This window comes from Mastigoproctus giganteus, chromosome 11 (assembly GCF_048544385.1).
Source record: "Mastigoproctus giganteus isolate SK-2022 chromosome 11, ASM4854438v1, whole genome shotgun sequence".
Classification (NCBI taxonomy): domain Eukaryota; kingdom Metazoa; phylum Arthropoda; class Arachnida; order Uropygi; family Thelyphonidae; genus Mastigoproctus; species Mastigoproctus giganteus.
This window is the reverse complement of record NC_143585.1, coordinates 86,465,677-86,609,855: the sequence shown is the minus strand read 5'-3', so window position 1 is coordinate 86,609,855 and position 144,179 is coordinate 86,465,677. Positions and strand designations below refer to the sequence as shown.

Below are 144,179 nucleotides of genomic sequence, written 5' to 3'. Positions count from 1 at the left end.
GAGACCACTGCAGTCACCTTTATGAAAGCAAAAACCCTTCCCTTTACCCTTGATGGTAGCTACATCTTTAAGTAAATCCCAAATCAATACACTGCGATCACTGCCACCTAGTGGTTCTTTTATCTGTGTCTCTGGTCTGCTATTCATTGTTCGGTGACCTGAGCAATTTGAATGATTCCCGACCACTTAGTGTGTAGTTTCGTCCTGTACAATGTCATGTCTGTCTCTAGCTTCGTTACTTCATAGTATGCTCACATGATGAACGTATTCATATCGAAGCTCCACTTCATTCGTTGGCTTCTTCTTCTTCTTCCCTCCTGGGGTCACTAACATAGCTAATGCAGAAAACACTTCCAGTTGGTTGCACTGGATGGTTTTGCCCTTCAGTTGTGGTGGCCATATGGAAAACAGTGCCACTTGTGCCACTGTTGTCCTTGAGAGACTGTCTCCAACTTTTCCAACCAACCCCTCTGCCTAAGGCCTGAACACAAGTGACTTTATCCTGTGTCACACTCGATGCAGTATGTTCAATATTTCTACAGCTCATCTTCTTGGCGCCTCCATAGCCAGGTGGGAAGGAGCAGCAGCACACGCTTCTTGATTAGACCGGGGTTCGAGCCCATCACCACCAAATACGGAGGATGCGGAAAGGTCAGGGAATGACCACTGCATATTCACGGAGCAATATGGCCTTAGTTGCTAATGCCCCTAAAAAAAAAACCAAACTCATCTTCATCCAGCTATGGAGGTGGACCTGTTTAGCTATGACAACTACCCCCCCAGTAGTGGTGGGGGGGGGTAGTTATAGGGTGACAACAAATGGTGCAACTCTCTGCCTCAGCCATCACTTCAACCTTGGGGAAAATAGGTCCAATGAAGCAACCTTTGCAATTTTGCATGGTGGGATTCAAACCTGGGTCCAGCATTGTAATCACTGGGCTAATTCCACCCATGAATATTCACTGCTGATAATCAAATCAAGAGTATTACCATCTCTTGTTGCCTCTCTAATATATTGCTGTAGAAAACAGTCATCCTGTAAATCCACAAGTTTTGCTAGTGTGAAGGGGTTGACCAACCCACTAGCTCCAGTCAATATATGGAAAGTTAAAATCACCATTATAAGACATTTTGAATTTAGTGGCCCACTCTAATTCTTTGTATAGTTGTTTGTTATACTCATCAGTTGTTAGGCCTATAGCACAATCCTACTCTCATTTTTTGCTTATGTCACACCAAACTGAACATTGCACTGGCTACGCAAGTCAACTGGATGCACTGCCTTAGATTTTATGCTTCTTAACTAATTGCATAACCTCTCTTTCCTCCCCCCCCACCTTCTATCATCTCTGTACACGTTGTACTCCCCATATTCAAATTCTGCATCCCTTATATCTGAGTGACACCATGTCTCTGATATCCACAATGTCTGCATTTGATGACTTGACCAGCACTTCAAAGTCACAAATTTATTTAGTATGCTCCTAAGCATTGGTGTACGTGCACTTGTTCTTACTCTTAGTTACTCTAACACAGCTCATGTATTTACTTCTCCATTATGACTCACAGCAGGCCTTGAAATCCAACACCTTGCTTTCCAGGCTACTGTTCCAATAGAAGCAGTGCAAGAATCACTTTTGCCTCTGCCTGCAGCTACTGTTCCAATAGAAGCAGTGCAAGAATCACTTTTGCCTCTGCCTGCAGCTACTGTTAATCTATTAGTCTGCGTATGTATCCCCCCCCCAAGCTAGCAGCAGTTTTCCAAGCCATCTAACACTGCCTTGATAGCATCAGCAAATATTCTTGCACCCTTTCTATTTAAGAAAGCTTCTATTGAAATGAGCAGAAGTCTGAAAAACAAGATGCAGGATATTTCAGAGACTGCTGGTAGTCATTGCGTTACAAGTAAACACATGGGTTGTGTTAGGGTAGCTAAGAATAGAAACAGGTGCATGTATACCTGCGTGTACACCAATGCTAGGAGTTTGGTAAATAAATTTGATGAATTTGAGGTATTGCTCAAAACATCAAAGGCAGATATTGTTGGGATATCAGAGACGTGGTGTCACACAGATATAAGTAATGCGGAACTGGAATTTGGGGAATACAATGTGTATAGAAAGGATAGACAGGACAGGAGGGGAGGAGGGGTTATGCTATTAATTAAGAAACACATAAAGTCCAAGGAAGTGAAGCCAGTCGACATCGATGGACAGGGCAGTGCCGAATCAGTTTGGTGTGACATAAGCATAGGGAAATCAAAATTGAGAGTAGGAGTGTGCTATAGGCCTAATGACTCTGATGAGTATAATAAGATATTGTACAGGGAAATAGAGTGGGCCAGTAAATCAGAGAGTCTTATAATGGGGGATTTTAATTTCCCAGATATTGACTGGAATTTGTGGGTTGGTCACTCGCACACTAGCAAGGCTTTTGTGGATTTATTGGATGATTGTTTTCTACACCAGCATGTTCGTGAGGCAACAAGAGGGAGCAATACTCTTGATCTGATTATCAGTAGTGACTCTTCATGCATTAAGAACCTGCAGATAAATGAACCACTAGGTGGCAGTGATCACAGTGTGTTGAAGTGGGATTTACTCAAGGAGGTAACTACCATCAGAGGTAAAGGGAAGGATTTTTGTTTTCGTAAAGGCGACTATGATGGTCTGAGACAGTATTTAAATTCTATACAGTGGGACCAACTGATGATGTTACCAACAGCAAACTCAAAATGGGAAGCATTCAAGGAACTAATCTTGGAGGCTACCAGGCTTTACATACCAACTAAGAAATATTGTTCAAGGTTTAGGCCTAAATGGTTGTCAGATGAACTAATGAGACATGTGGCAGAGAAGAAAAATGCATGGGATACATATAAATTAATGGGTGACATGGAAGCCTATGATAGATATAAGTTGGTCTGTAACCAAGTCACAAAGGAGATTAGGCAGGCAAAGGCAGACTACGAAAAATCCTTGGCAAAGGATGCAAAGAAAAACAGAAAAGAGTTCTTTACATACTTGAACTCGAGAAGGAAAGGGATGAATCAGATTGGTCCACTGGATATTGATGGTTCAACAGTTGAGGATCCTGCTCAGGTGGCTAACAATCTAAACGAGTATTTTGCATCTACATTCACGCATGAGGAGTTATTCAGGAAGGAGAATGATGTAGGTAAAGTAAACATTGGCAGTGAGCTGGATGATTTTGTAATAACTGAGAGGAAAGTGGAGGAGAGATTGTTGAGGATAAACATAAAAAAGGCACCTGGGGTGGATGGGATCTATCCAGTTATATTAAAGGAGGCAGCAAAGGAAGTATGCAAACCCCTAGCCATAATTATGAGAGCTTCTTTGGACTCAGGGGAGGTACCCATAGACTGGAGATGTGCAAATGTAACCCCAATTCACAAAGGAGGATCAAAGGCTGACACAAGTAATTATAGACCTGTTAGTTTAACTTCTGTTCCAGGTAAATTAATGGAGGCACTGGTTAAAGAAGCACTGCAGGATCATCTAGACAAGAATTCAGTTATAGCTCAGACGCAGCATGGTTTTGTTAAGGGCAGGTCTTGCCTGACCAATTTGATTGGATACTATGATGTAGTCACAAAAGAACTGGATGCAGGGAATAACTTTGATATTATATATTTGGATCTTAGAAAGGCTTTTGATACTGTTGCACATGGAAGACTGCTGCACAAATTGGAGCAGTGTGGCATTGGAGGCAAATTGCTGCTATGGATAAGGGGATGGTTGAGTGGCAGAAGACAGAGAGTGGTAATCAATGGACACTGCTCAACGTGGACTAATGTTATTAGTGGAGTTCCTCAAGGTTCAGTGTTGGGTCCGTTGTTGTTTTTGGTGTTTATGAATGATATTGATGATGGGATATCAAGTTTAATGTCCAAGTTTGCAGATGATACAAAGGTTGACAGGGTCGTCAAGGACACTACTGACGCTATGCTGCTGCAACAGGATCTGGAAAGGTTGAACAGATGGGCTGAGAGGTGGCAAATGAAGTTTAACATTGACAAATGTAAAGTACTGCATATGGGAAACAGTAACCCCAGAGCAACGTATCAACTCTGCGGTACCACACTGACAGTGGTGGAGAATGAAAAGGACCTGGGGGTAATTGTGCAGGGAGATATGAAGTTCTCTGAGCAGTGCAGACGAGCTGCAAGAGTAGCTCATGGTGTCTTGTCAATGATATACAGGAATTTTTCTAGCAGGGATAAGGAGGTGATTATTCCCTTGTATAAGGCAATGGTTAGGCCACATCTTGAGTACTGTATACAGGTCTGGAGGCCTCATTTCAAGAAGGATGTAGAGCTGCTGGAACGGGTACAGAGAAGGGCAACAAGATTAGTAAATGGAACAAAGGGTTGCTCTTACGAAGAAAGGCTTAAGTTTTGCAAATTACAGAGTCTGGAGACTAGGCACCGGCGAGGTGATCTGATAGAGGTGTATAAGGCCTTGAATGGTTTGAGCATGCTCAATGCCAATGGGATTCTTCATCTTTCTCAGAATAATCACCTCAGAGGGCATAAATTCAAATTGAGGAAGGACGGATGTCGGATAAATGTGCGGAAATTTGCCTTTGGCCAGCGGGTGGTTGGTTGGTGGAACCGACTTCCATCACTTGTTGTTGAAGTTGATAGCCTAAACAAATTTAAAGCTCAACTGGACAGGTATTTTGAACGAACGGAGGGGTGAAATGGGAGAGGGTTTTTTTTTTTTTTTTTTTTTTTTGGGCTGATGCTGAATAAGCTTGCTTTCTTGCATCGTATGCCTCTACTAATGCTAATGCGTATGTATCCCCCCCCCCAAGCTAGCAGCAGTTTTCCAAGCCATCTAACACTGCCTTGATAGCATCAGCAAATATTCTTGCACCCTTTCTATTTAAGTGTATTCCATCCCTGTAGAAGCAGTCTCTCCTGTTAACAACACAGACCATGCTCAGAAAAATTCTACCCCATAAGCCTTGCACAATCTCTCTTGGGCAGAATTCCAGACATTTTGAATCCTAACTGGTGGCTTTTTCTCAACATTGTCCTATACTTAAGTAAATCCACAGGTCACCATGATGTCATTAGTGCCGACATGTACCACAATATCAACTTTTGTGCCCTGTTTGAAATTTATGAATGGTGCTTTAGTCAATAATATAAATATGCCTTATGGGAGCATTCACTTTGAGAAAATAATAATCATTTTTAAAAGATGTAGTTTTTTTTTTTTTATTTTATTTGTAAAAGAAATAAAAAATGTTCAAGTCAAAGAAACATACAAAAAGCAAAGCAGACATGGGACTATAATGAAAGAGATCTCATTCTTTGATTTCAAGCTTTTCACTCTAGAAGCATTTCCCTTGATTGACAAGTGTCAGAATTAGTAAGTGAATACAACCTAGTGCATTCTGAACCCACAGATTTTTTTTTACTGAACTAAAGTTGAACATTAAAAAGAAAAATTTATATATTAATACATGAAAAGTAATAAAAAGGTATTATCTACTGTACCATATTTTAGAATGTGTGTGATATTTCTTTTAACGTGCTTTTAAAATTGTACTCTCAAAAGAGAAATATTTTTACTCTTTTAGTAGCTCTAGTCATTTTATTTATTTATTTTATGATATTTAAGTAAAATAAAGCAGAAATGACCATTTCTCTATACAGTATTAGAAAAGTATAAAAATTTATTTGAACAAATAATAATTCTTCTGAAATAATTTCTGGCAATTTCAGTATGATTCGTACACCCCCAAAAGTTCATTGGACATAAATTCCTGTTGAAGGATTTTATGTAATTCCAATCTTTCTTTAAATTTATTCAAACTACACACTTCCAGAACACTCGGGGTAGTTTATTCCACCTAGTCTTTTGGAATACTAAGGTTGAATTTTTGTGTTAATACACAAAAAAATAAAACTTGATCATTAAATAAAAAATTAGGCAAATTCCACACAACTATTCTGCATCCATCCTTTTTAATTTAAATTTGTTTCCTTGTGTGAGTCACCTTAAAAAGAATAATGATGCCATCAGTATTTAATTGATTCAATCCTTTTAAAGCCTTAAACATTCCAGTTAAGTTGCAACACAGATGCCTAATTTCTAGATGCTGCAATTTACAGAACCTGTTTTTCTTAATAGAAATAATCTTTTGCACCCCTCCATCTAATCTTGTTAAATAAATAATCCATTTATTTACTCCACTCTGTATCCTTACCAACAGACCAATGTTTCCAAACCTGTATGCAGGATTCAACACATGGCTGTTCATTTATATTACAGGAAAATCACTCTTTGTCTGTTGGCAAAATTTCTATATATCATGACAGATATGCTTGAGCTAAGTCTGCACCACTGAGAATACCTACATATCTGAATGTTCAGTTATCTCTAGGTCTCTTTCATTATCAACTACCTTCAATTTGGTTATACCACTGGGTAACTAAATGATATTCTGATTATATCCCAGACCATTTCATACCCAAATGGTATTCTGGGATTATTGCTACCATGCATCTATCAGTGTTAAGCCTCAATTTCCATTTTTCAGACTATCTAATTTATTTAATTAGATGAGATGAATTTATCTAGATTGTGAAGATTTAAATAAAACTATGAAGATGGAGTCAAAATTATTAACCAACCTGCTTACATTTTGTATCATTAACATTAATAAATATTAAACACAGTAAGGGACCCCCACTTTCCCTGAGCTCTTTGGTACCCAGCTCATAACATTAGTTCATAATTTACAGTGGCCATTAACCACTTTCTGTCTACTAATACTCAACAATTCCGTTGTCCATAGCAGTAGCTTGTGGAACACTATCAAAAACTTTACTAATTCTAAGGATGATGTCAAAATTAATCTGCACTCAGTGTGATTATGTAACTAATCAGCTTGGTCAGGCATGATCTCCCTTTAACAAATCCCTGCTGTGGTTGCCTTATAGTGCCATTCCTGTTGAGGTTACTTTTCATTACTTCTTTAAATATTGGCTCCATTATTTTCCCTGGTGCAGAAGTCAAACTTATAAGTCTGTAATTAGCCATTTCACTCTTGTGCATAGAAAATACATTCCAGTCTGTGGGGTCTTCCCCTGAATCCAAAGATGCTCTTATTATTGTAATTAAAGGTTTGATTACCTCATTTGCTGCTGCTCTTTTAATATAACTGGATAGTTCCATCAGCTCCAGATATCTTGTTTACTTTTAGCTAGATCAGGTTCTCTTCTAACTTCCTTTCAGTTATAAAATCATTTAATTCACAAATCAGTATTAGATAGATTTCTGGTATATACTAAATTCTTCGTGTATGAATGTAGAGGCAAAATATTTGATCAGTTTGTAGTAACCGTACAGGATCATTAATAGTAATGCCATTCATAGCAAGCAGATCAATGTGCTTAATCCTTTTTTTTTTTTTTTTTCTAGTATTAACATAAGCAATGAACTCTTAGCCAAAGACTTATCATCTGACTTATTACAGGCTTCTCTGACATTTATAATCAAACAATAAAAAAGTCACACACAGAATCTCAAGCTGCAGGACTGTAAGGGGAGAAGGGGTTCAAAAACGATTTGTATTCACTCAGAAGTAGTTGTGATAGAAAGATGATTTTTTGTTTCATACCTTAATCTCTACAGCAACTATACAAATTTTGGTTTCAGTATCTGACAGTTCATTTTTTTTTCTTTGCAACACTGAATGAAGTGAAGTGTCACAATGGATAAAATGTGGAATACAGATAGTGATTCTGTTCCTTTTTCTGCAAGAGGAAAACATCCAAAATAATCCACGAAGAAATGGTCACTGTTTGTGGAGCAGATTGCTGAGGTTACAGTGTTGATGCACATTGGTATAAACTGTTCAAATGTGGAAGAACCTCAGTGTATGATGAAGAAATCCCAGGACACCCAGCAACTGCTGTAACAGAAGAGAGTGTTTTGCAAAAATTGGGGCATTAATTGTGGAAGATTGCCATATTAGTGTCAAAAAACTAGCTGCAGAGCTCCAAATTAGTGCAGGATCTGTGGAAAACATCCATCAACAGTTGCATATGAGTAAAGTGTCTGCTAGATGGGGTCCCAGACTTCTGATCCTTTTCCAGAAGAAAGAAAGAGCACAATGTGCACATGAAATGTTGTTGATGTGCCAGAAAAAGCAAGAGGAATTTTTCGCCGCTGGTCACCAAGAATGAAACTTGGATCCATCACTCTGATCTCGAAAATAAATAAATGTCAAAACAATGGAAACATGCAGAATCACCCCCCCCCCCAAAAAAAAGGCAAAGGTGAAACCAAGTGCTGCAAGGTGATGCTGTCTAAAAGGGCTGTATGTGCTGCTATGAAGAAAAAGAGGGGAGAGCTGTAGAAAGGTCTGTGCCTTTCCACAATAATGTCCATATGAGGAATGCACTGAGGTGTGTCCCCATGAATGTGGGTTTGAAATATTGCCACATCCTTCTGTTTCCCTGACCTTGAACCCTCCGATTTCTTCCTCTTTCCTGCCCTAAAGTCATTTCTTTGTGGAAAACACTTTTCTGCTGATGATGAGGTGATTTCTGCTGCCAAGTCATGGTTTGAAGGGGAGTCAGAGGACTTCTACAAAACTGGCCTGCATAAGTATGTTGAGAAGTGGCAAAAATGTGCCATTTTGTCTGGTTACTTAAGTTGAAAAAGTGTAGTACATGGTGTTTGTTCCAACCTTCTATCACAGTAGTTATTGTTTTCTAACGTTCTATAATTACAGTAATTATTGCAGTCTCTGAAATACAAGACATAACAAAGGTTTTTGAGTCTGGCTAATTATACATATCCTTTATTTATTAGCTACTTGTGTATGCTGAATTAAAAAATTGTCTCTTCACTACATACAGATTTTTCACAAAGATTCATACCTTTATATATATATATATATATATATATATATATATATTTTTTTTTTTTTTTATAAAAAAAATTCAAAACTGATATTGTAATTTTTTATTATTATAAAGTTGGTGATTGCTGGTTACTGATTTTTCCAATATGACTGCAAACAGAGAACCTTCCAGAAAGTGTTCAGAAATGTGCAGTGCAGGATGGCATTACTATTTAAGCAGCCAGGAGACTGCTGGCAAGAATCATTCTGTTTTTTAGCTTAAAATAACTAAATGCACAAGGCATAATACATTAAGAGTTTAATATATATATAATATCGGTGTGTAGATACACCATAGAAAACTCTTAAAAAAAACTACAAAGTAGTTGTTGTTGTAGGCATCATTTGCTCTTTCTCATATTGTGCTCTGCCTTCACGATGAGTTGCCATGATATTGCACCACCTCGAATAAGTAACGCTTCACTAATAGAGAAGACTATTGTTACTTATTCTCAGTGAGTACCGATATTATATAGATATTAAACTCTTAATGTATTATGCCTTGTGCATTTAGTTATTTTAAATATTGTCATATACACCTTTTGGCATCTCTCATATTGTGTGATTATCTTCACAACTGGGTCGTCATGTCTGCAATACCAGGGTACCTGCCCACCCACTGATGATAGGCCAATAGCCTTGAAACGTGTCTGGGGAGCCTGGTGTTCACGGAGTTTCCGAGAATGGGTAACAACAGTCTTCTCTACTGGGGAAGCGTTACCTATTCGAGGAGTTTGAGTTTTTGAGTGGTGTGAGTTGAAGGAGTTAGTCCCTTTCATTCTTCTACATGTTTCTTTTTCCTATTCCACTCCTACTATTACTTTCCCTCTACCTTTTTTGCTTTCTAAGTCTAATAGGGACAAGTGGATAGTAGAGCTATTATCCCACACATATACAAATAGCCTTGAAACATGTCTGGGTGGTGGTACTCACTGAGAATAAGTAACAATAGTCTTCTCTATTAGTGAAGCGTTACTTATTCGAGGTAGTGCAATATCATGGCAACTCGTCGTGAAGGCAGAGCACAATATGAGAAAGAGCAAATGATGCCTACAACAACTACTTTGTAGTTTTTTTAAGAGTTGTCTATGGTGTATCTACACACCAATATTATATAGTTTTTTAGTTTGTATGGAATAATTCAAATTAAGGGCATGTTTATTTTATGCACTGCAATGGATAAACATTATGGCATTTGTTGTTATAAGGCATATTTCAAGATAAAACTTGATGATCAAAATAAACCATGGATTGCATACAAACAAGCCATCTTTTCCATTAGGCCTAGTACCTATGAAAAAAACAGGGATTCAAATAGAATTCAATGATTTTATTCCAACAATTTTTAAACACAGATTTTTAAGATAAATTCTTTCTTTGGCATTTTTCTGTTAGCAGTATCATTATCAACATCAAAGTTTGTATTGTGAGTTAGTGCATTAGTAAGTATTGTGGAAATAACTTTAAAACCATATTTTTAGAAACGCTTTTAATTTCTTTAAAAAAAAAAAAGATTTAACAAAAGAGCATTTTAATACATTTGATATAACGTAATGAGTTCTCAGAACTAAGGGTACCTAGGGGTCAGTGAACACCAAAAGACAGTGCTGCATATAAAGTGTGCCACATTTGCATTGAACAGTTCAGGAAATGAAGTAAAAAAAAGTCTACCTTTTGCTATTCTCATGGTCAGGCATGAAACAAGAAGATTGCTATTTATGCTTATCTAAAGTGGAAGGCCAAAAACACTGAAAATAAAATAGACATTTCATATCTGAATCTACCATAAGACCCATCTGCATTGATCTCATTTACCTTTATCACCAGAAATTATTAATAGAATTTAATCATCTGATTCTAAGGCTTGTTCTTCACCAGCTAAAAAAAAAAAAAAATGAATAATATATTAATAATAAAATAATTAAATAAAATAAATAATAAAAGCAAAGGAAATAGACAAACTATACATTTCCCTTTTATGATCTGGTAACTATTCCACCTGACCTTTGAATTTCCTCAAACTATCAGCCTGAACCACCCATGTAGGTGGTTCAGGCTGATAGGTAACTTATTCCAGTAATTTATAACTCACTGGCTAATATAAAACTTCCTGCAATCCAGTCTAAACATCTCCCTCCATAACTTGAATTTATGGCCCCTAGTTCTAGAATCATTTATAACCATGAAAATTTCATCCTCGTTCATTTTACTTTTAAAATGAATGAGGATGAAATTCTCGGAGCTTTAAACACCTCAATAAAGTCTCCTCTAAGGTGCCTAGTTTCTAAGCTCTGCAACCCACGTCTTTGAAATCTTTATTCACATGGAACGCCCTTTTGCCAATCTCACCAGGCAAGTTACCTGTCTTTTGACCCTTTGAAGAAGCCCAATGCCTTTTTTTTTTTTTTTTTTTTTTTTTTAAATGTGGTCTCCATACTTGAACACAGTATTCCAAGTGTGGTCTAACAATAGCCTTATATAATGGGATTATGACATCCTTATCTCTATTGGCAAAGGTTCGATAAATCATCAATAGGACACCGTGGCCCTTCCTTGCAACCTGTCTACAATGCTTGGAGAACTTCATGTCTAACCGGATCATAACTCCCAAGTCCACTGCTGACTTTAGTTCAACTCCACTAAGTGGAGTTGAACTATTTTAGGGTTACTGTTCCCCGGGTGTAAGACCTTGCACTTTGCTGGATTAAAGCATAGCTGCCACTTTTCTGACCATCCCTGAAGTCTATCTAGGTCACCCTGAAGAAGCTCTGCTTGGGGGTGATCATTAACTACTCTACCAATCTTTACATCATCTGTAAATTTAGAAATTATGCCCTTTATCCATTCATCGATTGTCATTTAAGAAAATCAAAAACAACAGTGGTCCCAATACTGATCCGTGGGGAACCCCACTTCTTACATTAACCTTATCAGAAGAATAGCCATTTATTACAACCCTCTGCCTCCTGCTCTGAAGCCATCCAGCTATCCATCTAAGGATTTTCCTTGCGATTCCAACTTGTTTCAGCTTAACCCTAAAAGTAACCGCTCGTGAGTCAAATGCTTTGCTGAAATTTAAATAATGTCGAAATTATTCCCTATATCCAGCTCATGTGCGACCCTGTCAAAATAGCTAACCAGATTAGTTAAACATGATTTTCCCTTTACAAAACCATGCTGATTATCCTTCAGAATTCCATTTCTATCTAAATGATCCTGAATTTCTAAGCGAGAGGAGACTGTCATATTTCCTTCATAACTAGACTAAATTGCATTTTCTTTCACTTGTAATGCAGCAACCCATGAATAAATGTAACGCACCCTTAGGAAACATGCTTTTGTTTCAATTGTCCCTTTCATTTGCTTAACAGAGATGCACGAAAACCTCAGACTTCTTAATGAAGTTAAATACAAGGCACACATAAGTAGCTTTATGTGGAGACTTGAAGATTCTGTAAGTTCTTGGGTCAGTAATCAGTTTACAATGAAATTCTGTTTTACATGTCACTGGGAAAACAAAGCATGAGGTCAGAAAAGAAGCAGTGTCCATGCAGAAACAGCTTTGTACCAGATTCAGAAAGTACTGAAGTCTGGTGAACCTAATGAAAGTCCTATTACCTCTACTTCATATAAAATTAGGGTTACTGTGAGACTATTTGTAAAGGCTTTAAAGAAGACAGTAATTGCTTTAAATATCTTTGCAATCAATTTAAGTTTCTCTGATATAACTTGGGAAGAAAGAAGTTTTGATGGGCTACAGATAAGAAAGTTAACTTCAGACAATAAATTTACAAGAACAATGACCACAGTTTGAAAATAAGCAGTGATTGACTTAAAAATTTTGGCTCAACCAGTGGCGGCTCGTGACTAATGTATGAGGGTGCTGCTTCTTAAAGTTACATTAAATTGCCTCAGTTATAAGACATAGATGGTAATAATAATAAGCAAGTTAAAAATACTACAAAACATTAACTGGACACTTGCCATTAACAGACTTAGGTAATTTTATTTAATAATAAAATCCATTATTCGGGTTTTATTTGTTGAAAACAGATTAACTTTTGCATTCAAGTTTGGTGTACTGTTCAAATCAGCACTGCTCGCTCTGCAGTTCCTTTGACTCATTTTATCACCTCTAAAATTGTGTATTGGAAAGCTGCCAACTAAGCACTCAGCCACTCTAAAATTGTGTATTGACAACCTGCCAACCAAGCATTGACTCAGCCACTGGGACCTAAATGTGGAACTGCATAGTGCACAGTTCCACCAATCACGGTTAAACTTCAAAGTCGTAAACGATCTTGTGTTTTTATTTGTTTATTATTGGAAATAAAGGATGAGTATGCTATATGCAGGACCTGTTAATAAAAATATTCATTGCATTGCATTGTTCTTCACAAAATTTCATATAACTCCGTTGACTGTATATTTAGATTTAAAAGGCTGGGGGTTCTGCAGTGCCTACCAACAAGCCACCCCTGCTCACAACCTTTCAGAAAACAAGAAAAATGTCATTGGTGTGTTTTACTCAACTATCCTCAATAAATTCTAAAAAAAAAAAATTTGGATATAAGGGTGAGTTTTAAGATTAATTTTTTTCAATCCCTAGACCTTTTGATCTTTTTTTCCAAAATAATAATTGCCCCCACTCCCAAATCTGGAACCAGATTTGGGAGTGGGGGGGGGGGGGCAATTCCCCTTCCTCCACATTTTTTTTTTTTTTTTTTTTTTTAGATGAAAGATCCACCAACATAAAAAAAAAAAATAGATGGAATGTAAACAATCTCCCATGTTGACAGAGCTAAGGCTACCACCTCCCAATCTTTAACACTGGTGGGGCTGATATTCAGATCTTATTTGTTCAAGCATGTTGAATTTTAGCAGTCAGGTGTCTGCTCATTTAACAGTATTCTGTTGCAGGTTCTGTAACATGTTCATATCAACATTACTCACTACAGCACAAAGATAGGATGTTTCATGCTGTAGTGTATACAGATACATGGGGATTTCAAGATTCTGGGGTTCCTTCTGAATTTGCAAAATGTTTTTACAGAGTTTGCTTGTTTTCTCTACTCCTGGGATTGTAGAGCAGTAGATCAGCACTAAAGAAGAGAATGGTTTGCCAGAATTAAGTTGTGACCTGGTGCACACACACAATGTATTAAAAAATCTGTTGGTTTCAAGAAACAGTCAAATTATTATGACCAGTTTGACTCAAACAATCTCCTAAATTGTCTGTTGCAAAAGTGAAAGGTGGCATATTTATCAGTCCACAAGTTAAGCAGATATTGGCTTCACAACAACTGGAAGAAGACAAAATGACCAATGCTGAAAAAAAATGCCTGTCATTTCACCTTACAGGAAATGGCTTTCTTGATAACATTAGGAGTGAAAATTACATAATGTTGACTGAAAATTACAGAAAAATGAAATGCAGATTGTCAGTCAAGCTTGTACTCTCACTTCTACAAACCAGCTAAGAGTACAAACTTGTGCTCTCACCTGGATTTTTCCATACCAAATCTGGCCAATATTAATAAAGAGAATGGGAAGAGATTGTGGGATGATATACATTGTTTACAAATTATTTTTGATAAATCCAAGAAGGATTTTACTTTTTAGTCTGTTTTTTTAATTTGTTTTTTATGATTAAAGAGGCCTGTGCACTCTGGATTCATTATTAATATCGAATTACTGTGGCACAGAGCGAAACGGAGACAGAACAAGTTATAAGTTTAATAAAGGAAATACATACATACATTAGATTAGATACGTACAAAAGCTTTCGGCTGTTTTGTCAACCTTCCTCAGTTAAACTGACAGTTAAGAATGGAACATGGAGTGTACTGCCAATCATGTACGTGAAGTGCGTGATTAATTGTTGGATGTTGAAGCCTGTGGCTGTGATGCATGTGTACGTTGCCAGCGTTTGTCACTAGTCAGAATTGTTTCGATGATAGGATGAACCCGACATCCACTGCTCCTGTTGACCGAGGTATTGGAGCATGTGATGTTCAACGACTCTAACCAGGCGCGTTGTCGATAGTGGCTGGACCTATCCACAATCACAACATCGCAGTGTGGGTCATTGTTATGGTGGGTTGCTCAAACATGTTCAGCAATAGCTGAATGCTCCACATCCACTAAGCGGACTGCTCTTTCGTGTTCGGAAAGGCGTTTTTCGAGCCATTTCCCCGATGTAGCAGCTAGTGCAGTCACGGAAAGAAATGTGGTAGACCAAAGGAGACCAATCCGCTTTGTAGTAAGGTGGGGACCGGTGTTTTCACTTTAGAGATGAGGAATCGTAACTTTCTGCCTGGGAGTTGTACGCATTTTATCCCATGTGATTTTAAGACCCTAGAAACCTGTTGTGATAGGTTTGGGTAGTATGGGATAAAGGCGCTCACAGTTGAGTCATTACCTTGGATGTTTCTTTTGGTCGCTACATGGCCATGTGTCTGTAGGTCACACCTGTCAAGAGTATTGATGGGATAGCCACACCTCGTAAGATCCGCCTTGACTTGAGCAATTTCTGTGTGCCTTTCATCTACAGAACTAGAGTGGGTCCAGGCATGAGTTAGCAAGGTTCATGCAGTGGCAAGAAGATGGCTACATGCATGTGCTGACCGGAAGTTGGTAAATTGGCCAGCACACATTGGTTTATGATAAACAGTTGTCTTCAAGCACATGATCTCGCGTCGGACAAGGGTGTCTAAGTATGGTATGGTGTTGTCTGATTCTACAGAACTAGAGTGGGTCCAGGCATGAGTTAGCAAGGTTCATGCAGTGGCAAGAAGATGGCTACATGCATGTGCTGACCGGAAGTTGGTAAATTGGCCAGCACACATTGGTTTATGATAAACAGTTGTCTTCAAGCACATGATCTCGCGTCGGACAAGGGTGTCTAAGTATGGTATGGTGTTGTCTGATTCTAGCTCGATGGTGAATTTTATGAAAGGCAACAGAGAATTGAAGTGGTCTAAGATTCGGTCACCTGCATTTCTGGGGATAACCACGAACACATCATCCACGTAGCGACACCAAAAGATAATGGGATCCGGTACATTTGTAAATGCACGACCCTCTAATTCCTCCATTGCAATGTTTGCCGGCAAACATTGCAATGTTTGCCGGGACTGAACTAACCATGGAACCCATGGCTGTGCCATGTACCTTGTTTTTTACTTGAGTAAAAATTAATATCTTGTTTTGTAAAGAATTTAATAAATCTAATAAGTATTATTGTAAATAAGTAGCAAATTAAAATAAGTAGCAATACTAATTTTATATATTACTAATATATAAAATTAGTATTGCTACTACAATATATATATATTTTTTTTTTTTTTTTTTTAAGTCTGGGATCAGGGCTTGTACAAACTTTTGTAGATACCTTTGTACTGGATATGTTACAGTAAAAATCTGAAATCTGTTACTACCAGTTCTTACTAGTAAAACAAGAAGCTCCTGATGCATTTTACAAAACTAGCTTTTTACTAGTAAGAACTAGAAACGACTGTGCCTATTGGTAAAACCCAAATCCAAAATGTAACTCCTAGTATTTACTGACATTTTTAGTAAAAACTAGTTCCTTTAAAATGTAACAGCGGGGAAGGTTAAACTTTGGAACAGGACTCTTTCCCATGGATATTTGCAACAGCAGTGATGACCAGTTCTAGCTCCACCCACTATTTTGCACTGATTGGCTGCTAATCAACACGATTTTGTGTTAGACAATGCCATTCTGCAAGCAAGTAGAGCTGGCAAGAATTTAATAGACTCTCATGTTCAGTAAAAAGAAATTGGTTAGGTTAGTTTACATCACCAAATTCGGGATGGATTCTAGCGAAAAGTAGTCTGTAATGTTTAGTATGCACCATTTTTTGCTTGAATCCGTCCCGAATTTGGTGGCTTAAACTGGCCTGACCTTTTTTTTCACTAGTGAAAATGAAAGTCTGTTAAGAAAACTTACTAAAAAAATTTTTTTTTATTTGTGAATGAAATCAAATCCTCCTGTCCACCTTATACCACCAATATTCTCTAAATGATTATACAATATTTTATATTCATTTTAATATACAATGTAACCATTTTAATATACAATCTAACCACGTTAGAGCAAAACCGTTTTATATAAGTATGGTGTTGTGCGAGGATTGCCACACTTTATCAATCGTGTTAGAGTGAAACCATGATATAGAAGTACCGTATTATATGGGGATTGCCTGTATTATTATTGGAAAAAATAAAATAAAGTAAGTAAATAAAGAAATACAGTACAAACTCTCAAATCCATGAAATTTGGCACTATACCATTGTCAGATTTCAGGAAGAAATCTTACTGATGCTTAAACCCTCCACCATTAATGTAGCCTCTGACAGATACCCTGTTTTAAATTTTCTTTTTTATTTGTAAATGAAATCAAATCCTGTCCACCTTATACCACCAATATTCTCTAAATAATTATACAGTATTTTATTTTCATTTTAATATACAATGAATTACAAGAAATCAATTTTTTGTTTACTATTTACCAGATAACAGGCAAGTAAAAGAGCATCTGTCTTTTTCATACTCAATGCTTTCCCATTCTTACATGGCATCTATGAGACGCCAGCAAGAGCTGTCTAATCTTGCCATGGTTTGGTTTCACTGGCTAAATGCAAACAGCTGATAAAAACATCATGTGGCAACTGCCAGATGAGCATCTGTGTTTCAATTTGCAGATTGACTGACCTTGAAAATTCTAAGAAATATGATAAAAAAAAAAAAACTATTATTATTATTTGTTTCTCTCATTTACTCTTGTCTGATATTCTGTAATAGTTTGGCAAATCATAATTAATGGAACACCATTTTCAATTATGCAAAAAACCTAAAAATAAATTTTTTATGATTAAAACAAAAAAGGTATCTTGCAGACACCACACAAGCATATTTGTTTCGTTTAGGGTGCGAGTGACTGAGAGATAACAGCCTCGCCTGTCACAGCACAACATAATATCAGTATATATATATTTCTTTTTCTTTTTTTTTTCCTATGATATAACACTATTATATATAGAAAATAGTCTGCATCCATAGGTGGCTTTCTTGCATTATTTGGTCATTGTAATATTAACCATACTGTAACAAAGATTTGAAAAAGAAATTTTTTTTTTTACACACATCTCATTAAATTATTATATCCATAAGAAAATCACTGTTTATTTATGAACTATTCAGTAATGTATGGTTTTCAAAAATTGAAAGGTTGCTGGTTTTTTATTTTATTTTATTCTTGTTCATTTTATTGCAAAAAAAGTTTGCAAACCATTTGGATAAATTAAAACAAAATTTAGAAAACTTAATTTAATATCAGTATATATATATATATATATATATTTCTTTTTCTTTTTTTTTTCCTATGATATAACACTATTATATATAGAAAATAGTCTGCATCCATAGGTGGCTTTCTTGCATTATTTGGTCATTGTAATATTAACCATACTGTAACAAAGATTTGAAAAAGAAATTTTTTTTTTTTACACACATCTCATTAAATTATTATATCCATAAGAAAATCACTGTTTATTTATGAACTATTCAGTAATGTATGGTTTTCAAAAATTGAAAGGTTGCTGGTTTTTTATTTTATTTTATTTTATTCTTGTTCATTTTATTGCAAAAAAAGTTTGCAAACCATTTGGATAAATTAAAACAAAATTTAGAAAACTTAATTTTAGAAAATAAAAAAAAACTTTTTTTTAACAGAAACTTGTTCCCAATTGTGGAAAATTCTTACATGAAACAAAACAAAAAAAAATGTCAATTTTGAAATCAGCACAGCAAATTTAGGGAAGGTAAAATTTTGAATATAATTTTGAAACTTGAATAAACTCCATTATTCAAGTTTCAGTTTTGGAGCCTGTGTATTCATCATTAGTGTGTTAGTGTAAATTCAGCATTTTATCCACAGATATGAGCAAGTACTCTTAAGTTTCACTATAATCCCATAATTTTATACCTTTAGTACTACTTTTGACAAGGAAACTTGTTTTGTAACATAAGTAAATGTGTGCAACAACTCGGATAAACTTGAAGTAAATAATACAGAACTACTCTGAAACTTTTATATACATAAACTTTGGCACAATGCAATCAGAAGTTTATCCTGATTTAATATGCTCTGCTGGAATTTATTTTCTGGGCTAAAGTTTTAGTGCCTTGAAATTAGAGGAATGTCTACAAACATGGAATACTGTCATTTCTCAGCAGTTAGGTGACACTGCCTGTCAGTAGACACTTGAAGTTCTTATTGAACTTGTTCTTTTTTCCCCTATGTGAATGTCTGTCACTTTTGTCATGCATTTCTTGATATTATTCAGAATCCAATAATGTTTCATAAATTAGTGTTTGTGAATAACATACATATTATATAGAGGAAATACAGGTAACCCTCGTATAATTAGGGTTCTATAAAATGTCGTGTTGTGCGAAACCGTGTTATACGGGACTAAGAAAAAGTACAAAAGTGGGGTTACGTTCCAAAAGTTAACAAAAATACACTATTTCATTAAATGTTAACAAAAATACATCATTCTAGATTTCGTGTATCTTTTGCTCTCTAAAAAATCAGTAATCTGGTTTTGTTTGCTTTTGCTTGATAACTCTGTGAACTTCATCATATGGAACTAAACATTTCTGAAGCAGCCTTTGGAACTTTGGGCTCCTTTCATTCAAGAATCTGCGTTCAAAAAATGAGATTCTAATTGCTCGGTTAACATTATGACTTCCAGTATGCTTTTTAGTGTAAAATTTGGAAGTTTAGAATTTTTATCTGTGCTGTCATCCTCTGAATTGATTTGGTTTATCTACAATGCCATTTCCACCAAATCTGCTTTGCCAGCCTCTTTTTCTATCAGTAAATTTTGAACATCTTCTTTAGGAGCATCAGTGACTAAGGCCATGTTGCTCTGTGTATATTGTCTGTAAATTGTGTGTGTCCTGAGGTCAATTTTCTGTTTTGCTGGATGAAAAACCCAAGTTTCCAGGAGAAAAAAAACCATGCTTTTCTCGCATGAGCCCAACAAACTCAGCCATGTTGTGAAAAAGACCCATAAAAATTCCTTCCATCATCGACAAGATTCAAACTCGGGTCTTTTCCACTCATCGTGGGAGGAGGGAGATTCTATCAACTGTGCTACCCATGAGGGCTTCAGCAGTCATGTCATCAAAACCTTCCCCTCTTACCAACATAGCAACCTCTACTATCGCACCGATTCCGTTTCCTGCTGGTTCAACCATATTTCCTGAATGAACTGACTCTGGCCATACATTTTTCCACACACAAACACATTTAACATTGGCAGTTTACTTCTTTTAGCGATAAAGCTATGATTTTGATACAGTCTATAATTGAGATGTTTCCATGTCTACTTCAATAAATTCAGAATCAAATTTTTTCCAAAATCCATTGTAACGATTTTTTCTGATGCAATGAGTTTTAAAGGTGGATATAATCTTGATCTAATGGCTGAATGAAACAAGTTGTATTAACCTAGTACAACTGTGGTGGTAGAAACAACTTCAATGTTTGGATGACAAATTTTTCAATTGCCTGGTGTACTATCCAATAGTAATAAAACTTTGAAATCTAAAATATTTCCATAAGTTCAATGACACAGAACATATTAACACTGGGATTTCCCAACAAAACAAATACAGGGATTTCTCAATAATTTTTTTTGACTAGTGAGTCAACAGCAGGGATTCAAAAAGAGTGAAAATGTTGAAAAATTACATCCAACATAATAGCAGGGTTTACCCTGCACAAAAGCTCAAAAATACCGTTATGTGAGGTTTGCCGAAATTCTCTAATCGTCTTAGAGTGAAACCGTGTTATATAAGTACCATGTTGTGCGAGGATTGCCGCAATTTATTAATCGTGTTAAAGCAAAACCGTGTTATACGGGGGTTGCCTGTACCTGCATTACAGATCATAGAAAGAGAGGAATGGCTTTCTTTGTTTCTAGATGGCAAAGTCACTAAGGCATATATGCCTATTTATAACAATAATGAAGACGCAGAAGATAAAGTAATTATTAATATGGAAGGAACAGAGAGGTAGAAATTATAGGAAGAAAAAACACTGAACTACATTTGTAACAAAGGTAATTTAATGTGAGATAATTGCTCCAAAGAGCTTATGGTGATAAATAGAAGATAGATAATTTTAAGTTTAGATGAGATGGAAGTAGTAGTCCTTAAAAATTTAGAACATAAACATAATGAAAAGGCCGTATGTTCCCAATTTTGTTAAACTCTTTCTTGGTGGTCTGAAACTACTTGAACTAAAAGTCCTAAACCGTTAGGATGTCTGCCATCTTACTAGAAGTTAATAAATTTGTCTACTATGTACATATCCTCATCTATATTCAGAATTATCCATCTACTGTGTATCGTTATAAGTTCTCTGTAGCAGCATAAATATGAACAATTACAGCTTCTTTATTACAAACACAGTGTATCATTTTCTCTCCTATTACTTCATCCTGTCTGTATATGATGCCACTGGATACCTACACTATGTAACAAAAAGTGTTCAGACACCCCTCCAAGAGTACTGTGCCAGAAATCCAACCGACATGCATGTCAGCTCAGACATACCAGTATAAATCAAATGGATCTGCCTGTGCAACAGTACAGTTGAAGCCAGTATAGGTCATACATTGGAACATAGATCTTCAACATGGGATGATGGATGCACTTGCAGCTCATCTGAACTTCCAAAATCTGCTACGGTAAATGTTATTCAAAGATGGAAAACTGTTGGCGATTCAAAAACTCTAGCCAACCTCACAAACTCAGTGAATATGTTTGATGAACCATAAAAAGGATGTTTGCACCTCACACATCTGCAGAAAACATCATGCACTAGAGGTCCAAATGACCACAGGAACATTTGTCATTACATCAGCCATCCATAAGGAGCTGCTTAGTTTGGTGCTCAGTGGTACTCTAACTGTGCATAAAACAATATCGTAATCATCAATGTAAAATGGTATTTGGAGTGGTGGTAGTGTTCTGACATTATGGATGAATTCTAGAACACTGGTAGAAGGTGCTACAGAGTGACTGATCTTGCTACACAATGTTTTGTTCTGATGGATGGCTTTTAAGTGTAGAGTAGCCAGAAAGCACTTCCTCTCAGATTGAATCAAAGTTTGGTGGAGGAAGTGTGATAGTATTTGTATTTCACACATTATGTTCTATAGACTGGTTCAAATTTGGTCCATTTCTGGTAGTGCCTGAGACAATGAAGTACCTGGATATTCTGGAAAATTAACTGAAAAACAAAAAAAAATCATAAAATTAACTTTTTTTTTCTTGAAGATTTTGACTGCTTTCAACTATTCTGTTGTGAAACAGATTATGCTACCTCAACTGTGCATTTCATTTCATTACCAAAAATATCTTATCTACACCACAATAGCACTACAGAAATGGGCCCAGTGCTCCACATCTATTTATGTATCATTCGATTCAGTTTCATTAACTTTACAATATAAATTCCAGAGAATTTAAATTTTTGTAAGCCAAATTCGGGTAACAATGGCTGAACAGGTGCTATCTCCTCCTCCTCCTCTAATTTTAAAAGCTATTTTCATGCCAGCATCTATTGGAACTGTGTCTACTGTTAGTTGAAAGTACAAATAAGGAATGGCAGCATGCATCAGATGATTTCAAAAATAATGGACGCATTATTTGAATCATATATGAAAAGACTTTGGAAAAAGTATATATACATACTAACGCCTCAGGAACTACGCATGAAAAACGTATATATCTTCAAGCTGAGTGCATAGGGCCATGGTGCCTGGCACAATTTGAGCAATGTCATACTTTTTACCCACATAACTGAAACTCCCTATAATTGTCAAAAAGTTTTCTTTGATTTGCCCATTGAAAATTCCTGAAAGCTTTAAATTTTTGTGCAAACAGGAAAAAAATGCATGATCAAGTTAAGCCTTGTTATATACTTGTTGAGTGGTATTCCTCACATCCAATTATTGAAGTGCTCCGGCTTTAACTCACTCTAGCTTGCACTCACTGCTTCATAATAGTGATGCTTCTGGCTGGTATCCAGTGATTGAAATGGGGTGTAATAGCTTCAACTGTTACACTCTTTAGATCTATGTTATTGACTGGCTAGTGTCCAATTGTTGAAATGTGCAAGTTTTTTTTGTTTTTTTTTTTAATTTCATTTCACTCACCAACAGGTCTAAAACGTAGCAGAGAGTGTTTTATATACAAAAAATAATTAGTATACATTTTTTAATAATATAAAAATGGATTTTGCATAGTGAATAATAAGTTGAAAACAAAGATGGCATCAAAAAGTGAACCTTTTTGAATTATTTCTTGCTAATTTTTAAAATTGCACATGCAAGGGATCACTTAGATTCCTGTGCCTAGAGGAGTAACAATTCTTTATGACAGTATCAATAGCTTTTCTGAAATCCAATATACAATGTCAAAATAATTTTGCGAGTTGAGATACATTTACACATCTCCAATCCTCAGAGACCCCCCCCCTCCCCCAACAAATTCAAGAATGCTCTCATAATTATGGCTAAAGTTTGTTTACCTCCTTCCCTGCTTCCCTCAATATAACTGGATAGATCCCATCCACCCTAATGCCTTTTTTTACATTTAGCTTCAACAATTTCTCTTCCACTTTCCTCGGTTATCACTATATCATTTAGTTCCCTGTTAGAATTTGATAAATTTGGAACATCTCATCCTTGAAAATGCCTCCTGTGTGAATGCAGATGCAAATACCTATTCAGTTTATCAGCAGCCTAAGCAGGATAATGAAGCTAAACCATTTATCTAGTGGACCAATGTGATTTGCTTTCTTCTAATATATACATAAAGCAAAGAAGTCATTTTTCTCATAATCTGCCTTAGCTTGCCTATCTCCTTTGTAACTTGATTGCAGTTTAGTTTATATCTATTGTAGGCATTTCTATCACTTGATAATTTATATGTATCTCATGCATTTTTCTTCTCTGCCATGAGTCTCATTTTCTTCTCTGTTATGATGAGATGTTTCCATCTCATCCTTGAAAATGCCTCCTGTGTGAATGCAGATGCAAAATACCTATTCAGTTTGTCAGCAGCCTAAGCAGGATAATGAAGCTAAACCATTCATATCTAGTGGACCAATGTGATTTATTTCCTTTCTTCTAATATGTACCTAAAACAAAGAAGTCTTTGACATTTTTCTTTGCCAGAGACTTCTCATAATCTGCCTTAGCTTGCCTATCTCCTTTGTAACGTGATGGCAGTTTAGTTTATATCTATTGTAGGCATTTCTATCACTTGATAATTTATATGTATCTCATGCATTTTTCTTCTCTGTCATGAGTCTCATCAGTACATCTGACATCTCCATTTAGGTCTAAGCCTTGAACAGTATCTCTTATCTGATATAAAAACTTCAGCAGCTTCTTCTGCGACTGCATCCCTGAATACTTCCCTTTTTAGAATTTGCAGTAACATCAAAACAGTGGTTTTTGAATTCTATGCAGTGGAACTGCATAGAATTCAAAAACTTTCAGGGACTACTATAGTCACCCTGTTATAAATAATTCGCTGTTTTAAAGAATTCCAGAATTTTAGCCATAAATTCAAATTACAGAGGAAGAGGTTTAGACTAAACTGCAGGAAGTTTTCTTTTAGCAAGTGAGTTGTTGATTACTGGAACAAGTTGCCTCTGCAGGTAGCTGAGGTTGACAGTTTGAAGAAATTCAAAGGTCAACTGGATAGTTACCTGTGCGAAAGGAAAATTGCTTAATTTGTATTTCCTTATCTGCTCCTCTTTTTTTATTTGCTGGTGTAGCAAAAGCTTACAGCTTCCTTGCACTTATATGGTCAATACTAATATCGTTATGAAAGCAAAAGCTCTTCCCTTTGCCCTTGACAGTAGTTACATCTTTAAGTAAATCCCACATCAAGACACTATGATCACTACCTTTAGTGAGTCTTTTGTCTGCAGATTCTTAATGCATGAACAAAAGGCTCAGTCACTGCTAATAAGCAGATCAAGAGTATTGCTTTCTCTTGTTACCTTTGTAATATGCTGGTGTAATAAACAGTCATCCAGTAAATTCACAAACTTCTTGCTATTGTGTAAGTGATCATCCCACAAGTTCCAATCAATATCTGGAAAGTTAATATCCCCCATTAAAAGTCATTCTGATTTATTTGCCTACCCTATGTCTTTACACATGCTCTTCATACTCATCATTTGCTCATCACATATGAGATTTAAAAAATATATGGTCAAGCATTTATTTACAGAGGAATAATTTTTTATATTTACCATGTGTAGGAAATGAAACATCTCTTTCCAAATCAGTGTTTGTTTTGGAACAAAGAATCCTGGGTGTGCACAGTATTAAATTCTGCACCACTTTGTTTTCATTTGTGGACATCTGTTGTTGACCAGGATGCTTAATAATTGAATTCAAACCTCTGTATATCTGCAAAACTGATAATCATGATGGTTTCAGAGCATGTGCATTACACATCCAGTTTATAATTTATATGGTAACAACAACTACCCACTATTCTATGCAGGTAAACAAGAGCCCTGAAAGATGATAAAAAAGTTTTTTTTTTTTTTTTAGGATGCTCCAGAAATGACACACAATCCTCTTTGAGGGTTGAACTTGGCCCATAGGTTGAATACCACAAATATGTCTTACCAGTGAAAGGGGGAAAAAAATTTGGTAAGCCAATATATGCTGGCTGTTCATTGTCTGATTCAACCATCAATGGGACCTAACAATTGTAATGTGGGATTTTTATCCATCAAATTTCTGGATATAATGGAACTAACAGGAATAATAAATTAGAGATCCAAAAAAGTGGTTCAGACAAGAAAAGGCAAGCTGGGTCAACAGCATATAGATCCACTGAAACAGAATTATGATTTTGTGTGCTTAAAAGCAACAAAGATGCTTTGTTAATGTCAACCATCCATTTGAAAAGTTTGCATTACAAACTACTGGTAGGTTATCAAGTGCAGTGAATGACACCAACTTTACAGTGAAATTAAAATTCAAGTTTAATGGCAGCAGTATTCCACTGTAGAGAACCAGGTACCAGATATACATATATGATATTTGAGAAAGAACATATTTTATCAAGCCAGTTAACAGAGCTTTATATAGAGAAACCCAATACTGGATAACCTAGAGTTTCAGTTTTAAAAAGTCACTTACTCCAAATATTGATGAAATTAAGCAATTCCAAACATTTTAGAGGAACTCTTTCTCTTTCACCAGGGAGTGAAAAAACAAACATAAAAGGGGGAAACACAACTAAGACTGTGTGTGTGTGTGTGTGTGTGTGTGTGTGTGTGTGTGTGTGTGTGTGTGTGTGTGTGTGTGTGTGTGTTCTGAAAAATGGGAAAACAATATCAATTTGTCAAATTAATTTATTAATGTTGATAAGTAATGCCTCTTCATTCTATGTTCTGGAATGGAAGGCAAACAATTTTAATTTCAATAACAGTCTCTATAGTAGCTTTTTATGAGCACAAAATAAACTCTGCATATCCAGCAGACTAAATCCTAGCCAAGATCCCAAGACTAGATTGTAGCTCTTCATAAAACAGTAAGTATTTCATTTACAGTGTGAAACAGTCAGCAAATTCTCCTGGCTTCTCTTAATAGTCACATTGAGATTATTAACGTGATTGGAGGATCATGTGATGAGTTGCTGCTTGCTTGACCATTCCATGTTTAAGCTTCTCCTCTACAAGACTTCCATGGAACTCAGAGCTTTCTACAATGAAGCAATATGTCACTTTGGGCTAAGAAGGACATCCAATCAGTATTGATTGGAAACTGTTAAAATTCAGCCCCTAAATCTAAGAGCTCCACAGCTGTGTAAGTTTATGAACTACTACAATTTAAAAAGGATTAGGCAGTCAAAATGAGTGTAAAAGTCTCTGAATTTTTTCATCTTATAAACAATCTGAACTGAGAATGTGAGAAGATACATAAGATTATATAACTATTTAAATAAACGCCATATGTGCTACAGTACAAACAAATCACTTTATTATATATGTTGCACTTCACTGATATTACCAGTCGGCATCATCAGAGGTACCAAAGAATTGAGGTCCTGTGGCGGCATAGTGGTTTCCCCATATCACGTGGGATGCTATACTAATACATTTCACTGGTAGGTTATGCATCAACAATGGCACAGATAGAAAAAAATATCAAGTGCTCACTGAAATCTGGGCCAGTATATGTACCCTCACAGCATACAAGCTTGGTAAAGACAGCTAAGAAAACAGGCATACCATACAGTGCCTTTGAGTTAATCCATGGAGGTTTAACAGAACAGTTATGACGAAATTTTAATAAGGACACAAGTGGAGAGGCATTCAAATTCAATGACACTGCAATTGCCTGGACTGAAAATGGGCAACCAAACAATTTTTATTTCAAAACCTCATACAAACAAAATTATTACAACAAAGAAATATCAGAAAGGAAACAAAGACAAGAAAATCTTTGGACCACTTTGGAAATTAGAGCAAATCGAAAAAATGCTTATACGGCTTCAATCCCAATTGCAAAATGCAAGTATCATGACCTCATAAGTTTGCTGCCAACTAATCATATTCCCAAATGCAATGCTGGTTTTTATAACTCCCTTAAATTTTTAAAAAGACTGATTTTTGTGTAGTACATTATCAACAACCTACATTTTGTAATTATCAAATTCTGTTGTTTAAATAAAGCATTATGTTCATTTCTTTACACTTTTATTTGAATTAAACCAACTGGAAGAAAAATACTGTGTCCTTTTTTCAAACAAACTAATTGTAATAAACCAAAATTATCATCTAGAAAAACTGACACAAGTCAAAAGGAGTATATAATTTTATTTAAATGCAAGGAGCTTCTTGGAGGCAGAATGAAATATATTTTTAGTGATGGTTCTTAAGATAATTAAGATGCTGGTTTGCCCAATTTTGAAGCAGGCACTTGTCCCATTCAAACATAAAATAATCTGACAATTTTTGATGTTACCAAACATGACATTTTTTGAGTTGTGCCAGTATTGCAGCCCATGTATGTTACCTGTTTGGAGAAGTATTGGCTTGAATTTGGAGGAATCCTTAAGGGCCTCTTCAATCAGGACTGCAGTTAGCCAATCTCAGGCAGAGGAAATAGTTTCCTGTCATTTATTCTGGGTTTTTTCTACCTGCATAGCATGCAGATTAGCCAAAGAACACATGCTTGTACAAATATAATACACTGTGACAATACAGCCAAAGTTGCTGAAGTGCCACAAAACTAACAGCTGAAGAATTGGGTCAGAAAAAAAGTTCTATATCAACTGGAGAAATAATATATCACCAGTGACCCAAGAACCATAAGTGACAGAAATGGTGAAAATGAAATATTGCCTATAGCTGAGCCTAAGTGAATGCAGACTGAACTAATAATACTAATGTTGGAAGGGGGGGGTCTAAAAGGCAAACTAACTTTAAAACATATACAATGATTCTTAATCCAAACTAACTAGATCTTTCAAATCCACCCAGCTTTTATGAATCTGATATCATCACTGCTGCAGATGTGGCAAGATCATATCACGACCGTAGAACAAAACCTCTGACAGCCAAGGAATATCTCTCTCTCTCTCTCGGACACAGCAACCTCTTTTATAGCAAATCCTATCTGAGCTGGTACAACCAACTGAAAATCTTAAAAAAAATAAAGTAAAAAGAAATACAAGTAAAAATAAAATGAAACGGTAGTGTGCCAAATTTTACACCAAAATAAAAAAAATCTCCAGACTAATAATACGGTACTTGATGATCCCTCGAATGACAAATTTCTTCAAAGCTGTGATGAAAATATGGTTACTTTCACAGCAGAAAAATTCAAGGACAAATGTTGTAAATACTGTAGGTTTGTAATGTGATTACAAGCAGTCATGCCAAATAGGGCACCATGTATAAACTACAGTATATAATTCATAACTGGGTTGTCACTATTGCAACAACATGGTACCTGCCCACCCACTGATGAGAGCCAATAAGCTTCGAAGCAGTGCTGTCTGGGTGGTATCTGCCGAGATATGGTGAGTATAGGCTTGGCAAACCCAGGCGCCTGAGCTGGATATCATCATTCTTCTCTTTTGGTGATTCCTCTCTCTCTCTCTCTCTCTCAGGGTAATTCTGGAATTTTTTTTTCCAACTGGTGCAGCATAAGCCTCAGGCTTCCTTGCACCACATGGCTAATAATAATAATAAAACATTGGTCTTCTCCATAGGTGAAGCATTACTTATTCGAAGTAGTGCAATACCATGGTAACTCGTGAAGGTATTCACAATATGAGATATAATTAAAATGATGCATTAAAACTACCTTGGTAGTAAAAATTATGTGTATGCAGTACCCATGCATAAGTAAATTCCTTCATACAGTATATAATTTTTCGCAAATAATTATATTCAGATATTTGGTATTCTATTTTTATAACCCTTTTAGTTTAATTTTTTTTATATTTGATTATTATTAATTTTATGTTTCATTTTTTTTAGATTATGGCTTCTTTCAACAAATTAATTGATTAAGTTTCAAGGTTTTTTTTTTTTTCACTTTTTTAAGTCATAATACAGCTGAATAAATATACATATTTGTAGACATTCCTCAGCCTTTCTAAATCATCATATATACATGGCTGTTACAGTTCAATATATATTTCTTTGGTAAAGATCTGAGGAACCTGCAAAGCAATTTGTAAAGGGAGATATGCAAAGCAGCAATACAAAGTCATTATCCTTGTCTTATTTGAATGTAAAACAGTCATTATCACAGGAATAATTATAGAAATATTAAAAATCATTTGCAAGTTACATTATATGAGGAAATTTGCTTAGTCTCTATTATTACAGTTTGTGCATTTCTTGTTTCCACTTCAAACTGGCAGCTAATAATTTTCTGTCCATGTTTGTAGCCAATAAAAGTTAAAAGATTTAATTGTGACAAATACACCTTGTCACATTACTGCTCTTAGTGACATGCTAAAATTTGATGGATTGATCTCAATGGGCAGCTGTTGTTAAGCTGATCAGTTGTTTGCCGAGGTGTTGGAACTAAGATGATAAACCACCATTTTGTGACCGGTACATTAACCAGTGATCTAAGTGGGAATTTAATCATCGCTAACTGTAAAATAGCATGCATTTTCCTGATCAACTAATAATACTACCCAATGTCACTCCATTTTACTAAAATATTAATGACATTCATCACGTAGTAACAGCATGATTTCCGGATGTTACCTTAAAATTTCTGAGTAAACAGTGACTTCCAGAAAATTAATGGGCTGCATTAATTTTCAATTTAACAATGTGACTCATCCTCCCTCTCTTCTCTCCCTCCAAGTTCAAGGGTCAGGTTCTGAACCTCTGCTTCTAATGCTCTGTTACGACGATACATTTGAACATAGTTAAGTTGTAACTGCTTCTGGTACCTAATCACTTTTTCCTTTTCTTCTACCCACTGCATTCGTTCCTCTTCTATTGTGTCACGAATGAGTGACAACTCTCTTTCAGTTCTACTGAGTTCTGATCGCAGTCGTTCTACCTCTTTCAACTGTTCCACTATGTTTGTATCATTTTCATCTCTTGGCTCATCACACATCCAGTTATGTACATTAAGTAATATGTGCCGCCGATTCTCACCTATGTCATAATCGTTCCTACTCGACAAACTTTCTCTTAATATGTCCTGGTGGTCATCTAAACGACAATCCTTAAACTGTGTTCTAAGAATGGTAAGATCACCATTTCGTCCACAGGCATCTTTCAGTTGAGACTTGAGCAGGGTTACTTCACTTGTTTTCTGGCAGAGAATCCACTCAGATTCCTTCAGTTGATTTCTCAGAATGCTTAGCTCTTGGCGAAATTTCTCTGTTTGCTCTTCTGCTACAATCTTCTGCCTCTTGGACTCTTCTAACTTTTTCTTTTCCTGCTGCATCTGAAAGGGAAGATTTGATTAGAAGGGAGGATATGATTAGTTGAGGTACAGATATAAATAATAAAATTAAAGGTCATAATTCATTTAAACTGAGGAAATTTTTTAGGATATAATCCTACAAATATGCAGGTGGATTATTAAGAGAAAGATCTCAATAACCACTTCTATTGGGGAACCTTTGTGCTATTCAAAATATCTTTCATATTTGAATGTTATCTAGTTGGTTTATCCATTTACAGGATGAAAAACCTGAAATTCCTGGGGGGGTCCCCCTCTGACAAACACTGAATAATGGCAAAACAGTCTACAAATCTATGAATGGATAGAAAGGAACCCCAACAATCTGGATGGCTATATTTGGGAGTGTTTCTGAGAATCCCCTTCCTCAAAAGAGACCTCTGACCAAACCAACTAAATCAGTTCTTAAGGAATTTTTCTATTATCGTTTAAAGGAACAGAACACATGCAGAATGTTTGAGAGGCAACCAGAGGGAGTAATACTCTTGATATGATTATCACCAGTGATTATTCATGCATTAAGTAAGAATCTGCAGATAAAGGAACCACAAGGTGGCAGTGATCACAGTGTACTGACGTAGGATTTATTTAAAGTCTAACATCAGGGGTAAAGGAAAGGGTTTTTGCTTTCGTAAAGGTGACTACAGTGGTTGCAGAGATTTTTTAAATACTGTACAGTGGGATCAACTGATGATGCTACCAACAGCAAATTCTACATGGGAATCATTCAAGGAATTAATCTTGGAAGCTACTAGGCTTTTCATACTAACTAAGAAATATTGTTCAAGATTTGGCCTAAATGGATGTCAGATGACCTAGTGGCAGAGAAGAAAAAATGCATGGAATGTATATAAATTATCAGGAGAGACAGGTGCCTATGATAGATAAGATAGTCTATAATCAAGTCACAAAGGACATTAGGAAAGCAAAGGGCAGATTACGAGAAATCTTTGGCAAATGATGCAAAGACTTTTTTACTTATGTAAACTTTAGAAGGAAGGAGATCGGTTCACTTGATATCGATGGTTTGATTGTTGATGATTCTACTCAGGTAGCTGACAAACAATGAGTATTTTGCATCTACATTCACACATGAGGAATTCTGTAGGGAAGTGGAGGCCAGAAGCTTATGAAACTCTAACAGAAAGTTAAATGATTTTGTAATAACTGAGAGCAAAGTGGAGGGGAAATTGTTGAAATTAAACATAAGAAAGGCATCTGGGGTGGATGGGATCTATCCCGTTATATTAAATGAAGTAAGCAGTCCCTTAGCCATGATTGTGATGGCATTCTTGAATCAGAGAGGTCCCCACAGACTGGAGATGTGCAAATGTATCCCCAATTCACAAAGGGGAATCGAAAGGTGACATGAGTAATTACAGACCTGTTAGTTTAACTTCTGTTCCGGGGAAAATAATGGAGTCACTGGTTAAAGAAATACTGCAGGATCATCTAGACAAGACTGCAGTTATAGTTCAGACACATCATGGGTTTATTAACAGGAAGCCTTGTCTGGCCAATTTAGTTGGATATTATGATGTGGTCACAAAGGAACTGGATGCAAAAAATAATTTTGATATCATATACTTGGATTTTTGGAAAGCGTTTGATACTGTTGTACATGAAAGAGTACTGTACAAGTTGGAGCAGTGTGGCATTAAGGGCAAGATTCTGCTATAGATAAAGGGATAGTAGAGTGGGAAAAGATAGATAATGGTAATCAATGGACACTGCTTTTCATGGACCAATGTTATTAGTGGAGTCCCCCAGGGTTCGGTGTTGGGCCCATTGTTGTTTTCTGTATTTATCAATGATAATGATGAAGGTATATCAGGCTAAATGTCCAAGTTTGCTGATGATACAAAGGTTGGTAGGGTTGTTAATGGTAGTAAGGATGATATGCTACTGGAACAGGATCTGGAAAAGTTGAACAGACGTCCAAGAGGTGGCAAATGAAGTTTAACATTGACAAATGCAAAGTGCTGCATATGGATAGCAATCACCCCAGAGTAGTACAGTAAACCCCCGCTATTCGCGGGGGTTACGTTCCTGAGAAATGCCGCGAATACCGAAAACGCGAATACTGAGTTATGGCTCCCATAGTACGAAATATATAAGAAAAACTAGTCTAAAATTTTGTCTATGTATGTATTATATGTACCTTCATAATATGACTATGTACATAGACAATACATAGTGAAATGCAAGCATATGGCATCGAAATGAAAATAAGAAACAATTTAATATTAAATGTAATATTTATTAGAAATTTCAAACAAATTTTTCAAACTAGCGCCTTTGCTAGCTAAAAAATTTATCTAGCCAGTGCTATCGACAGTTTCGCTAAAGTGTTGATAAAGGAGTTTTGCCTTTTCACGAATGATGAGGGAACTTAACGGAATTTTATTTTGAGTTCGGTCTTCTATCCACAAATTTTAAGCCTTTTCCATTTTTTCTAATTTAACATCACGAGTTACAGAGCAAATTTTTGAAGCAATTAGCGAGTTTTCATGGACACTACGGCGGATTTTTTCTTCCGATTTTTTGATTGATCGTACCATTGACTCATTGATTTTATAATGTTTTGCCACTGAGGAGACACTTTCACCATTAGAAATTTTATCTAATAACTCAATTTTATTCGCTAATGTCATCACCTTCTTTGATATTTTCACATTTCTCTTGTTATTCGTAGCCATATTTTTGTAGGGGTTAGAAAGAACTTGTCTACAATAAAGTCACTTTCTTCCGTTAACACACTCGAAAAAGTCTGTTTTACACTGCAAAACGGTAGATTTATCATTTTTGTAAGCTTGTTTGTTTGTTTGTTTGTTATTTGGTTTTTAAGAGCATTAGCAACTAAGGCCATATTGCTCCGGGGATATGCGGTGGTCATTCCCTGACCTTTCCGCATCCTCCGTATTTGGTGGTCACGGGCTCGAACCCGGGTCTAATCAAGAAGCATGTGCTATGCACTGCTGCTCCTGCCCACCTGGCTACGGAGGCGCCATTTTTGTAAGTATATCAATTTATAAATTTATTCAATTTATAAGCATATAAATTAAAAGCAAACGATGAAACCTTCCATGACAAGCGCATAACACATACTGAACAAGGATTAGCGAGAAACATCCACGCTAGCAATTTTGTCACCCCTCTCCCCCCAGCCACCCACCCATTGAGCGCTGTTTTGACCGGGAAAGATAATTTAGCCACGCCCATGTTTTTTTATGGTGGAAAATATTCACGGCGCTTTAAAATTCACATTTTTTTAGGTTTCATTTTATATTAAACCGGCGATCGCGAATACAGATACCGCGAATAGCGGGGGTTTACTGTAGTAGTGGCATGTGATGCAAGAAAGCAAGTGTATGAGCTTATGCAGCATCAGCCAAAAAAAAAAAAAAATTACCAAACAAATCCTTCTAAATGTTTGTCCAGTTCCTCCTTAAATTTATTTAACCTATCAACTTCCACAACGACAGATGGAAGTTTATTCCAGCAGTTAACCACCCGCTGGCTAAAGGCAAATTTCTGCACATATATTCTACATCTGTCTTTTCTTAATTTGAATTTGTGCCCCCTTAGATTCGTAATCTGAACAAGTGGAAGAATCCCATCAGAATTCAGCGTGCTCAATCCATTCAAGGCCTTATACCCCTCAATCAGATCACCAGGAAGGTGCCCAGTCTCCAGCCACTGCAATTTGCAGAACTTAAGCCTCTCTTGGTAAGAGGATCCCTTCATTCCCCTCACCAATCTTGTTGCCCTTCTCTGTACGCTCAAGCAAATCTACATCCTTCCTAAAATGAGGCCTTCAGACCTGTACGCAGTACTCAAGGCATGGCCTGACCATTGCCTTATACAGAGGGACAATCACCTCCTTTTCCCTGCTAGCAAAATTCCTATATATCATTGACAAAACCCCATGACCTACCCTGGCAGCCTGTCTACATTGCTCAGAAAACTTCATATCTGACTGCACAATTACTCCCAAGTCTTTTTCATTTTCTACCACCGTAAGTGTAGTACCACACAGTTGGTACGTTTCTCTGGGGTTACTTCTACTCATATGCAGTACTTTGCATTTGTCAAGGTTAAACTTCAGTTGACAATTCTTAGCCCATCTGCCCAAATTATCTAGACCTGTTGTAGTAGCACACTGCCATTACTGTCATTAACAACCCTGCCAACCTTTGTATCATCTGCAAACTTCGACACTAAGCCTCATATACCTTCATCAATATCATTGATAAATATACAAAACAACAGAGGACCCAACACCGAACCATGTGGGACTCTACTAATAACATTAGTCCACGAAGAGCAGCACCCATTAATTACCACCCTCTGTCTTCTCCCACTGAACCATCCTTTTATCCATTGAGCAACTTACCCTTAATATCAGTCTGCTCCAATTTGTACAATAGTCTTTCATGCACAACAGTGTCAAAAGCTTTCTCTTTATGAGTAACATACCAACTGTGCGGTACTACACTCAGGGTAGTAGAGAATGAAAAAGACCTGGGGTAATTGTGCAGTCAGATATGAAGTTTTCTGAGCAGTGCAAGCAGGCTGCAAAAGTAACTCACAGGGTCTTGTCAATGATATATAGGAATTTTACTATTTACAGTACAAAAGCTACTTTGCTAAAATCCAGACAAATAATAAAATTATTTACTTCATTTGATATCCCTACTGATTGTAAGAATAACAAAGATATGGTGCCACTCAGATACAAAGGATATGGAATTTTAATACAGTGAGTACAATGTGTACAGAAATGACAGCACATGAATGGGGGAAGGGTTGCCTCTTGGGATAAGGAGGTGATTATCCCCCTGCATAAGGCAGTGGTCAGGCCACACCTTGAGTACTGCATACAGGTCTGGAAGCCTCATTTTTTGAAAGATGTAGAGCTGTTGGAACAAGTACAGAGAAGTCAAAGAGATTAGTGAGTGGAACAAATGGTTGCTGTTACCAAGAAAGGCTTAAATTTTGCAAATTGCAGTGTTATGTAGACTAGGCAGCTGTGAGGTGATCTGATTGAGGTGTTGTTTTAAGGCCTTGAATGGTTTGAGCAAGCTCAATGCTGATGGGATTCTTCCTCTTGCCCAGATTAATCACCTGAGGGGACAAATTCAAATTGAGGAAAGACAGTTGTAGAATAGATGTGCAGAAATTTGCCTTTAGCCAGCGGGTGGTTGATTGCTGGAACAAACTTCCATCTGTCATGGAAGTTGACAACATAAATAAATTCAAGGCTGAACTAGACAAACTTTTGGAGTGAATGGACGGATGAAACGGGAAGGTTTTCTTTTCTTTTTTTCTTTTTTTTTTTTTGCCCGATGCTATATAAGCTTGCTTTCTTGCATCATATAACTACTAATGCTAATACGCCATTTCAATGTGCTCCACATCTGCACTACTTTGGGTCTGATTGCGTAAAAGCAATGTTAAACATTTTTGACTAGTTAACATGACAATCTTATTTTGTAAATGTTAATGAACAGTTGTTATACAAGAAGTATACAGAATTTTTTGAAAATACCATGTACACTTTTTTCTAAAAACTTTATATTAAAACCCTCATGCACACATAAGTCCTCATATATTTGGAGTTGTACTTTTTCTCAACTGATATTGAGAAATTCTGTCAGCACAACAATAGACTTGGCAACACATTTTCATACATCAGTCCTAATGTAGTTGTAAATAGCATGAGGCTCTTCCCACATTCCCACCACTAGTCTGTGCTGAGCACTCACTAGTAATGTGATTAGAGCACATGATGCATTTTTCATGACCAGTAGGATATCATGAGTTCTAACTTTTTAGAATTTTTGAATAGTACGGTTGCAACAATACAAGTATTTGTCATGTGACTTCGACAAAAAAAATTTGTCGACAGTTTCTTTTTTTGTCTCACATTTTCATTACATTCCATTGTAAGATTCCCCCAACAGCTGTGTATGTCATTTCAACTACAAGATCGGTTACCTCAGTCGACGCTGTTTTCCAGAGACATTTAGATACGTTGCAATTGCAAGTATACATCTCTTACTTTAGTTATTCATAAATCCATTGTATCTTGTCCTCCAGCTGAAATTGTGTAAATTTGTGCGTGATCAATAAAATATTTACAGTACAAAAGCTACTTTGCTAAAATCCAGACAAACAATAAAATTATTTACTTCATTTGATATCCCTACTGATTGTAAGAATAACAAAGATATGGTGCCACTCAGATACAAAGGATATGGAATTTTAATACAGTGAGTACAATGTGTACAGAAATGACAGCACATGAATGGGGGAAGGGTTGCCTCTTGGTTAAGAAGTACATAGAATCTAAGGCAGAACACCTAGTTGATGTGAATAGCCAGTGCAGTATTGAGTCAGTTTGGTGTGACGTAAGCACTGGGAAAACGAAAATGAGAGTTGAAGTGTGTTATAGGCCAAATGACTGTGTTGAGAGTAACAGACAAATAGAATGGGCCTGTAAATAAGACTGTTTTATAATGAAGATTTTAATGGGTCACTAACACAGTAGCAATATTTTCTAGATTAATTGGATAACTGTTTTCTACACTAGCATGTTAAGCAACAAAAGAAAAAACTCTTGATTGATTATCAGTGGTGACTCTTCATACATTAGGTCTCTCCAGAAAAGGAACCATTAGGTGGAAGCTATCATGGTGTTATTACTTAAATATATAACTACCACTGAAGGTAAAAGGGAGAATTTTGCTTTCATAAAGATGACTACAGTGGTCTCAAACAGTTTTTAAATTCTATTCAGTGGGACCAACTGAGATTACTTGCTGCAAATTCTAAAATGGGAAGTAACTGTAAAAGCTACTAGGCTTTTTATACCATTAAGAGATACTGTTGTAGGCTTCGACCTAAATAGTTTGTTGTCTGTTTGGCACAAAGGCAACAAGGCCATAATGCGCCGAACTGTGGTAAAGTTAAACACATAGTTTTATCAATGTGAATTGTAGTTGAAGTTTAGACTGCAATGTAGAGTTGCATCGTTTTGAGGAAAGCAAAAATTTTGATCATGTGTGGCATATCTGCTAGGAGGTGAGCACAACTGACAGAGGTGTTCATCATGGAAATGAGGCAAAAATAGTTTTTTCTGTCACTATTGTATATGGGAAATTAGTGAGTACATTAATTTACTAGGTGGCAGATGACACTCATCAACCAATGCAATACCACTACTTTGCTTATTGGAAGCTTGAAGTGGTGGAACCCATGTTTAGTCTCCAGAGCTAAGTTCCAGTCAACCCTTCCCCATCTCTTCCTTCATGCAGTAGGACTGATGACTTTTGAGGTTATGATGAACATCATAGCAAGATCAAATCTTCCTTACATTTCTAAAGCGGTGTTTTAGAAATGTAAAAACAGTACAGCTCTAAAACTGTGTTTGCAGCCGGCCGCTAGTTAGTACACTGGACCGAACCTATTGGTAACTCTTTAGGAGGCTCCCGGATCAGCTAGTGTATAATCTTGCTACTTCTACTCTGCCAGATAGTGACTGGAGGGAATCCGAGTAGTGTGTATGTGGGGGGGGGCATTGTCGAGGCCACGTTATGTTAAGGAGCTGGGTATATTCTTACCATGTTTACAGCATATCCAAAAATTTCATTACTTCATACAGCATGTTCCCCCCACTTTTTCTTACAGGTGCCTCCGTAGCCAGGTGGGAAAGAGCAGCAGTGCCTAGCACACGCTTCTTGATTAGACCGGGGGTTCGAGCCCATCACCACCAAATATGGAGGATATGAAAAGGTCAGGGAATGACCACCGCATATCCCAGAACAATATGGCCTTAAGTGCTAATGCTCCTAAAAACCAAATAACAAACAATAACTTTTTCTTACTATTGAATACACCACGAATTGTCCAACTCAGAGTAAGCTTATCTGCGAAAAGATCTAAACCTCCCAAATTTCACAAATATTTCATTTCACAAATATACGTGGTCTCAATTCTAATCTCAACCATGTCCATTTCCACTTGAAGTCTGCCAAACCCCATGTACTTTTTCTGACAGAATCTCAGTTAACGTTGATTCAACTACTGCTCATGTCAGTTGCCAAAATTATTCCCTGTACAATTCCTTTCGCCTCAAAGGTAGCACTTGTGCATATGTTCTTTCCGATATTCCTTGTCAGAGACTTGGTAATTTGGAATCTCCTCTTTTCAATCTTCTCTGGCTTAAAATCTCTCTACCTCATTGTGTCAAATTCATTTGTTGTCTCCACCATTCTCCCAAATCCACTAATCACTTGGTGCTCTTTGACTTCCTTTCTTTGCAACTTGACTTTCTCCAGTCCAACTTTCCTAACAGTGAAATAATTTTCCTTGGCGATTTTAATGTTCACAACTCCAGCTGGCTTCCATTTTCTAGTCACACCAACCCAGCTAGTCAAGATGCTGAGGCTTTTACAATTACTAATGACCTTGCACAGATTGTTCATTTACCTACAAGACTACCGGACAATCCTAACCGTACAACCAACACGCTTGACCTTTTTCTTACAAACAACCCTTCTAAGTAAACGGTCGAAGTGAGTGGTCCTTTAGGCACCTCAGATCACAAATTGGTGATTGTCTCTTCTCCGATGGAGCCTTTATCTCATGGCTTTTTCCAACCTTGTATTGTTTTGCATTACAAGAATGCAAAATGGGATGACCTGCGAGATTTCTTTTCCTTGGTCGGATTACTATTTCAAAACTTCTGATGTCAAAGTTTTCTCAGATCGTGTCCGCGAAATTATTCTTGTAGGAATGGAATCCTTTATTCCACACTCCACTTTAAAATCTCATCCTTTATCTAAACCTTGGTTTTCCAATAAATGTGCTAAGGCTGTTCAAGAGAAGAACGTTGCATATCGTAATTGGCTTGATTCCAATTCTTCAGTTTCATTTTCTGCCTATGCCAAAGCTCGCAACAATTGTAAAGCAGTTATTAACCAGTCCAAACTAGATTTTGAACAGGCTAAGAGTAGAAAACTTGCTTCTTGCCCCAATGGTAGCCAAGCATTCTTGTCTCTTGCCAGAGCTATTTGGCCACAACTTTTGCCTATCTCTGCTCCCACCTCTGTCAAAACTAGATGGTTGTGTTGTCACTTCAGTCAAGCATAAAGCTGACTCTTCTTGATTGTCTCTTCTCCGATGGAGCCTTTATCTCATGGCTTTTTCCAACCTTGTATTGTTTTGCATTACAAGAATGCAAAATGGGATGACCTGCGAGATTTCTTTTCCTTGGTCGGATTACTATTTCAAAACTTCTGATGTCAAAGTTTTCTCAGATCGTGTCCGCGAAATTATTCTTGTAGGAATGGAATCCTTTATTCCACACTCCACTTTAAAATCTCATCCTTTATCTAAACCTTGGTTTTCCAATAAATGTGCTAAGGCTGTTCAAGAGAAGAACGTTGCATATCGTAATTGGCTTGATTCCAATTCTTCAGTTTCATTTTCTGCCTATGCCAAAGCTCGCAACAATTGTAAAGCAGTTATTAACCAGTCCAAACTAGATTTTGAACAGGCTAAGAGTAGAAAACTTGCTTCTTGCCCCAATGGTAGCCAAGCATTCTTGTCTCTTGCCAGAGCTATTTGGCCACAACTTTTGCCTATCTCTGCTCCCACCTCTGTCAAAACTAGATGGTTGTGTTGTCACTTCAGTCAAGCATAAAGCTGACCTGCTAGCATCCATTTTTCTTCCAACTCATGTATTAATGATCTTGGTAAAACACCTCCTACTATTCCGTACACGCTCCATTCAATGCCTCCTGTGGTCTTCCGTCAAAAGGATTTTGACGAATCTTGATGCTAAGAAAGCTCCAGGTCCTGATTTCTATCATGAGTTCTAACTTCTGAACTTGCCTGACCAATCAAATTGGTCAGGCAAGACTTTCCCTTAACAAAACCATGCTGTGTCTGAGCTATAACTGAAGTCTTGTCTAGATGATCCTGCAATGCTTCTTTAACCAGTGCCTCCATTAATTTTCCTGGAACAGAAGTTAAACTCACAGGTCTATAATTATAATTACTTGTGTCGGCCTTTGTCCTCCTTTGTGAATTGAGGTCTCATTTGCACATCTCCATTGTATGGGTACCTCCCCTGAGTCCAAAGAAGCTCTCATAATTATCGCTAAGGTTTTGCTTACTTCCTTTGCTGCCTCCTTATATAGAACCTGATAGAGCTTTTTTATTTTTATCCACAACAATTTCTCCTCCACTTTCCTCTCAGTTATTACAAAATCATCTAGCTCAATGCCGGAGTTTACTTCATCTCTGGCATTCCCCTTCCTGAATAACTCCTCATGTGTGAATGTAGATGAAAAATATTCATTTAGTTTGTTAGCCACTTGAGCAGGATCCTCAACTGTTGAACCATCAATATGCAGTGGACTAATCTTATTCATCCCTTTCCTTCTAGAGTTTACATAGGTAAAGAACTCTTTTCTGTTTTTCTTTTCATCTTTTGCCAATGATTTCTCATAATGTGCCTTTTCCTGCCTAATCTCCTTTGTGACTTGGTTACAGACCAGCTTATATCTATCACAGGCTTCCATATCACCCATTAATTTATATGTATCCCATGCATTTTTCTTCTCTACCATATGTCTCATTAGTTCATCTGACATCCATTTAGGCCTAAACCTTGAAAAATATTTCTTAGTTGATATGTAAAGCCTAGTAGCTTCCAAGATAAGTTCTTTGAATACTTCCTATTTTGAATTTGCTGTTGGTAACATCATCAGTTGGTCCCACTGTACAGAATTTAAATACTGTCTCAGACCATCGTAGTCACCTTTACAAAATCAAAAACTCTTCCCTTTACCCCCGATGGTAGTTACCTCTTTGAGGAAATCACACTTCAGCACACTGTGATCACTGCCACCTAGTGGTTCCTTTATCTGCAGATTCTTAATGCATGAAGAATCACTACTGATAATCAGATCAAGAGTATTACTCTCTCTAGTTGCCTCCCGAACATGCTGATATAAAAAACAATCATCCAATAAATCCACAAAAGCCTTGCTAGTGTGTGAGTGACCAACCCACAAATTCCAGTCAATATCTGGGAAATTAAAATCCCCCATTATAAGTCTCTGATTTACTGGCCCACTTTATTTCCCTGTACAGTTCCTTATTATACTCATCAGAGTTATTAGGCCTATACCACAGTCCTACTCTCAATTTTGCTCTTCCAATGCTTATGTCACACCAAACTGACTTGACACTGCACTGTCCAGCGATGTCCACTGGCTTCACTTCCTTGGATTTTATGTATTTCTTAACTAATAACATAACCCCTCCTCCCTTCCTATCCAGTCTATCCTTTCTGTAGACGTTGTACTCCCCAAATTCCAGTTCTGCATTCCTTATATCTGTGTGACACCATGTCTCTGATATCCCAACAATATCTGCCTTTGATGTTCTGAGCAATACCTCAAATTCATAAAATTTATTTATCAAACTCCAGCATTGGTGTACATGCAAGTATACATGCACCTGTTCCTATTCTTAGCTGCCCTAACACAAACCATGTGTTTACTTGTACCGCAATGACTCCCAGCAGTCTCTGAAATACCCTGCATCTTGTTTTCCAGGCTGCTGCTCATCCCAATAGAAGCAGTACAAGAATCACTTTCACCTCTGCCGGTGGCTACTGTTAATCTATTAGTCCTTGTATCCCCCCCAAGCTAGCAGTTTTCCGACCCACCTAACACTGCCTTGATAGCATCAGCAAATATTCTTGCACCCTTTCTATTTAAGTGTATCCCATCCCTGTAGAAGCAGTCTCTCCTGTTAACAAATACAGACCAGGATGAAAAAAATTCTACCCCTTGAGCCTTGCACAATCTTTCCAGGGCCAAATTGATTGACAAGACTCTCGTCATATACTCCCTCCTATTGTGTCTGGACAGAATTGCAGACACTTTCAAATTCAACCATAATTCATGGCTTTTTTTCAACAGTGACCTGTACTTGTTAAGTAATTCTGCTGGTCTCCTACTCTTAATATCATTAGTGCCAACTTGTACAACTACGTCACCCTTTGTGCCCTTAAAAGATGATATCTGCTCTACAAAGTCATCAACCTTTGCCCTGGTCCTGTTCCACCTACCTTTTTACATAGCATGTTCCCCGTTTCCCTGACAATAGAGTCACCAGCAGTTGCCACTGTGTTGCGTGATGTTCAAGTTCAAGCTCTGGCATTGTGGGAAGCTGAGAGCTTGATGGGCCCCTCAATTTAAATTCTTTGAGGTCCTTCAAGCTCTCATATAAGCCCATAACAATGCCGAGTTGGTGCCTAATTTCGTCGCACTTCTTACATCATGCACACACAAAGACATTCCCCTTGGCAATATCATGTCCCGTTCCTAATTGTCCACAAACATCAAACAAGCAGTGCATTTCAATAGACTGTGATTCAGAGGACAACCATCCCCCTCAGTTCTCCCCTGAGCCACAGCACTTCCAGTAGTTTGAGCCTTTTGCTTTGCTGCTCTGGTCTGAGTCATGATTTCTATTCAAGTTTAATAAAATTCCAATACAAAATATAACCCTAAACCTATATCCCAATGCAGTTATAACACCATATATATGAATTTCGTATCGAATATTATCTCCGAGTTACGTTATATGACTTTCTTATCTCCTGTCAACTTATATATATTAATTTATGATATTACGTTTGTAATAACTAGGTCACTATATTTATTTAGTTAAAAAATTTGACAATGAAATTTAATAAGATTAATAAATTTTACTGATTAATTGATACTACTATACTCGCTATCTAGTTTTCCATTAAACCTTACGCTAGCACACGTATTGTATAACAATGGCGACAAGTTACGAATGTTACAAGTTAATCTATGGACACGAAGTATTATTTACTTTCCAAATCATTCTATCTAAATTCAAAAGAAACCACCACACATGTTGGTTTATGGCTTATGTGGTTAACAAACCACATATGCCATAGGGTTTCTTGCACATGGTGCAAGGAAGCCTGTGGCCTATGCTGCACCAGCCAAAAAATAATAATAATAATAATAATAAAATAAAATAACAAAAAATAAATTAAATAAGAAGATAATAAAAAGAAAATTTTTAAAAAAATAATAATTAATAAGAGAAAAGGAAATAGTAATTATCCAGCTGACTTTTGTATTTCCTCAAACTGTTAGCCTCTACCACCCATGTAGGTAACTTATTCCAGTAATTTATAACTCACTGGCTAAAATAAAACTTCCTGCAATGCAATCTAAACATCTCTCCCTGTGACTTGAAATTATAGCCCCTTGTTCTAAAGCCATTTATAACCGTGAAAATTTCATACTCATTCATTTTGCTAAGGTGCCTAGTTTTTCAAGCTCTGCAACCCACATATTCAAAGTCTTTCCTGATATGGACACCCTTTTGCTGATCTCACCAAGAGAGTTACCCATCTTTGGACCTTTTCAACAAGCACAATGTCTTTCTTTAGGTGCGGTATCTGTACTTGAACACAGTATTCCAAGTGTGGTCTAACAATAGCCTTACATAATGGGATTATGACATCCTTATCTCTACTAGCAATTGTTCGATAAATCATCGATAGGACACCATGGGCCTTCCTTGCAACCAGTCTACAATGCTTGGAGAACTTCATGTTTGACCGTATCGTAACACCAAAGTCCCTTTCCTTCACTACTGGCTTTAGTTCAACTCCGCCAAGTGTATAAGTTATTTTGGGGTTACTGTTCCCCAGGTGCAATACCCTACACTTTGCTGAATTAAAGCATAGCTGCCATTTTTCTGACCATCCGTGAAGTCTATCTAGGTCACTCTGAAGAAGCTCTGCTTGGCAGTGATCATTAACTACTCTACCAATATTTACATCATCTGCAAATTTAGACATCACGCCCGCCCTGTATCCTTTCATCGATGTTATTTATAAAAATCAAAAACAACAGTAGTCCTAATACTGATCCATGGGGAAGCCCACTTCTTACATTAACCTTATCAGAAGAATAGCCATTTATTACAACCCTCTGCCTCCTGCCTGAAGCCATCCAGCTATCCATCTAAGGATTTTCCCTGTGATTCCAACCTGTTTCAGCTTATAAAGTAACTGCTCGTGAGGGACTGAGTCAAATGCTTTGCTGAAATTCAAATAAACAATGTCGAAATTATTCCCTATATCCAGCTCATGTGCGACCCTGTCAAAATAGCTAACCAGATTAGTTAAACATGATTTTCCCTTTACAAAACCATGCTGAGTATCCCTCAGAATCCCATTTCTATCTAAATGATCCTGGATTCCATCCTTGATCATTGTCTCCATGATTTTCCCTACTACTGAATTTAGACTAACCGGCCGGTAATTTCCCACTTCACTCTTAGAACTGCCCTTATATACTGGAGACATATTGGCAAGTTTCCAATTCAACGGTATCACTCTGAATTTAATGATGCTCTTATAATTAGCCTCAATGGTTCAATGCACACACCTGCCACCTCCCTTAAGATTATAGGTTATATGCCATCAAGCCCAGGAGCCTTACAGCCTGTAGGCTCAAAAATTTTTTCATCAAATAAACATGAAATTTCAACATCATTAATTACATTTTTTCAACTTCACTCCCATAATTTCTCATTGACAAAGGGTTTTTCTTCTGTAAATATCGATGCAAAATAACTGTTGAGTTCATCTGCAACTTCAGCTGGGGTATCTAATACTATACCACGTCCATTACATAAGGGTCTGATCCAGTTTCTCCTTTTCTTCTTTGCATTTATTTATGTATGTGAAGAATTCTTTATCCTCCTCTTTGCCAGCGATTTCTCATAATCTGCCTTTGGTACCCTAACCATTTCTGTGGCACTATTACAGATCAATTTGTAGCCGTTATAGGCTTCAGTACTTTTTATTGCTCTGTAACTTTTCCATGCCATCTTTTTCTGCTCAAGTAATCTGGCAGCTTCATTATTCATCCAACTTGGAATTCTCCTCGTGGAGTATTTTTTTTAATGGTACATAAGCATTCAATGTTTTAAAGGTATACCATAATTCAATTGTATTTGCTGTGAGATATCTACCCAGTTAATAGAGGCCATGTAGCACCTCAATCCGTCGTAATTTCCTGAAATTATAACCCATTCCTTTGCCTTTAACTATTGATACCTCTCTCTCTTCATCGTTCACCGTAGAACTTCATGATCATTTCCTGATATTGGTTCCTGTACTGTCAGCCCTATTATCATCTGGTTCGTGGATGATGGTGAGGTCTGGAGTATTCTTTTCCCTGACATGTTGACACAAATAAAAATCATCTAGTTGATTTAAATATTTTGCCCCTCATATAGAGTTTGTTTTCTTCCCATTTACTCCAATCATTTAGAGGCAAATTAAAATTGCCCATAATAAGACATTCACACTTACTTGCCCATTCCATTTGCATGTAGAGGCTCTCATTATAATCTTTACAATCACCTGGCCTGTAGATTACTCCCACTCTCATTATACCTTTGCTTCCAACTATCTCACACCATACAGATTCTATACTAGCATGCGAAACGTCTAAATCCGAGAAAGCTTTCATCGCGCTCATGCTGCTTTTGATAAGAAGCATGACCCCACCACCCCTTCTATCTTGCCTATCCTTCCTAAATACATTATAAGTACCGCACTGGCGGCGTCTCCGTAGCCAGGTGGGAAGGAGCAGCAGTGCGTAGCATACGCTTCTTGATTTAGACCGGGGTTCGAGCCCGTCACCACCAAATACGGAGGATGCGGAAAGGTCAGGGAATGACCACCGCATATCCCCAGAGCAATATGGCCTTAGTTGCTAATGCTCCTAAAAACCAAATAACATAACAAATAACGTACCGCACTGAAACTCATCATCCCCTATCTCCAGTTGGCACCACGTTTCAGTAAGCCCTATTATGTCAGGGTTACTTGTCCTAACCAGCAGTTCAAATTCCCTCATTTTATTGACACTTGTGACATTACTATATTACAAAAAATATTTCCAATTTCCCCGACAATGGCATCTCTTAATAAAACTAAGTCCTTTTGAACCAGAGTAGTTTGCACTTGGTTATTCTGTTCTGGGGCCTGAATCAGGAGTGCATCACTTGGTAGGTTGTAAGAGTCTTGAGTCCCTGACGAGCTTCCAGTTACATTATTCTACAGGGCAAGCACCCATTTTTTCAGTGACTCAAATTGTTTTAGCAGTGCACGAAATTTTAACTTAAGATCAGTGCACCCCTTACAATGGTGACAAAGAAAAGAATCTCCAAGTGAGCTACTAGGTTGACCTTGTAATACATGCCACAGGTTCTGCAAAGGATAAAATCATGACTCACCCGGAAATCGCCATCTGCTATTTCTGTATGAGTCATGGTACGCTCTGATGAAAGGTGGATCTTGTAATAACCATTATAAAATTTACTAATTATTAATAAAAGAAACTTTCAAAAAATTATATTTATAATATTAAAAAAATCAAACTATTACAGAAAAAAAAATTATCGAAATAAACTTTATAATATACTAAATGACATTTGAAATCCTGCTCTACTTCACTAATCCTGCTCTAATCCCCTCTTATCTATACTTCTTTGCTGTCACTATGAAGAACTCCAATAGGCACGTCTGCTTTCCACAAATGCCAACAGTAGAAGTTGTACCACTAATTCTTCTAAGTCAACATAGCTTATATTTTGTTTAGGGGATAAGTAAAATGTATAATGAGATTAGAGTTAAATTAAAGTTAATATTGAATTGTGTTGCAACTGCCTCAAGGTTTGTTTTTAGTGGGATTGTTTCTAGGGTATCTGAGAGTTGATTATCAAGGGGTCACATCAATTCATTATAAAACAGTTCAGTGCACAACAGTGGTGTATGCAACAATTCGGTGCATGACAGCTCAGTGTATGAGATAATTGGTGGCTACGACAATTTAGTGAATTCTCTGGGAGAAATCAATGTATGGCAAAGCAAAACAGAAAATGTAAACTTTTAACATGCCGTGCTATAAATGATGAATTTAATGGTCACAGTGCCATTCTTGATATTTTATATTTTTGATGGCGTATACTATCTCCGCCTTCGTTTTTTAATGCAAATTCTACCTTTATTTTATGAAATTCTATTAAAAAAGCACCACAGACAGGTTAAGGATTGGAATACAAGAGAACCTTGTTTGCACTTTACTTTCATTTCTGTATGTTGCAGTTTTTAGGAAATACACACGGGGGAGGAGGGGATTGTTCCTGATGTCGGTGGATAATGCACATCTTTTGAAGTTCAGTTTACAACCTGCACTATAGCTTTAACTGAAAGAAGTTAGCAGTAAGCTAGTTTTGTTGTTGTTGTTTGTTATTTGGTTTTTAGGAGCATTAGAAACTAGGGCCATATTGCTCGAGGGATATGTGGTGGTCATTCCCTGACCTTACTGCATCCTCCATATTTAGTGGTGATGGGCTCGAACCCCAGTCTACTCAAGAAGCATGTGTTATGCACTGCTGCTCCTGCCCACCTGGCTACAGAGGCACCAGTAAGCTAGTGCCATGGATGGGTCAAAGGTAGGCAAGGTTAAAGGAGATTGTGTAGATGAGTGTAAATGAGTTTCTTCTGACTTCGCAACCCTCAACCATTCCATGTTATTAAAACAGTGTATGGCTTTAATAACTTTCACAATGATAATCTTCATTTTCGTTCCTTTTACCTTGTTTCTGCACCCATAATTTTCTTGTAGCTTCCCAATCCTCAACCAATTCATATCCTGGAAAAGCACAGGATTCAACCGAGTAGATATGTTAGAAAAATAATAAATAATCATCTGGATTAAAAGTGTGTTACAATATAGATAGAGTGATATCAAAAATAGGCACATACTCACTTTCCAACCTGCTTATGAGAAGGATCAGTGTGAATCCTTTTATACAGTAGACTTTCAGAATAATGCCACCTTTGGGGATTCAAGGTGCCATTATATTGATTTTTCCGTTATCTAGAAAGTTTTATTTTTAATATATTTAATGCAGGAATAATGAGACTAAATAAGAAACAGAGAGATTAAGAATGCAATTTTATTAACTGCACATAAAAAACATAAACATGTTGATGATCAAATGTTATATTCTGCCATTAATACACTCCTCTTATGCCCTGTTTTATTTTCTTTATTATTTCAAGTTTAGTCTGTTCGGGTTTAGTAGCACAGTAGTATCATCACCGTCCTCCCCACACCAGGTGGAAAAGGCCTGGGTTCAAATCCTGTCAATGACACAAGAACTTTTATGGACTTTTTTCACTCTGTGGCTGAGTTAGTCAGCCTCAGGCATAGATAGCAAGGTTGTTTCCCAAGAAACAGTGTTTTTCATCCAGCAAAACAGGCAAATCAACCAGAGAACACATGCAATTTAAAGACACACTACACATGGGTATATGAATTAACTTTCCGGGTGACCCTAATGTAATATTATTATTATCTATATGGTGCAAGGAAGCCTGAAGCTTTTGCTGCACCAGCCAAAAAAAAAAAATTCCTGAGTTACCCAGAGAGAGAGAGAGAGAGAGAGAGAGAGAGAGAGAGAGAGAGAGAGAGAGAGAGAGTCAGAAGTAGAAGGGAATCACCAAGAAAGAAGAATGATGATATCCAGCTCAGGACCCTGGGTGTGCCAAGCCCATACTCACCAGATGTGAGCCCCTGGAGTTAAAGTTTGGATAATATCAAGTTGTCACACAAGCTTTAATGTTGCTCTTCTTTTCTTCTCTGTATGAGGTTTTTTTAACTTTAGGAGCAGTAGTATGGGTTTTTAATTTAAAATAAATGTAAAACAGCAGTATAATCCATGATATCAGTACAAAATTCACTTTCAAAATGGCAAATGTAAACAAATACAGTAATCACATTTGCCGTTTTCTTTTTTTCGGCACTGCAAGACACACATACAGTGCTGTATATAAACATCTAACCTCAATGCACCATTAGCTCAAATGTTCCGTTATTTGGGGTGCCATTATTTTGACAGTCTACTGTACAAAATAAATGGATAAAAATATCACACACCAAACTGTCATGAACTGAATTGTCACATACACCAAACTGTCATGAACTGAATTGCCGCATATACCAAACTGTCACATACAGCAATCTGTCGTGTGATGAATTGACGTGGACCCGATTATCAACACTACCCCTCCATGTGTTAGATTGTTCTGATTGTGTTCAACACGATCTTGCCACTGTATTATGTAGAGAGGTCCTTGTAAACAGAAGATGTGCGAATGTATCCCCAATTCGTAAAGGGGGGGGGGATCAAAAGGCAATGTGAGTAATTACAGACCTGTTAGCTTAGTGTCTGTTCCAGGGAAAATAATGAATCAATAAAGTAATGCAGAACCATCTGGACAGGCATGCAATTATACTGCAATCACAGCATGAATTTCTTAAGGGGCAGTCTTGTTTAACCAATCTGATAGGTTACTATGATGCAGTGACCAAAAAACTGGATGCAAAAAAAAATTATTTTGACATCATATACTTGGATTTCAGGAAGGCTTTTGATACCGTTGCACATAAAAAACCGCTGTACAAACTGGAGCAATGTGACATTAAGGGGAAGTTACTCCTATGGATAAAGGGATGGTTAAATGGAGACGACAGAGTAGCTATCAGTGGGCCCAATGTTGTTTTCAATATTTATCAATAATACTGATGAAGGTATATCAGGTTTAATATTTTCAAATAATATAAAGGTTCCTGAGGCTTTTGCTGGTGCAGCATAAGCCTCAGGCTTTCTTGTACCATATAGCTAATAATAATAATAAAATAATAATTTATATCACTCAAATTTATCCATCTCTTCATCAGTGAATCTGGTCATCTTGGTGTGAACTATCTTCTAAATCCATGCAGTCTGTTTGGATTGCATCAGGAGTAGTATATACTATAGTATTCTGCCATGAAACAGCATCTAGTTGTAGAGTAATCGGCATATTTACAGGTTTACTTTGTTTGTTTATCATTTTGTTTATTGATACAGTGGCTAATGCTGACCTTGCCCACTCAGATAGCACCTCACATGGTGTTGTGGTTACCTCCATTTGGGTGGCAATTGATATCGAGCATAAGTTGGCTTATTAATATTTGTGGCTGGTACAGATTTTTTAGCCTCTTGGTAGGTTACATTGTGTTCAGTTTTGTATTACTGTATCTTTTTTTCACATTTCCAAAGGGAAACACTCCTTGGAATATGACAGATGTGCTTCTTTGCAGTTAGGACAATTGGATGTTGTATCTGTGCAATCAGTATCAGCAAGCACAATGGATCCACATGTATCACAGGCAGCTGCTCCACTGCAGACTCTGTGAGTGCTTAAACTTCTGGCACTTATAGCAGTGTAGGGGGTTTAGAATGTAGGCTTTAACACAGCAGTTAAGGTAACCTGCTTTGATCATTGTTGGTGGTCTGGGATTATCAAAAGTAAGGATTATGTTCCAAATTGGAACTAGTATACCATTCTTCTTCTTTGTCATAATTCAAATAAACAAGGAAGATGGTTCCTCGATACACAGAAAAGTTGGTTCTGTGAGTTTGAAGTTGGACAGTAAATGAATGTTGGCTGATGGCGGCATGTGTTCAGACTGTTTTGAAAGAGAGAGAGAGAGAATTATAGAAGCCAGTTCAGAAGAACACTGCTCATGGAACTTTCTGTAGAAAAGGCATGCAACAGAAACAGTACTTCTATGAGACAGCAAGTGGAGAAACTGTTAGAGAGGACTCATTAATTAACCTAACTGCCCTCTTCTGAATGGAATCTAGAATCCTGAGAGGGGTTTTGGGGGCACCACCCCAGATGTGGGAACAATATTCCATGGTAGAGCGGATTTGCAATTTATACAGAGTGAACAGCTGTTTGGAAGAAAAGTAATGCCAAGAGGGAAAGGGAAAACCAAGTTTTTTAGATGCAGAGGAAGCAATATTTGTAATGTGCTTGTGCCAAGAGAGGTTAGAAGTCAGGGTAATCCCCAAAAGAGATATATCATTTTGCCTAGAAATCGGAGTATCACCAAAGATAAGCATGGGAGAAGAAGAATCCTTTTTGAGAGATATAAGACAAGACTGAGTTTTAGAAGGATTGAAATCAACTAAGTTGTCTTTGCTCCCCTGAATAATTACCTGCAGATCGGCATTTAAGGAATTGATAGTGGATATTCGAGAAGTTGAAGCTCATTGAGCAGGGTGAGGTTTCTCAAACTGGAAAATGGAATGCAATGTGCTATCATCAGCTAAACTGTGGATAGGATTTCTCGTCAATGGAAGAAGGTCATTAATATACAAGAGGAAAAGAATGGAGGAAAGAACTGAAACTTGGAGGATATCAGCATTAGTGAAGAAATTAGAAGACAAAGAGCCATCTACCATCATCCTCAGTAAGAAGTCGAGAGAAAACTGGATAACCAAATGCAAAAAAACAGTTGGCAAACCATAAGATGGAAGCTTGTTTAGAAGACCTTTATGCCAAACATGATCGAAAGCCTTTGAGATGTCAAGAGCAACTGCTTGTGTTTCACCGAACTTTTCCATTTAATTTGTCTATAGATGGGTAACGTAAGACAAAATATCACCAGTGGATCAACGCTGATGGAATCCATGCTGGCAATCGCTGATCAGATGGAAGGTTTCTAGATAGTTTAAGAGCTGATGGTTAATTGATTTCTCCATTATTTTAAAAAGAGTAGAAGTAATTGCAATATGACAATAATTGTATGGTTGGGATTTGTCACCCTTTTTAGGAACTGGCTGGATATAAGCAAATTTCCAAGCAGAAGGAACAACACTTTGAAATAAGAAAGTGAAAAAAAGGTGGCAAAGAACAGGAATAAGTTCAGGAGTGCAGGTTTTTAGAACAAGTGGAGAAACATCATCAGGACCTGGAGCTTTCTTAGCATCGAGATTAGTGCAAATCTTTCTGACATCCTTTTGAACGGAAGATCATTAATACATGAATTGGAAGTAAAATGGGATGCTAGCAGGTCAGCTTTATCCTTAACTGAAGTGACAATAGAACCATCTGGTTTTGACAGAGATGGAAGCAGAGATGGGCAAAAGTTGCAGCCAATAGCTTTGGCAAGAGACCAGAATGCTCGGCTACCATTAGGGCAAGAAGCAAGTTTTCTACTCTTAGCCTGTTCAAAATCTAGTTTGGACTGATTAATAACTGCTTTACAATTGTTGAGAGCTCTGGTGTAGGCAGAAAATGAAACTAAAGAATTGGAAACAAGCCAATTAAGATATGCAACATTCTTCTCTTGAACAGCTTGTTTGTTTGTTATTTGGTTTTTAGGAGCATTAGCAACTAAGGCCATATTGCTCCGGGGATATGCGGTGATCATTCCCTGACTTTTCCGCATCCTCCGTATTTGGTGGTCACGGGCTCGGACCCCGGTCTAATCAAGAAGTGTGTGCTACGTGCTACTGCTCATCTGGCTACGGAGGTGCCACTTGAACAGCCTTAGCACATTTATTGGAATACCAAGGTTTAGATAAAGGACTAGATTTTAAGGCGGAATAAAGGAAAGGATTCCATTCCTACAAGAATAATTTCACTGACACGATCTGAGCAAACGTTGACAGAAGTTTTGAAACAGTAATCCGATCAACAAAAAGAAATCTCACAGGTCATCCCATTTTGCATTCTTGTAATACCAAACAACATGAGGTTGGGAATAGCCACGAGATAAAGGCTCCATTGGAGAAGAGGCAATCACCAAGTTGTGATCTGAGGTGGCTAAAGGAGCACTCACCTCAACCGTTTGCTTAGAAGGATTGTTTGTGAGAAAAAGATAAAGTGGGTTGGCTGTTTGGTTAGTATTGTCCAGTATTCTGGTAGGTAAATGAATAATGTGTGTGAGTTCATTAGTAATTGCAAAAGCCTCAGCATCTCGACCAGCTGGATCTGTGTGAATAGAAAACAGAAGCAAACTGCAGTTGTGAACATTAAAATCACCAAGGAAAATGACCTCACTTTTATGAAAATTGGACTGGAGAAAGTCAAGTTGCAAAGAGAGGAGGTCAAAGAGTTCCAAGTGATTAGTGGAGTTGGGAGAATGGTAGAAACAACAGATGAATTTGACAGAATGAGGTAGAGAGATTTTAAGCCAGAGAAGATCGAAAAGAGGAGATTCCAAATTACCAAGTCTCTAACAGGGAATATCGGAACAGACATATGCACAAGTACCACCTTTGAGGTGAAAGGAATCATACAGCGAATAATTTGGGCAACTGAGATGAGCAGTGGTTGAATCAGCCGATGACTGAGATTCTGTCAGAAAAAGTACATGGAGTTTGGCAGACTGTAAATGGAAATGGACATCATTGAGATTAGAAATGAGACCACTTACAGGAAGTGTTTGGGAGGTTTAGATCTTTTCACAGATGAGTTTTCTCTATTAGTTTGACAATTCATGGTGCATTCAATAGTAAGAAAAAGTGGAGGGGGGTATGAGGTAATGAAATTATTGGATATAGCGTACACATGGTAAGAATATACCCAGATCCTTGACATAACATAGCCCCCCGCATACACACTACTCGGACTCCTTCCAGTCACTATCTGGCAGAGCAGAGGTAGCAAGATTATACACTAGCTGATTGGGAAGCCTGCTAAAGAGTTACCAATAGGTTTGGTCCAGTGTACTAACTAGTGGCTAGCCTGCGAACACCATTTTAAGTCCTGTTAAACTTTAACACCGCTTTAACTCCTGTTAAAGAACAGGGGTAAGTTAAGGAGCACAGGATTTGAGAACAAGTGGAGAAATACCATCAGGACCTGGAGCTTTCTTAGCATCAAGATTAATCAAAATCCTTCTGACATCCTTTTGACGGAAGACCACAGGGGCATTGAATGGAGCGTGGTGGGAATGGTGGTTGGTGTTTTTCCAAGATCATTAATACATGATTGGTAGAAAAAAATGGGATGCTAGCAGGAATTTTTACTACTTTATATTTCATCTACTACTATATTTTTCTACTATTACTATTTTTTTTTCTACTGCATTAATCCACAAAGAATTTTTTTGGAATGGGAATACCAAAAGTACACCAAGTTATAACTGGCAACCAAATGATTTTGTGATAATTGAGAGGAAAGTGGCAAAGAAATTGTTGAAGGTAAAAGTAAACAAGGTATCTGAGACTGATGGGATTTATCCAATCATTTTAAAAGAAGCAGCAAAAGAGGAAGCAGACTTTTTGGCCATAATTATGACTGCGCCACTGGTTTCGTGGGAGGTCCCTACAGGTTTGAGATGTGAAAATGTCTCTCAAATTCACAAAAGGGGAATCAGAGGGCAATTACAGACCCATAAGATTTACTTCTGTTCCAGAGAAAATAATGCAGTCATTGGTTAAAGAAGTAATGTAAGAACATCTAGCTAGGAATGCAGATATTAGTGGAGTGCTCTAGGGTTCGGTGCTTGGCCCATTGTTGTTTTCAGTATTTATTAATGATACTGACAAAGGCATAGCAAGCTTAATATTTACATTTGCAGATAATACAAAGTTGGCAAAGTTGACTGTACATTATTAATGTACAGTCTAACATGAAGTTCTCTGAACAGTGCAGACAGACTTCTAGGATAGTTCATGGAGTTTTGTTAGTGATATACAAGAATTTTGCCAGCAGGGATAAAGATGTGATTATTCTACTGTATAAGGCAATGGTTAGGCCACATACTGCATACAGGTCTAGTACTGTATACAGGTGTAGATGCCTCATTTTAGGAAGGATGTGGATTTGTTAGAATAGATGCAGAGAAGAGCAATGAGATTAGTGGGGGGAACAAAGGGGTATTCTTACCAGGAAAGACTTCAGTTCTGCAAATTGTGGAATCTGGAAACTGGGCACCTGAAAGATATCTAAATGGAGTGCTTAAGATTTTGACTGTCCTGAGTAAGCTAAATTTTATTATGTATCCTTACTCTTGCTCAAACAAAACACATATATGGGGATATAAATTTAAAATAAGGAAGAATGGTTGCAGAATAGATGTGCACATTTTTGCTTTCAGCCAGAAGATAAGTGATTGTTGGAATAAACTTCCATCTGGTGTTGTGGAAGTTTAAATAAATTTAAGGAAGAATTAGACAAATTATTATAGAGGATGGGCAAGTGATGTGGGAAGGTTTTTATTTATTTATTTTTTTTTTTTTTGGTTGATACTGTATAAGCTTGCTTTCTTGCATCATTTGCCATTACTAATATTAATAATTTTCACTTTTCAAAAATTTTGTGTTTTGCCTGTTTGAGAGCATTATTCAGCGAAGTTTGTAATCATTACAGATTGGAAATGTTGACGTTCCACTCCATGAACAACACCATATAAATAAAGAATGTATGAACAATGCAGTTAAATACTCTTCATAATCAAAATGTTCTATTAACAATTCCCAATAACATGCTGCATCATTGATGAAATCAGTTGTTTCTGAAGAAAAGCAAATGGATATAATAAACATACAGGAAAATCCTTCCTTTGCAAAATGATTAGCAGCACAAACTTCCAAAATTACAGGACATGCATTGTCCTCTAGAGTTATTCAGTCAGTTCCTTTGCTTCCAAAGTCTGTTGCCTTGTCTGTTGACTGTTGCCTTGAACAAAGCTTTTGATGTTTTAGTGATTTCTGGATTATGTGATAAATTTGCAACAGGTATTTTAATTACATCAGCCATCTCCTTTTACCTCATGTCTCTATATTGTCTCCTTTTACCTCATGTCTCTATATTGTCTCCTTTCTGCCCTCTCATGCTAATTCAAAGTCATATCCGTGGTTTTGTGAGGTTGCGACACTCCTGGGAGGGGGGGTCATCTATTAGAATATTTTAATTTCACCCACAAACTTTATATACATAATGAACTAAATCAACCATTTACTTTTAACAGTTCCAATCATCAGGATTTAACTTTATGAACTAATAGCATTTCTAACAAAATTATTGATTGGAACATATCTGTAGATTGAACAATGATCACAGGACTAGAGTGTTTTTATGTAGCTGCTAATTCCCTTTATTGAACATCACTCAATATTCTATCAAACACAATGAAACAGGCATAAACATGCATTGAAGATAGCTTTTCACATGATAATCTTCCAAATTTTGAATCACTTTCTGTTAAATGTTTCATTTGGACACAGTCTTTCCACCTTGGGGCATCAAGTCCACTAAGCTCTCAAAAGTTTCAAATAAAAAGAGAAAGACCCTCCCCTTAAGTGGATTGACTTATATCTACTGCGACTTGAAAAAATCTTATGTTGAGGCTATTGTTATACAAAAGCATTCATCATGGAAAAACCTCAAAAAATTCTGACCCTTAGGATCTTCTGTACAGAAATAAAACAGTTTTGCCTGATATATACAATAACACAGAGCCAACAAACTGGTATGAGTCAGTGAACGCTATTTGAGACAGACGTTTACCTGTTGATCATTTTGACACACAGACACAAAGTGACATGCATTCTGAAAATTTAACTTGTTGTATACCTTCAGTTGATATGTACCCTTTTACTATGAAAGAAATGGTGTATGTAGTCAAAAATTAAAACAAATAAATGCCCTGACACGGAATTATGGGAGAACATTTTCATTAAAAAAAAAATTTTGAATTAAAGCCTGAACTACTTCTGATGTTATTTAATAAATATCTCTCTGAATGTGTTTTCTTGACATGTGGGAACATGCCCTACCTACTGAAAATTCTCCAAAAACATGGTAAATCTGCACAAGAATTGATCTTTTTGAATCCGTGGGTCTAACTTCTCTGCAACAACGTGACTGGTCAAGATTTGTTTGTTTGTTTGTTTGTTATTTAGTTTTTAGGAGCATTAGCAACTAAGGCCATATTGCTCCGGGATATGCGGTGGTCATTCCCTGACCTTTCCGCATCCTCCATATTTGGTGGTGATGGGCTCGAACCCCGGTCTAATCAAGAAGCATGTGCTACGTACTGATGCTCCTTCCCACCTGGCTACGGAGGCGCCGACTGGTCAAGGTAAATTGTGTGAGGATTCACTACGTGATCTTGTAACCCGCTTCAAAAGATATAATGCTAAGTACAGGCTTGTATTTTTATCAATTTTTATGGTGGATTTGATTCCTTCTTGTGGAAGAGTACCCTCAATCAACAGAGGCATTTGCCTGAACAACTATAACTCATTGTAATGAATTATTTTAGCAACCACAAGTTCCAAGCACTATTCTGTCTCAAGACCTACCACACAAGGGTGTCCCCAAAGGATCCATCATGGGCCCTCACGTGGAAGATTGTTCTGAATGGCTGGCTATTCAGAACAATCACAAAACCCATAAAATCCCTTATACTGATGACTTGACAGCTTGTGGTTTTTGTTAGGTCATGTTCTGCTTTGGAACCAACTGCTAATAACGTTTTATCCAGTCTTCCCAACTGGTCTGTTCTGAACAAACTGAGCTTTTCTTCAACTAAAATGAAAATGTTGATCTTTAAGGGGAAAGCTCCACTATAATCGTCCTCCAGTTATTAAAATCAACAGAAAATTTATCCCTCTGGCTCCAGAGATTAAGTATTCAAGCATTATAGTAGATAAACTCAATTTTATTTCACATGTAAATCATCTTACTGTTAAGATGAAAAAAATTTATCGGCTCCCTAATTAGGATCTCCAAACAGGACTGAGCACTTAGTCAAAGAATGCTCCAATTTTATTAAAATGCTGTTTTTGTCCCAATGGCCATATACCATTCTGGTACATGGTTCCACAGGACAAAGAAATCTTTTTTCAAACCAAACTATTAACTCCTCAGAAAATAACATTTACATTACTTATTTAACAAGGCTTGCCAAACAGTTTCTACTGCTGTGTTACACATTATAACTGGACTCATGCCTCTAGTTTATAAACATTTAATTTCAATCAAAATCCAGAATTCCCACTGATTTCTTCAGAATTGCACTTGACTTAAATATTGACATCAAGAGTAAAATATCTAGATACTGGAACAAGTGCCTCAGCATTTGGCAAACTCAGTGGGATCAGCTACAAAGAACATATTACTTATTCTTTTCTTCCTGGGGCCACCTTTACCACCATAAAAAAGACAAAGAAATGATTTGCCAAGCTTATATACATCATACCTGGCCATTAAAATCTCATAAGACAAATGGCTGGTGCTGCTGTCTTGAGTTCTCCATATTGAATTGGGACTAACGATACCTTAATGGTCTAACTACCAGGATTTATAGATCTTACTGAGTGAATTTGACTTTACCCAATTGGTAGTAATCAGTTTTAAATGATACTGACTTATTAGGATCTCACGCACAATATCTTAGCCCATGATAATTTATAACCCTAAGACCTTAGATAAGAGATTTTACTGAACTTCCTCAGATGGATGCTTCTCTTTGAACTTGACTACTTGAACCTTTAAACTATACTGTCTCCCTGAACTTGTCTTTACCAGAACTGAAAATTAGTTTGTAATGCGAATCCCTAGGCTTGGGCTTGTCTGTACTCAATTCGAATTCCACCTTCTGTAATATGGGTAGCATGGTTTGCAACCTCTGTGTGGTCTTGACCTTATTACTATCTTGACTTCCTGATCACGACTGTACCAGATCTGATGTGATAGTACTGGATCTGACTTCCTGAACCTTGCCTATACAAGATTCGACTCTGATAGACTACCTGCCTGAACTTGAATAAATTGGATGGGCTGACTGGGACCTATATATGGTTCTTGGGAATATTGCAACTTTTATTCTACTCCTTCTTCCTTTTTTTTTTTTTTTTTTTTCTTGCTAGCTCCTTATAGGGAACAGGATTTACTAGCCTCACTGTTGGAATACGTGGGAATTTTGGTTTTTATATATATATATATATATATATTTTTTTTTTTTTTTTTTTTTTTTATTATTATTAATTTTATTTTTTAATATTTTAGTCCCTTTTTAGGGGATGGAATTTTCTGGCCATGTACAGAACATGTACTTGTTTATTTTAAGTAAAATGTTTACTGCAACTTCATAACCTAAATTTGATTCTATTATAATGGTTAGATAACTGCAACACAAGTACACAATAAATAAATTTTCATATGATGCAGGGCCAAATAGCCTTGAAATGGCTATCTGGATGGCAGTATCCTAGGGATAAGTAACAATAGTCTTCTCTATTGGGGAAGCATTACTTATTTGATGTATAATGAACAGGCAACTTGTTAAGGCATTCACAATATGAGATGTAAAAAAAAATGATGCCACGTGATCAACCAAAGTTGATTACTACATACGGACTTGATGCAATCAACTAACTTCTAACTTGTATGTCTAATAAGTTTTCCATAGTCTGAGGCTTTCAACTCTAAATTTTTAATGAGTTTTAAACTACCATGCACCATTTACCCAGGGGCTCTCATCTGGTGAGTACTGACTTGCCACCCACCCTGAACTGGATATCATCATTCTTCTCTTTCTTGATTCCCGTCTCTCTCTCTCTCTCTCTCTCTCTCTCTCTCTCTCTCTCTCAGGGGTAACTCAAAAATTTTTTTTTTTTTTTTTGGCTGGTGCAGCGAAAGCCTCAGGCTTCCTTGCACCATACACTAATTATAATAATGATAATAATTTCACATCTCTCATATTGTGGAGTTAATTTCGCAACTGGGTTGTCAGTTGTTATACCTACCAACCCATTGATGAATGGCCAAATAGCCCTCAAACAGCCATCTGGATGGTGGTATCCACTAAGAATAAGTTACAATAGTCTTCTTTGTTGGAGAAGCATTACTTATTCAAAGTATAATGAACAGGCAACTCATTATGAAGGTATTCACAATATGAGATGTAAATAAAAGAATGCATGTAATCAACTTCAGTTGACTTACTATGTACAAACTTGATGCAATGCACTAACTTGTATGTCTAGATAAATTTTCATATTATGCAGCAAATTGAACATAATTCTGCTTAAATTTTCTAACTTACCTGGTAGGTATGGAGACTGAGCAGATTCTCTAATTTTAATAATTTCTGTTCGCAGTTCCTTAGTTTCATCTCATAGTGTCCTCTTACTCTGTGCAGTTCTCTCCGCCAACCTTGTTCTTTCTCCTCATACACTTTAAATATCACTTGTTCATTTTGCTCCAATGTCTCACGTAAATAGGAAATTTCTGAATCCTTTTCACGCAGCATGGCTTCTAGTTCTGCAACACCACTATCACTTGGAGAAGGCGTGCCCAGGTGTTCAAGATGTAAAGTAGATCCATGCCCAACATGTGACGATATACATGACACAGAAGTATCTGAGTTTCTGAGACAACTATCCATGGAATAAGTTAATGAGAGGGGATCATCATCTCCAAGGGGATAATGGCTGCACGATCGTGATTCTGACTCGCACGAGTATGGACTTGGTTGAGATGATCGATGACCAATACCATATGTAGGAGTAGAATACTGAGGACTAACAAATGCAGCTGTAATGAGTGGTCTACAAGCAACAGGCCGAATCACTGTTTTTGTCTAAAAAATTAGGCAGATAAGGGAGAAAATAGGTCATTAGGCATCTGCTTTCTTTTCGATGCTTTTAAAGTTAATAAATTAAAATTATAACCAGTAACCAAATTTGTTCTCCAACAATAAAACCCGCATTTTTTTTATTATCCACAAATTGTGGATAATAAAAGCCAATAACTAAATCTCAATTAATTGGCCAATTATTCCTGATAATTAAAATTACACCTTCATACAAAGCAGGATTCAATAGATAGGAGTGCACTGGAAAGTCATTCTGCAGTGGTAATGTTATGTATTAAAAATGATATTTTATTAACAATCATTCAGCTTTTAAAATTTTCCCTTTCATCTCCTATACAACAAAACATATTCTAAAAGTTTTGAACTTATTAATGCATTTTAAATTGAACATAATTCTAAATATAATAAATCAAGTTTTATATAATTTGGTTACTCTTTGTTGTGGACAGTAATTTTGTGAAATATGAAGCAGTTATTTCACACTAATGCTTAATGGCAAGCATGCTTGTTAGCGTAACACCTGCTAAGAAACTTGGTATTTCATATATATAATATATAACAAAACAAGTTAGCTAATGTAAGCAATGCATTACATTTCAGGTGCATTAGCAACTACAGTAATAATTCACAATTTATAACAAAAAAAAAAAAAAAAACCCAAATGCAATGATTATTACGCACAATACACAGTACAGGCAATCCCTAACTTATGCAATACTCGATTTAAGTATATTCGACTTTACCTAAGTTTTTGCCAGCTGATGACAACTGAAAAAAATTTGGAAATGTATTTTGCATCCTATAGGAATAAATGGAGGTATTGTGAAAACATTGTAGTTGAACCCAATAACACATTGTGTGTTTTTTTTTTTTTTTTTTTGTAATTCGTTCCAAGACCTCAGAAGTTGAAATTTTTGCTGTATAACTAAGCTATTTAAATCTCTAAAAGGTCATTTTTATAATGGAAATTGTATTAGTTTTATATAAATTTATGTCAAATAGTACAACACACTTGTAAAATAGTATTCACTTTTGAAGCAGTGAGACTTAATTCCATGCAATAGATAACAAACTTTGTCCTGCGTCATACTTCTTAATTATTTTCATCTTCATTTCTAAATCAATTTTCTTCCTTTTCTTAGCAGTCACCACTTGCACTTTCTGTTGGTCACTTTCCCTTCACCATTATAATAAGTAAACATAAGTAATGAAGAGAAGATTCTGATAATTTTTTTTGTCTATACTCCAGAATTTCGGTACAAGTTTTCTCTCCGCAGTGGGCGTGGTCTTAAACAGAGATATAGTACGGTCGAGTTCTATAATTGGGTGATTACTGTGAATGCGTATTTTTGTTTCTGATTGTTTCACTGGATGCGAATTTAGTTTGGCTTAGAGGGAAGTACGAAGTTATCGTTTGGCCTCGCTATCTGCAGTCTTAGTTAGGGTATTTATCCCCTGCCTTACTGCTGTTTTTATAGCAGAAAATGAGTTCCCTATTTAAAAACAGCGGTAACGGTTATTTAACCAAAGATTTTGCCCAGCACTCGATATCTGCAGTCTTAGTTAGGGTATTTATTATTATAATTAGCCTTAGCCTTATTATTATAATTAGCCAATCTTCCTTACATTTCGAGGGTACAGCTCTAAAACGGTGTTCACAGGCTAGCCGCTAGTTAGTACACTGGACCAAACCTATTGGTAACTCTTTAGCAGGCTTTCCGATCAGCTAGTGTATAATCTTGCTACCTCTGCTATGCCAGATAGTGAGTGGAGGGAGTCCGAGTAATGTGTATACGGGGAGCATTGCCGAGGCTATGTTATGTCAAGGATATGGGTATATTCTTACCATATGTGCACCATATTCAAAAATTTCATTACTTCATACCGCCCATCTCCCCCACTTTTTCTTACTATCGAATACACCATGAATTGTCAAACTAATAGAGTAAGCTTATCTGTGAAAAGATCTAAACCTTCCAAACACTTCCTAGTTCATTTCACAAATATACATGGTCTCAATTCTAATCTCGATGTCCATTTCCACTTGCAGTCTGCCAAACCTGATGTACTTTTCATGACAGAATCTCAGTTATCGTTTGATTCAACTACTACTCATCTCAGTTGCCCAAATTATTCGCTGTATAATTCCTTTCACCTCAAAGGGGGTTCTTGTGCATATGTCCGTTCCGATATTCGCTGTCAGAGACTTGGCAATTTGGAATCTCCTCTTTTCAATCTCTGGTTTAAAATCTCTCCGCCTCATTGTGTCAAATTCATCTGCTGTCTCTACTGTTCTCCCAACTCCGCTAATCGCTTGGAGCTCTTTGACTTCCTCCAGTCCAACTTTCCTAACAGTGAGGTAATTTTCCTTGGTGATTTTAATGTTCCAACTCCAGCTGGCTTCCATTTTCTAGTCACACCGACCCAGCTGGTCGAGATGCTGAGGCTTTTGCAATTTCTAATGACCTTGCACAGATTGTACATTTACCTACAAGAATACCGAACAATCCTAACCATACAGCCAACAACGCTTGATCTTTTTCTCACAAACAACCCTAAGTACATGGTCGAAGTCAGTGGTCCTCTAGGCACCTCAGATCACAACTTGGTGATTGTCTCTTCTCCAATGGAGCCTTTATCTCATGGCTATTTCCAACCTCGTATTGTTTGGCATTATAAGAATGCAAAATGGGATGACCTACGAGATTTATTTTCCTTGGTCGGATTACTGTTCCAAAACTTCTGATGCCAATGTTTGCTCTGATCGTGTCAGTGAAATTATTCTTGTAGGAATGGAATCCTTTATTCCACACTCCACTTTAAAATCTCATCCTCTGTCTAAACCTTGGATTTCCAATAAATGTGCTAAGGCTGTTCAAGAGAAGAATGTTGCATATTGTAATTAGCTTGTTTTCTTCAGTTTCATTTTCTGCCTATACCAAAGCTCGCAACAATTGTAAAGCAGTTATTAACCAGTCCAAACTAGATTTTGAACAGGCTAAGAATAGAAAACTTGCTTCTTGCCCTAATGGTAGCCGAGCATTCTGGTCTCTTGCCATAGCTATTAACCGCAACTTTTGCCCATCTCTGCTCCCACCTCTGTCAAAACCAGATGGTTCTGTTGTCACTTCAGTCAAGGATAAAGCTGACCTGCTAGCATCCCATTTTTCTTCCAACTCATGTATTAATGATCTTGGTAAAACAGCTCCCACCATTCCGAACACGCTCCATTCAATGCCTCCTGTGGTCTTCCGTCAAAAGGATTTTGACGAATCTTGATGCTAAGAAAGCTCCAGGTCCTGATGGCATTTCTCCACTTGTTCTCAAAACCTGTGCTCCTTAACTTACTCCTGTTCTTTGCCACCTTTTTTCACTTTCTTATTCCAAAGGTGTTTTTCCTTCTGCCTGGAAATTGCTCATATCCAGCCAGTTCCTAAAAAGGGTGACAAATCCCTCCCATCAATTATCATCACACTGCAATTACTTCTACTCTTTCTAAAGAAATGGAGAAATCAATTAACTGCCAACTCTTTAATTACCTAGAAACCTTCCATCTGATCAATGCTCGGCAGTATGGATTCCAGCATGTCGATCCACTGGTGATATTCTGGCTTATGTTGCCCATTTATGGACAAATTCAATGGAAAAGTTTGGTGAAACACAAGCAGTTGCTCTTGACATCTTAAAGGCTTTCAATCGTGTTTGGCATAAAGGTCTTCCAAACAAGCTTCCATTTGCTTGGTTTGCTTTCACAAGCTTCCACAAGCTTGGTTTGCCAACTGTTTTTTGTAATTGGTTATCCAGTTTTCTCTCTGATCGCTCACTGAGGGTAATGGCAGATGGCTCTCTGTCTTCTAACTTCTCCACTAATGCCGGTGTCCCCCAAGGTTCAGTTCTTTCCCCCACTCTTTTCCTCTTGTATATCAATGACCTTCTTCCATTGACTGGAAATCCTATCCATAGTTTTGCCGATGATAGCACATTGCATTCAACTTTCCATTTTGAGAAACCTTGCCCTGCTCAATCAGCTTCAACTTCTCGAAAATCTGCTGCCAATTCCTTAAATGCCGATCTTCAGGTAATTCTCCAGTGGGGCAAAGACAACTTAGTTGATTTCAACCCTTCTAAAACTCAGTCTTGTCTTATATCTCGCAAAAAGGATTCTTCTGCTCCTATGCTTATCTTTCGTGACACTCCAATATCTAGGCAAAATGATATCACTTTGTGAAAATATCACAAACACTTTCAAAATTGAATCTTACAACTGATCATATGATAACGATGAAAGTGTAGTGAAATATCCATTATAAAAATGATCTTTTAGAGAGATAAATCGCTTAGTTAAAAAAGCGAAAATTCAACTTCTGAATTTTCAACTTGGAACGATTGGAACGAAAGTTGAAAATTCAACTTGGAACGAAATACAAAAAAAAAAAAAAAAACTCTGTTATATATCAATAAATTATATATCATAATTTTAACCCAATAATAGAGTTTTCACGATACCTCCATTTATTCCTAAACGATGCGAAATACGTTTCCATGATTTTTTTAAGTTTGCACCGGCCGACAAAAACTTACGTAAAGTCGAATTTCCATAAGTCTAGGAGTGCCTGTACATACAAGTCAATGAACCTTTTTGTTTATAGATATGGGATTGTTCACCTGTTATTAAATTTTTTTGCCGAACTTCTCATATTTCCATAGAAAATGGAATCTTCATGGAATTACGCCACTAATTCGGGACGGATTCAAGCGAAGAACGGTGTCCGTTCTTCGCTTGAATCCGCCTGGGGTTGGGGAAAGTTCCGACTCATAATAACTGCAAGGCAACACACCAACCCTATAACTGAAACTTTTATTAAAATAATAATAATATAAAAACAGATCAAATTTTGTAAAAATAAAATGGTAGAATAAAATAAAATGCACTGATTGTACAATAAAAGCGACAAAATAATATATATAAAATTAAAAATATGGAAATTACACTAAAAGGAAATAAAAACAACTGTAGCTTTCAGAGGCAACCGATTCCTTTATCAACAGTAAGACTTGTCACGGTACATCCTTAAGGGGCAGTGCAGTGGCGTAGCTACCATGTAGGCAGACAAGGCAATTGCCTCCGGGCCCCGGCGTCTTTGGCTGTCTCCTGTTTTTGCAATTTTCATTAAGTAGGGGCCCGAAAAAGGGCAGCTACGTTACTGGGTCAGTGCGCATATAAAAGAACATGTTAAAGGATCAACGCGTTTAAGATCAACAATGATCACAAAACAGTGTTTGGGTGCTATGTCGAAGATGGAAAAGCTATTAATAATATGGATGGAAAATCAGATTCAGAAGTGAATGACCCTGCATCTAATGGCCATTCAAGAAAAAGCAAGAAATATTTAGAAGGCATTAAGGATAACTATGGCGAACCAGAAGCAAAGTTCGTGGCAAGCAACAAGTGGTTTAATAGGTTCAAGTATCGCGCTGGTTTCCAAAACATTAAAGTATGAGGTGAAGTCGCCAGTGCCGATTCTGCAGCTGCAGAGAAATTTTGTGATGTGTTGGAAAAAATCCTTTCTAAGTTTCCACAGCCCTCTACTTCTGCAGCCGCATGCTTATCAGCTGGAGAGTTAATTCTGGAAACGATGCTCGAAAGGTAAAACTTGCTCACAATGATCACAAAACAGTGTTTGGGTGCTATGTCGAAGATGGAAAAGCTATTAATAATATGGATGGAAAATCAGATTCAGAAGTGAATGACCCTGCATCTAATGGCCATTCAAGAAAAAGCAAGAAATATTTAGAAGGCATTAAGGATAACTATGGCGAACCAGAAGCAAAGTTCGTGGCAAGCAACAAGTGGTTTAATAGGTTCAAGTATCGCGCTGGTTTCCAAAACATTAAAGTATGAGGTGAAGTCGCCAGTGCCGATTCTGCAGCTGCAGAGAAATTTTGTGATGTGTTGGAAAAAATCCTTTCTAAGTTTCCACAGCCCTCTACTTCTGCAGCCGCATGCTTATCAGCTGGAGAGTTAATTCTGGAAACGATGCTCGAAAGGTAAAACTTGCTGACGTTATGCCTCTCTCTTTTTGTAATTTTATAATTTTGAAATTTTTGTCATTTTGTACACTTTTGTATTTTTTCCTGTGCATGAGATAAAAAATTGAATAATTCTATTTACATGTTCTTCGAACAATTTTTTTGCTTCAATCAAATTTAGCACACACATAGTTGCGAATGCTACATAAGCATTTTGGGAAATTCCGACTTACGTGGAGTTCCGAGGAACGCAACCCTTACGTAAGTCGGGAAGTGCCTGTATTCGGATCGCACAATCGAACTTTACATTACCTCCTCCATTCACAGCATAGCCGAGAGATGTTTGCATATTTGATTCCTGACATGTCCCACAACTGGATCACTGCAATAAACTAATCAAGTTTTCACTTGAAAATATTTAAGAGCATAAAATAAAATAAACTTTCTTTATATTTAAAGTGACCAGACGTCCCAGATTATGCGGGACAGTCCCGGATTTCGGTCCTTTTCCCCCATATTGCAAACTGTCCAGGAAAATGTCCCAGATTTGACATATAGCTATCATACTTAATGCAAATCATTTGCATTATATTTGCCGGAAACCAATGGTACAACGGAAAGAGTTTTTTCGAGTTTTTTGTGGACGTCAACAAAAACACAGCTGACCGTAGAAACGCTGAAAGCAATACTACAAGTTATGTGCAATTTTGCTAATTGTGAAGAATTTTACGAAGAAATAGCAAATACACAGTACTGCCATAAATACTGTCACATGTATTACTGCGTATAGCCATAAAATAAAAAGACACACGAACTCAAAACTCTGTGGGTTTGTTCTTGAATACCCAACAAATGAAGCAACACAATACTCATTCAAAATGTCCCCCCCTTGTTTTTTACAGAAGACCTCAAACGTTCCAGCCATTCATCAACAGTACGCACAACATCCATGCTCCAGTGATCTCTTCAGGCTCTCCAATGTGGTATGCCTTTTACCACAGACCATCCCTTCCAAAATAGCCCACAAACGGTAATCAAGTGGATTAAGATCTGAGCTGGCAGGAGGCCATTCGTCATGCTTGATGAACTCGGGCACATTGTCTGTCAGCCATGTTTGGTTGATCTTTGCCTTGCTGACCAATGAAGAGAGTCTGATTGAGGGGTCTCGCATGCAGCTCCAGAATATCATTCAGGTACACCCTTGCACTAGTTTTCACTCCCTGAACACAAAAATGCATCTTTATTACACCGTCGTAGGAGACTCCCCACCAAACCATTACTGATGCTGGATAATGACCCCTTTCAATCCTTCTAACAGCCTGATATGGCTCTGCAGAGCTATGGGCATACGCCTTGTCATTTTGACGGTTGTAACTCTCCTGAATAGTAAAAAATCTTTTCATCTGTGAAGAGTATCTGTCGATGCTTACCATTCGTGTACCGACGATGCAGTGGCTCTGATCTTGATCTTTTTTACCTCCATTCCATCAGAGCTGGAGTTATGAACTGTCCTGTTCTCCTACAGTAGGTACCCATCGCTAGGTCACTTTTGATTATGCGTGCCATCAATCTTGGTGATAGTCCCATTTCTCTGGACATGATTTCCTTTTTTCATAGGGGACTCCTACGAATTCTGTTCTCCACCACCTTGATAGCTGCAGGGGTCCTCACGGTTCTTGGGCGATCCGACTGGGGCCTATCATCAATTCTCTTTTTTTCATTATGCCTATCAATTGCTCCTGTAATCAATTCTTCGGCTTATTCCAAGTGATTTCAGAAGTTTGAATTTTGACAGTAGTCCTGTTTTCTTTATCTCCCCATTCCATTTTCACTGACTTCGTTTACTTGTTGATGATACCTGTTAAAGAAAACCAAACATTTGTACTACACATGATGAAAAATCCACAGCTCTGTGATATGATTTTCTGTATTTACGGGAGTCTTACTTTTGTGACAGTATTTATGGCAGTACTGTGTAATGAAGAATTATTAAGAAAAATTCACTCAACGAAAAAAATATTATTATTATTATTATTATTATTATTATTAGCTACATGGTGCAAGGAAGCCTGAGGCTTATGCTGCACCAACCAAAAAAAAAAAAAAAATTCCCGAGTTAACCTGAGAGAGAGAGAGAGAGAGAGAGAGTGTCAATGGGAATCACCAAGAAAGAAGAATGATGATATCCAGCTCAGAACCCTGGGTGTGCCAAACCCATACTCACTAGATGTGAGCCCCTGGGAGTAAATATATATTTAATTATATTATTTAATTTCTCTTGTTTTTATTGTTAAAAGAAGTATGTATTATTATTATTATTTCACAGAAAAAAACTAACATTTTTTCACTAAACAAAAATGAAAATTGATTAAAAACATGACCCCTCTAATAAGTGGTTTTTTTTTTTTTTTTCCTTTCTAATTACAATTATTTTTCTAAGTTCACGTCCTTCCCTCAACATTCTGTTCGTTACGCAGCGTAACATGAAAGGTACCGTATAATGAATTTCAGCCTTTCTTTGAAAAAAAATAAATAATAAATAAAATAAAACAAATAAATATATATATATATATATATATATATATATATATATATATAGTTTTAAGAAGTTTGATATTTTATTTTATGTTTAATTCAAAGAAGTCAATGTATTTAATTTGTATTTTGTATGTGAATATTTTTATATATAAAAATATGTTTCTAGGGGAGTGAAAAATCCTCTCTCCTTTTGTCCCGCATTGGAATACTAAGGATCTGGTCACTTTATTTATAGGGGCTCGTATCTGGTGAATACGGGCTTGACACACCCAGGGTCCTGAGCTGGATATCATCATTCTTCTGTTTCTTGGCAATTCCTTTGGTTAAAAAATTTAACTCGGAATTTTTTTTTTTTTTTTTTTTTTTTGCTGGTGCAGCATAAGCCTTAGGCTTCCTTGCACTATATGGCTAATAATAATAATAATAATAATAATAATAATAATAATAATATTCTAGGATAAATAATTATATATCAGTGTAGATACACCATAGTTTACCCATAAATTAAACTATGTACGTAGTGAAAAGACATTGTTTTTAATTGTATCTCATATTGTGGCTACCTTCACACAATGAGATACCAGGCATTGCACTACTTCAAATAAGTAACACTTCTCTAGTATAGAAGACTACTATTATTTATTCTCAGTGGATACCACCACCCAGACGGCACCGTTTCAAAGCTGTTGGCCGTCTGGGCGGTGGTATCCACGAGAATAAATAACAGTAGTCTTCTATACTACAGAAGTGTTACTTATTTGAAGCAGTGCAATGCTTGATAACTCATTGTGAAGGGTAGCCAGGGCCGGATTTATGTATAAGCAAAATAAACAGTAGCTTAGGGGGCCATCGGGGGCCCCGGAAAAAATCCCATAATTTCCCACGAAAAGATGTCGATTAGTTTAGATTTTATTTGGCAAAATTTACAAGTCTTGTAATTTAAAATTACAAGCTCCCGACATAACGATTCGGCGGTAGCTTAGCGTCTAGACATAAAACAAAAAGTAACTAGAAATGCCACTGATCCGTGGCTACATGGAAAGGTTTGGCCTAATACCAAGTTCAATCACGAAGAGCTATACCATCTTATATGCCAGGACAACATTTTTCTAGCATTTCCGAACATTGAAACGATTTTACGTTTGTATTTAAGTTTGAGATCGAACTGCACTAGAGAACGATTGTTCAGTACACTGAAAATAATAAAAAACTATATGCGCACGACTGTCTCAGGAAAAATTAGTCGGCTTAACGATAAGCTGCGAACTCTTTGCTTCAATGATATAATTGACCAATTTTCCTCCATCAAAAGTAGGAAAAAAATGTTATAATGATTTTGTTGTGAATGAATGTATTTAATTATAAATCGGAAATATAATATATATTTTTAACTTTGTAAGTAATTTTTTTCTTTGTCGCATATGTATTTATATTTATTATATATAAAGAGATAATAATAAGTGTATTTTTTAGATTTTTTAAAATTAAACTTTTTTGGGGGGCCCAAAACATTTTGTGCTTGGGGGCCCGCAATACCTAAATCCGGCCCTGAGGGTAGCCATAATATGAGATACAATTAAAAACGATGCATTTTCACTATGTACATAGTTTAATTTATGGGTAAACTATTATGTATCTACACCCATATTATATAGTTATTTAAACCCATATGCTATTATGCCCTGTGCACATTTCGTCTTTAAAATTGGTTGAATGTGAACATCGTCATATTCAACGACCACGTTGACTCGATCAATTCAAGGCCTGTACAATTGTATCCGGCCTGAACCATGAAAACGTACGTTATACGTTTTCATGGTTCTGAAATAATAAATAAAAGTCTCAAAGACCAATAACAAAAACAAAAGTTAAAGAAAGAGAAAGGAGTTCGAGCCTATTTTATGCCATATAATACCAGCAACTTATTGAACATCATAAGACTGACGTTTCCCAATTCGTCATATATAACATTAAATTTCCATTAGCAAAGCTGGTTACTTCAACTGTTTTTTTTTTTTTTTTTATAGCTAGCAGTTTCTCACTTATAAACAAACACGGTTATTCACCTTAAAAGTAGAATCTTTTCTAAATTACGCCCGCCTCTTGAAGACCAAACCTGTGTATCAGAAGACTAACGCAAGACTATTGGACTGGAAGGACAAATTAGAATTCTGAAGATGAAGTTGTCGCAAATAACGATCTGACCCTTTACACACACACACACACACACACACACTACTTCATGCAAATCAATGCACTGACCTTCCTGCTGCGGCTTACTAAAAAGCCATTCTACCAAAAAGGTTAAAAAAGTAACAATACCCCTCTATTTGTCTTATCGCTTTCGCGGAAAACACAGAAAAATCATTGACTCTGATCATTTTGTTTCAGCAGACATGCTGACTAGTTGCATATGGAGGGCAAATTTCAAAAACTGCTACGTACCTCTCTTCTTCTTCCTTCTGCTCTGCAAGTCTTGTAATTAACAAGAAAGAGAGAGATGGTTTTGCAACGAAATGCTTCACGTGTCAGAACTTCGACTATTAAAGGGGTGGAGAAGTTAAGACTACAATGCTCTTTAATTATAAGAGAAGACACTGGCTGCTGCATAAATCAGCTTATCAGTCATGTTCTCTGTCTCCTTCAGTGCTCACAGATGCGCTACTAATCAATCTTGTACTGGGTTGGTCGTCTGACCTTTCTAACGAATGTTACCTTCTCACGTCAGAAACGGATTAACCCTCTACTTTGCAAGAATAGATCCGAAATAACTATTCTGCTGAGTATTTTCAGCAACTCTAGTTTTTTCACCAAACCAAATATCCATCAACAGTTTGCATTAATGGTTTAATGCTTGACTGATGTAGGACTTTCTAGTCTAACAAGGATTTTTATGTGATTATGCTATGATGGAATAAACATATTTACAGTAGCGGATAAAAAACTGCATCACCTTAAAAAAAAAAAGTAACATTTGTAGTGAAACGTATATTGTTTGATACGGTCATTTTGTTTGACACAAAGCGAAGGTATTGAGTCAGATAAAGCTTCTATTGCATCAGCCGTTTCTATAAATACGGCATTGGAAGGGTATGGACATGTGTTTTTGTAAAGGGCGGCTCCTAGAACGTGGGTTCATCTCCGCCTCGTATCTCTGTGAAGATCAGTATCACTACAAACGGGCCAGATGTGTGACGTAGGTTTGTGTGTATTATGTGTGTGTTCTGTTGTTCTGTTCTGGTCTCTTGGCTACCCAGAAGCATCAGTCACCTGGACAGATGATTCTGGGTACTCGAAGGGTATACACACTCATTAGTATCCTGTTTTGCAGTGGTGTAAGCATGGCTCCATATGTTCGATATTTCAACGGCTATGCCTTTGTAACCGCCATGCTAATGCTCCTCCTGATCTAAAACTGTACTTTGAGATGGCTTCTGGTGTTGAAACAACTGCACAAACTATCCAAAGACAGCTTTCGGAATGTGGTCTGCATGCCTATCGGCCCAGGAAGAAGAAGAAGCCTTTGTTAACCCAGCAAATGAGGAAGACGTGACTTGCTTGTTTTTGTCCACGAAACATGCGCTAAAACGCATGTTTCGTGGACAAAAGAGAAATGGGACACCGTCATCTTTTCTGACTAATCGAAATTCAACTTGCATGGCTCGGATGGGAAGCAATAGGTCAGAAAACGAAAATTGGAAGTATACCTTCCTGACAGCATAACACCGACTGTAAAGTACCCCGACTGTCAGATGGTCTGGGGATGCACAACAAGAAAAGGGATTGGGCGAATTAAGTTTATTAACGGAACGGTGAATGCAGAAACCTACACTGTTATCTTGAAGGAGTGCCTGAAACCCGTTATTAGGGATCACCACACAGACACGTACAAAACTGCATTTTTCAACAGGACTCGCACACAGCAGAATTGGTAAGTTTTATGCAATTTAGATTTAATGATGAGTTTGTCTTCTTGTCTCACAGCGCTTAAAACATACTCACACCAATGTTTTACCTCGTTTTTCTCCCTTAAGATGCAGACCTTTCATACCTCAGAAATGCTGAAATTAAAAGTGTTGGACTGGCAGGGCAACAGTCGAGATTTGAACCCTATTGAAAATACTATTGCAAATACTGGTTGCTGGTACATACTGTCGTCTAAAATTGCTCAGAAGAAGCCAACACGTAAGATTCGGGTTTCTTACCGACAGTATTGTTTTCTGCAATGGATGCATTCCTGGAAGTCCAAGAGAAAACTTTCTGTTTAGAGTCAAAACATTCTTCAAATGTATTGACACCAAAGAGGACTAGGTTGAAAAGCAACATGTTACTGGACTCCTCAAATAAATCCTTCATACTCAGGCCACGAACTTTCTAAACGCCCCCCCCCCCCCGTATTTTTTTCTTCCAAGAAATATCTTGTTTATCTGTAGTAATAAACAAATACCCATGATTAATTAAAATAAGGAAAATCAGAACATTTTATGTGTACTAATTTTCAGGCAGCATGGGCTAAAAAGTTTGTTTTTTGAAATTTGGAAACTACTCTCTGGGACTGATCCTTCTTCTCTTGTACCCATATTTTTCTCTCTTCATTCACTTTCCTGAAAGGTCCTTGCGTACCCCCAAGAGGTACACATACTAACAGTTTAAACCCGATATGCAGAATGTTTCCAAATTACAAAATGTGCAATTGGACGTATTCTAGGATCCATAATAAGAAAAAGCAAAACACGAAGTAAATTTAACATGCGCCGTGATTCTGAATGGTTACGGCTTTTTCAATTATAAAAGAATGGCTATCGAGTTTTGAATGGTCGAATTTTAAATTTTCGCTGCGAAAGAAAAATCCATCGCAGATTATGTAGCTAAAGTACGCAAAAACTATATTTTTCGATGAGTTTTTTTTGTTATTGATTTTTAAAAATAATCAAAAAAAAATTTATAACTACTCTGTATATAATGAGAATACAATATTTTTCGATTAACTGTAACAGATTCAACAACAAAACATTTAACTGAAATGAGTGTTTCACCAAAAAAGGGTGAAAACCACTGATCCATTGCATGCTTCTGTTAGCGACAACTACGAAAAATTTTTATTCTGTATTCATATGAGCAGGATAAATTTCAGTACCGTTACACGCATTTTAATTATAATACAGGAACTCCCTTGACTTACGTAATACTCGACTAACGGAAATTCGACTATACGTAAGTTTTTGCCGGCCGGAGCAAACTGAAAAAAATATGGAAACGTATTTTGCATCTGTAGGAATAAATGGAGGTATTGTGAAAATATCGTAATGTGAACCCAATAACACATTTTTTTTTTTTTTTTTTTTTTTTTGGAATTTTGTTCCAAGACCTCGGAAGTTGAAATTTTCGCTATATAACTAAGCTATTTATCTCTCTAAAAGGTCATATTTATAATGGAAATTGCACTACACTTTATCGTTATATGTTCCCGTTATAAGAATCAATTTTGAACACCTTTGTGATATTTTTCTAAAATACATTTCTGAAGGTCACGACAAAAAAAATAATAAAAACAATTTGCACTGGTTTATTGGGCTTTTCTGATAGCGCAATCTATTATAAACGGGTAGTCAAGTCGATCTTATTGCATTTGCGATAATACGGATAACTGGAATTCTGTGGGTTTTTACGTTACGGTATTATGGTGAAATGTGTTCCCCTTCACTGAAATGATCAATTATATAAAAAACAAATTTTCAGAAACTTCTCTTCATTCCTTTTATTTATGTTTATGCTTTTTATTCTTTGGCTTGTAGTTTACATCAGAAATGAAGACATGTTGCTAATTTGCTTGCAATCCTTGCCGTTGGCACCCGATAAGACCCGGTTTGGTAAGTTGTGTGGTAACATTATTATTTTATCAATTTTGTAATTATATATTTCTTATTATGCATATATTATATTTTATTAGTTATCTTCACTCTCTGTCTCTCCCTCACTTTTTTTCTTAATTTTTTTTTTGTTTCCCTCACTTTCTTTTCTTTAACTTATTATTATTTTTATATATACACCGATGAGCCAAAACATTATGACCACCTACCTAATATGATGATGGTCCTCCACGTGCAGGCAAAACAGCTCGTATCCGGCGAGGCATGGACGCTACAAGATTTCTAAATGTGTCTGGTATCTGATACCAACACTTAACCAGCAGATTCTTTAACTACTGTAAGGTCCGTGGTTGAGATAGCACAGATCAGAGTTACCGTTCCAATACAAACCACAGATGCTCGATGAGACTGATCTCTGGTAAATTTGGAGGCCTCGGCAATACCTGGAAGTCTTCCTCATGTTCCGCGAACCAGTCTTGAACAATCCGGGCAGTATGGCATTCTGCTGAAAGACTGCACCGCCAGAGGGAAGACCGTTTCCATGAAAGGGTGTACCTGGTCAGCAATGATGTTTAGATATGTATGTATTTTATGTATGGGCGGCTCCTAGAACATAAGTTCATCTCCGTCTCGTTGCTCTGTTCAGTTTTTACAGATTTTATCAAGGTAAGACCATATGTACGTACTGTAAAAAAAAAAGATTAATAAAATAAAAATAAATCAATAAAAAAATAATAATAATTAAATAAATAAAGTAAAAAAATTTTACTTTATTTATTTATTATTTATTTTTTATTTTGTTTTATTATTATTTTTTTCACAGTACATATATATGGCCTTACCTTGAGAGAGTCTGTAAAAAGTAGGTGGTAAACATCAGAGTGCCCGGCACATGGATGTCTGTATCCAGGGTATCCCAGCAGAACATCACCCAAAGCATGACACTGCAACCACCGGCTTGTTTTCGTCCAATGATGCATCCGGGCGCTATCACTTTCCCAGGTAAACAACGCACACGTATCCCCAGCCGTCCACATGGTGCAACAGGAAACGTGATTCATCGGAGCAGATGACCTTCTTCCAATCACTCAAGGTCCAGTTTCGATGCTCGCGTTTCCATTGTAGGCGCTGTCGGCGGTGAACCGTGGCTAGCATGGGCACTCGGAGCGGCCTGTGGCTACACAGCCCCATTTTCAGCAGCGTTCGATGTACTGTGTGTTGTGACACATTACTCCCATCCCCAACATTCCAATTACTGGCGAGTTGCCCTTCTGTTGCCACGTACCATCTGGGAGAGCCTTCGCTCACCTCGAGCATCGATGAGCCGTGGTCGTCCAACACCTCGCTGGTGGTTCGTGGGTTTTCTCTCCTAGGACCACTTTCGGTGGGTACTAACCACAGCTGACCGTGAGCATCCCACCAGCCATACCGTTTCGGATATGCTCTGACCCAGTCGTCTGGCCATTACAATTTGGCCTTTGTCAAACTCGCTTAAGTCTGCTGCCTTTCCCATCTGAAGAACAAGAGCAACACTGATTAATGGAGCTCAGCATCAGGTGTTTTTTATAACGTATCCCGACCCACGCACGCGCCGTAGTTCACCTGCAGTTGCTTCGATTTGCATAACGAGTCGCTGGTCATAATGTTTTGGCTCATCGGTGTATATATCACTTTATTGTCCATGCTTTGCTGAAGTTTAGCATTTGCTGCCCTTGACTGCACTAGACTCCTTCCCCATTTTTCTACCTTCTTATTTCCACTTTCTTGTTATCCTATTCAACACACACATATACTGTATCCCACACACACACACACACACACACAGTAATAACTGAATTGTGACCTCCCCGTACATAATGGAATTTTAAAGTGGCATGATTGGGGAGTTTGTGCATCTGGTGTTTCCATATCGGAAATGGCACGACTAGTCGGTTGCCCTTGGCGCTCTGTGGTTAAGATATACAAAGAATGGTGTCGAATGGTTCAAACCACCTCTCACCGACAGAAATGTAAAGGATTGCGCAAGGTGGATGTTCGTGGTGAGCGTAGGGATCCAGAGTATTCTACGGACTCAACTGCAGGTGCGAAAGTTGACATCATAATACAATATGGGGAATGCAATATCCCAAATGACGATGCGCCGCACACTTGAATATATGGAATTCCACAGCAGACGATCCACGAGACACCCTCTCCTCATCGCTGATCCTCGTCGACAACGAATGCTGTGGTGTTAACACCAGGTTGGACACTGGAGGACTGGAAACGAGTGTACTAGTTGGACGAGTCCAAATACATAGTGCAACGCGGCGACGGACGCCTTCGCGTGTGGCACAAGCAACACAGGTCCATGGACCCATCGTGCATGTTGCCCACTATCCGGGCAGGTGTGGTTGTTGCTTAATATGGGGGCATGTTTTGTGGCAAGAACGAGGATTCCTGGTGCATATTGACCAACGTTTCACTGGTGAGGTCTACTGGCAGCTTTTAGACTATGTTGCATTTTTTCCCGGACAGAAACGGGATCTTCCAATACGATAATGCGCTGTGTCACTGGACGGCCCGCGCTGTGCACGAGTGGTTCGAGGAACACAGCGAAAATATCACTCATCTTGATTGGCCTCCAAGTTCTCTTGACCTCAATCCAATTGAACACCTATGGAATGCTTTGGAACGGGAAGTGGGGCGTATGGACACGCAACCATCAAGTATTTCGACGCTGTGGAAAGCCTTGCAAGCAGCATGGCTGCAGATCCCTATGGATATCTTCAGACATCTATTGAAGCAATGGCTAGGGGCCAGTGGTTTCCAACCTTTTTTTAATAACGGCACCCCTACTCAATTCTCTCCCTGTTAGATCCGATTCTGTGTGTGTGTGTATATATATATATATATATATATCCAAGTATGTAAAAAGCAAATAGGACAGTTAATTTATATCTAATTTATAATATTATTTCTAATATATAATATTAAATCGACACAAATTTAATTATACATTAAATACATTATAACATTATATAATATAATATACATTATAACTTACCACCATTGACTTAACTCTAATAATATATATATATATATATATATTAAATATTAAAAAATATATATGTGTTATATGATATTTTACAATAATATAATTATAAAAATTACATTTCATATACATATATACAGTATATAATTTTATTCTTTATACAGAGGTACTAAGTAAACATCAATTATAGATCACCACAAAATTAAAAAGATACTGTACACTTTTTTATAATGAAATAAACATATAAATTAAAAAATAATAATAAGTTTAAGTAACTTAAACCCAAATTACGTGGAACCCCGGTTGAAAACCACTGGGCCAGGCAAATAGCGGCTGTTATCCGTGCGAACGGTGGCTCAACAAGGTATTAGGAAAGTGGTTATAATTCAATGATCATCGAGTGTATATTAACCAGGATAGCAGGTAAAATATTTCCAGGTTGATTAGACGCTGTGTATTTATCAATATACGGGCACTAGAAAACACATCCGCACACAAGTTCTGACTGGCAAATTCACAGCACACAAATTCTGACTGGATGCCCTTCAGAGGGCATCCAGTCAGAATTTTCTCACTGGATGCCTTTCAGAGGGCATCCAGTGAGAATTTTCAAGTCAAGTTATAGATGGAACTACCCCAACAACAGTTTTTTTTTTTTTTTTTTTTTTGGTTAGCAGGTTATTGATGTTGAAAGCAATCTCGCATTGCGATTTTGGTTCAGGTGTAACCCTAAACTGCTCTTTCACCAACAGGTAGACAACCTATTCAAGAAACGGCAAGGCTTCGCTAATCAGTAAAAACGCAATTACTTACGTCGCGGCACGTCAGTTGGCCTGAGATCGTCAGAAACTATATCACACATCATGCATCCATTTAGTGCATAATAAAAATCATTCATTCAAACACCAGCCTAAGATTTACGATTGATAAACCAGCTTAAAGTTTCCCGAAACAGGATTTTTGTAAATTTTCAAAGTGCAGAGACGCTAACATTTTTTGGACTTAAACTGCAGGAAGAACAAAATTCAAGACAGTGCAGCACGGTGTAAAGCACATCAAGCGTGTGGAAAGCCTTGCAAGCAGCATGGCTGCAGATCCCTACGGATATCTTCAGCCATCTATTGAAGTCAATGGCTAGGCGAATAGCGGCTGTTATCCGTGCGAACGCTAAAATTTTTTGGACTTAACTGCAGGAAGAACAAAATTCAAGACAGTGAAGCACGGTGTAAAGCACATCAAGCTTGTCATAATAAGCCAAATTATAATATTTGGAATACACAGATTATACTGAAGGCCCATAACGTTAGTAAAAGAACTTTATCGCTTGTACTAAATATTTAAAGCATACCTGTGATCCTAAGACTCCGCTCACCGGAGCGAGCTTTGGCGGAGCCTGTATATCAATATCTTCATAAATATGCGATTCCTCACTGCTATTTCGAGCACTCGGATCATTACTTGGATTACTACGGACGCCATGAGTACTTTCTGAGCTTCCCAATCCACTTGATGGTGGTGAATAGGGCCCTTCCCGAGAACCCCCCGGACAACTGTCACTATAGGGGGTATTCCCGGAAGGATTCATACTAATCATGATGGCCACCAACTAGTGATCATCTAAAAAATAAAAAAGTACACATTTCAGAACATATTTTAAATATATTTGGCCATACATTTATCCGTGTGTTTAGAATTAATGATTCTTTAAAAAAAAAAGAAAAAAGAACATTGTAATGGTATGAATAATCACAATATACAATTTTTACATTAATGAATCGCACTTCTAATATTTTGGTCACTTATTCCCATCTAGACTATTGACTTTAAGACTTCTGAACGTGTACTAACTTAACAAAGAGAAAAATAGAAGCAGGCTTGAATATTCCATAGTTTATTTGTGTTTGGTGTAGAAAAGAAAATTCGGCAACAAAACAGGCTCATTAACAAAGATCGGCATTAGTAGAAAATATGAAGGGAAAAGGGTATACAGTATTTAATTGTTAGCTATCAGACACACTTCGAATAAGTACTGATCAACAGCAACTGGGTGGAAGGTACGAAAATATAAAAACAAATTTCAGAACATAAAGGAATAAAAAAAATCACAGATGAATGTCTAAATGTCAGAAAAAATATTCAAAGATATTAACAAAATTAAAAAACATATTTTGAGTTTTGTGTGCGTGTGTTTTTTAAAGACGGGAAATTTAGAAACAGAGAATACATGTCCCATGGAATTCTGCACCAAGTTATAAAAAGCAGGTAGAGTAATCAAATATCGGAGGACAGTGTGTGAACCGTGCAAGTTCAGCGACTTCAAGCAATGGTCGATTGCAGTGCATAGAAATAAAATATATAATTTTCTAGAACACCAATAGTAGTAGTAGTAGTAGTAGTATATATATATATATATATATATATATATATATCCTTTCTCCTTATGTCGGCATAAGCTTTCTTTTGCACATGTATAAAATAAATAAAAAATCACCAAAACTGAAATGAAAATTATGATTGGCACCCCTTTTTTCTGTATTATATCCTGTATATTCGTTTCAAAGCTATCTGTCGGGCTATATGTTATCTTGCCTGTTTCCTGTTAAATTTAAAGTTTAGCATAAAACGCCTTTAAGTTTATTATTTGGACCTAATTAAACAGGCAGATAACAATCAGAAACAGATAGCCTTGCTAATTATTGTAAGGATATATTAAATGGAGTTAGCCCTTGAAAAGGTTCCATTCAATGTATCCGAATATATATAATCATTATTCTATTTTATATAATTTTGCTAATTATATGTTTATTTCTAGGGTATAGCAATGTAGACCAGCACAGGCTATCTTAGTCTTTATAGGTTCTTTTGGCCTTATGGCCCACAGAGTACTTTTATGCCAATGTTTTAATACACTTGGAGTACCTATATAGTACCAATTATACTCTTACTATAGTAATTAGATTACAGACTGATGTAATGTTCAATCTACAATTGATGGCATTAATCTGATCTGACATACCTTTTACATCTATTCCAATATTTCATAATAGATTAATTATATATATATATTAGGCTAAATAAGGTAAATTTCAAAAAAATAAAATTGTAGCATAATATTTTTCTACAAAATACTATGTAAATTTTGTAGAAAAATATGCGTATAATCATGTCATTTGGACATTTTTATGAAATTCATGTTATTTAGCCAAATAAAAGATAGTCACTTTTGCGAAGCCCTGTATATAAAAATGTAGATTTTGGCTCAAAAACAAATTTTTAAAAAATTGTCTCACCCCTGCCTTCCGATAAAACTCTCCGTATTTCCATAAAAATGTCCAGTTCCATGAAATAAACTATTCAAATTGTACAAGTTACGGGGGGAGATGTTTAGATTGGACTGCACTTCGGGTTTTTTTTTTTTTTTGGCTGGTGCAGCATAAGCCATAGCCTTTCTTGCACCATGCGGCCATTACTAATACCTAGTAAATTATAAGCAAATTTTTGCACTTTCGGAAAAATAATGTAACTTATCTCAAATGAGTTCATTACGAGAAGTACTCAAAGGATTTAGCCAGGAAGTTACCAACGCATTAGTTCCAGTGAAGTTTTGCAAGGGAAAGATGAATATTACACATCATTTGTAACAAAACCACGGATGGAGTAACGCGAGTGAAAGCTGAGTACGAGAAAGCTCTATCAAAGAGAGCCAAAAATGGAGACGAAGAGTTCTTTTCGTGCACGAATATAAAAAAGGAAGAGAGTAAATCAGACAGGAAGCCTAGTAGAAGTGGCAGACGAGTTGAATAGGTAACGATTTTTACGGTTGAAAGGCCATTCGACCACGATGGATCAGTGACAAGGAGTTAGACATTGCAATTAAGTGATACATCAGTCTCAAAGAAGAGAATATGGAGAAAACAATGAAGCTAGGTGAAGGCTACAGAAGTGACTGATATGCATCCTGTTGAGGATGTTAATGAGATCTTCATTAGACTCCTGAGTGATTTCCCTCCCTCCCAAGACTGGAGAAACGTTAACGTCTCCCCAAACCACAAAAGTACAAAAAACGTGAAGGGAAACAACAGACCCGTAAGTTTGACTTCAATAGCGGATAGAATCATGGAGTCCCTGATACAATACAGGACCATCTCGATCGGAATGGTATCCTTAATGGATCACATCATTGGTTAGTGAAAGGGAAGTCTTGCATGACTAATCTAGTTAATTATTATGACAAAATTATAAAACAGCTGGATGCAAGGAACAACTTTGATATTATTTACCTCAGCTTCAGTAAAGCTTTTGATAAGATTCTTCATGAAAGACTATTATATAATCTGGAGCAAGTAAGTTGGGATTTTTTTTTTTTTTTGTTATGAAAACCCCAAACACAAAAAAGGTATTAAAACCTACAGTAATTAGTACCGTGCACGAATTGAAAGAGATGGGGAGGGAGGGGAATGCCAGAAACTTTGCTCTAGCGACTAAACATGGGTTTCACTGCTTCAAGCCTCCAATAAGCAAAGTAGTGGTATTGCACTGGTTGATGAAGTCATCTACCACCTAGTGTTAGTATTAGTAAGTACAGTATTAGTATTATATTACTATTATATTAAAATATTATATTATTAGTGGTATATTATATTAGCGGTACTGGTTAGTATTAGTACTAATAGTACAGTGCATGGGTTGGAGATGGGGTGGGGGTATGCCGGAAACTGCTCTGTAGACTAAATATGGAGTTCACCACTTAATGGCAAGATCCTTCGTTGGTTCAAGGGTTGGCTGAAAGATAGGTAAACAGAGTAGTCATACATGGACATACCTCAGAGCGAGTGCTTCAAAACGATGGATTTGCAAAAATGGTCTTAAAAAAAAAAAAAAAAAAAAATAGCAACTAAAGTTTAATGCATCTAAATGCAACAGAAATACAAGCCTTACTTACGAGTTGGGGGGGGGGGACACTTAGAGGTTACGATTCGGTCAGACATGAAATTTTCCATGCAGTGTTAACAGGCAACAGGAAGGCACACTGTGTCCTATCTATGATATAATCCTTCTCTACTTCACAGGTAGAGAAGAATGTCATCCTCCCTCTGTAAGAGACGATGTTGAGACCGCATATAGAATATTGTGTTCAGGTCAGGCGGTCACAATTGAAAAAAAGATATAGATCGTCTAAAAACAGTTCAGAGAAGGGAAAATGGATTGAATTTTAAGGGGTGCTAATAGAAGTCCATATGAAGAACAGCTTAAAAGGTGGACAACAGAGCTTAGTAACTATACATCTTAAAGTAGGATGACAGAAAAATATACATAAGGCCCTGAAGTGAATTTGGTAAAATGAACAAGGAAGGTATATTTTCATTGGCTCAAGAGACAAGAAGGGAGCACAAATACAAAATTATATGGAGTAACAGAATGCTGAATCTCTTGAAGTTAACTTTCGGGCAGTGTCTTGTAGATCAGTGGAATAAAAAGCCTGCCACCAGTGGTTGAAGTTGATAGTTTGGTTAACAATGGAGTAATTCCCCAGTTTTTTTTTTTTTTAATAAAAATGACCATTTTTATAAAACACCTTATATTAACCAATAAACATATGAAATTTCATGTGATCGTAAAAATATAAAGGCTTTTATACTGGATGAATGAGCGCTTTACTATTAAATGACTTTTAAATTCCATTTAAAATATGCATTTACTAATTACAGAAAACATTGTTGGCTAAAAGAGACATTTTTAAAAAGTAAAAATTATTATACGAAATTGTTCAATCCTTTATGAGATAAAATTTTAGTTATTCTTTCCACATTATTATTTGAATTTACAACTAATATATAAAGTTGATGTTTAGGTAGAGCCATAATATTTTTTTTTTTATCGAAAAGGAAATTATTATCTTTAGGGCTTGGCCCCAAAATTTGTAGGACACCGTTCAAGAATTATTTGCGGGGCCCTGTGGTCTTGTGCAAAACTTATACGGAATGTTTTAGCAATAGTGATTTTTTTATTTTTGTATTTTTTCAAATTTTACAGTAACTAAGAAATAATTAAAAATTTAAAAATAATTAATTTAATTTATAAGGTATTAAGGTGAAAATAAATTATTTTATATTATATAAATTATTAAGTCTGTGTTTCCATTACTTTTAAAGATATTTATATCATGTAAATTATTTGCATAAAAAAATTTATGTTTTGTTTTGTCTATATAAATACTGTACAGTATTTATTTATACACTGATCTTAAAAATGATCAGTGTACCTACGTAGCATAAGAACGGTCGATTGTGGTAAGGAATAAAAAAGTATTTTAAAATATTACACAAATATTTAGTATTTATAATATCACTTTAGTAAATGATACTATACAATAATAATGACTAGTTATTCTTTTTAACGATTTTAATACATATTTTACAAAACACAGGTCCGCTGGGACCTTATGTGCTGCCAATAAGCGAAATCAGATTTTCAGCCCCAAAATATTTGGATTAAAAAATAAAATAAGGCGTAAATAATTATTATTAGTTTATTGAAAAAGAAGAGAATTACAACATATCTCACGTATCATATAATGAAACAACAAAAATAACAAAACCATTCTGAAATTCTGGAAATAAACTCTAAATTCTAAATTACTGTAAAAGAGTGCACGGAAAAAGAAATTAAAACGAGGAAAAAATTTTCATTTTAATTTCTTCATCATATTTTAACCATACGGATTAGGAGGTAAGTTTCGTGATATTTATAAGCAATGCTAAAAATTTGAAATCATATTGAGAATCGAAGCTATAAGCATATACTAACAAATAAGTTTCACATTGTTATATTTTTTTATAAAATTACTTACCTTGAAAAAAAAATTGAAATATATGGTATAAACATTATATTTTGTAACTGCAAAATATAAATACAAAACACCGATCCAGATAATAAGAAAATTAACGTTAAGTCTACAAGTTCATTTACTGTATTTATTTCAAATGAATTATTTGCCTGCTGTGCTGAATACTGGTAAACGTTAACCAATCAGATCATGACCAGCGCGACTTCTGTGTATGTGGAACAGACGAATAAGTTTTACCAATACCCCTAAGTTGCAGAATGGTAATCCCTTTGACTCTTAATTCATGCTTAGCAGCAGCAGCACTAATTGCCTGGAAGCCAGAGGTGCAAACAATGCGTTTCCAGTTAAATCTCTCGTAATCCATCGTTATATGGAAATTTTCTTCATTCTATGGAAACTATTTTAAATGTTCAATATCAAACGAAACATACACATTGAGAATGAAGTGTACACTCAAAGTAATTTTCAAGTCGACTTGCTCAAGTGCTCTTGGAGTGACGATAATGTGGGCATTAGACATTTAGATAGTGGTAGGCTCGTTGATAGAAATGCAGAAAGATGCATATGATATTATTATTTAGACCATTTGTACACGGGCCCTGTTCGATAGAAACAGGTGCGGAGCCCTGCTTAACAGAACCCGTTGAATATACTTGTGGCCAGCGCTAATTATCTCCAATTATATTAAATGAGGAGGTAAAAAAATTGAATGTTCTGGCATAATCAAATTTCTAATATAGCAAAAGAATATTGATTATTCTTTTGCTATATTAGAAAGAAATTTACAAAAATTATGAAATACATTTAAGTGTAGTATATTGAATCGATGCACTACTCTTAAATTCATTAAACAGATAAATTTAAGAGTAGTATACACACCATGTTTGTAACTAATTTATTAAATAGATTACTACTCTTAAATTTACTAATTTGAGCGGTATATCAAAATTGGTAGGCTATTTTTGATTTAATAAAAATAGATTTAAGAAATATTTCCATATCTTTAATATTAAAGAAGGAAAATTAATAAATAAAGGAATGTGTATTTCCAATAATTGTGCATTAATCATTAAAGGATTGTGCATTAAGAAATATTTCTATTCATAATTTTAATGATTAATAATCAAAGATTATAAAGAACTATCATTGTGTGAATGTCGTAAACAAATATAAATAATTTATTTAAATATGCATAGAGACTTACTATTCATTTTAAAAGTCTCAATATTTTTTAACTTTAAATTATTTTCATTTTCAAAAAAATTCAGTGAATAAATTTCATTTAAATTATGTGTAAAGATCAACACAATTTAAAATTATTTTTTATTTACCTTATACGAGGGGCAATCAATAAGTATTTATTCTCACCTAGAAATATTATTTAGTGAGTTGAAACTGGGACAGTAATTTCTTCCTTCTCTATGTCGCTACACATTTTTCCATCTGTGGATAAACTCTTTCAAGCTTCTTGAACAGAACTCCTCAGTTTGAGTAGAAAATCAGACTTCCACTTGATTAATTTTTTCGTCCTCAGTCTGAAATCTGCGGTCCTGAAATGATTTCTTCATTTCAAGGAAGAAGTCTAAAGGTGAGAGAGGACAGGAGAATAAGTTGGGTGCTGGAGATTTTCAAAGATATACCTGATTGCAAAATCGCAATAATTTTCAGTTTGCTTTTGCTCACAAGGATGAAACAGCATCAGCTAGGAGGTCAGTCAACCTTTTAGAGATACAGAACTCTGGCATCTCATAGCCATTGTTGCTTTTTATAATGGATTCAGCCAATGTGCAGAAATTAAAGCAAAAACAAGCTTAAAATCGCTTGTATTTGGATATCTAAAACGACTGACGAAACAGTTTTAATATTGTCTCTGTATTCTAGCTCCACTGCAACAACAGTGTCTTTAGGCACGAGAAGCCCTATTCTCCATCTTTCGTCGTGTTAGTAGACTTTGGGTAGACCGAGGAGTTTCGAAAGTGCATGGTTTTGATAATTTAAAATATCCGAAAATACTGTAATAACTATTTTGTAGATAATTAGTTCTGCCAGATTATCGAGAGACACGAAACTCCCGGTCTAACATGTTATTTTACAAAACAAATACTGTATAAGCAAGCTCGCAGAAATTATGATAATGAGATTTACAAGAGAAAAAAGGCTTCTTGGGAGCATTTGGTGAGCACTCAGAGAAACAGTGTTCCTTGGGGCTCAAATATAAATTAATAAATTACAAAATTCCAGCTGGTGAAGTGTTTTTTTCAGTTCAAATTTCTGATGCTCGAGAACCAACTATGCACAGAATTCTAAATGTCATTATTCATCAAGATAAAGACGTATGTACTGATCCAAAAACTAATGAAAATCAGGATTAAAAATGCAGATTATTTAGGTTCACCTGATTACCCCGGGGACTCACATCTGGTGAGTATGGGCTTGGCACACCCAGGGTCCTGAGCTGGATATCATCGTTCTTCTCTTTCTTGGTGATTCCCTTCTACTTCTCTCTCTCTCTCTCTCTCAGGGTAACTCGGGATTTTTTTTTTTTTTTTTTTTTTTGGCCAGTGCAGCATAAGTCTCAGGCTTCCTTGCACCCTATAGCTAATAATAATAATAATAAAACTTCCTTTTACTTTTGAGGAGATAGACCTTGCTATTGGGTCCATGCATGCTGGCAAATGTCCTGGTCTAAAGACTAGGACATTTGGCATTGAAGTAGAAGTACTCGAACATGTATGGAAGACTGTACCTGTTGTCATCATGGCATTATTCAATTCTTGTCTTAACCAAGGTATTAATCTGGAACGTTGCTAGCTTAAAAATTCTCCTCAAAAATCCACAGAAACCAGAATCTGAGCCGTCGTTAATAGGCTTATTGCCTTGCTCCCTATTGTAGGTAAGGCGTTAGAAAAAATTAAAGCGAGTCGCCTTTTGGCTGTTTATGTCTCTAAAGGACTTTCTTTACCTGCCGAGTTTGGTTTTACAAAAGGTAAAGGAACTGAAGATGCCATTGCTTCTTTATTGAAGATTCAGCAAAAGACTACAACTAAATATTTGCTCAGCCTCTTTGTGGAGTTCAAAGGGACCTTTGACACCCTTTGGTGGCAAAGTTCCCTGGAGAGTTTCTGGCAGGCCGAAGTTTATACAGCCTGTTATCCAGCTACTTTTTGCAGCGTTCACTGATTGTTAGTTGTTCAAATCGAATTTCAAGAAACGTCACCAGAGATTTCCCACAGGGGAACACCCCTGTGTTGGAATTTAGTTTTCAGCTCCATGGCTGAACAAACGTTTAGATGCGATATCGATGATCGCATATGCAGATGACCTGACCAGCTTAGTCAAAGGAAATTATAGGAAGTCTCTTGAAGAGGTAGGCAATGGAGTCCCACAACATTTTGTGTGGTTAGATGATCATCAGCTCCAAGCATCTACTAGTAAAACGCCTCTAATGTTGCTGAAAGGTAGGTTAGACAGAGTGCGTCCTCCTCAAATTAGATAAAAGGGACAAGCTATTAAATACAACCCAACTATAATATACAATGGTGTGCAAAATTTAAGGACCAGTCAGGTTTTCACCTGTAGCTTCTCATAGGAGTGGCCTGGATATGGGAAAAGCACAGCAAGGAACCTCATGAGGTACAGAAATGATGAAGGAAACAACACCGAGACAACAATGGAAACAAAATAGTACAGAGGGACTTTAATCAAAAATGGCACCATAGTACTGGCTGCCATGATACAGATGCATCACTGCCAAAGATAGAATAAAGGGAAGAGGTGGTCCTCAGAAGGAGATATTGCCACCCTTAATGTCAATGCAGGCTTTGCACTGCCTGTCGATACTTAGAACAATGCTGTTGATAAGTTCTTGTGGTAGCATCATCCATTCCTCTGTCAGTGCCATCTTCAGCTGGTGAACGTTTTCTGTGGGTGTGGACGTGCCGCTAGGCATCTCCCTAGAGCATCCCATATGTGTTCGATGGGATTTAGATTGGCGGAACAGGCAGGCCAATCCATATGAACAATCTCCTCACTTTCCAAAAGCATATCGACAGCTGCAGTGCGATGGGGTGTAGCGTTATCATCCATAAACACAAACTTGGGGCCAATGGCACCTTGAAACAGACACATTTGGGAAAGGATTACCTCAGTAGAGTAGCGTGCACCAGTTACAGTACTGCCTTTCAGTATCTGGAGTTGCATCCAAGGTAACGCCTCCCCAAACGAGAACACCTCGATCGCCATATCGATCCCTTTCAGTGATGTTTGCGGGGTGATACAGTGTGCCCTCTCGCCAGATAAGCTGATGTCCAGAATCACTGCTGAGACTAAATCTACTCTTATCAGTAAAGAGTACCTTACCCCATTGTGCTGCTGTCCAGTCCTTGAGTTCAATGCACCACTGTACGCGGTGTCTCCGATGGGCAGGTGTTAAAGGGACACAGCATACTGGCCGTCGGGCAAACAGTCCAGCTTTGTGGAGTCGCCTGGCCACAGTAAACTGCAATATCCTGCGTCCTGTACAGCTGGTTTGCAATGTATCCCGCTGTCTGGTGTCGGTCCCTCTTGGCCTGTAGGAGTATATAGCGGTCATCATTGGGCATTGTTTTTCGTGGACCACCACTGGTCCTTCGAACAGCTGTACCTGTCATTCTGAAGGCCAACCACGCATGAGACGATGCTATGGGCGAAAACGAACTCTGCAGCTACACTCTTTGCACTTCGGCCTTCCTCGAGCCTACCAATTATTCGACGACGGGTAAAGTCATCCAGATGTGTCTATTGGCCATTTCGTTGTGTGTAGCACTGTATGAAACCAATCGAACATCTGTAACAATCGTGCTGACCATTCAGTAAATTGCACATAACTGCTGAACTGCTCTTTTATCTATTTATGTGAACGCCTCTCATCACGATTCAAATTTTTGCATATGCACCAGCGTTCTACTGGATGGCCATATTTATGCAAATCGCCATAGGCTGTTTCCTTTGATTTTGTGGGTGTAACCTTTAGAAATAATGTTAGTCTTTAAGTTTTGCACACCAGTGTACTTAAGAATCATTCTGAATGATTGTCTTAACTTCATATCTCATGCAAGATATATTAAGGAAAAATGCAAGTCATCTTTCCAGGTTGAGACAAGCCACCAGACGAGACGATTTCTACTGTGGCTTTGCAGGTCCTGCCACGCAGGATGCAAATTCAATATGAAGTCCAATACATGTATTTGAAATACAATTTGAAAAAAGCTCATCCTGCTTCTCTTGATAATGTGGAACTTGATTTAAGTCCTCTAATAACAGCTGAACTGAAAAGATTGCACACTATTTACATTGATAAGTGGCAAGCTGATTGGCCTATGTCAGAGTTTGGAAAAGTTACAAGAGAGTATTTACCAAATGTAAAGGAATTCAGGAAGAAAGAACTTTTGTTGTGGTTTGCTCCCGGATTATATGGAGCATTCTTACTGTCTGGCCATGGAAGTCTAAACAGTAAGCTTTTGTAAACTCGGTGTCTCCCTCCCCACTTTGTCTTTGTAGGGGTAAGGAAAATGTGAATCATATCCTCTTAGAGTGCCACTATTACACTGACTTCAGGAATCAGTTGAAATTGATCACTGGTTTTGTTTCCAGAGAGGGTAAATTCTTATTGATTCAATCACAAACTGCATTTAATGCTTTTAACTGTTTTGCGACGTGTATTTAAGCGTCAAGAGGAATTGAGAACGGCTATTTTGAGATAGTTGGAACTGGAATAAATTAAATGGATGCGTTGAACGTGTTTGCTGATGAGATGCTGTAGTCTTCTCCTAATGTATCTTCCTTATACGAGTGTATCCCTTGATTTTACATGTTTGTTGAATTTTCATTTTATACTACTTTATTACTAGTCATTTGTCTCTCCCTATCATAATGACTGTCGTTACTTTCATAGCGATTGAAAGAACTAATGCTTAACTGTGCTCAATGTCTTCTTTTTATTGGCACATTGTTTCATGAACTTTGGAAATACTCTGTCAGAAGAATAGTTCTTAAAGTTGGGAAATGTATATAGTGTATATAGATAGATTTTGGTATGTCAATGACTTCCTATGTTGTGCTGAGGATTGTACATCATTTCAAAATGCATAAAGCTTCTCTTGCTTTCTAATTCATTGGCATTGTGTCACATGAACATTTAGGGTTGCATCCTGTCGGGAGTATAAAGTTTTGATATCTTAACAATCTGCAAATCTGCAGGGCTGGAACATTATAAATAATGTAATTAATATGCAAAATTTCCTGGGATTCCTGTTGGCCATTTGTTGATTGGTGTCGATTTCTTTTGAACTGAACACACTGGTTTCCCCATGGTGGTGATGGGATTGTTGAAGAGGTATTCAACTTTGTTGATGGTGCTGGATAGCTCCCATCGTCTGGAAAATTAGGTGACTATATCTAGTAGGATAAGGACATACCTTTCAAGTTGAGGGGTTCACTGAGGAAGATCCTTGACGGTTGCCAATCCTGATTAGGATAGGATTCTGCTAATCCCAATTATAGGATAGGATTATGCCACAAGCAGTGGCTACTCTTTGACTGAAGACTGTTTCCACCTCCTTTTTCTCTTCTTTTATCTTTGTTAAATTTCTCCTAACTTCTCTTTACTCTGGCGGGTCCCTTGATCTGACCCCCCACTGTACTATTCTTTCCTACCTTACTCATCCTCAACTATTCTCACTATAGCCCCTTTCCTTTTCCTTTATTCCGTGTATCCTGGAACTCTGTTCTAGCATAGACAAGAAAGATGATAGTAGATCCTGGCCGCCTCCACATGGCGGGGATTGGATTGGAACGTGATGACCAGGTGGGTGTTGCCACTTCCCATCTGCTAAGAGCTAGGTACCAGCTAACAGCACTACAGTAGAACATATAATACCTACACGTCAAATACACTACATAAAAATGGCCAGTTTTGGCCTAAGCTTCAACACAAGTACAATAGGCGTTAATGGGGGAAACCCTGGGATACACCACAACAACACATGAATATCCTTAATATCCCCTGTATTTAGATATCAAAAAGATATAGGCACCCACATGTGCTCAAGTGCATTTGCATAAGTTATTAGGTAATAATAATATATAATGAGTGGGCCTACCAGCCTGATGGACTCGAGTCCTGCTTTGGCATCTCCATCACACTGGGAGACTAGTATAATAATAATAACTAGGAGGCTTCATCCCCTGCTCGCTTTGCTCGCCCACCCCTGCACACGCTTTTCTATGTAAAAGACACACCTGTTGAAACTCACTGGTCAATACCGAATCAGGAAATGACTTATGTAATTATTTACCTGTGCATTTGTAGTGCGCGGCATTCTCAAGGCCGAATAAATATCGAGATAAAACTCCAGAATGGTGTACACCTTCCAACATGGCGGCAAGCAAAACAGTGGGAAAGCAGTGATTGACAAGTTGTTACTCCCATATTTCAACAAACGGACAGGAACAAAGCAGTGATTGGCAGATGCCTCTACTTTCCCCACCCATCCTAGGTTGATAGGCCTAGGGTGTTTTTCTCCACATTTGCCGCTGTTTTTAAATCGGGAACTCGTTTTCGCATTTTAAAACAGCGGAATGGAGGGATAAACATCCTATCTAAGCTAAGCCCACCTCCTTGATGACACAAAACAATCAGAAAAGGGAGGTACCTTCACCTGTCAATTATCGCCATCTTCCTTGCTTTCATCGAACTACCTGCCAGTATATACTATTCTGGACTTCAGTCAATATCACTATGTAATTATTTACCTGCGTTTACATAGGTCACTTAGGAAAAGGCCTTTTGCTTCGAGTTCCATAACACATGAGGAATATTGTTGCATCCTAAAGCACAGGACTAAAATATTTAACTGAAATATTTAGAAACTATACAAATATTTATAATATTTACAAAATACTAAACCACAGTATTTACAAATACAGTGCACAATATTCATTAATATACAAAAAACATCACAATGGAACATCAAAGGTTAGACAGAGAATCACGTGCACGAAGTTGGTGAACGTTATGGAGGCAGTTGTTAATAATTGCATTTGTAGTGACTTAATTGCCTCGTCCTGTTCTCCCACTGGCTTGAATAAATATCACTAAGAGGAAAACTTTTTTAATGTATAGATAGATAATAAATTACGATAATAATAATAGACATCGCAAAAGTCGCTTCAGCGGTCCTACCTCACCAAGGTCGAGGTTACGACTGAGGCAGATATTAGCGCCATCTGGTGTTGCTCCCAAGAACTAATACCACCACTGGATGTAAGCCGAAAAAGGTCCACCTCCATAGATGGATAATGATGTCAAAGAGAAGTAATAATCATACTACAACGAGTGTGGTGCAGGATAAAGTCACTCGCGTTTAGGCCTTAGGCAGATAGGTTGGTTCTAAAAGTCAGAGACAGTCTCCTGAGGAAGACAGTGGAGCAAGTGGTGCTGTCCACTGTATGGCTACCACAAAGGAAGGGCATGACCATCCAGCTCAACCAACTGGAAGTGCTTCCTGCACAACTGTGCTAGTGACCACTCAGGAAGGAAGAAAACACCAATGCATGAAGTTGAGCATCGAAATGAATAGGTTCATCATGCGAGCATACTACAAATAACATACAAGGAACTGCAGAAAGTCGCAATACTGAACACCTGTAGGCTAGTCAGAGAGTTCCTCGACCAACTCCCCGTCATGGGGTGAAACTCCCATCAGGGACTAATAATAATAATAATACATATCTTTATTCCTTTTATTTTCCTAACTTCCTACATGTAAATCTGACTTTACCTCTTCAAATAGAATTGTTTGTACTTCTCTTCTACAATCTCTTAAAATGGTTTTCTATGTTCATTTCACTTTTTAACATCTACAGGGTGTCTCAAAAATATTGGTACAAACGTTTAGGGGAGGTGGGTAACATCTAAAGGAATGTGAATCGCATAGGAACCCACAACCGTAAGTCTGTAGACACCGCATGAAGAGCATGCATCGATATACGAACTGTGAGCTGGCAGATATGCACCTAGTGTATGGATTAGCAGAGGGCAGTGGACGAGCCGCTCAACGAATTTATGGAGAATGCTTCCCAGACAGACATGTACCAGACCATCGTTTGTTTGCGCGTGTGCATCAAAATTTGTGCAATTATGGGTCATTTAGAGGTAACAGGAGTAGTGCGGGCAGACCACGTTCGACACGAACTCCCGCCATGGAAGAAAGTGTGTTGAATGCCGTCCAGAATAATCCTACTACCAGCACACGTGCCTTTGCCTCTGCCTTAGGAGTGTCTCGTTGCAGTGTACAGCGTTCCTGGCACGACGATTCCTTACACCCTCTTCATCTCCAAAGGGTTCAGTTACTGCTCTCCCAAGATCATCCTGCACGTGTGGCTTTTGCGCAGTGGTTTCTCCAAGAAAGTGTTCAAGACTTGAATTTTCCAGCCTATGTTTTGTTCACGGATGAGGCTTATTTCACTCGGGAAGGCTTATTCAATCAGCACAATGCTCATGTGTGGGCTCACGACAACCCACACGGTGTGCGCCCCCATGTGGCACAACATCGCTTCGCAATAGATGTGTGGGCAGGTATGGTCGGTGACTGCTTAGTCGGCCCATACCTGTTACCATCCCACATGAACTCCACTAAATATCGGATCTTTCTTGAACAAGTTCTACTAGGGTTACTTGACGATGTTCCAGCAAATTGAGACGCAACATTTGGTTTCAACATGACGGGGCGCCTGCCCATTATGGAAGGTGTTCGTGACCATTTGAACAGGCGTTTTGGGCGTTGATGGATTGGCCGTGGTGGACCCGTTGCCTGGCCCCCGCGCTCACCTGATTTATCGAGCCTTGATTTCTTTCTGTGGGGTCCCTCAAATCTATCGTGTATGAATCCCCTGTGGAGATGGAAATGGATCTCGTGGCGAGACTCGTCTACGCTGCTGCTACTGTCAAAGAAACTCCAGGTGTGTTCAACTGTGTCTGCCAATCCATGCTGCGTCGGTGTCACACATGCATCGCGTCTCATGGTGAAACCTTCGAGCATCTGTAACATCATGAAATGCATCCATCTCGTACTCCATTATTAATATTATGTCAAATAAATGTTTGCCACTAATTACTGTCTTGTGTCATTTCTGCTTCTTGTGCCTCTGCTACTACTTTCCCGTGACGTTTCCGGTTATGGGTTCCTATGCGATTCACATTCCTTTAGATGTTACCTACCTCCCCTAAACGTTTGTACCAATATTTTTGAGACACCCTGTATATTCTTTATTATATATTTTATTACAATCTTTAAAATATCCATGATATATAATTCAGATTCATCTTTTTCTTTCTTACACTTGTTAAAAGATTTTTGTTGCCATTTACGAGGGGTGGTCAATCAATATTTACCCTCACCTAGAAATATCTAAGTTTGGGATTTTATATTACACACACAAGTCTTGTACGTAAGTGTATATTCATTTGTTTTTTTCTAGATCCATTGGTTACTGAACGAGCGTCATGAAATGGGCACTGGGAGGATACTTTTCAAGGTAGTGCATGTAGGAATAAATTTTTCGTTCACCAAATTTTAATCAAAATAAATTAATGAAAATATTCAAAATTGTGTATTACTTCGAAATCCAAATCCAAAGGTGGTGCACTTGCACCACCTTTGGATTTGGATTTGGAATTCATGGCCATGAATACAGTGCTAGTAATAGGTGGTAGAAGGTAGAGGTCCGATCCGTTATATCTCTTTATGTTTTCAAGGCAAAAAAACAAAAGAGATATCCATGAGGAGATGAAAGCTGTATACGGTGATGATTGCCCATCACATGAGGCTGTAAAAGATTGAAAAAAAAAAAAAAAAAAAAAAAGGAACAGCATCACTGAGCACTACAGAAACGTCCTCAGAAAGAGACGCGGGAAACTATTCAAAGGTGTTTGCCTCCTAGCTGATAAGGCTATTCCATTTGCCTCCCCCCCACAATGAATACAACTGAATGCCTAAAGGATTTCAAAATGAGATTTTTTTTCATTACCCAACTCTATAGTCCGGACTTAGCATCTTATAATGGTCCAAACACAGACCATTATAAGAACTCCTTACGCATTAAAATTTTTCAAAATAACGAGGAAATCGTTGAAACTTGCCTTATAATTCTGGTTCCGATGATAATAATAACACAATTTCTTCGAAAAAGGCATCCGAAAGTTAGCAGAAAAGAAGTTTTTAGATAAAAAGGAACATTATCTCCAGGGTTAGAATTAAAAAGTTATAAAAAATCTCATTTATATCTGAATCATCCTCTCATTTTTGCTTCCTAAGCGTCAACCCATTCACCACATTAGAATACTAAACGCTTTAATAACCTATCTTGATTACTACAAAGTAACCAGGCAATAAATTTCATGCGCGATTATTACAAAGTAACCAGACAATAAATTTCATGCGCTGTTTAATCTGGCTGTCACAAAAACAATGACATATACTGAACAATATACGAAAATAGAAAACCGAAAATGTGCCAACAAAAAAATATTGATAATAAATAAAACCAATCGAATAGCAGTCTGTTTAGAAAAGGTTTCCAACTGCGAAATTCCGGTTGGGAAATGCTGCCCTAGTATGATGCAAAATCGTGTTTCCTTATGTACAGACTAAGGGAACTGCTGACAAGGCTCATGTCAGGTGTCGTTTCTAACTGCAGTGAATTAGCTTTTAATGAAGGAAGATCGCGGGGTGGAAAGAAATACTGAATGCACGTAGAGTTTGGAAAGTGCATAAGGGTTACGCCTATTTTAGGTCCAAAAGGGCTATTATAAGAAGAAGACAAAGTTAATGTAAGATGTACACCGAGAGGGTTTTCTTTTTTTTTTTTTTTCCTAGTGTCTCCATGTGATGGAGGATTGGTGTCGTTGTCCTCTTTCTGTCAGCTAGCATCACGAACCTAACCAACAAAGCAAAGCAGTACGGTGATTAAAAAAAATATATATATAAATATACTATGCTCTTAGCAATATGTGACACCCAATTAAAAGCCGGTGCAAAAAAAAAAAGAGCAGGTGCTCACTCTGTTCCAGGTAATTAATTACAAACTAATTACTAAAAAGGATGAGGTTATTGACGTAGTTAACGTGCTATCTTATTAAAAAAAATAAATAAAAATATCGGATTAACAGCCCAGTTTAGTTTCTTTCTTGTTGAATATTGTATCAATGTGCTTAATAGGATGAATCGGTTAATAGAATGCTTAACAGTAAAAGGACAAAGCAGAACTGACTTTATTCATAAAGAAATGCCCAGGATTTAAGTAAGTGATTTTTGGTAAAAACCTATTTTGTTTAGGTCATCTTGATCGTGTGAATTTGGTGATCGTGTGATTGGGTGAATGATCGTGTGATTGGGTGAATGTGAATTAAATTTGAAAGAGAGGAAAGAAATGACGCGAGAATCCCCAAAGGAATGAGAAAGTAAATTTAATTCTCCAGAAAGAATGATTAGTAAAAACTGAGGGCCATCGGAAACTGTGACTAAAAGTTTGAAAGGACGCTACTCTTCAGCCAATGACAAAGTCTATGAAATTAGACCTCTTATGTCGTATGGGAGCTTATGTTACATGACTTTCCATAATATAAGCTCACACGCGACGTATCATAATGTTTTTCCCAATGACATTAGCTGAAGTATGCTCACTGTCGAAAAATTTTAGTCGCCATTTTCAAAGTCCCTCAGATTTTATTCATCGTTATTTCTAGTAAAAAGATGTGCACATTCTTATGGGCATTTCGGCCTCATTTCTTTCAAGCTTTTAACTAATTAATTAATTAATTCCATGAAATTAACATAGATAAAAAGAGGAGTACCCAGAGGCGTAACTACCACGATGCAAAAATTAGAAAAGCGAAGGGCCGATAATTTTTTTTTTATAAATAAGGAAAACTATATGAAATAATAATAACATTATTACATAATGTTAGAGTGAGCCAAAATAAATAAATAAAAATAAAAAATAGGAAAATTTTTTTCATATTTAATATAGTAAAAGCTATGTGATCTATGAAAAATCGGTAAATTGAGACCTACCTTATTGTACGTATTCACAGTAGCGAAACTACCATACCGTCGGAGGGTTCGCCACCGGGGAAGGGAGTGGTCCCGGCGAAGTAAGGGTCGATCTCCTGGATCGAACTCAAGAAGTACTACTTTTAAACAAATAACGTCACCGAAAGACTATTCTGTTATTTGCTTAAAATATAAGACATCACTATGCCTGTTTCAAGTCTCTCTCGCTCTCTCATCAGATGAACGGTTTGTTTCGACTAATATATTTCTATACCTGCTTCTACAAACTTCTAAAATCTACAAGTGTATAAAGGATTTTGGTTCGGGGCGAGGAGTGAGAGGAATCAAATTCAAATTAACCCAAAATACATTGAAAGTGTATTTTGGGCGCGACCATATAAGTCAAAGGAGTTTGCAATTAATCCTCTTAGAGTATAATCATTAACGCTATTTAGCATCATATGGAGTAGAACCATGGTCAACTCAAACAAAACTACTATTGCACTTTTCCTTAACCATTCGGCTACACCGTAAAAAAAGGCAAGAAAATCCAATTTCCAAATTTTTTTAGTTGGGATCAAGTTGATCTTCCCTTCTCCTTCCCAATACGCAAAACGTACATGCTGATGAAAATACTAAGTTATTTGATTTCATTCGAAAAAAAGTACGCAAATTTGGTTCACACTGAATTCTCAATATTTATCTTATTAGGGCGCATGCAATGCGATGTTTAAGTTTCTCTATCATGCAACACTAAGTTTGAGGCTCTTTCAGACTTGCACACTGAAATACGAGAACTGTATATCGCAATTTATCGTTTTGGTACAGATGGGAATACCCATGATGCACTTCGTTTCGAAGAAGCCATCCACAAACAAGCACTGGTTATTTAAACGTGGAACCATCCGCCTTAGATCGACTAACTACAACCTCGAATGAAGAAGACTTTAGAAATCACCCTCCCCGTTTCTAGACGGAATCTAACCTAGACGTCTCCAACCGAATGGCAGACGTATCATACCGATTAGGCTGCCAAGGAGGACTAGAGCAAACCTAATGAATTTCGATTCCTGTGAGTGATTCTTGTTTAACATTACTTTCCCAATTTTTCATTTGATTCGGTAAACCATCTATGGAGAATACTTCTCTAAAACCATTCACATATTTATATATTCACCTGTCTTTTTAATCCCCCCCTCCTTTTTTTTTTTAACATTCTTGTCTATCTTAGTCTCTTTTATCCTCAATTGCAAATTATAGTATTTCCTACTTCATCTAAACGCACCTTGCCAAAAGGGGTAAAAGTAGTAAAAAAAAGAACTGATGAAAGTCTACCAGTTTGTTGTAATTAAATTATATTTAAAGTAACAGTACACCCCGTTCTGCATATTTCTAAATGATTAAAATTGAGCTGGTGCTAATATGTAATCAGAATCAGCAGGCTTGGTTTTATCAATTCTTAATTCAATATTCGTTATATTTATTATGCTCTAGTAAGTAGTGCCCATTAGCTCAATTCTGTCTATTTCTGTCTATTTTCAATGCAATATTGAATTCAAGAAGGCCAATCCGACATTCTAAGTTGTAATTAAATTAATAATTTTAATACTTTGATATTTTATGAGAAAGACAATAAATCTTAAAAAATGTAAACCTTAATAAATTAAATCTTCACAACCGATCAACCTGCAAAAATCTGATTTAGTAACGTTTCTAAAATTCATATGAAATCCTCCCACCAGGCCGAAAGGAAGAAAATTTTAAAGTATTTAACTTTAGCCTCAATAAAAAATAATTTTTAAAAAACTAATAAGTTTTTCTATTTGGTTCCGGACGTAATTTTATTTCAAAATAATCATTATCAATTTAATTTCTGCTACATGAATTTTTCTATAGATAGGCTGGCAGTACAACAATCAAACATCACCTACTAAAAGCTCAACTCTAAACTTTTTGATAAACTAATTTTCTTCCTCATCATTCCTCTGTTATGGAGAGAATGAAAATTGATAGTTCCAGTCTTTGGAACAACCTTTCTAGAGATAGCTTTCCTAAAATATTCAACCTAGATATATTCAAGTTCAAAATATTCATAAAGTTCCTTCCTGCTTCACAGTCCTCAGCCCATCCATGGAAAGCCGGTTTAGGGGACTGGCGTCTGCCAGGTTGCCATTTTGTAAGCGCAAAAAATTCAATATTTGGGGGGGGGGCTTCCTAAGTCGTCGGCACCGATTTCTACTAAATCTGATATTAGTAAGTCTTTGGATACGAAAGAATATTGTAATTTATCTTATAAAATAAAATAAATAAATATTTAATGCGATGTGTCAATACTAAGTTATTCTATGTATGATAAATGGTTAATTATCTTTCCCTACTCCTGATTTCTTTATGTTCTAATTTTACAGTATATTGTGAGAATAAAAGATTTTTTCCTTGGCACTTGATTTTATTATTATTTCAAAAATCACTTTTTTTTACCCAGAAAGGAATGGGCACCCGTCCTATATTTGGCCCGCACTAAAATTTTCTCGAATCGGTTTTGCATCTATGGCACTAAAATTCAACAACTTTTCGTATTGGAATTGAAAAAAGAATCCTCCAACGTGTGCCGAAAAGTTTGGAAACACTTTACATTCCGATTGAAGAAATCCTGTACAATAACGACATTGTCATCACATTGGCTTATTTCTATTTCAAATGTTATACTGGAACTTGTACGGCACACTCTACCCTAATAAAATGAACGAGGTATACTAGACAAGAAAGGTGACCTTTGTTCAAAACAGACACTACGAAATGCTTCCTTGTTACTGACTGTTATCAACGGATATTGTGAAGAATTGAGGTTTAAATTGTGACAACACTTCATTTCTGTAATAATGGTCACTCTTTCTCTCGTGCGAGCACGAAAGAAAATTAGTTTGTACACTTGTTTTATAAATTTTAAAAGTCGCGACTCCTTAGGAGGCTGAAGGGCCTTCACCTCTTGCGAATCCTCATTCCTCGTACAACTGTTTAACTGTCAAAATTTATAACATAATTTTATCTTTGACGATCATTGAGACCTGCCCCTCGGAGAGAGAGGGGGTTGCGGCTCACTGTCCCACTGAATAAGAGATAGCAGCTTGGTATTTTGTTCTATTATTCATCCAAATAGTAAAACAAAATGCCTCATGCCATTTTGTTTACTTTAATTCTGTTTATTTTTAATTTTCTTTATTTTATTTTCTTATTTTTATTTTCACACTCCAACGGTATTATGGCGATTCGAGGATAACTGGGATATTATAATATTTCTTCCCTTTACTTCGCCTAATTTAGCCTCAGCTTATTGCATAGCAATAAGCTCAGGAGATCAAGAGAGATGTGGCATACACTATGCCACATCTCTTTGATCTCCTGTCTTACGTTCATGTACTTCCTGATTTTTTTCCCCACGGGTTTTCTGCGGGTTGCCAGTGTTGGGTACCGCTATGTCAATCAGATAGGTAGCCTTTTCCTTCTTGTCCACAAGGGTTATCCTATCCGTTATTATGGTGCGGTCCCAGTACAGCTTGTGGTCTCTAATACTGCCAGGGGGTTCGTACTTGTAGTACGGTACACTTTCTTCGATCAACTGGTATTTTCTTGCTAGCTTCTGATGTATTATCCTGGCTACCTGGTCGTGTCTATGGGTGTACTCAGTCTGGGTGATTACCTTGCACCCCGCTTTGATGTGTTGGATCTTTTCTGAGGCCAGGTGGCATCGTCGACATGTGCCATCATCGAACACTCCGGGCTCCTTGGCGATGTTTTTTTTTTTTTTTTTTAGTAGTTGTTGGCGCATAGGCTTCTGTGGCCATAATGCACCTCCCAAGGTTTTTGCAGTACTTTGATCCAAGCCCGAGGCGAGAATCGAACCCGCGACCTTTGGGTTGCCAGGCAGGCACTTTTACCCACCCGGCTAGCCCGGTCGGCCTTGGCGATGTATTTTCTGTAGTTCCTGGTGTTGATTACCTGGTCTTGGATGGCGACCATGAATCCTTCACTCTCGGGGAAGAGCGTCCCGCTCGTGAGCCATGCATTGGAAGCAATTTTATCTATGTGATCTTGATGGAGATCACTGTAGTGTCTACCATGGAGTGTCTTCTCTGCCCATCTTTCTAGCTTCGTTTGTGCCTCCTGGTTGGGGGGACTGCTCATTTAGGTTGAGTGGGATATACCGCTTGTCTATCTTCCTTATGGCCTACTAGAGTGCTGTTGTGTGATTCTGGAAGTAATCCTTCAGGTTAACTATCGCTGTCTTCTGTTGCTCAATGAGGTCTATCAGGCCCCTTCTTCTTTCCCGGCAGTCAGACTCTCCGCGGCAGATTTCGGGTCATCATTGTTCTTGTCTTTCTCATGATATCCTTCAGCTCGGTGTTAGTCCAATCTATGACTTCCGAAGGAGTATGTTAGCACTGGGACTGCATAGGTGTTTATTGGCTTTAATTGTGTTCCCTCCGTTCAGCTTTGCTTTCAGCAGGCTTCTGAGTCTCTGATGGTATTTTTCGGTCAGGCAGGCCTTAATTTCCTTGTGCTGTAACTGGTGAGCCTGCATCATCCCCAACTATTTGTAGACCTCTCCCTCTGCCATGGCTTCGATCTCTTTACCAGTCTGCAGCTGGTAGTTTCGGTTGACTAATTTTCCCTTGTACAATCCGTGGGTCTTGCATTTGTCTAGACCAAATTCCATCCTAATATCATTGCTGAATTCTTCGGTGATCTGGAGTAGTTGTTGCTTCTCTGTTCCCGCGTAGAGCTTGATGTCTTCCATGTACATCAGGAGGGTGAGGGTGTACAGGTTCTTCCTTCCTTCTTTGAGGTTATATCCATACTTGCTACTGTTGAGCATAGTGGATAGCGAGTTAAGTGCTAGACAGAACCACAATGAGGTCAGGGCATCTATCGGATTGACTTTGTAGATGTTCAGCGCCTCTATTAACCAACTATGAGGCACTGAGTCGAAGGTCTTGTGGTAATCGATGTAGGCTGTGTACACGTTGTGGCGCTTCTTGTAGGTTTCCTCCATAATCGCGGAATCTATGGTTAATTGCTCCTTGATCCTTTGCTCAGCCGCTTGCACCCTTTCTGCTGTTCGGCCATTATGTTCTGGCTCTCCAAGTGGTCTGTTATCGTCGTGGTTATGCAGCTGGTCAGGATCTTGTTCATTGTTGGGAGGCAGGTGATTGGTCTATATTTCGCCGGGTTTCTTGTATCTTCGTCTTTAAGGCTTCAGATATGTGATTCCTTGAGTGAGAAACTTCGGGACTGTTTATGGGTGCCTTATCATTCGGGTGAAATGCTCTGCCAGGTGCTTGTGTGTGCAAGTGAGCTTCTTATACCAGTAGTTGTGGACGTTATCTATTCCTGGAGTTCGCCAGTTGTGAGAGTTCTTAATCGTCTGTTTTACTTCTTCCTGAATATCCCAACCTCTCATTTCTTGTAGGTCCTTGGTTTTCTTACTTTCTAGTCCTATCCAAGGAGCTCGGCTGTTATGGCTTACTTCCCTGCTCCATATGTTTCCCCAGAACTCCTCAATCGTCTTCTGCTCAGGTGGTCCATTCCCTTCTTTCGCCTTCTCCGAGACTCCTGTAGAAGCCTTTTTGGTCGTCATCGAAGATTCGGTTGTTTATTTTACTTTGGGAGCTCCCTTTGTATCTTGCTTTGAGCGTAGTCTCTTGCTGAGTGCAAGGAGGTTCTGCTTCAATGTATCCAAGTACTCTCCTATTTTCTGATTTTTTTGTCTCAGGTTTGCAGTGGATGCTGTCTCTCTTGAGGATGCTCTTCACTTTTCCAATTAATTTCTTATTCCTATTGCCCCGTTGGACTGGGTCAATTGGCCTATCTTGACTCTTAATTCTTCTATCTTCTGCTGAACTCTTCTTTCCCAAGCTAGCGGTTCCTTCTGTTTTCGGTTCTTCTGCTGCTGGTCTCTCGTTTCTCTTCCATTAATCTCGTGGCTGCTACCGCAGCACAATACACGGCTGTGTGGATGACCTCCAGTGTTGCGCCATTGCTGTCGAGGTAATGCAGTATTATGTGCTGATTGAGGTGGTCTGTGACTCTCCACAAGGTTCTATTCGGCCTCTGCTTCGGTATCACGTGAGTCTTTGTGGAAGAAGGCCCTAACAGAATTTCTTCGAATTCTGTTAGGCCCTTCTTCCACTTGTCCTCTATTCTGGATATCATGACCTCATCTCTTTCCAGACTCACTTGCTGTGGGTTGTATTTCTTCTTGCTCTTCCTCCTCTGGTTCGGTGGCTGTACGTTCTTCCTCCACCGAATTATTATTATTTATTCCAATTTGTTGGCAAATAGGTCCTCACCCCGAGATAGCTAGAAGGGCGTTACACTGGTAGAATATTATTTTTTTTTAATAGAAACATACTAAATTGTGCTAAGAACGAAACAATGAACTGTATATCACATACAATGATGCTAAAAGTAATTTATACATTTCAACTTTAATTGCAGATTTTACAATACAGACGACCTCCTGAAATTGTTCTTTAATGAAAAACTGAGATCAGCATTTCAGGTGATGGAAGCAACATGGTCACGACTTCACAGAGCAAGAAAATGATTTCGGGTCTTTTCTTCTCACCTTGAGATTCTTCATTGTTCACAATTGAGGAAATATTTAGGCCATGTTCGACAAAATGCAGAATGCAGGTACAGATTGGTGCGTTAGAATGCATGAATGATCTGGCGCTGAGCTGAAGTTCCTTTTAATGATGGCGTTGTACTTAGTGAAGGTCTATACTTGTACCTGGATACAGTGGCGTATCTAGGTATCAACGTAAAGGGGGGGGGGGGCATGGCAACCAGGTCCAGGTAACATCGTAAGGGGTGGTATGGCGACCAGTCTTTTGAGTTTTTTTTTAGAACGCCTCCTGCGTTCCGTTTCTTTAATTTCAAATTATTTTTTGTTAAGAGAGGCATATGTCCCCTCTGCCCACCCCTGAATACGCCGCTGCCTGGATATATGCACGGGTGCCCTTCAGTATTTTGTCTGTTTTTATCAGGCAGAATCTCTATCTTTAGGTCTACATGAGGGAAATTGAAAAATTAGTTAAGGGACTCAATATGCAATCTCAATGGTAGGCGAATAGTAATAATATCTTCCCGCAATGCAAGGGCCAGATACGAAGTGTATCTGGCGGGTGCACAAACAATGGTAGACCTCTAGTTCAATAAGGTTTTGATTGTGGTCCCCCCTCCTTATATGCGAAGGAGGATCATTAAAAATATTCAATTCTGTTGTTATATGCGATCCTTCAAATTGAAGAATCCTCGCATATAACAATAAGATTGAGTATTTTAGTGATATTTTTAAATATCGCTTGGCAGCCGTATTATAAATTTCTAAATATTGATTATGAAAACCAGACTACACATTGTTTACATCCTTCTTTCCTTTTAATGATTATTCGCATTTTGAATATGATAAGTTTGTTTTAAAGAGCTTTGATATGATAAGAATGTGAATATGATAAGTTTGTTTTAAAGAGCTTTGATATGATAAGAATGTGAATATGATAAGTTTGTTTTGAAGAGCTTTGATATGATAAGAATGTGAATATGATAAGTTTGTTTTACAATATTACTGGAGTTAAAACACAATGCGACTAACATAGAGAGCATTTTTGTACAAATGCTACTGTTATTCATATAAAACGCGTACAAATGTACATAATGTACAAATGCGCACTCTATGCAAATGTTTGCGCATTTATACAGTCCGCACAGTTCTACTTTTTTTTTAAACAATATTGTTACGATACCTTTGTTCCAACATCTTTCTCCTGAAACGTTTGGAACTCGCTTCTATTATTTAATTAAATAAGAGATTCTTAACCAGGTAGGCTGACCTCCCAAAACTGAAATTTTGTAAATAAATTCTTGTAATCAAATTTGTAAGTGAAATATATGGTTATAAAATTGAAATTTTCTTAAATTTTTTGAATTTTTTCCACACATTCTTTTAAATTTGATGAATAAGTGTTTACTAGAAGGAATATTTCCTCGTCAATGGAAAATAGCTCTACTAAAGATACTGCACAAGCCTGAGAAATTAATATCAGATCCAAGGGCCTACAGACCTATTTCGCTTTTAGCAAACCTGGGGAAATTGTTTGAGCGAATGTTAGCCCCAAGAATCCAAAAAAATGCTAGAAGATCATCAGTTATGTTCAGAAACACAATACGGCTTCAAGAAAGGACGGTAAATCTTCTGACCAACTATGCGTCCAACTCACCTGCTAAATACATACTCGCTGTGTTTGTGGACTTTCAGGGCGCGTTTGACACTTTATGGTGGGAAAGTGCCCTCAGGAGCTTGAGATCCGCAGAGTGTGATGCGTATATTTACAGTTATGTGATCGTACTTTAGCGACAGACATTAAGGTGGTGGCAAAAAATCTTACGTACTGGGCTCAGATTTCAAGAGGATGTCCCCAAGGATCAGTGTTGGGACCTCTCCTCTGGAACGCTGTGCTGGATCAATGGTTAACGCGGGAACACAATGGTATCAGTAAGATTCGGTGATCATTGCTGATGGAAACACAAGGAGAATAACTGAAGAGAAAATACAGATACAGCCTACAGTCAACAAACTGAAAATATCCCCCAGTAAAACCAGTTTTATGACTTTTAAGAACCATTTTACACACAACAGACCGCCCAGAATCCGACTAAATAATACCCAAATACCATATGTATCCCAAACTAAGCATTTGGGAATCACCTTAGATGATAAACTCGGTTTTCTGCCTCATGTGTCAAAACTCAGGGACAAAATCCGTTTTTTCACAGCCTCAGTTATCAGAGTCTCAAGGAAAGAGTGGGGATTATCAAAGAAAACCCTGAACCGTTACTATAAAACCATATTTTTACCTATTATATCATACGCAGCAAGTGTTTGGTACCAAAAAGTATCAAAGGTAAAAGTGAAACAGAAACTTATTTACACACAAAGATCAGTTCTTTTGACGATCAATAATATTCCAAGGACTGTTTACCGCACTTCAAATACTTTGTGGTACGATTCCTGTAGATTTATATATTTATTATATTGCCGGGGTTTGATTTACTACCTAAAAAAAGGACAGTCTAAGACAATGCTTGGCATTACGACTGACCCAGCCAGCGACTTTAAAAGGGAGAAGAAAAGGCTTTGGAAGGAATTTACTGTTGTCTGGCAAAAAAAAAGATGGGATGAGAGCGCATTTGGGCTTGTAACAAAAAAGTATATTGCGCAAGTGAAATTCTCAACGACCCCTGGAGTTATTTCGTGATTTAGACCTTCTATGACAACTTCTTATCTGCTAACAGGGCATGGGTCCCCCTGGGCTAAGTTATTTGAGCGTGGCCTGGAGTCTGATCCGTACTGCACATGTGGGGAACATGAAACGTGGATTCATGTACTTCTGAACTGTCCCTTGTACTCTCAACTTAGAACGGATTTAATGTATGCGGTTCCAAACTTATTGGAGAACAATGTAAATATCTTAGTTGAAGACCATGATAACTTTACTGCTCTGCAAACCTTCTCGAGATCAATTTTCATATTGAGGACGCAGCTAAGAACTTCAGCTTCCTCTGGGAATTGACTTCACAAATGACCAAAAGACAAAAGGTTTAAGTGTAAACAGAAGATTTAAGTTAATTGTTATTGTGTTGACTTATATAGATTGCTATTGTGTTGTAAGAATCCGTTCTTACAACGATTATTAATAATGATTTTACCGATATTGGAAATTTTATAAGCATTTTAAAATCAGTCTGCATTCCGAAATATATCATGGTTTAACTAATTTATAGAATCTGAATATGGTAGTTCAGGCAATTCCCAGCTGTAATTGTGTTTTTTTTTTTTTTGCCTATTATCCTTAAGTAAGGTGAGGATTAGCGTAGCGACGGCGGGGAGCGGTTTGGAACACTCGGAACAATAGAAGCACCGATCTGTAGCAGTTCGTAGTTAATGTGCACAGAGCATAGGCAGCACTCCATCCGGAAGGAACAATAGACCGAACCAAAACCCACTTGAGAAAGGGCCGGTACTCAATAGAGAAGGCACTTGAGTAATGGAGTGCGCTCTTAAATATTTCATGGGGCGATTAATGGCAGGTGAAGCGCGACGAATAAAGGGTGTAGATGTGAGGTCACAAGGAAAATCTAGATACTTCTAGAACTTCCGGCCATCCTTCTAGAAAATTCAAGAAATCTCTGGACACTGGAAGTTCTCTCTAAATGGATGGAGGATACGCCCACGGGACTTCATGTACTTCGACCAATGTCGAAGTACACGAAGAAACATAATGGTGTGTCAGAATTGGTAGTTTTCTTATTACAAAATATGTACACAGTTAATTGCTAGCAGTCTAACAAGGACCCACTGAATAAAGACTCAGTTTGTTGTTTGTTACCATGTAAATACTGTCAATAAAGAATGTTATATTTAGCCTATATGAGTTTGTCAGTCATTTTGAACCTCAGCCAGTCCGTGAGGGGAATGCATTATTGAAACCCCCTAGAGTCTAGAATCTTCTGGGAGATTAACAAATCAGGTGTTAAGTCGGAGGGGGCCAAAAAGGGGGCATAGAAAGGTTCGAAAAAAAAATTAATTAAATAAGACTTATAGAATAAGGGAGTTCGAATTGGAATTAAAAGAAATAAATAATAAAAGAATAAAGGTTGAAAAAAATATAAAAATATATAAATACATGTATTAAAGTATAAGAATAAAGACAAGACAAAATCCCCCCCCCACAGTGTTGATTTATGTTAATTAATGTTGCATTGATTTTGGCTAACTGTTATTGACAAGATTTGTGTCAATTGTTATTGTAAAGATGTATGTTATATATTGTTTTCTTGGTTCTCAGTAATTCAGAGACTCTGAGCATATTTAAAAAAAAAAAGTATTGTATAAATCTGTTTAATACAATAATTAGTGGGTGTAAGTGAGGATAATTTGTGGAAGTTCTCCACTAGTAATTCATTTGTTGACACCCACTGGTATTGCACTACATCCGGTGGGTGCGGGACTTCTGCATTCGGCACAAATACATAACATAAACCCGGGCCTAGAGAAGGGCACCGGGCAACAGCTGTCTTATATTGGCGGTGGTAAAATACCTCGCACATGTTTTTAGGCTAGATTTGTTGAGGTTCTACGCCAAAACAGATGAACTAGGTGGAGATGGGCTTTTGCCTAGGAGCCACACTTGACTCTGGGATACACGTACGAAGTGCACCAGGAGGTATAATATAATGTCTTGTATATGTGTAACGAGAATGTCAATGTATATAAAATTGTATATATATCTTTTTGTAAATATTATATATATATATATAATAATTGTGTGTGTACAAATAAATGAAATGAATGACCATATATTTCATTTACAAATTTGGAGGCTAAAATAATGGAAGCGACGCGGCAGAGAAAAATTGAAGGAAGGTGACTTCACACAGAAAGGTTAAGAACCTCTAATTTAAATGGTTTACGTCATCTATCATCACTTGTTGGCGCCATCTATCATTATTTCCTCTTGTTGCTGTATCCATTATCTTTTTCTCCAATATTTTCTGTCATTCGCCCTCCTCTTCGTTTCTTCATTTGCTCTCAATCTTCCCCTCCATAATGATCCCCAAAAAGTCATTATACCACGAATGTGTTCCATGAACCTCCTTGTCCTTATCTCTATGCTCCTGGATATATTCTGTCTTCTCCAATTTCTCTTAAAATTTCGTCTTTCCGCCTTTTTTAATCCGGCTTACTTTCCTCATTCTTTTGTGGTACCATATCTCGAATGCTCCTAAAATATTAGGAGCATTCGAGATATGGTACCACAAAAGAATCCATAAGGCAAAAAATTCATATATAGGTTTTCTTAGTTTATAGTTTTATTCTTTTTCATAGTTCGATTTATCTTGCTAATCAATAGCTTTCTTTCGTGCTCAAAAAAGTTTTCTTTTGTTATTGTTAGACTAGTCTTTATCTCTTTTTCATTTCTTCTGTCTTCTGCCATTGTTCCCAGATAATCTTGCATTTCTTTGTGCTATTTGCGATTGCTTCAATATCAGCAGTGTATCTGACGCTATGCATTTTTTTGCATTGCTATTTCTGTTGTCACATGTTTTTCTATAACTTCTTCAAAGTATATATATTAAACAGTAAGAATGAAAGGGAGATACCTTTATCTTACTCTTTTCGTAGTCCTCAATACCCCGTACTTCCATTTTTGTTGTCTCGTTTTTGTATAATCAAGTTCTTTTACCATCTCTCCAGCCTGTTCCTATTCTTGTCACAGCTCGAAAATTTATCTCACTGAACATTTATCAAAAGAATTTGTTAATATTAAATGGTTATAACAGCCTTTTCCTAAATATGTCTTCTTTCAATCACTGTTCTTAATGCAATTATAGCTGTGTGTGTGTATCGAGTTACTGTATTTCATTTTTTTTACACCTTTGCTGTACTAGTACACTCTGTTATTGAATTTCTGTTGTATGCTCTCGGTTTTTAAGTTTCCTATTATTGCTTGCGCTGCTGTGGTAAACGTGTGTGTGTGCGTGTGTTTTTCCCCTCCGAAGTTTTATTGTTTTCGTAATCCCATTCTGATCTTGCATCTCATGTCATTTCGTCTTTCTTCATACTATTGTCTAATCTTTGGATTTTCTAGTCCTTCCTTGTTCCATTTTTTAAATCTTTTTTCCTCCTCAATTTAAGTAATAATCTGTCTTTTTTCGATAACTAGGTTATCTTGCTTTGACTATTATGTACTCTTTTTGAGATCACATAATGAAGCCGCTTTAATCAGTTTGTGGAATTTATGATAACTTATTTATAAGTAATAAATTTATTCGCCACCCTTGTTATGTTCTTATCTTTTAAATTTTTGTTTGCTTGATTCTTTAAGACTATCATTTGATTCTTATTCGATTTTTCAAAATCCTCTGTCTCAATTGCAAAATCTTATTATAATTACATTCTTGAGGGGAGCGAATGGAAGGATTTCAAGAAAACCTTTAGTTTTTTTGTTTTTGTTTTTTTTATTCTCTTGGAACGTGTTTCTACAATACTAAGTTTCGTAAAAATAATATCTGGAGTCTATTGATGCAAAAGTACTGGCATTCATAACTAATATACTACTACAATGGTAGCTGAAATTAATGCGATATACTAAATCCACTTCTGAATTAAAAAGTAGAATGAATTAAAATTTAATTCTTCACAAAAGCAGACTTCTGATGGGATGCCTGTTCTAGTATGCACCTCAGTATTTCCAACTTCCAAAGGCATCGCCAATAAAACGAAGTGAGTGTTTTAACCTAAGTGCTTTTGTAATATCATTATACTCTTGCACATCTCACTACCATAACTGTTCCAAAGGTCTGTCCTCCACACCAACGAAGGGGTCGTAATCTAACTTTCCCCACTTGCGAAGAGAACGAACAAAGGTCCTGCAACTGGTGTGAACAACCGAGGTTTTCTAGAGCGACCAGCCGCTGGAACTGGTTTCTTCATAACAGCGGTTGTATGCTGCTGCGTCTTGCTTTGCTTTCAGCTGACCTCGTGAGACGTTTGCGAATCCACCCCCCACTCCCCATTCAGAAACAGAGAGTGAATGTACTTGGTCTATTTAAATTTGGCCACCAGGAATAAGTACCTGAATCCAACATCATTTGGGTATACCAAACATCTCGTAACCCATAAAGATGTTTAATCCTTTCTCATAAAGTATACACAATCCCTAATAACAAAGGTCATCACATTTCACAGCTGCTGAAAGGCTGAAGTTCTCCACTGTTATTATAACTATAAATGTGTAATTCCTACTTTTGATGGAAACTATTCATGTTATCTTATCTTTATAACTAATCTAATAATGGTTAAACTAACCTGAACATTATTTCGAAGAATCTACTTTTATTTTTTGCTCGTACTGCAGAAACTATGGAAAATGGAACAGATATTTTGCAGCTTTACTTTTCATGTTTACTTCCACTATTTGAGCGGTTACAAAATGAATGTGGTTACTATTTTTAAAAGAGATACAGTCACTAGAATAACAACTCTGGAATTTGTTCTACATTTTTTAAACTAATTATTTCAAAATGTTTCCAACGCTCGGAGGTTTGCTGTCTTTCAATTACAAAGAGAATTGATTCAGTTTTTAAAACAAATAAACAAATTAAATATGAATACGCATACTAGCAAACTAACATAATCAATACACTACCATATCATGTCTTTCTATGCTTCCCACTACCAATAGCAGAGAAACATTCTGATATTCAATACCCGCTTCTAAATTAATACAACAGATACATTCCCGCCTAAAAGTTTGGAATAACGTTTCATTTTTCTTAATTTCCAAAGTTTTTATTAAATTAGGACCAACTTGTTTACCAATTTTTATTAAAATATTTGCTGTTATGTATAAAAATCAAAAAACTTAAATAATATTTAAGAAATATTTAATAAATTTCTAGAATATTCGAGAATATTCCCGAAAGGTGTAGAAGACACCTGAATGTGAGGAAACATCGTAAAATAATCCTGAATGTGAAAGAACGTTGCCGATGATTCTAGAATATTCTAGAAAGTAGGAGTATTGTTTAAATATTATAGAAGATTGTAAATGATTCTAGGATATTTTGCAATAATAGAAATTGAGGACTAAGAGCTGTAACAAATGGTTTTCACCAACAAGATAATAAAGAACTACATACGCGTGAATGGCAACGCGTATGTGGTTCTTTATTATCACGCGAATCAATACGCGTGAATGGCAACGTGGTCAAAAAAGTTCAGACACATGTTGATCTTGGTCTGAAATGAGACGAAAACCTAAACTTCAAACCGCATTTCGGACATGTAAAGAATAAGTGCGGCAAGCGAGTGCATTGAACCACTGAGGCTGGTTATGCGAGCATCACTAGACTCTGGGGAGATTCCCTTGGATTGGAAAAGTGCAAATGTATCTCCCATACATAAGGGTGGCTCTAAAAGTGAAGTGGGAAATTATCGACCTGTCAGTCTGACTTCAGTAGTAGGGAAAATCATGGAGGCATTGATCAAGGGTGGAATTCAGGATCATTTGGATAGAATTGAAATTCTCAAGGATACTCAGCATGGTTTTGTAAAGGGAAAATCATGTTTAACAAATCTGGTTCGCTATTTCGAAAGGGTCACTCACGAGCTGGATTTAGGGAATAATTTCGACATTGTTTATTTAGATTTCAGCAAAGCTTTTGACTCAGTCCCACATGAGCGGTTGCTTTATAAGCTGGAACAGGTTGGAATCACTGGGAAAATCCTTAGATGGATAGAAGGATGGCTTCAGGGCAGGAGGCAGAGGGTTGTGATAAATGGCTATTCCTCAGATTGGGTTGATGTAAGAAGTGGGGTTTCCCAAGGATCAGTATTAGGACCACTGTTGTTTTTAATTTTCATAAACGACATTGATGAAGGGATAGAGGGCGTGATGTCTAAATTTGCAGATGATGTTAAAATTGGTAGAGTAGTTAATGATCACTGTCAAGCTGAGCTTCTTCAGAGAGACCTAGATAGGCTTCAAGAATGGTCAGAAAAATGGCAGCTGTGCTTTAATCCAACAAAGTGTAAGGTATTACACCTGGGAAACAGTAATCCCAAAATAACTTATTCACTTGGTGGAGTTCAACTAAACCCAGTACTGGAGGAAAGGGACTTGGGTGTTACGATACGGTCAGACATGAAATTCTCTGAGCATTGTAAACAGGTTGCAAGGAAGGCCCATGGTGTCCTATCGATGATCTATCGAACTTTTGCAAGTAGAGATAGGGACGTGATAATCCCATTATATAAGGCCTATGTTAGACCACACTTGGAATACTGTGTTCAAGTATGGAGACCGCACCTAAAGAAAGACATCGAGCTTCTTGAAAGGGTGCAAAGAAGGGTAACTCGCCTGGTGAGATCGGCAAAAGGGCGTCCTTATGAAGAAAGACTTCGAATATGTGGGTTGCAGAGTTTGGAAACTAGACACCTTAGAGGAGATTTGATTGAGGTGTTTAAGGCTCTGAGAGGCATCAGTAAAATGAATGAGGACAAAATTTTCAAGATTATAAATGATGCTAGAACTAGGGGACATAAATTCAAGTTACGCGGGGAAATGTTTAGATTGGACTGCAGGAAGTTTTATTTTAGCCAGCGAGTTATAAATTACTGGAATAAGTTGCCTTCATGGGTGGTAGAGGCCGACAGTTTGGGGAAATTCAAAGGTCATCTGGATAGTACTTTAGGGTAAGGGAAGCGCATAGGATGATAGGATTAATTTCCTTTTTATTTAATTTTTAATTTCATTTTATTATTTTTATTTATTTATTAATTATTATTATTTATTTATTTAATTTTTGTTTTTATCATTGTTTTGTTCGGATTTTTTTTTTTTTTTTTGGCTGGTGCAGCATAAGCCATAGGCTTTCTTGCACCATACGGCCGTTACTAATACTAATACTAATACTAATAAAACTTATGCAGCACTATGGACCTCCAAACAGGAGCTGGTAGGTATCAGGAACCCCAATACTTGGATGTCACGCCGTGGATCCACATAACTGTCACAAAGAACATTATATGTATAACTTATATTTGAATATCTGAATGTGCACCCCCCCCCCTGGTCAACAGCCGTAAGCGGGTGTCTCTTAGGAGAAAATAAAGATCATAATAAAATCGAACACCTGTCATTCAGAAAGAGGGTTTGGTGTAAGCTTTGTGTGTTTCGTGTTAAACATGGCCAGAAAAAAAGAAGTGCTATTGTAAACTCTGTATAAAGAAAGTTATTCTTTATGAGAAGTGTTGGCAAAAAACTAGGTGTTTCATTTAAAGGAGTACGAACTACCATTCGACGATTCAAGGAGACTAACAGTTTAAAGGACAAACCACGATCAAGACGACCGCGCGTAACAACAGAAGCACAAGATAAGACCATAATACTGATTTCTAAATGCATTCGACGACTTACTGCACTTGAAATCTGAGATGAGTTCATTAGGAACAGATAAAATTCCCATGTCTACATCCACTATAAAATTTCGTGTAGCGGTTCGAAAATCCTTATTGAAATCGGAAAATCGAAAAAAACGGTTGGCTTGGGCTGAGAGCCATCAACATTAGACAATTGAAGAGTGGAAAACGTACTGTGGACAGATTAATCCAAATTTGAAATTTTTGGATCCAAGCGTAGAGTTTATGTAAGATGATCAACTGAAGAAAAACTGGTGCAACTTTGTTTTGTGCCTATAGTCAAGCACGGAAGTTGTTCCATCGTGATCTAGGGTTGCTTCTGTTTTTTTTTTTTTTTTTGGAGCGGTGATATCGTCAGAATTGAAGGAATTTTAAGAAAAGAAGGCTATAAAAACATTATTCAACATAATGCAATATCCTCTGGACTTCGACTTTGTGGAAGAAGTTTTATATTACAAAAAGACAATGACCCGAAGCACAGCTCTAAGCTATACAGGGACTCTCTAGCAACTAAACAGCAGGAGGGAGGAGGTATTGAAAATTATGGTGTGGCCACCTTAATCGCCTGACTTAAACCCAATCAAGCTTTTATGGGTAATCTGGACCGTCAAGTCCATGAAGTCTGCCTATCTTCACAAAATGTATGGGAAATTTTTGTAGATCGTTTGGAATAATGTTAGTCAAGACACTATTATAAAAATAATCGCCAGAATGCCAAGTCTGTGTAAGCCAGTAATAAAATCTCATTGAGGATATTTTGATGAAAAATCAGTATATCTGATAATATTAATCACTTCGATATTTTTTGCTGCAAATGTTTCAGTGCACTCACCACTAGAAGTCTGCCCACTTTTTTTTTTTCTCTCTCCTGGTACTCACTATGTCGTTATACGCAAGGCAGTGCTCACTTGTCACAGGCGCCGCCTAAAATAGGCGCTGCTAGATACGCTACTGCATATACAGTACAGGCAACTCTCGGTTTACGAACAAGTTCCGTTCCAAGACGTTGTTCGTTATACGTTTTGTTCGGTAAGTGTATCTTGCATTCCTGAACTTTTACGATATGTATCGTATAAATTAGCTGCCATCGAGTGGTCTATACAATATGTTTTATTATAATGTATGTATGCATTATGGTTTATCGTATACGATACGAAACGTAAAATAAAATAAAAAAGAATGAAAAAACAAGTTATCATACTTGTTAATTTTTATTAAAAACAAAGAGTTACAGAATAGAAATAAAGAAAACAAGTACTAACATAATATATGTACTGTACATACATATGTATTCAACTTTTATTCGCCAATATCTTCATCAGAGTTCAATATTTTCCACATAAGTGCAGATGAGGTAGATGGAAGGGAGCCTGATAATGAAGAAACAGCTGGGTTTTCCACTTTTTTAAGATATGTTTTTATAGAAAATTGCACAGTTAGATTCTTTTTTTTTTTTCTTCTTCTTCTTCTTCAAAAATCTCACTGTAGCATGCTAGATAGTCAAACTCCTCTTTTCACTTTTGCAATTCTTTCCATATTTGCTTATTCTTCTTCAATGATTGCCAATCCCTCAGAAATTGATTTAAAAGCTGCAGCCATTTTCTGCCTTGTAAATGTTCTGAGAGGCTGTGGAATATCAGGTTCTTCTGTTACTACAGAATTTAAAATTTCTCTATTTCAATTATTCCATCGGTTGTTAATTCCTCAAAATGAGAATCCAAAAGCTCTCTCATGACAGTCACATCAAGGTCGAGGTCCATTTTATTGCCCATTTCAACAATTTCCTGATAATTATTGTAATAAATACATTTTTTAAAAGTTTATTTATTTAAATCTTACAATTATGTTCACTATACGTTTGGCATTTCGTTTTATAAGGAACTCTATCTATTGGCGACTTTAAATGACCGGGGTTCAAGCCCGTGACTGCTGAATACGGTGCTGTTTCTTGTATTCTGTGTATCTTGTAAACTCCTCTGACCGTTTGGTCGTCCCGGAGTAAAAACAGAAAATTTATTTATTTAAGAAATTTTGAATGATTGTGACGTTCGTTATAGCGAATGTTCGTAAACCGAGAGTTGCCTTTTGACTGCATGTTAAGATACGATATGAATTAGGCGCCTTGACAAGGTTTTGCTTCAGGCACCACAAACGCTAGCGCCATTGGTTATCTGTTACTTCGGCTATGATGTTATCCAGTGAAATTATTATTGTTATTAAATCCGTTTATTTAGCAAGTAGCAAGTGTTTGCTTTCACCATTTATACACAGCCAACCGGCTAGAAGGGTTTACAAAAATGCAAGAACTGCAATTATTTACAATATAAGAAGGGTGTACAAAAATTCACGATTACAATTATGTATAATATTTACGCAAGTGCGTATATTTACAATATTGTTTACAAAATTCAATTATTGACAAGATTATAGTTGAAGTAAGCCATGTGCTTCAGAGAGGCTCTTCGTTCTGTACTGTTTGCTTTTGGAGTATTTCACAGGGTCTATTACCAATGAATTGAAAAGGTTGACTGCGTTGTTTGGGAAGAAATACTTCAGACAGCACAGGTTGCACAGTATAGAGTGCAACGGTAGGTAGGGGTTGCCATTACTGCGTCCAGCACATGGAGTAGAGATAAGTCCTCGAAGACTGGGGGCGTCAATCACACCGGTAAGCATCTGGGAAAGAAGAAGAATATTCCTGGATGCAATGTGAACTCTCCAGGGAGTGATATTTAAGTTGGTATATAGAACAGCCCTGGAGATGGTGAATGCATTGCCCGTGACCCTGTTCATCCATCGCATTACCCAGTACTTGACTGCCAGGAATCTGTTTATGTACGACGTCGGGGCAGACCAGATCGGTGATGCATATAGTGTGATGGGTTGTAGGCACTGCTGGACGTATCCTCCGACAACATCGACGTTCAGTAATCCCGTCAACTCCTGTCGAATTGCCCACATCGCCGAGAAAGTCTTCGATTACATGGTCGAAAAATGGTTCTGAAAAGTGAGACCCTGGTCCCAAGTCATGCCGAGGTCGGTGTGAGACTTCACTTTCCTTATCTGTAATCCGTTGTGATAGGCTGTGATGTCATTTTTGATACTCTTTTTTGTAAAGGTAAGTTGAGCTGATTTTGACACGTTTAGCTCTAGACCTATTTGCAGTAGATAGGCTACAAGGCTGTCGATCAGGACGGAGACTCGCTGATTAGTCAGGTGAGTTTGTTCAGCATCTTTAGACGTTATGTATAATTTGAGGTCGTCTGCATATGATGAGAAATCAGTGTACCTTGTGAGGAAAGGTTTAAGGGCAAAGGCGAACAGTAGACTGGATAGAACACCTCCCTGCGGTACTCCACTCGTTATAATGCACCCCTGTTGGAAGGATTTATAGCTGATGATGAGTTGTCTTGGTGTGAGGATGATGGTTTTTAGAAGGCTTCCTGTAATGCTAAAGTACTTTTCTAGAATGTAGATGAGAGCGGGAATTGAGAGCTTATCATAAGCAGATAAAATATCAAGGAAGATGACGTCCAGATGAGATTTGCTGTTGAGAGCAGTTTGAATTTTAAATAGGGATGTTCAGTAGGTTTGTATATATAGATCTTTTGGGAATCACAGTATGCAGATGTTTGGATCTATGAGGGAAGCATTGGTCATCAGTGCTGATAAGATGGTTTTCTCAAACACTTTTAACAGAGAGCAGCCCACTGAGATCAGTCTCAAGTCCTTAGGGTTTCTTCTTTTGGGTATGGGTCATATCCTGTAGTGATTCCACATTGTCGGGATTGATCCGGAATTCAATATGCGATTAAAGATTACAAGAAGGGGCTCCATAATGAAGGCACTATACACTTTAAACATGAATAGAGGGAAGCCGTCAGGACCAATTGTAGATTTATTGGGAAGTCTATCGATGGTATTTATAAGGTGTTGTTTTGTTAGAGTTATAGTTGAAGGGAGCTGTCTGGAGTGCACAACGAAATCACTTGGGTTTGGGGTTTTTGGGTCTGATGACATGTCGTTGAAAGTGTCAAAGAAAGTCCTGAAATACCTTCTCATCGATATGGAAATCTGTTGCATTTGGATGTAATACGTTTGGAGTGGTTTATTCTACTGAGTACCAGCTGCCGGATTGCTTTTCGTTTACATTTGAGGAAGGTTGCCCGCTCTTTTTTGTACATCTGGTAGTCAGCTGAGTTATGGTACTTTTTCCATATTCTAAAAGCTTTTTTGTTTCCTTTTGAATGCTTCTCGAACTTCAACATTGAACCATGTATTGGATCTATTAGGGAATTTTAATTGCTTGGAAGCTCCTTGGGAGGCAATTTCAAGTAACTGGTTAGCCAGGCTAGATATAGCAATGTCTGTTGATTCTTGCTGTAGATCCTTCCAGTTTATTTCTGTGGGACGTGCAAGGATGATCGCTGGGTTTAAGTATTTGATGGAGAATACTGTTTTGGTAATCACCTCATACCCGAAAGTTACTCCAGCGTTTGAGTTTTTAGTAACGTTGAACTCAAACGTGATGGGAGATTGATCAGAAGGGAAGCTGTGGTGTTCAGTGGTCAGACCAAGGTGTGGGAGATTGTGGAATAATAGATCCAGCATCTGGTTTCCCCTGGTAGGAGGTGTAGTTTGGTGAACTAAGCCAAATGTGCCAATAACTGATATGAGATCTTCAGTGGCCTCATCATGTCTAGGCGTAGGCATGTTGAAATCGCCTATAACGAAGTTGGGGATATTGGGGGCTAGATTAAAGAATATGCAATTTCGATCCCAGAGGTAGAATTCAAGTCCTAGAGGGATGGCGCAATAATCACACTGCTCCCCCCCCTCCCCAGTTCGAATCTCATCAATAACGAAAAGAAGTTTTTGGGCTCCCTTTCCCCAGAGTGTAACTGAGTTAATCACTCTAAAGCGAGGTTAGCATGGTTTTCTCCCAGGAACTCGGATTTTTCGTCCAACAAACCGACCGAAGAATATTGATGCCTCACAACCTTGGTTTCTTGGGGGATTAACACACACACACCCCTAACTTAGCGGAATGTAAGTACATTAGTGTTTCAGGTCGCGTGTTCGAAGAGAAACGGCACCACAAAACATGCTGTAGGTTTCCGTGTCTGGAAGCTCGTAAATGACATTATTTTTTTCCCCTCGTCTATATGTGGCCGTCTAGAAGTAAATAGAAAATTATTTATTGTATCAACTAGTACCATAGATGTTTTCCTTCTTCAGTAAAAACAACTGCTCTACCGCTAATAGTTTTCATTGAGGAAGTCTCCGTAGCTGATGAACAAAAACGGGTTTACTCATTTCGGAAAGAATTCTTCTTGCATCATATTAAAAACTTCAGTAAAGTAATGTGATGCCATTCGTATATGGGTCACAGAAATAAAGGCCGCTGTTATTATCGTTTAAATTGAAAATTTAATATATTAAATTTGAACTGAGTCGGAACGCCGTTTCGGTTGATAAGTTTACAATCGTCTTTTTTTTTTCCTTTTTTTTTTTCTTCTTTTAAGAGATTACAATTTCCAGCACACTCATATATTAATAACAGTGGAATCAGAATGTTACAATATCCATGAAATGTATGATGAAATGATGTACGATGTTTGCATATAAGTATATTTAAACGTGTTAAAATAAAAACATACATTCAATATTATTTCGCTGCCAAATATGACTGTCCGCTTGTGATTGTTTACAATTTGAGCAATATCTAAATTTTTAATTTAAGTGTTTACTGCAATTTCTTTAATTCATTACTTAAATAAGGCAAGAAAGTTAACCGCGCACACAAGGTTTTAACCGTGAATATTCACCAATGCATGGCAGATGTTACTTCCTGGAAGAATTTTTCCCTCCCCACACACAAACGGACAAAAATGACGATAAGGAAAAATATGATCGCATGCTATTTAATACACGCAATATCTACAAGTCATAACGAGTGATTTGGTCTACCAAGGACCTTGAACACTTCCAATCTCGTGCAGAATACAGACTTAGATATTGTAAAGCAAAAAACAAGCCCACTGCTTTTATACATTTCGAGATAATGGCACGGACTGATGAAACATTACACTTTTAGTGTTTAAAGCCATCACCAGACACAAATGTGAACTAACTAACGAAAAGGCTGTTCTGACAAATCACCATGCTCACACTATAACGAATTGAGATCACGATGCTTTACAGTGATAGCATACTGAAAAGATTGGAACGATTCACAGAAGGGGTTAAGAGCTTTCTCTGAAATGTTAGAATAAATAAGGAGATATGTAACTGCTGGCAGTTATTGCACCTATTTCAAAGTCTCTTTCTGTGTGCGTAAGGCAATTACAGGTCAGATACAAATACTTACAGGGAGGATGCAAGTATGATTGCGCCCATGTCACTAACTCTCGCCATTTCTATCCCCCACCTCTCTCACCCCGGAACAGGCAGTCTCCCTAACCCTCTCCCCAACTTCCACATTTCGAGAATGGCCCCAATGACATTAACAAAAACTCTTGCGGTAGTTGGATATAATAACCGTCCTCTCCACACTGGGCGGAAAAGGCCTGGGTTCAAATCTCATCAATGAACGCGAGGAATTTTTATGGGTTTCTTGGCTGAGTCAGTCGGTCTCAGGCGGTGGTTGCATAGTTTTATCTCATGAAACCTCGGGATTTTCTTCCGACAAACACGTAAAACTGACCACAGAATACACGCCATTTTCAGACACAATATACTGATGCCTCATAACCTTAATTGCTTTGGCAATTAAGGCTATGAAGCGTCAGATTTCTTCTATTAACTAAGGCTGCTACGCTGTGAAAAAATTCTTCCTATATATAAGCCGTGCGAAGTCCCATAAGTCTGCATAAAACACATTTCTCTATAGATATATGGTATATATCCATATAAATATGCTAAATATGTGGACTAAGAAAAAAGAAATTGATTTTTTTTATCCAAGTTGCATGAAGTTTTTAAAAAGGGATTACTGGCGTCAGATTCATGTGCAGCTAGTTCAGAAATTTGAGAAAAAATAGACATCCTCCACTTTCAGCCAAAAAAAACAAACAAAAAAAAGTTTTCCTGGACGTTATACGAGTAGAAAGAATTTTTGACGATTGGAGATAAGACAACAGTGGAGGAGGTCCTTGCACTTGAAATAAGCGAAAGCTCACATTCCTGATACAGTCATACACCATGACGTTAAGTCTAAAAAGAAATACTCTACATACTGTATGTTATACTTCACAGAAGACGTGAATCCAGAAAAAAAGAAAATACCGTAAATAAAATAATACCGTAAATAATATAATTGAAATCTTGAACTGATATAGAGTTAAAATACTCGTATCAGCATTGCCATTTTAATCAATTTTGGGTGTGAATTATGGATTTCTATCTAGCTTCTTCTATCAATCCAACTTATCAATCGAGTAAGCTACAAATCTTACTACAGGTGTTTCTACAATAGAAACAACTCCGAAAAAATAGTCTCACCGGATAAAATGCACAATCATTTATTTATGGCATCAATACTTATTTTGAAATTACTTTGGAAATTACTGCATAATAAATCTGTTGTATTTACACTGGCACTCTAATGAATAGCATCAGATCGTAGAATGAAAAATCATGATAAAATTATGGTAATGCAAAGGAACTTGGAAAATTTAAAGCACACAGTATTCCCAACAAGTCAGTTTTGTATTTGATTCACAAACTTCACTAAAAGAAAATGCCGTGAATTAAATGAAGTCACAGGCTAGGATGGTAACTGAACCTACGTGTATTTCATGATAGAAACCGATTTCCTGCATCGGCTGCCCACTCAGCTGATGCAGGAAATAGGTACCCATCATGAAAGTTGACTCCCAAGCGTTATTATTATTGTTGCTCTTATATTATTTCGTACACAGGGTGGTTGTAATGTCTGGTGTTACTGTTGGTCGAGGAACTCTCTGCCTATACTACAGGTGTTCAGGATTGCGACTTTCTGGAGTTCCTTGTAGGTGTTCTCTGGGAGCCCTATTGTTGCTAGGCTGCTATGTATGGTCTTTGGCACCATACCGGTGGTTCTCACACGATGACCGAGATGGTCGTTACTTCTTGCATATGCCACATCTCCTTGACCTCATGTCTCAGGTTCCTGTACTTCCTAATTTTTTCCTCATGGGTTTATTGGACATTGCTATTGTTGGGCACTGCTATGTCAATCAGGTAGATAGCCTTTTCTATGTTATCCACAAGGGTTATGTCCGGTCTGTTCTGCGCGATTGTCTTATCCGTTATTATGGCGCAGTCCAATGCAGCTTGTGGGTTGGGGTCTCTAATACTGCCTGGGGTTCGTACTTGTAGTATGGTACACTTTCTTTGGTACTGGTGTTTGCTCGCCAGCTTCTACGTAGCCCGGATGTATTATCCGGGCTACGTAGTCGTGTCTACGAGCGTATTCAGTCTGGGTGATCGATCACTTTGCATCCCCCTGTGATGTGTTGAATCGTTTCTGAGGCCAGGTGGCATCGTCGACATATGTCATCTGACATTCCGGGCTCCTCTGCGATGTATTTTCTATAGTTTCTGGTGTTGATCGCCTGGTCTTGGATGGCCAGCAAGAATCCTTCAGTCTCGGGGAAGAGTCCCGCTCGTGAGCCATGCATTGGAAGCAATGTTATCGATGTGATCTTGATGGAGGTCACTGTAGTGTCTGCCATGGAGTGTCTTCTTTGCCCATCTTTCTAGCTTCGTTTCTTATGCTGTCTGGGCGAAAGGGGCTCCTCGCTTAGGCTGAGTGGGGTATACCACTTATCCATCTTCCTTATGGCCTGGTGGAGTGGTGCTGTGTTGTTCTCGAAGTAATCCTTCAGGTCAACTATCGCTGCTTTCTGTTGCTCTATCAGGTCTCTCAGGCCCTTTCCTCCCTCTTTCTGAGATGTTGTTAGTCTCTCCACTGCTGACTTCGGGTGGTGTTGGCGGCTCTTGGTCATCATTGTCCTTGTCTTTCGCATGATATCCTCTAGCTCGCACATCTACAGTATCAAGGACCTTCCCATGAATCCAAGGATACTCTATCTCTCTTAATATAAATGGATACATTCCATCCACCCCAGATGCCTCTTTTTTTTTTTTTTTTTTTTTAACACGTTTACCTTCAACAATTCCTCTCCCTCAGTGACAAAATCATTCAGCTTCCTATTAAAGTTGGATAAATTTCTGGCATCCCCTTCGCTAAAGAATTCTTCATGTTCATGTAAATGCAAAATACCTAATTCAGTTTATCAGCAACCTGAACAGAATCATCAACTGTTAAACCATTCATATCTAACAGACTAATATGATTAATCTTGTCTGGTGGTGCTTACATCTTCGTTGCTCTTTCTCTGCATTCTTTATCAGAAACTTTTTTTTTTTTTTTTGTAATATGCCTCAGCTTACCTAACCTCCTTTGTAACTTAAATGCAGACAAATTTATGTCTACTGTAGGCATCTGTACCTGCTAATTTATATGCATCCCACGCATTTTTCTTCTCTGCCGCAAGTCTCAATTAATTCATCTGACATCTATTTAGGTATAAGCATTGAACAGTATTTCTTAGTTGGCATAAAAGCTAGTAGTTCTGATTGCATCTCCGACTGCTTTCCATTTAGAATTTGCTGTTGATAACTTCATCAGTTTCTCCCATTGCATAGAATTACCTTTACAAAAGCAAAATCCCATTCCTTTTACGTAGTTATGTCTTTATTTAAATCCCACATCAATACACTGTGATCACTGCCACTTAGTGGTTTGTTTTTTTTTTACCGATTCTTAATGCATGAAAGGGTCACCGCTGATAATCACATGAAGATTATTGCCTTCTCTTGTTGCCTTTCTAACATGCTGGTGTATGAAATAATCATCCAATAAATCCACAAAAGTCTTGCTATGTGTGAGTGAAGAAATAAGTGACCAAACCACAAGGTCCACCCAACTTTAGCATTAGTAGAGGCATTTGATGCAAGAAAGCAAGCTTATGCAGCATCAGCCAAAAAAAAAAAAAAAACCACTTCCACTTCACCCCTCTGTTCGTTCAAAATACCTGTCCAGCTGAGCCTTAAACTTATTTAGGCTATCAACTTCCACGACAAGGGATGGAAGTCTGTTCCACCAACCGACCACCCGCTGGCTAAAGGCAAATTTCCGCACGTCTATCCTACATCTGTCTTTCCTCAATTTGAATTTATGCCCTCTCAGGTGATTATTCTGAGCGAGAGGAAGAATCCCATCAGCGTTGAGCATGCTCAAACCAAAGCTTTATACACCTCTATCAGATCACCTCGCTGGTGCCTGGTCTCCAGACACTGTAATTTGCAAAACTTAAGCCTTTCTTCGTAAGAGCACCCCTTTGTTCCATTCACTAATCTTGTTGCCCTTCTCTGTACTCGTTCCAGCAGCTCTACATCCTTCTTGAAATGAGGCCTCCAGGCCTGTATACAGTACTCTAGGTGTGGCCTGACCATTGCCTTATACAAGGGAATAATCACCTCCTTATCCCTGCTAGAAAAATTCCTATATATCATTGACAATACACCATCAGCTACTCTTGCAGCCCGTCTGCACTGCTCAGAGAACTTCATATCTGCCTGCACAACCACCCCCAGGTCCCTTTCATTCTCTACCACTGTCATTGTCAGTGGCAACTTGCACACGGCTCTCTTGCTGTGTCTTATTTATCGTCCTTCCCGGGTTCCCCTTTCAACTGATGGCGCTTATTGCTCCATTGATAAGCTGGAGGATACCTTCGCCTACATCCTTCATATTTCTAGCTATACCCTCCTTTCTTACGTACACTCTGTACTTCCCCGACTCTACCTTTTTTTTTTTTTTTTTTTGTCTCCGTCCAGGAAGCTCTGGCGACCCTGGCGGAGACAAGCTAGAGAATAATGGGCAGACTGGCTACCTCCTAGTGGTGTGTGCGGGCAACGTGGAGTCCCACTAGGGGGCACTGCGGCCAAACGCCAGGACACACAACAGAACCTAACACAACATGTCATATACAACACACAACACTTTTCTGGCATTTACAGTAGTACTGTATTCCTTCACAGCGAACATATGGCGCAGTTGTGGGAAACCACAGGTGGCACCTGACCCTAATACTATGCACACACTATGTCAGTGTAGTACCACAGAGTTGATACGTTGCTCTGGGGTTGCTGTTTCCCATGTGTAGTACTTTGACAAATGTAATGTTAAACTTCATTTGCCACCTCTCAGCCCATCTGCTCAACCTTTCCAGATCCTGTTGCAGCAGCATAGTGTCAGTAGTGTCCTTGACAACCCTGCCTACCTTTGTATCGTCTGCAAACTTCGACATTAAGCTTGATATACCATCATAAATATCATTTATGAATACAGAAAACAATAATGGACCCAACACTGAGCCCTGAGGGACTCCACTAATAACATTAGTCCACGACGAGCAGTGTCCATTGATTACCACTCTCTGTCTTCTCTCCCTCAGCCACCCCTTTATCCACAGCAGCAATTTGCCTCCAATGTCACACTGCTCCAATTTGTGCAGCAGTCTTCTATGTTCAACAGTATAAGTTATTCTGTGACTGCATCATAGTATCCAATCAAATTGGTCAGCCAAGACTTCCCCTTAACAAAACCATGCTGTGTCCGAGCTATAACTGAAGTCTTGTCTAAATGATCCTGCAGTGCTTCTTTAACTAGTGCCTCCATTAATTTTCCTGGAACAGAAGTTAAACTCACAGGTCTATAATTACTTGTGTCAGCCTTTGATCCTCCTTTGTGAATTGGGGTTACATTTGCACATCTCCAGTCTGTGGGTACCTCCCCTGAGTCCAAGGAAGCTCTCATAATTATGGCTAAGGGTTTGCTTACTTCCTCTGCTGCCTCCTTTAATATAACTGGATAGATCCCATCCACCCCGGGTGCCTTTCTTATGTTTATCTTCAACAATTTCTCCTCCACTTTACTCTCAGTTATTACAAGATTCTCTAGCTTACTGCTAGAGTTGAATACACCTCTGGCTTTCCCCTCGCTAAATAACTCCTCATGTGTGAATGTCGATGCAAAATATTCATTTAGTTTGTTAGCTACCTGAGCAGGATCATCAACAGTTGACCCATCGATATCAAGTGGACCAATCTGATTCATCCCCTTCCTTCTAGAGTTTACATAAGTAAAGAACTCTTTGCTGTTTTTCTTTGCATCCCTTGCCAAAGATTTCTCGTACTCTGCCTTCGCCTGCCTAACCTCCTTTGTAACTTGGTTACAGATTAACTTGTATCTATCATAGGCTTCTGTGTCATGTGTTAATTTGTATGTATCCCATGCATGTTTCTTCTCTGCCATATGCCTCATCAGTTCATTTGACATCCATTTAGGCCTAAACCTTGCACAACTTCTTTAAGTAAGTATCCTATTACAAGAAATCTGGTTTACTGGCCCACTGTGTTTGTACAGTTTTTCATTATACTCATCACAGCCATTGGGCCAATAACATACTCCTATTAGGCCTACGGTTACTGTTAATCTATCAGCCTGTATATTCCCCCAGGCTGGCAGTTTTCCGACCCACCTAACAGTGCCTCAATAGAATCAACAAATATTCTCGCACTTCTATTTAATTGTATCCCATCCCTATATAAACAGTCTCTCCTGTTAAGGGCACAGATCATGCTGGGAAATATTCTATACCATGCTCTCCACTCTCTCTCCAGGGCTAAAATGATTGATTAGGCTCTCATAATGCACTCCCTCCCTCCTATCTGTCTGGGCAGGATTGCAGACACTTTCAGTTTCAACCCTAACTCGCGACTTTTTATCAGCATTGTTCTATACTTGTTAATGAATTCCTCAGCTCTCCTGTTCTTAATATTGTTAATACCAACGTGTATTACCATATCACCTTTTATGTCCTTAAAAGATGATAGCTATTCTACATCAACATTGGCCCCTAGCAGACATGCCTTGATGCTGTTCCAACTGTCCTTTTTTGCACAATTTTTTTCAGTTTCCCTGACAATCGAGTCGCCAACTGTAGCTAATTCTTGTGGGACCAAGGACCACTACTGCAGAGGATGTTGTTGTTGTGTTGTCTGATGCTGGGACATGAGTTCAAGCATTGGGACGGGCAGTAGAGTGCTTGATGGGTCCCTCTCTTTTAGTTCTTCTGGGCTTCATCCTATTCTTGAAGTCCTCATAATCCCGTCAGAATCCGAAATGGCGCTAAACTCCTATGGTCTTTGCAACGAACACTCAGACCTACTATTGTTGATTGGTTGTTGTAGGGTTTTAGGTGTATCAGCTGCTTAGGCCACATTGCGACGTAGGTAATAAGTCTGTAAATTGCATTTAGCATTAGCATAAGCATACGATGCAAGAAAGCAAGCTTATGCAGCTCAGCCTTAAATTTATTTAGGCTATCAACTTCCACAACAAAAGATGGAAGTCTGCTTCACCAATCAACTACCCGCTAGCTAAAGGCAAACTTCCGCACATCTGTCCTACAACTGTCTTTCCTCAATTTGAATTTATGCCCTCTCAGGTGATTATTCTGAGCAAGAGGAAGAATCCCATCAGCACTGAGCATGCTCAAACCATTCAAGGCTTTATACACCTCAATCAGATCACCTCGCCGGTGCCTAGTCTCCAAACACTGTAATCTACAAAACTTAAGCCTTTCTTCGTAAGAGCAACCCTTTGTTCCATTCTCTAATCTTGTTGCCCTTCTCTGTACTCGTTCCCGCAGCTCTACATCCTTCTTTAAATGAGGCCTCCAGACCTGTACAGTACTCAAGGTGTGGCCTGACCATTGCCTTATACAAGAGGATAATCACCTCCTTATCCCTACTAGAAAAATTCCTGTATATCATTGACAAGACACCATGAGCTACTCTTGCAGACCGTCTGCACTGCTTTTCATATCTGCCTGCAATTACTCCCAGGTGCTTTTCATTCTATACCACTGTTAGTGTAGTACCACACACACAGTTGATACATTACTCTGGGGTTACTGCTTCCCATATGTAGTACTTTACATTTGTCAATGTTAAACTTGCCAACTCTCAGCCCATCTGCTCAACTTTTCTAGATCCTGTTGCAGCAGCATACTGTCATTAACAACCCTGCCGACCTTCGTATCGTCTGCAAACTTGGACATTAAGCTTGATATACCATCATCATTATTATTTATAAATACAGAAAACAACAATGGACCCAACACTGAACCCTGGGGGATTCCACTAATAACATTAGTCCACGAAGAGCAGTGTCCATTGATTACTACTCTGTCTTCTCCCTCTCAACCATCCCTTTATCCATAGCAGCAATTTGTCTCCAATGCCGCACTGCTCCAATTTGTGCAGCAGTCTTCCATTTGCAACAGTATCAAAAGCTTTTCTAAGATCCAAATATATATCATTCCCTGGATGCAGGGAATATGATATATTCCCTACATCCAGTTGCTTTGTGACCACATCAGAGTATCCAGTCAAACTGGCCAGACAAGACTTCCCCTGAACAAAACCATGCTGTGTCCGAGCTATAACTGAAGTCTTGTCTAGATGATCCTCTATTAATTTCTCTGGAACAGAAGTTAAACTAACAGGTCTATAATTACTTGTGTCGCCCTTTGATCCTCCTTTGTGAATTGGGGTCACATTTGCACAGCTCCAGTTCATGGGTACCTGTGAATGTCATTTTTTTTTTTTTTTTGTCTAGCACCATTTGGTGCTCGACAAAAAAAAATAAATATATACTTTCGGAGAGAAAAAACCATTTTATCCTCGCCTTAGATCGACTAACTCAACCACATTGTGAAAAAGGCCCATAAAAATTCCTCGCTCATCGACGGAACTCAAACTTCAGTTTTTTCCACCCAGTGTGGGGAGGACGGTGAATCTACTAAGAGTACTACCACGAGAGCCATCCCCTATTGCTGTATCATATCCTGCTAAAGGAAGCTTCACAACGAGGGCACAAGAAACACACATCACATAACCTGATTCGTAGAACTGCCCTTGGAAGTGCTGCCTCAAACCAAAGCATTCCCGCTACTTTTGAGTTCTTTGCTTTGCTACTCTAGTCTTTATTTTAGTCTGAATTTAATTTAAAAACAACTTACGAAACGTAAGTTGGTCAGCTGTTGTAAGGTTTGGGCACATCAGCAACTAGGCCATATTGCGCCGTATATTTATTTATTTAATATGTCTGTATATTACGTGTGATCTGTGGCCGATTTGTTGTTTGCTTTAAGAAAATCCCCAATTTCTGGACAAAAAGAAAAAAAAAAAGATATGCTACCCTCGCCTGAGACCGGAAGAAGGAAAAGAGTAGGACAAAGAACTGAACCTTGGGAAACATCGGCATTAGTGAAGAAATTAGAAGACAGAAATCCTTCTGTCATCACCTGCAGCTTTCTAAGGTAGAAGATTGCATTCGTTAGCGAAATGTCAGAAAGGATCACTGTTCCGACATTAGTAATTTTTATTTTCCTTGTTAAAAATGTTTCAGAATAAACAGAAACTTCTGAAAGCCTCTGTCTTCTCTTTCAGAAGACAAGGAGTGGTAATCAATGGACGTTGCTCTTCGTGGATTAATGTTATTAGTGGAGTCCCCAAGGGTGCGGTGTTGGGCCCACTGTTGTTTTGTATACAGTATTTATCAATGATATTGATGAAGGTATGTCAGGCTTAATGTCCAAGTATGGAGATGATAAAAAGATTAGCATGGTTGTTAATGACAGTAATGGCAGTGTGCTATTGCAACAGGATCTAGAAAAGTTGGGCAGATGAGCTGAGAAGTGGCAACTGAAGTTTAACATTAACGAATGCAAAGTACTGTATATGGGTAGAACTAACCCGAGAGGAACGTGCCAACTGTGTGGTACTACACTTAGGGTGGCAGAAAATGAAAAAGATCTGGGAGAAATGAAAAAGATCTGATCTTGTGCAGTCAAATATGAAGTTTTCTGAGCAATGCAGACAGGCTGCAAGAGCAGGTCATGGGGTATTGTCAATGATATACAGGAATTTTGCTAGTAGGGAAAAGGAGGTGATTATCCCTTTGTATAAGGCAATGGTCAGGCCACGCCTTGAGTACAGGTCTGGAGGCCTCATTTTAGGTAGAATGTAGAGTTACTTGATTACTTGAGCGAGTACAGCTCAGTAGAGTTACTTGAGCGAGAAGGGGCAAGAAGTTTGGTGAGGGGAAGGAATCGGTCCTCTTACCAAGAAAGGTTTAAGTTCAGCAAATTGTAGCGTCTGGAGTCTAGGCACCTGCGAGCTGATCAGACTGAGTTCTTGAGGCCTTGAATGGGTTGAACAAGCTCAATTGTGATTGGATTCTTCCACTTGCTCAGATTACGAACCTGCAGGAGCATAAATTCAAATTGAGGAAAGACAGTTGTATAATAGACGTGCGGAAATTTGCCTTTGGCCAGCGGGTGGTTAATTGCTTGAACAAACTTCCATCTGTCGTTGTGGAAGCTGATAGCTTAAATAAATTCAAGGATGAACTGGACAAACTTTTAGAGGGATTGGATGTGTGAAATTTGGCTGATGCTACATAATCTCATACACTTTCTTTCTTGCAGCACATGCCTCCTTTACTACTACTACAATTCAGCCTAAATAGGACAGATTTTCTTTTCCTACAAGAAAGAGAAAATGGAAGTAGCCCTAGCTGGCGTGGGTATATTCGTTGTAGAGATTGATATTAATACTTTACTAGGGAATCTTAATTTTCAGTCTTACTCGAGGGTGTCGATTATTTTTTAGGAGATCCTAATTCATCATTGTTTTTTTTTTTTTTTTTCGTAGTTGTTGGCGCATCGGCTTCTGTGGCCATAGTGCACCTCCCAAGGTTTTTGCAGTACTTTGATCCCAGCCCGAGGCGGGATTCGAACCCGCGACCTTTGGGTTGCCAGGCAGGCACTTTACCCACCTGGCTAGCCCGGTCGGCTAATTCATCATTGTCTCAGTATTAATCTAGAAGGGGGGAAATCCTCTTCGTTCAGGATAAATCACCCCCCCCCCTATTATCAAGTACCTTTCCTCGTAATATCTAAATATTACAGTAGTTGATTATTATATACAAATGTAATACAAATATACAAATACCTAAGTAAAGTGCTTTTTAAGATTTTTTTTTCTGCCTAATATAAATAATTTATGAATTTTTACTTTTAAAGCTCTCCTAGTGTTCCATATAAAAAATTGTTATAGTCCACAATTGTCATAGTCTAAAATTTGTCATTATCACAAGGAGAGCCCCCGATTTGCCCTACGATTATGAATATAGGGCCAATATTCTCTAGTTACGCCACTGATTAAAACAATGAAAAAAAATCCAATGTATTGATTTAAACACCTCATCAACCAGTTACTGAAATCTAAATAGCCGAATCCAGGAATTCGTTACAGCTTTTTAGCCGTTGAGTAGGGGACCACATAGTTTTTGAAGTCCACTTCTTGCTATGCAAACGAAAAAAAAATCATTATCTGGGCATTAGAAAATCCATGTAATTGAACACCACCTTTTACATTCATTCTAAATGTATCATAAATGCCTTATCACGCGGTAGAATCGCTTGTCCAGTGTTCGGTGAAAAGACAGCGGGCACCGAAGTGTAACAATCTATTTTGAGTTAATTCATCCGTTTCTTATGGCTATCTACGCTTCCTAAAGAGTCGGGTTGGGCTTCCTGTATGACAACTTCGTTACCAAGGCAGTGATTTCGAGGGGTTCCCAGGAATATGTACACAGTCTTTGTGTCAAATCCACGTATGGAAAGGTCCAGGGTGGCCACAGAACGCGAGCTACTCCATTTTTGAAGGTAACCTGCAGGAAATATTACTCTATTAGCTTACGACAAGCAATTAATCCAAAAAGGAAAGTCTGATGAAATTATGTGTTGCAATAATCCCACGGGAAAATTTTTGAAAAACAAATTGACCGATTATCGCGTTTTATCCCAATTATGCTGTTAATTTAAAGTAGCAATTATCAGTGATTTTGGTAATTTGTTTAGCACGGATTTACAGTGCCAACACTGGTAGAGAATTTTATAGGTTTTTCTGTAAAATGTTATTATGTGAAATCACACAAGAAAATGAATATTTTCAAAATGAAAATTGTGAAAATGATTTTTTTTTTTTTAAGGGAATAAAGATTTGAGCTTCACTAAGGCTATAGCTAAGTGATCAGTGGGTTATGTTTTTCTTTTTCTCTGAAGCTCATGTGTTTTCAGTCGGCAGGCAAGCAAATAGACCATTGAAAATGCAACTTATAGACATAACACTGACGCCTCATGGTAATAGCTGCCTCGGTGCAAAAATACAAAATAAACGGCATACATGTCTAGAATTAAGGTTTCTTGTTTCAAAACCACGAAAACATAATAATATTCTTATGTGGCCATCCCGGAGTATAAGTACAGAATTTATTAATTTTATTTTTTATGTAGTCTTTGTAATATATATATATATATATATATATATATATAAAGTGAGGAAAAAAACCCGATTTATGTTTAAGTAAAATACTGCTGTAAGAGCATCATATATCAGAAAGCTGGTTTGAAAAGTCTTATCTTCTACTTGTTAAGCAAAATATAAGCAATTTATTAGCTATAGTAATATTAGGCAAAATTTGGCTATTGTGCTTAAAAGCTTGCACGAATTGCTTCGAATGGAAATTCTACCTAAGCAGTGGGTTATTCAGCTTTATTATTCACCTGTGCGCATGTGTAATTGCATTGTCACTATTTTTTCATATTTAATTCCACACTCGATCTTATGGCAAATTTAATTACTGTATTAATGTTTCGAGAAAAATATCAACAAAAAACACACACACACATTAGGAATCATACTCTCGTCCAATTTTTGAAAGAGGGAAATACAAAATTTCTGAAAACCTAGTTTTAATCATACCAAACTAATGGTATTCCAAGTTACAAATAATCGTTTAAGAAGAGCTTTAAATCCTCTGCAAAGATTACTAATTAAGTGTCGTTTTTATAAAGCATTAACTATGCCTTATAAAACAGCGATGAAAATACCGGATGCTTTTAGTAACTACAATAAAGCGTAATAAGGCCAGACTACGGAACACGAATAAAAAAAAAAAAAAAAAAAAGCATCATGGGGTCATGGTCACGAATCTTAAGTGAGTGTTTGGGGAGGCGAGATAGATTTATATTCAGTACGAGTTTTTATCTAAACTTATTTTGTGCTGGAATATAGGAAGAGCGCATGATGTTTTTCCAGGGCCTAGAATTTCTCCCCAGTCTAATTCCATAGTTAAAACTATTTGTCATTTCGGCCATATATCCCAAATCAGAGGGGGGGGGGGAAGGATATAAGAAAACAGAACAACGAAACTGCAGCAGTTCTGATTGTTATACGGATGTCTCAATTTGTTAATTTGAGTTTTGTGTATTTTACGTTCCATTTGTTAATCTAAACATGCTGTATTTGCACAGTAATTTCTGTGTTATGGAGAACTACAACAGCAATTTTTAATTACGGCTGACAGTTCTACTGTATACCTACATGTATATATATTTATATATATGCAAAACTTTAGGAAGTTTTATAATTTTAACAATTACATGCATTCAGTAGCTCATTTTAAGATACACTAATTGGTGAAACTAATGATAATACAAGAAGAAAGTTAGACGAATAATCCTCCAAATTGTTCCGAGTTAATAATGACAAAAGTGATTAATGCTCTCAAAGCATAAGCACGTGTGTGCGAACAGAGACGTGTTTCTAAAGAGGCAGGAACAAAACGCTACTTACATACTCGCTTTGTAATCACCTGAGGGTACAATTGCTCCAGACTGTGGTCGGCGCCGCAAGCAGCTTTTCGCTAGTGTTCTTAGACTGTGTGCGTCTCAAGCACCAGCCAGACACCTGGCTGAATTATAGAGTCTACACTCTACAAAACGCTTGGCTACATAAAACTCATGCGCACAGACAACTGAAAATGTATACTGGTAAAAAATGCACTTTTAGCATCTCAATGTTTAGCTTTACAAAAAATTCCTCTATCCATCTCTAGCATAGCACAAGTTTCGCACCATTGCCAGGAAATAACTCAAATACAACACAGGCATACTTACTCTCACTCGATTCGTCTGCTAGCGACGGTGAGAAGTAAGAGCTATAGCAACCCACGCGGACTAAGCCATTGTATTTGAGGTATGACAGGTTGTTATACTAAGATGCGTAATAATTACAAAATGGAAAATAAATGAAAGAAATTAAATTATCGATTTTTAATTATAAAAATTAGATCAGTATTATAAAGAGGGATATCATTTATATGAGCTGTTTTCTATATACATGTTTTATCGATTCGATTGAACCTTAATAGATAACTGAGAACAATGCAGGGATCGAAATGAAAAAAGTTAATAGAAAATTTTATGAACAATTATTCCGCTGAAAATTTTAATTGAAAATTTTAAAGGGATGATTGTTCATTAAACATCCTTTTTTTTTTTTACTTTTTAATCGAGCGAGTATATCACATTTGCGATGTATAGGAAACCCGAACGGCGTTCCAGAGCGCTCCGATCCATTCTGAGCCCTGGATGAATGTCTTTATTAGCATTATATACCATAATCTTATAAAATCTTAAATGGGTGTTATTCAGTGACGCCAATGCAAGGTTATACTACAGTAGAGAGAATTTAGACAGGCGAGTCGAGATCATTCACTAACTATTACGCAATGCATTCATGCTGCAATTCCATCCGTTCTCATCAACAAACTGTAGGTCTACGAAACGCAATGCTCACGAATTATGTGGGTGAAAGGTATATGCAGTAAGAGAAAGGAGAGGGGAAAACGCTGATCAGTGACCTAGAACCTCCTATTGAGTTTCTCTAGTAAATAGTAAGTACTTAATTAAAAGCGGAGACTCTCATAATTCCTTTCACTGAATAAAAATAATCCCAGGTAGGGCTTATGGTAAAAATAATGTTTTTTTATTTTATTTTTTATTTATTATATTTTTTTTACTGCTACATGATGATGATATCTCAATGATTCTAGGGAACACTGTTTTAGTCGCTCCCATCAAAAAACCCCCATACCGTCACTGCTTTCTTATTATTATTAATCCTCAATCCTTAATGAGTTTTTGATGCAATCTAATTGCATCAAAAACTAATGCGACTAATGAGGATTGTATTGATTTATTTATTCATTTATTTGTAATTAAGTTATAAATTGTATTTGGTGTTTTATCGTATTAAAGGTATTTAGCATTAGCATTAGTAGAGGCATTTGATCCAAGAAAGCAAGCTTATGCAGCATCAGCCAAAAAATAAAAAAATAAATAAATAATAAATAAAAAATAACCACTTCCACTTCACCCCTCTGTTCGTTAGAAATACCTGTCCAGCTGGGCCTTAAACTTATTTAGGATATCAACTTCCACGACAAGGGATGGAAGTCTGTTCCACCAACCAACCACCCGCTGGCTAAAGGCAAATTTCCTCACGTCTATCCTACATCTGTCTTTCCTCAATTTGAATTTATGCCCTCTCAGGTGATTATTCTGAGCAAGAGGAAGAATCCCATCAGCATTGAGCATGCTCAAACTATTCAAGGCTTTATACACCTCTTATCAGATCACCTCGCTGGTGTCTAGTCTCCAGACACTGTAATTTGCAAAACTTAAGCCTTTCTTCGTAAGAGCACCCCTTTGTTCCATTCACTAATCTTGTTGCCCTTCTCTGTACTCTGTATTTATAAAAAATTTACAGTGATTGCATAAAATACGACAAACATATGGTAAAAGTAAAATTCTGGCGTATCATCCTATAGTACGAGTGGCGCAGCGGCACCAGGGTTACTAAGCTCGGGAGGGAGAGAACCAATGGTGAAAAAATAAAAAATGATTTTGAGGATCAATATTTAAACGTTGCACCAAGCTAGTTGCTGACCCTAATGCTCCCTGGTGTTCACCAAAAATGTCCTCAAGTTTTACAAAGATAAAGCATTACAAAGTATGGGCTTCTGCCCGTGAATTATTCTGGGGTTTTCAGCCCGCACAACATGCATACAGCTGTGAATACACACTTCTACAGACAAAAATGCACATGGATATGAGCGAAAAGCTCCTCTACAAAGATAAAGCATTACAGTATTTACTTTGGTTGGATTACATTTCTGTTTTATTGCCGAGGTACGAACGAGACCGTAAAGTCTTAGAAAGGTTTTGACCTCTCAACCATGTAAAGTCAACCACGACGAGTTGCCTACCAATTATTGAGCTACCAGTAATCACTACTGGGTTGGTGCTGGACTTGAAGTGCCTAGCTTCCTATCAATGAGATTCCTAATAATCATCGAAACAGCCGTATGCGGGGGTACCATACCCTAATAAGCAACTTTATACTTTTTTGTTGAAGAAGCTTTATTCATTAATAGGGCAACACTAGGTATCTTGTCGTTTTACAATACGAGAAATTCAAGCCCTTCGAAGACATTAGGTCTTTTTGGTATCTGAGTGATAAAACAGAGATGTAATCCCCACCATAGCATATACTGTACTGTATTAATTACAGCCAGTTCTTCAGAATTTGTGCTCATATTATTAAAGATAAATTATATATCATTCGAAAAGTCCCAACTAGGAATCGAGTTTATGATTTCAACCAGAATTTAACGAATTAATTTTTAAATGCGAAATTAGATAATTGATGTGTTTGCGTAAATGACTTTGCCAATTGATGAAAGAAAAGTTTGGGGTCCGGTTTTGTTACTTCGGGTATAATTGATCAAATCTAGGCTTATAGGTTCTTTTTTTTTTTTTTTTTTTTAACCTTCCTTTTTCTTTTCGTAACTATTCCTTGATTTCTCTTGACAGAAATCAAGGAATGGTTACGAAAAATTGAACGAAGTCAAAAAAATGTAAATAAAGAAGCATGTTGCTGGAAAATAAATTTACTAATTAAATAAATCAATGAGTAATTAATCACTATACGTCAAACTGGGACTTCTCTTTGGACCTTTATAAAAACACCTTTATGGCATTCTTCGATTCATGTGGATCACAAATATTATAGACAAGCTGATCACAAAATCCAAACATACCTCTGGATAAAATGTATTTTCATATATAAATTTTCATATATGTTATACTAAATGTGTGATCATATTACTGACTTAACATTTATAACACGCATTCTCAAATATGTTTGAATATAGTCGACTTTTCAAAGAATATTTGTTACCAAGTGAAATCATCACAAGGAACAAAGAAAATGTACACGGAAAATACAGTCAATCAGGCGGCTTTATAAAAATAACGTATTCTATCGAAAGAAGTTAACATTAACATTAACATTAGTAGAGGCACACGATGCAAGAAAGCAAGCTTATGCAGCATCAGCCAAGAAAAAAAAAAAAAAAAAAATCCGCCCATTTCACCCCTCCATTTGTTTCAAATGCTTGTCCAGCTCAACCTTAAATTTATTTACGCTATCAACTTCCACAACAAAAGATGAAAGTCTCTTCCACCAATCAACCTGCCGCTGGATAAATGCAAATTTCCGCACATCTATTCTACATCTGTCTTTCCTCAGTTTAAATCCGTGCTCTCTCTTCATCTGAGCAAGAGGAAGAGGAAGAATCCCATCAGCGTTCAGTTTGCTAAACCCATTCAAGGCCTTATACACCTCAATGAGATCATCTCGCGTGTACCTACACTCCAGGCATTGCAATTTGCAGAACTTAAGCTTTCTTGGTAAGAGCACCACTTCGTTGCCCTCACCAATCTTGTTGTCTTCTTTGTACTCGTTATAGCAACTCTACATCCTTCCAAAAATGAGTCCTCCAGATCTCTACACAGTACTCTAGGTACCATTGCCTTGACTATTGTGATTATAAAGGGATAATCACATCCCTGTCCCCGCTAGCAAAATTGATATTATCATTGACGCGAACTTCGTACTTGACTGTATAATTACCCCCCCCCCAGGTCTTTTCACTTTTCACTTCCCTGATTGTAGTACCACACAGTTAGTAGATTTCTCTTCGGTTTTTGCTACCCATATGCAGTGCACTGCATTTGTCAATGTTAAACTTCGGTTGCCACTTCTCAGCTCATTTGCCCAACTTATCTAATCAATTGGAGTAGCATACTGTCTTTACTGTCGTTAGCATCCCTGCCAACCTTTGTTTCATCTGCAAACTTAGACATTAAGCCTCATATACCTTCATAAATATCATTGATAAATATATAGAAAACAACAATGGGCCCAATACTGAACCGTGGAGTACTCCACTAATAACATTTGTTCACGAAGAGCAGTGTCCATCGATTAACACTCCCTGTCGTTTCCCACTCAACCATCCAACCAACCTCCAGTCAATAGGGACCTCCCCTGAGTCCAATGAAACTCTCATAATTATTGCTAAGGGTTTGCTTACCTCCTTTGCTGCCTCGTTTAATACAACTGGATAGATTCCGACCACCCCAAGTGCCTTTATATGTTTAAAATTTCCCCTCCACTTTGTTCTGAGTTATCACAAAATTACTTAGCTTCCTGTTATAGTTCGTTAAAGTTCTGGCACTGCACTCATCGAATACCCCTCATGTGTGAATGTAGATGCAAAAGTACTCGTTCAGTTTATCAGCTACCTGAGCATCATCAATAGTCAACCCATCTATGTTAACTGGTCCTGAATCAATGACACGACGGATAGCTACTGTATTGGGGGCACAAGGGGGCCTTCTTCAGTGATCACTAAATGTATCTATTGTGCAAAGCGAAAGTTTGAGGTCTCAAATTGACAATTTTAAATATGGCAATGAAAGTTGTTTATTGTGTAGTAAATTTTGATTCGAAGCATTGCAACAATATTTTGTTGCCGTGTTCAAGAGAAGAACAACTGGATTAACCTTGCAACTACCCTTGTTTTTTTCTGTTCTTATTGTTTCTCCTATGGAGTATATTTGAAACGAAAGGAAATTTCAGATCCTGCTGAAAAATATGTTTAAACAAATAATGATTTGTAACGAAATTAAAAACGTTATTTTGAAACTATAATGGTCATTTTATAAATTGCGCCATAATTTATCCGTATTACAGAATCAGAATAAACTTTAATTTACGTGAAATGAAATAAAATAAATTGGATATTGTAAAAGTTTAATTCTAAACAAAGAAACCTTTATAAATTCATGTATTTAGTTTCATTTGAAATATTTTCATGAAACATTTGAAACAAATTTTGAATCCGAAAAATAATTTTAATGATTTACAGCATCTGATGGTCTAATTGTGTATATTAGGCACTCTAATCAGCAGGATTCTCTAATGATTAAGGGTCCCTAATATACTCTAATAAAGAATATAAAGTAATTCAAAGGCCTTCAGATACTTATAGTCTTCTATAAGTCCATTTTTAAATGGGTATTCAAGAAGTATTAGCACTTTACTAATTATTGGACCATAAACCCTAATCAGACTACGCTGCGCGCAACACATAGCATATTGCCCCACTCACCACCCCTACCTTATGCATTACGCCAGTTTATGAGAGACATATCCGTCCGTGACTGATTCAGGTAAATCTCACTGGAATTGGGTAACAAGCTGGCCTCTGACCTCTATTATCCCCGCCCTTAAACAACTTGCGCCAATCCGATACACTGTCCAGTGCGATTATGGAATATCCACCAGTCCGACGTATCACATACATTACCTCACCAACATCCTCTTCCTCTTGTGTATGATTGGGTGAACTTTCTAAATTTAAATAGCACTTTCTAAATTTAGAAACTGCAAAATCTAGATCGCTCACCTCCAGCTGAAATACCTTTCCTCAATCCTACGGATCGGCAGTCAGATCATTAAACTGTGAACTGCCTCCCCAAGCTGACAATCAAACACTGTCAATTTGAGGAGCTAGTTGACCATGATAATTTTTCCCTGACACCCCCAGACCCAAATTTCGACTCTTACAATAATCCTTAAAAATCATTTGGAAATCCAGACAGGCCATTAAAACTTACATTTCCATACAGGGTGTTTCAAGTTGGATAGATTCCAAACAACAAGTATTTGGTAGCTATCGAAACCATTTAAAACAGGTTCTTGTCCAGCCATTTTTCATAAAAGGGCAAAATTTCTCAGGCAATTACAAACCAATCGGTATCAAAAACTGGATCTTCAACTGTTCTTCAGTCTCAAATGGATTACACAAACACAAATCAGTCGAAAATGTCTCACAGTTCTGGCGAAATCGTAAAATATTCACTCAAATACATCGCTGTCAAATAATAATAGCAATTTGTCCATCTTCAATAACAACATTATGTACCATTATTATGAAAAATATATACAATGATAACCCAGTTTAATATAAAACTTATATTAAACTGGGTTATCATTGTATATATTTTTCATAACCATGGACCTCAGTACACCAGGCCCATTCGTTACGGTGTACCATTATTTGTTGTAAAACTGTCCTGGAAAAACAATAATCACAAATCTAACATAAGTCTAAACCTAAAAATAAGCTAAACAGATCCCCTTGCATTTTAACTGAAATACACTGTATATTAAATAAAATCCCAATTTCCAGGTTACTGTCCTAACGTCTATCTGTTCTGGATCTCCAATGAGCCGACTTTCGTTTGTCATCCTATTTATTCAAATATTTTTTGACATCACAATGAGTGACGTTACCTCCATTCTTGTTTTTTAAGAACACTTAAAATTGTTATATTTCCGGAATTTTATTGTTTCCACTGACCTTTGTTCCTCTTCCTCTGTTATTTGGAACACTCATTTACCTCCATTGCTAATGTCATTTCGAAAGACTCCTTAGAATATATTTGGAGTAATATTTGTGTAATTACGTTTCGAAATTTTTCCTAACATTTTTTACAATGTATTGCTTTAATAGAGAGGGTGCCATGTCCATATTTAAGAAATCCTCCCCACCAGTTAATATCGGGACACCTACATATTTAAAAATAAACTTTATTCACAGGAAACTAATAATGCGTACTGAAACCTTTAACCTTTAAGATAGCCTCTTGTCTCGGTCAGACACTATCCATACTTTATGGTAAATGCCCTCCGATATTTTCGCTACCCCGTCTTCAAAGTGGAGAGCCAATTTAGCACTGTTTTTGGAGACAGACCCTACATCAGCGTTCTGATGGGCATTTATGAGAGTTTGAAGAGTAAGGTAAATGCCCCTGAATGAATTAAAATGGGGGCCCCAACACGCTTTCTCAGCTGCAGAACTCAACGCCAGAGCTGATTCTTGTGAATCAGACAACACAGCGGCAATCTTCAAAACAAAATGCGCTGGAACCATAAGAGCTCGTTACTGTCGGTGATTCTACTGTCAGGGAAACAGCAAATATGTTGTGCAAGGATTGGACCGGGGTATGTATTGTTTGATGTTTGCAGAGCTATCAAGACCGGATCGTGACATGATATTTCCAAGGGTGATGTCTTTGTGTGTGGATAAGGAGTGCGAGGATATTAGGCACGAACTGAGCGTTGTTACGGGCCTTTATGACAGATCGAAGAACCGGGCGGATGCTCTCGAAGGAATTAAAAAATGGGGGCCATCCAGCCCTCAGCTACCTACATCAATACCAGAGTTTGCACTTGATTATCCGTTAAAACAGCAGCAATCCCCACGAAAGAATGATCTGGTTCCACAGGAGCTAGTTGTCGATGAATCTGTTGTCAGTGAAATGGGAAATAGGATAGAATTTGTTAAAAGGATAGGCGTAATAGGAGCAGGAGATGACTGTGTAGAGTAGATATCATCTTTTAAGGGCACAAAAGGTGATATTGTAATAAAGGTTGGCACCAATGACATTAAGAGTAGAAGTAAATAGTGCAACTTCTGTTCCCGTGGACACTTCAACAACTACAGCTTCAACTGTTCCTACAACAACTACGTCTTCATCGACCACTGCTGCATCTCTTTCATCATCAGAAATCACTGCGTTACCTCAACTGCAACAAGAACTACATTGGTATGAATTCTTCTGTACCAC

At 37.4% G+C, this 144,179-nt stretch overlaps 1 protein-coding gene across 1 annotated transcript; it reads right to left on the bottom strand.

Moving 5' to 3' along the window:
- Positions 1-29,916: 29,916 nt before the first annotated feature.
- LOC150078220 (leucine zipper putative tumor suppressor 2 homolog) lies at positions 29,917-136,091 on the bottom strand. The gene is made up of 4 exons (XM_090384224.1): positions 135,928-136,091; positions 80,467-80,735; positions 61,095-61,631; positions 29,917-31,017 (listed from the first exon to the last, which is right to left on the bottom strand). The coding sequence occupies exons 2-4, from the start codon at positions 80,710-80,712 to the stop codon at positions 30,382-30,384; spliced, it is 1,419 nt and encodes a 472-aa protein (XP_090240350.1). The 5' UTR covers positions 80,713-80,735; positions 135,928-136,091; the 3' UTR covers positions 29,917-30,381.
- Positions 136,092-144,179: the final 8,088 nt, after the last annotated feature.

What these genes read in the sequence shown, in the direction of transcription:
- LOC150078220 (XM_090384224.1), bottom strand. Translation starts at nt 80,712, where the DNA reads ATGATTAGTATGAATCCTTCCGGGAATACCCCCTATAGTGACAGTTGT. An exon ending in GCGGAGTCTTAGGATCACAG is followed by an intron (nt 61,632 to 80,466) that starts GTATGCTTTAAA and finishes CTAATTTTTTAG; the next exon opens with ACAAAAACAGTGATTCGGCC. An exon ending in TCAGTCTCCATACCTACCAG is followed by an intron (nt 31,018 to 61,094) that starts GTAAGTTAGAAA and finishes CTTCCCTTTCAG; the next exon opens with ATGCAGCAGGAAAAGAAAAA.